The 144,179-nt window shown below is 46.9% G+C and overlaps 3 protein-coding genes across 3 annotated transcripts; 1 reads left to right on the forward strand and 2 right to left on the reverse strand.

Moving 5' to 3' along the window:
• Nucleotides 1–987: 987 nt before the first annotated feature.
• LOC115332050 (arylsulfatase B) lies at nt 988–84,234 on the reverse strand. Its single transcript, XM_042292853.1, is given in 10 exon segments — nt 988–2,777; nt 13,680–14,122; nt 16,582–16,878; nt 30,609–30,641; nt 30,644–30,731; nt 38,630–38,755; nt 41,390–41,506; nt 41,562–41,674; nt 63,067–63,226; nt 84,157–84,234. Coding segments are annotated over 10 exon segments (1,599 nt in total). The 3' UTR covers nt 988–2,633.
• Nucleotides 84,235–101,104: 16,870 nt separating this feature from the next.
• LOC115325061 lies at nt 101,105–102,795 on the forward strand. The gene is made up of 2 exons (XM_040217182.3): nt 101,105–102,328; nt 102,645–102,795. Exons 1-2 carry the CDS (start codon nt 101,105–101,107, stop codon nt 102,675–102,677), a joined length of 1,257 nt encoding a protein of 418 aa, XP_040073116.1. The 3' UTR covers nt 102,678–102,795.
• Nucleotides 102,796–112,863: 10,068 nt separating this feature from the next.
• LOC120845340 lies at nt 112,864–114,750 on the reverse strand. Its single transcript, XM_040217179.2, has 2 exons — nt 113,776–114,750; nt 112,864–113,712 (listed from the first exon to the last, which is right to left on the reverse strand). The coding sequence occupies exons 1-2, from the start codon at nt 114,237–114,239 to the stop codon at nt 113,145–113,147; spliced, it is 1,032 nt and encodes a 343-aa protein (XP_040073113.1). The 5' UTR covers nt 114,240–114,750; the 3' UTR covers nt 112,864–113,144.
• Between the last annotated feature and the right edge of the window lie 29,429 nt (nt 114,751–144,179).

Below are 144,179 nucleotides of genomic sequence, written 5' to 3' on the forward strand. Positions count from 1 at the left end.
TGATTCGCTGACGCATCTGCATATGCCGTCGTGGAAGAGGCTCGGCATCTTCCCATTTATTCGGCCTTCTCGGACGGAAAAAAATTTTTCTGAAATATCTAAAAAAAAAGAAAAAGGAGTCGCGATGTTTTGGTGGCGTTTTTAACCAAGCAAACCTGTACGCAGTATGCCTTTCATCGGATGATAATATTTTTGCACCACCAAGGAGAGCCCCATCATTTCTAAGAGCACTGATTTATTACGCAGAAAACCTCAAAAGACTGGGAGACTTTGTGAAGGTATTAAATCTGACAAATGCTACCGCGGAGCTGCTGCAAGAAACTGTAAGAAGAAACCCTCTTGCGAGCGAGCTGTACTGTATTGAGAATTACAGACTTATTCCGAAGGGGGCTGCAAGGCTGGAAGCAGCGAAGCTTGACTTAGAAGCGTAGTTTGAAATTTTGGATTCTGTGCCACAGGAGTTGGACGGTCCTGCGAACGGCAAACTTCATAATTTATTTAAAAAAAAAATTGGACATAAAGTGGCTATTTTTACTAAGAACTTCAAGTTGCGCGTATGACTTCGGTGCAAAACAAGCGCTCGAGTGGTCGCTTATCGTCTCCGTCGATGTGAAGCGATTGATCTCCGATTGGAAAACTCTCTTTGCTAAGAAAAGGCACAGCCTAGAAATAAAACTCCTGGTATGTTCCTTACCATTTCCAGCATTCATGAGAATTGAACGTGTATCTCCGTGAAGAGAAAAAAAATATTTAATGTTTATAGAGACGCTTGTAACATATTCACGTTCCGGTATAACGTATTTACGTTCACGAAAAGTGTACTGATTTTGTCCCGGTCTCAGTAATATTTCTCTTCCTGCATTTCTAACTCTAGTAATCACGTAAGTTAGTTCATCCCCGTGCGCCTTCAATAATTTCAGAAGGGCCTCATGTGATTTGTTTAACCGAGGTTTCACTCGTGTTTGCCTTCAATACACACGACGAATGAAAAGACACGTATGTTTTTTTTTCTTTTATTTCTCTGACAAGCTAAAAAATTAAGTACGCTATATTTTCGTTTAATGATCTAACCGTCCTACGCAGGTGTGTAACATGTTCCAAGAGTCGCAAAGTCGTTTTTTATTCTTCTTGCTACAGCATAGAAAATGCACATATGCGGAGGCACATGCCAGGAAAGGCGCTCTAGATGTATTACATTTATAAATACTTTATGACGTAACGGTGTCACGTGACGTTACGTCATGTGACCACGTCACACAATGATATCGGAGTGTCATGGGGCGTCACGTGACAATGTAACGTGGCGTCAAGTCACGTGATGCCAGTTTCACGTGACTCACAGGGTTGCGGGATGTCACGTCACCATGTCACATGACACTGTGGCATCTCGGGAACCGAGCTGATGATGTCTCTCGACGTCATTATGTTCACGTGATGATGTCATGGTAAAGTCTTCATATCAAAAGTCAAACTTGGGGGTTTTACGTGCCAAACCAACGACAGACATCTGGGGTGCCCCGGCGGAGGTCTGGTGATCTTCTGTTGGCGAATTTTGTGTCGCGAAACTATAGGTTTCGGGAAACAGGTTCCCCGTCTGAACGCGACCGAAGAAGTGGCGCGCCTCCGATAAAAGTGGCGCGTGTTCGTCGCTTCTGGGGCAATTTATTTTTTTGAAACCTCACCGAGGCCTGTCAATCATCCGAAGGAGAAACGCAGACGCTGCCAATGACCGTTTGACTTGGCTGTAACGTCTGACCTTCGAGGCGGAGCGAGCTTTTGGAGGAGTCTGATTTTTGGCCGATTCCGTATCCGAGCCAAAGCCGAAAAAAGACAAGCAAACATGGAGGTGAGCGATAAGCGGAGAATCGGTGCGTGCGGGTCCTACTTGGTTGCAAGTGTGTGAACGGCGTTTAGCAGTACGGGTTGGTGGGGCGGTGCAGATTCATCAACAGTCGCGACGAGTGCAAGCACCGGATATACAATATAATGGCTGGGGATAACTTTCTTTACGACCGGTGCAAAAATGTCCGAAATGCTGCGACATCATACGCTTTTTCTTTGACGTTCGCGGTCTTTCCCGGGTTTGGCAGGACTAGTAAACCCAGTGAGCCAAATCTGACGAAGTTCGTTGAGTGGTATTAAGAAAACAAACTGTCTCTTCGCACCTTGCATACTTCATATCATTTTGCTGCGAATCGCTTGATATTCCCGGTGTAGATGACAAGGTTTGGAAAAATTCTCGTGAGTCAATACGTCACAGGTTTCGCGCGTCAAACTCCACGTGTAAACAGGCCGATTTCGCGAAATCTCGGTTTTGCTAAACTGTGGCGTGTTCAAAAGATGCATCGTGTGAATAAGCCTTTACATGGCGCCTTCTCCGCAATAAGCATGCGTCATATTGCGGGCACCTCGGCCGGGATTTGAACCCGACACCTGGGAATCCGTAGGCCGGCGCTTTACCTCGGAGCCATCGAGGCGAATGGTAAACCCTTCAAACCTCCGATGACGTCGCGTGAACACCATGACGTCGTCCGCGAGGCTACACGCCACGTAGACAAAATCGCTAAAAGCTAGCTGGCCCTATAAATGTCACGGATTTGCTGAAAACTGGGACCTTCTCCCGTAAGCGCTTTCTATAGCTGCGGATAGACGTCACCCCACGAAACCCACGCGCCGTTGTGCAGCGCCGGGTGTGCTCGTGGATCTTCAGGTACGTTGCCAGGGGACCAAGAAGTGGCCTTGTACACTGCAAGTTTTTTTAGGAGCCTCCGCACTACCTGCAAATAAAAATGGATTTTTTTTTATTCTTACTCATGATCACAGACAGCTTAAGAAGCTCAGGCCGTGGAGAGTCTCGAGCATTTTTAATCGGTTCGCTGCCAACGGGATTGTGCATTAAGGCTGCGGTCCCACGTTTGCAACAATAATGCCAGAGCTGGCTGTACTCCGGCTAATTTTAGCGGAAAAAATGTCACGTCTGTGCCGGAGTAACGCACTTCATTCTAACTGAAAATGAATGGCCCATTCATACTAAATACCTTAGGACAAGATGTGACACCTATCTCCGCAAACATTTGGTAGACAAAAAGCGTCTGTTTAGATATTTTTGGAGACGCGCCTCTCTGAGTCCTATGTTTATAAATTTCTAATGCGAACAAGTTGCGTTCTGATTTTATTAATAGATAGATGAAGGACGCATGATCGAAGTCTCCTATTTACGTCTTTCTTCGAATTTGTGCGCACACTTTTGTTTTTTTAAAGTGCATTTTCTATACAAGTTGAAAGTGTCGTAACTTGGTGTAGCCTCGTAACTTAGCAGCGAACATTCACGGCTTATTTTTGATGAACATAGGAAATCAGCATAAAAAAATAACAAAAGCACCACTCTCGCCGTTTAGTCGTAAACTTTGCCTTAAAAGGATTAAATTTCGAAATTTCATCCTAAGAGTTCCAAGTTTTTTTCGGAAGGTATTTTAGTAGCTGGTCTGACATTTTTCGTGTTCTAGCGGAGCTGAATTGGTCCTGTTTAAGACTATTTTTTTTTTCATTTTGTATTCAAAGTTGTTTAAAATAATTTCACAATGAAGCAATATTTTAAAGCTTGACTACGCACGCGAAGAACGCAATTGAGAGAAAACGTTATTTTGAAAGGAAATTTGTTAATAAAATATTTCTCACGATTATAATCTTTCCACGATTAAAATTTTCAAAAGCTAGCTAATCGTTCTAAGTATAGAATAGTATTTCAGCTGTAGCAGACGACACACACTTGCGCTATTTCCTGCTTGTAAAAATAAACAGTCCTAAGTGACTTTCCGGAAGACGATACGGATGGCGCCACTAATGTCGTTACAATGTTGCCAACTTTGGGCGCTTCAATACCGATGTGTTGCTGCGTTGTCGTTAGAGCCGACTAACGCGATCTTCTTTGGCTGCGGGTATCACTCAAAACAACTTTCTTTCCACACATTTTTTTTTTTTCAGAGTAACTACAAGTAATTTTCAGTTTTGTTCCAAATAAGCTAGAGGAGTATTCGTACCATGCGTGTTTCTGAAAAAGGCGACCTCTTCCTTTATAAAAAGAAGGAGAAGGTATTAGAAAAAAAATGCAGAGTATTGTTTGTTGCAGGGACTCAAGCCGTAACTGTAACCGTAATCGAAAACTGTTTAGGAGCGAAATGTTCTTAATATACGTAACCGTAACGAAATCCTTATTCGAAATTTGTGAAAACCATAACCGTAACCAGAACTGTACATTATTTCCCGTTAAGCAATATTAACCAATGTGAACGGATATAAACGGAAAAATAAAAATATTAGTTCTTCTTAAGAATGACCTCGAGGAGAGATCTTTTAAATATCGTGGCCATTTGACAGAGTTGCCATCAGCGAGTGTTACCTCTCTTAATACGTCTTCGGTCAATCTAACTTTAAGGTTAAGAATACCTGATTGGAATTAGTGGTCGAGCTTGTAATGAAAAGTCTATTTTAAAAGCTGCCACACTCCTACAATTGCTACATGTATTCAGCACGTGTCATCTTCAGGGTATTACTTATAAGATAGAAATCTGAGATGTCCATCGCACTCGGTTCGTTCAAAACCACCGATGTTCCTGACCTGCAATAGCCAGTATGAAGAGAGGAGGCAAACTGACCATCATGCAGAGCTGGCGGAAAACTAAACCTGGTATTCATTTCGTCTGAAACGTGTCGCGAGTGACGTTCTTGGAACAACACAGAAAGACAAAAAGAAGTTTCTAGAGTAATTAGACCCATAGGGTCATGTGGCCGCCAGCCTGCAGGGACTTATATGGAACGCCTTTTCTCTTCGTCTCCTCAAGAAACGAGTTTGTATAGACACGCATTTAATTATCATTAGTCAAAACTTATTTCACTAGGCTCACTGAGATTATTTCAAATAAGTAGAATGACACACATTTTCAGTCACAGTGGTCGGGGAACAATTAATCAGGATGGTTCAGGCGGTGTTGGGCAAGGGGGTGTGGCCGTACCGCTACCCTAGAGTGAAAGCCGCAAGAAAAGCCGCTCTCTACTCCGGCAATAGAGAACATTTCGGGGCAGCACTGAGAATTTAACTGGATTTTATTTCAAAACACTGAATGCAGGCACTGGCAAGACCGAAAGAGAAGCGCGAGGAAACTTCACGAGTTCTGACCCTGGGCTATGCCCTGGGCCGGCTTGTTAGAACAGCGTCACATCTGAGACTGCAAAGGCTGGGGCTCGCGAGCATCTTGAGACGTGGCTTGAGTCCCGCTCAACTCGCGCGCTGGCTTTCGATGGGTTTGACAGTGCCTACTTTCCTCCAGTTTCAGCTGAGATAATGTTTCTAGCATGACCAACCCTATAGACGCTTTACGCACGCGCCAAATTACAGCCGCCATTGCTGACCTTCACTTGTCTTTCCCAGATGCCGAGCCACTAAAGCGGGCGTTGACAAGCCTCCAGAAAGGCCAATGCTGTGGAGAAGGACACTGTAGAAACTGAAATGGCAATAACCTGCCCCTCTATGGTAACGATGAAGTAAAGTAAATGTAATAAGAGGAAACAAGAACTGAAGGTCGGTTATGGCGGCGCTCATCCACAGCTGCTGCAAAGCGTCTATACTTACGACCACTCCATCTGGAAACACTCCAGCACGCACCTTTCGGAGGGCCGAGTTTCAGCGGCGCCTCGTGGCAAGGCCTTGAACTCTGTATATTTTTTCGTATTTTCCCCGCTGCACCAGGTTGTTTTGGCCTTTATGATGTTGGCGGCGCGCGGTCACAGCCAGTACCATCTGGTGTTGACTTCGCAAACTAAAAAAACAAAAAGCGAGCTAATTAACGACGAACGCGCTTGAAACCGGAAAGCGCGATCAGCAGGCACGCACCCACGGATAACAGAAGAACCTGAGGAGGTAAGAGCATAGAGATCATATGGTAGGAGGACCGAGTTTCTGTGCCGCCTAGTGAGAACGCCTCTCACTAGGCGGCGCTAAAACTCGGCCCTTTTCTTTTATTTCCTTTTTTTGTTTTTTAACTTTTTTGGCGTGTCCAACTTCGACCCTCGTTTCAAAGAGATTGCGCCGCAGAATACAATACAATACAATACAGCCGGGAGCAGGCTCTTCCATAGGGAGCGCTCAGATGGAGTGGTCGTAAGTGTAGAGTTGGTCGTGGTTTTTTGCAAGTATGCCCTGGGGCAGTTTGCTCATCTTGCGGCGGCGGCCACGGCTGCGGCCAAGAGGGATTTTTATGTCACGTGACCAGCTCCATGAGGAGAAGGAAGTACCTATAGTCGGATGCAACCTAAGAACAATCTTTTAGCTCCACCCACAAGCGCATTGCGCCCATCTGAAGTGCCTCCGCCGTCGAGAAAGTAGTTCGCTAGCAACGTTGCTTTTTCTTCCTCCAGGAAACCTGTCTTAAACTACTACAATATTTATTTAATTCATTCAGGACATTTAAATAAGTTAGAATACGTTTTTGTCAACGAAATAGCTGTTTAGTAAAGAAAGAAAGAAATTCATGTCCAATGTACCGTCTTCCCAATTCATTTTCTGTCCAAGATACTGTCTAACATACCGTCTAACATACCTCTCAGCAGTGCTAAGCCTCGCGCCCGCTTCGAAATTTTCGTTGGCGATAGCGTCGCTGGATTCTCACGTTGTCGCGCAAAAACTGCTGCAAACGCAAGCCGATACCATCAAGATTTCGTGGCGTAACCTCGGCCACGTAAAACACGGTGCAAAAAAGCAGAATAATTGTCACGAGAAACTATAGCATCGCGTTGCTAAGGCCAGCAGTCATGTTGAGCTTTTTTTTTTTTTTCCAAAAGGATCGCGATTGGTCCACAGAATCGTGACGTCATGAAAACAATTGGCTGGCGTTTCTCGGCGTAGGATTACATTTTCCTCTGAGAGGCATTTCCGGTTTTTTCTTAGCTTGCAACCGACTATAGCGTCCCTGCTTTAATGGCGGAGAAATCCGTACCGGTTCAAGCACAAAAGCCTAATGTCGCTCGCAGAAACTGACTGCAGGGACTTTCAACTGAGTCCAATTGACGGCCCCTTCATACTGTAGGAGCGGCAGGTAAAGTTACGGCCAGGAAGGGTAAATGTGAGCCAAAATAAAGAAAAAAAACCACGCGAGATAAAAGCGGTGGCAGTATATTTATATGCTTCTGTAGCCACACTCAAAGCCAGCCCTTTTCTCCGCAGCCGCGGCCGCAAGATGAGCAAACCGGCCCTGGCTGCTTATCATTAGTTGCAAAGGACGAGTGTCAGGGTGGGCGTAAAGCGCACATGAAAGCTTAAAGTCGTCGCACTATTAAAAAAAAAGAAAAAAAGAAAGCACGTGGAAGTTGATTGTTTGGTGTTATTCTTATCTGAATAAATGAAAGAAAAATTAACCTAAAAAAAGACCTAAGGAGGGATTCGCTCATGTGCAATGATTTTGGTAGAGCACTTCACGAGAAGGGGTTTATTAGAACCTTTAATGAACGTCAAATTTGAGACACGATGACTGTCTTTTGTTGTCACACCGTGATGCCTAGTCACTGCGTTTTGGACATAACACTCTCTGTGAGTTGTCAACGAGTAGGGTAAAGTTAAAAAGTGAAGCATCCAGGCATGATGACGGACGCCAATTTTCCCGCTCAATTCAGCGAAAATTTCCCTACTAAATTTAGCGGGAAAATGCCCCACTAGATTTAGCGGGTTAAGTTTCCTGCTAAGTTTAGCGGGGAAATCGACGGCATGTGACCTCAAGATTCATTTAGTTTTCCCGCTAAATTTAGCGGGGAAACTGTGACATCTCATGATGCAACGCGCGCAATTACGCCGATGGCGACGCCGCTCGCCGCAACTGGCGCCTAAGAACTGCGCCCTGAAAGAGAATGTAACGTGTTTCGTATGGTTGTAAAAAATTGTCAGTAAAAGGCTTAAAAGTCATGGTTTTTAGTCTTGGCTACTTTGGCTATATATCTAGAGCGCAGCTCTTAGGCGCCCGTTTCCGGGCTTTAGCGGTGTCGCCGCCGTCATCGGCGTTGGCGTAACCGCGCTATATTTAGAGGGAAAATTGAAGTCACGTGAACTCAACACCAATTCAATTCCCTGTTAAATTGAGCGTGGAATTGAACTGCCGATTAGGTCACGTGGCATCAATTATAGAGCGCAGCTCTCAGGCGCCCGTTACCGGATGAGCGGCGTCGGCGTCGGCGTAACTGCTCATTGTATTACGGGACTTTTCCCCACTAAAGTTAGCGGAGAAATTTTACCGCTAAATTTAGCGAGGAATTTTTTCGCTCAATTTAGCGGTTAAATGTTTCCGTAAAATTTAGCGTCGAATTTTCCCCGCTAAATTTAGCGGGGAAATGGACGTCACGTGACCCCAACACCAAATCAGTTTCTCCGCTAAATTTAGTGGGGAAAATGACACCACGACTTCGTGTCGCGTTACCCATGAACAAATTCAGTGGCAGGACGAGAGGAAAGGAAAGGAGTAGGAGGACGGAAGGAGGAGGACGAGGACGAGGGGAGGATTAGGGGGAAGATGAGGGGGAGGGGAGGAGCAGGGAAGGAGGAGGGGAGAAGAGGGTACAAAGGAGGAGGAGGGGCATACTTCCCCCTCCTCCTCCTCAAGTGCTGCGCTCTAGTTTCGCATTACGGATTCGTAAATATCTGTTTCTTTTTTCCGCTACATTTAGCGGGGAAACTGTGGGAGGAGGGGAGGGTTCTGACGAGGAGAATGGGAGCGTACGCATGAGGAGGGGGAGGGTACGCAGGAGGAGGAGAGGAGTGTACAGAGAAGGAGGAGGGAAGGTAAGAAGGAGGAAAGGAGGAAGAAGAAAGGCATACCCTCCCCTCCTCCTCAAGAGCTGCGTTCTAATTTCTGGTTACAGAGATTTGTAAACGTCTTTCATTCTTTTACGGTTCTGGCTATATTTGGATCATACCTTCAAGCCGTTTCGTGGTCTTTTGGTGGGACCATCTGGCAACAGTGTTAAGGAGTATTCACTGGAAGTCGTAGCCGTGTGCTTTACGGTCAAGCGTGTGCTCAGAGCAAGCTTTCGCCCGATTTATTCCGCACCGTCAAAGATTATCTTCATGGCAAACCATAAGTTGCTTTACCCATTTTTCGTGGTGACGTCCGCACATGAATACATCATATTGTCACGAATGACAATTGATGAGGTGATGATAACTAAAGAAACTAAACGTTTAATGGGGCGAACTTGTGCCCAAAACAAAAAGGGAACACAAGAAAACAGCAGAACGTCGCGGGCGTCGATGTCGGCGAAACCGCAAGATCGAGCGCTGGGGCGAGACTGACTTTGGCTAGCCACGTGAAGCCCCTTATGTACACGCGTGGGCTTCTGGAATAATCGGAGTAGAAGGTTCGACGCGTAGAACATTCGGACCTAGAATAAACATCAATGTTCTCGAACTCACCAGAAGATTAGACTGAAAGAATAAATAAAAGACCAGTAACTCCCTGGAATCGAACCCTGGCTCTTCGCGTGGAAGGCAACACGATAACCGTTAGTCTATGGCCGCGCTGCCTACATAGCCAACTGCGCGCGCGGCATTACTACCCCCATTCAGAAGTGCATCACCCCGATGCAACACAATACAAAACAAAGCAAATAAAAATAACGGCAAACTAAAGAGTCATTTGAAACACATAATGTCCACACTCCTATCGAGCGTAGTACGGCTTCAGGCGCACGACGTGGACGACTTCAGGTCGTGGTGCGCACCGTGATGATGTCCTTGTTCCGTCGAAGATCTCCAAGTCGACGAAGCACTTTGTAAGGTACGAAATAGCGCTTCAGGAGTTTCTCGCTTAGACCGCGTCGTCGTATCGGGGTCTAAACCGACACACGGTTTCCGGGCTTGAAGCGAACGTTGATCCGGCGAAGGTTGTACCGGGTGGCGTCGATACGTTGTGGATCTTGAATCCGGAGTCTGGCTAGCTACAGACTTCTTCTGCCCGTTGGGTAACCACCTGGGCGTCGTCGCTTCCGTTGACAGCCGGTTCCTGGGGTAACATCGCGTCCAGCATTGTCGTTACTTTGCGACCATGAACCAGTTGAAAGGGTGTAACCCTGGTGGTCTGTTGTACGGCCGTGTTGTAGGCAAATGTGACGTACGGTAACACCTCGTCCTATGTCTTGTGCTCCACGTCGACGTACATAGAGATCATGTCAACGATGGTCCTGTTTAGGCGTTCCGTCAGCCCATTAGTCTGAGGATGGTACGCTGTGGTTCGCCGGTGGTTGGTGTGGCTGAGACGGAGGATCTCCTGCATCAGCTGGGCCATGAACGATGATCCACGGTCTGTAATGAGGACTTCGGAGGCGCCGTGACGGAGGACAATGGACTCGAAAAAAAACTTGGCGATTTCAACAGCCGTACCTGATGGAAGCGCTTTAGTCTCGGCGTACCGTAGGAGATAATTGGTTGCGACGATTATCCATCGGTTTCCTTGCACCGATGGTGGGAATGGTCCAAGTAAATTCATTACGATCTGCTGGAATGGGGCAGATGGCGGCGCATTAGGCTGAAGAAGTCCTGCCGGTCTCGTCGGTGGTTTCTTCCGTCGTTGACACACGTGGCCAGATCGGGTGCAGTGGAGGACTGTTTTCGCAAGCTTGGGCCAGTAGTACTTTTCGCGTATCCTGGCAAGAGTCCTGCTGTGGCCAAGGTGTCCCGCCGTCGGGTCATCGTGGCAAGCTTGAAATATTTCCTCTCGAAGACTGAAAGCGATCACCAACAGCCACGCCGTGTTGTTGTCAGTGACGTTATCTTTGTAGAGCACACCCTGTCGGACGGAGAAGGTTGGCAGTGTTTGTACGAAAACGCGGGGGACGGCGCTTCCTTGTCCCTCTAAATGCTCGACGAGTGATTGCAGCTCGCAACAAATCGTCTGTAGTAGGCACAGAGTCCGAGAAATCTTCTCACGGCCTTCTTGTCAGACGGCGGCGTAAGTGCAACTACTGCGCAGGTCTTCTCGGGGTCAGAGAGAACGCTTTTGTTGTTCACGACGTGGCCAAGGAACTTAAGTTCACCATAGGCGAATCGACACTTTGTCGGCTTGAGTAAAAGGCCCGCGGTCTTAATGGTTTGAAGCACGGCTCGAGGTCGTCTCAGGTGTTCGTCAAATTCTCGTGAGAATACCACGACATCGTCCAGGCAGACGAGGCAGCTCTGCCATTTCAGACCTGCCAGCACAGTGTCCATGACACGCTGGAAGGTGGCTGGTGCTGTACAAGGTCCGAATGGCATCACTTTAATTTCGTACAGTCCGTCGGGAGTGACGAAGGCAGTTTTCTCGCAGTCGCGTTCGTCGACTTCGATCTGCCAGTAGCGACTCAAGTCAATCGACGAAAAATATCGGGGTGGCGCAGTCGGTCTAGCGTATCGTCGATGCGGGGAAGCGGATACACGTCCTTCTTAATCACAGCGTTCAGTCGACGATAGTCTACACAGAACCTCAGGGTTCCGTCCTTCTTCTTTACAAGGACGACTGAGGACGCCCATGAACTTCTTGGGGGTTAAATGATGTCGTCGTCGAGCATTTCCTGAACTTTGACTTGAGTCACCTTCCTTTACTTTAAGGAGACTCTGTACGGCGACTGGTGGACAGGGAGCGCGTCGTCGTCGGTAACAATGCGATGTTTCGCCATTGGTGTTTGGCGAACTTTCGAAGACGTGGCAAAACAGTCACTGTATTCGGTGAGGAGGTAAACCAGTTGCCGGCGCTTAGGAGCCGGGAGCTCGGGGTCGATGTCGAGCTGCGGCGGCGACGTGCTCTTCTGCTAAGACGACGAGGTTTCCTCAGGGATTACAGTGACCACGGCTGGCGCCTGAAGCTCCTCGACATGGCCCACGGTGGTACCTTTTCGTTAGGTGCTGCGGCTCCTCTCGAAAGTTTGTCACGAGGACAGTTGTACGCGGTCGTCGGGCCATGGCGGCGTAGCTCATCGTCGGTTGTACGGGTGGTGCCAGGTCGACGGGAGACTCCGGCTGGAAGGCTCGCTGCAAGTCCTGTCGCACTACTTCGGTCATGGAGAGCGAGGCAGGGCGATCGGCACTGGACAGCACCTTTCTGATCTCCTCCCGAACGACGTCGCGGATTATCTGACGGAGATCCGGGTTGTTGCAGCTGAGGGGCGAGAGGGCAGCGACGCCGGGGTGTCGCTGATAGTGGGAAGCGCGCATTTGAAGGGCGCGCTTGATGTTGGTTGCCTCCGGGACGAAGCCTTCGACGGTGGTCGACGGGTTGCGGACGAGGGAGGCCTCCTAAGATGTCATCCCTAACTCCTCGCATCAGGATCTGTAGCTTCTTTTCGTCGGTGGCTTGGAGGTCGGCGCGAGCGACCGGGTGCAGGACATCCTCGACGAAACTGATGGTTGTCTCGTTTGCGCCCTGAGTCCGAATTCGAAGAAGGTCTTCGGCTTTCTCCCGTCGATACTGGTTGGTGAACGTTTCTCTCAGCGCATCCTTGCAGGCAGTCCATGAGGTCAACGAAGTCTCGCGATTCTCAAACCAGTGCCTGGCCGTTCCTTCGAGCGCGAGGTACAGACTCTAAAGAGGCTGTTCGTACGCCCATCCATCGTGCAGGGCCACTCGCTCGTATTGCTGTAGCCAGTCTTCGACGTCTTTGTAAGGCTCACCATGGAAGGACGTGGGCGTACGGGCAGCGACTCGTAGAACGACGACGGGAGGAGTGGTCATTGTCGGTATTTTCTTCCTCCGGTTTTCGGGCAAGAGACCCAATTCTGGAGACTGACATCTGATACGACGGCTTCTTCGAGCTTCGCTGTCTTTGGCGAAGGGTAGCCTTGCGGGGCTGAGCACGTCGCTTGGCCGGGATGTCTTCGGAGGTGTACGCTCAACGGGCATAGAATGCAATACCCCGCACCTCCAATAAAATGTCACGATTGACAATTGGTGAGGCGATGATAACTGAAGAGACTAAACGTTTAATGGGGCGAACCTGTGCCCAAAACAAAAAGGGAACAGAAGAAAACAGCAGCGCGTCGCGGGTGTCGATGCCGGCGAAACTGCAGGATCGAGCGCTGGGGCGAGACTGACTGGCTCGCCACGCGAAGCCCTTTATGTACACGCGTAGGCTTCTGGAATAATCGGCGTAGAAGGTTCGAAGCGTAGAACACTCGGACCTAAAATAAACAACAATGTTCTCGAATTCACCAGAACATTAGACTGAAAGAATACATAAAAGACGAGTAACTCCCTGGAATCATACCCTGGCTCTTCGCGTGGGAGGCAAGCACGATAACCGTTAGTCTATGGCCGGGCTGCCTACATGGAGAGCTGCGCGCGCGGCAAAATAGTCATGATATAATGAGAACGGCAAGGCGTCATTTTGACTGTCAGACCGCCGAAATACGCTCGTGGTTTACTGACATGCTTTCGCTGCATGTGAAGGCCCGAATCAAAAGCCGATGTGTTTTTAGAGGTTGGAAAATGGGACTACCGTAAGATCTCCCTTTCGTTCTCAGCCTTTCGGTGTGTAGGTTACATTTTGCCAGCGGCTCATTTTTTTTCTGCGTAATACTCACGGTATTTTTTAAATTTTCTCTCATATTTATTTGTTTTGCTACTTAAAAAAAAAACACCTAACAATAGCACAATGTTTGCTTTAAAACGTACCTCGCTGTGTTGTTCCACAACGTTGTTGTACTCGCAGGGGTCCTCGGATAAGTCGAATAGACAAGGTGCCAGGGTTGGCGTGCACGGTTTGCTCGTGTCTCTCCGACCGCACTTGACCGGAATCGCGTAGGACCCCTGGCCCGAGCCGCAGGTGACGTCGTGACCGGAGTTCCTCAGCACTTGGGCAGCGACGGACGTCTCGCACTCGTGGCGAGTTCTGTCGGTGTCCCACGCTACGTTTCCAGGAATCTGGAACCAGTCGTCCAATGCGCCTCCCTTCACGGTCCCGCTGACGAGCTTGAAGTGGCCCTCTATGATGGCGGTGACGTTGTCGATGGGATCGATGTTGATGAGGACTTCCTTTCTCGGCGCCTCCGTCCCGTGTCTAAGGGCCTCCAACTGACTGATGCCGTCAATGTCGCCAAGGTCCGACGGGTCACCGCCTGCGAGACTAGCGTCCATTCAACACGAGCCAAAGAATCACTCATTTAACAAAGCAATGAGCTAGAAAAAAGCAACTTGTATTTAACAATTTTTTAAACCGCCTGATACTGGGTGGACAACGAGAAACCAAATTGTGGCCTTTTTTTTTTCTTATTATTATTTTTTTTTTTTTGAATAACGAAAAGAAAAACAAAGATGTTAGCCCTGAAACTTCTGGGGCTGGCTACTTTGCTTTGAAAGAGGGGAATGGGAAGAAAAGGGGAGAGAGTGTGTTAATTCTGGAGGGAGCACTCAATGAAGCACGACTCTGGATGAAGATTTTGATGGCCCACAGCACTGGAGAGTTATTCACTCAGCACACTTGAGTTTAGTGTAATACAGTCATCGCAGTCTACGTTCAATCACTTGTCGCGTATCGATAGTTATGAACACGAGAGTCTGTATTTACAATAGAAATAGTATTATAGACGATCAATAAGCCCTGTATTTTGAAGACATTTCATTTCATTTCATTTCATTTATTTACTCTCAAGGCCGAAGCATATTTCCAATGCAGCTATAGCTTTTTGTTGAAGACTCTAAGGGTCTTGCGAACGCAAGAATCTCTCTAAGCTAAAGGGCTTGCTGTCTAATTCTGGAATATTATTTATAAATATCTGCCTGTCTTCGTCAAAAAGATCACATTCATAAAATATATAACAGTTTTCCTCAGGCACGTCGCGATGCTGACAGTTAGGGCTGTTGACGAGACCGAATTTATGCCTTTGAATGTTTCTGTATGTGGCATTCAGGCGCAGGCGATGTAGAATAGTTTCAAAGTTTCTTGGCAAATTACGTGGAAGTGCATTGTGGAGGAAAGGATCAACCGCATATAGCGGTTTGTAATGATATGCCGGTAATTGCCATAATTGTTGGAATACCTGCTTTCCAAGTTGTCGAATAAGGGCTCCAGTGTCGCTTTTGGTAAAAGGGACTACATCTGCTACTCCACGTACCGCGATCAAAACAACCCTGAGCTTCAAGAGCCGCTGAAAAGACTACTTCCATAAATCCGTCACCGTGCGTGTTGCATTCTGGGAACCTGTGCGCCAAAAGTGGAGCGCGTATGGATTTTGCTCACCAGGGATTCCCACAGTGTATAACATGGCACTAGGCCGCTATGAGGCGCTTCGAGTTTTGGAATAAGTCTTTTCCAAAAAAAAAATCGACTTAAAAGTACTTTAGTGCTTTAGCGAGCTAGAGAAATGTTCTACGGATTGCGAAACCACGGCTGGATTGAAGCGAAACACGTTATCACTTAGAACGTTTATAATGTTCTAAAGACACGTTACGGAGGTACAGGGCTCTACTGTGGAGCACAGTAAAAGCTCCAGATGCAATTATTAGTTCGGATGCTCCTCTACCTCGTTACACGCGAATGATGCCATGCCAGATACTGAATCTCTAGTCCTTAGCTCTCAGTTCACTTTGCCGGCACCGGTGGCGGATGAGAGATTCCTATGGAGACCGTACAAAAGTGTGAAACGCTTCATCTGCGGTCTCTGTCAAATCCTTGAGATTAAACTTTCGTGCATCAATGGATACCCGGGACACACTCTAGTAGTCCTCAGTGACGCAGTTCGTACCTAACCAAGTTTCTTTAACAGACATTGACTTCAGTACAATATTTCTTAACAGATGGGTTTTTAGAGTTAATTGTATTGGTTAATATACAAAAACAAAACTACACATGGTTGCCCTACACGTTGTCGCACAATGTCGGTGGACATTCCTTCTTGTTCTTGCCGAGGAAAAGCAATTTGGTTGTGAAGATGTAGGCTGCAAAAGATAATGTCCAACGGCATGAAAGACCAAATCGGCGAGGCGGTTCTAGGATACTGCGCTGGATTTCTTTTGGCCAAACCGACATCAATTGGGGTGTTGAAATAAATCCTTCATTATGTTTCCTTTCTAAGGTGTGCTTAGCTCCTCATCATAAATTGCCTCGGCGAATAGGTCTTTCTTATTGTTGGAGACTGTACCTACACAGCAACAAGACCACCTCTATTGCAGCTGATGGGACGTCAGTGTAAGGCACGTATACTCTGATACTTTTCTGTGGCATATCAAAAGTGAAGGCTGCACGTACATAGTTTTGATCGGTGCTCAAGACTCGCGAATGCTACATGGCCTTAGAATGTTGTCTACGAGTATGCATAGCTTTCATGTGACGTCATCACAGCATGCTAGTGCTCTTTCCTGCTTATTTTTGCCGGGAAAATCAAACTCGATGATTGCAAACGCGTGCTCTAAAATACGTATACGCACTTGACCATCAGGGCTACCACTATGGGCGTCAATGCAAGCCATTTATAGTTTACCGCTTCCAGTCTGCAAGTGAAACTTTCTTTCATGGTTCGTTTTATTTTCGTCTCCACATTATTTGCCTATGAATGACTGCTCCGAATGTACCACTCACCAGCAAGCTGGTACAAGGTGGGCAGCCAGTCGGAAATGTGAAAAATGTTGCTGTAGTCTCTCCCCTGCGTGCCGCTTAACGACGGGCTCCAGATGATAGCGGGGGCGCGGACACCTCCTTCCCAGGGCGTGATCTTCTGTCCCTTGAAGGGCCACGCGGAGGCGTAATTGGGATTCTCGCCTCTGGAATTGGCGCCGTTGTCCGAAGAGAAAACCAGAACAGTGTCGGCCAACATGCCTCGCCTGCCGAGGGCTTCAACAACCGCGCCTACCGATTCGTCGAGGGCGGATACCATGCCTGCACAACAGAGAATAGAGACAAAGAAAGAACGACGGAAATGTAACGTAAATATTTTAATCTGGGAGACGTAATCTGGGAAGTTCGCACCAACGATAGTCTCCTCTGTACTCACAAAGCCTGGCAGTTCGACGACGGAGCCATAAAGTGCCCGGTTACAGATTTGGAGCGCGAGGATCTGGTAGCACAGAGCATCAAAGAGCCATTTCTCGGGGAACCTGGACATCAGCGCACAGCTTCTGCACCGGCAAGAACCCGAGATACACTTGTTCGCTAGGGAGAAGTGTGTTTCGGAGTCCCGCCGCAGCGGGGCGCCAGTCGCGCGGTTCCCCTCTCATTCGTTGTCTGCCGTTTCACCTTTTCCATTTCGGCGGCCGTTTCTCGTGGCGATCTGCCAGGCTTTGTCAGTATATAGGGGGCCATGCCCCAACATAATAAAGCTGTAGTGCTGAGTTTTCGGCGTCAGCTAAAAAAGAGCAACGCTAGATATGAACTGGGCACGAGTGCTGCGACATCCAGGGATTCGTCTCAAATGCGCGAAAACACACGTTTCAGCCAAACGCTGACGCGACACTCGTTTCCAATTGGTGTCTGGCATTGGCCTATTTTAGGTGACGTAAGAAATACATCACTAGGGCTTTGTTTTTGAGGAGGGGTTGGTTCGTTTCGGTTGGCCACTCTGTAAAGGTGGTGGCAAGAGGAAAAATTATTGCCATAAAAGCATTGCCAAGTATGATATGCAGGGTTATATATATATATATATATATATATATATATATATATATATATATATATATATATATATATATATATATATATATATATATATAGGGTGTTCCAAGAAAAAGAGCACTGTGCTTTTCGGCCCTGGTAAATAAAATATATGCAGCGCAGAAAGCTCGAACTCAGTCAAAATGTGACGCTAGCGGTTGGGATAGAAAGCGAAAGCTTAAGAGCATAACGTTACTTGAATTACAAGATAACTGAATTAAAAAAGGGAATTTTTTTATTAGCTCATGTTCACCTAAACCAATATTGTAAAAAAAATAAAGAAAAACAGTTGACACTGTGGGCACCTGTATTATTTATTTCAGTGAATATAACCTCTCAGCAAAAAGAAAAACAATACCCGCTTTAAACTTGAGGAAGAAAACGAGAAGAGACTTCTCGTTTCCTTCCTCATGTTTAATTATTCCTACGAACCCGCTCGTTCTGTCCAATACCCGCTTTCTAGCAAATAAGTGTTTTTTCACTAAAATGAATCCCACAAGCGTCCACAATGTCAGTTCTAGCTTTGACAATATTAGGCTCAGGTGGACTTCGGTTCATAAATAAATTCAGTTATTCTGACTGATGTTTTGATTCTGGTAACGTCACGTTCTCAAATTTTCACGTCGAGTCCTAACCGCAAGCGTCACATCCTCACAGATGTAAAGCTTCTTTGCAACGTAGCGTTTATTTACCCAAGCGGAAATACACGGTCCTCTTTTCTCGGGAACTCTTTGTATATATTTTTTACTGTTATTGAGTAATCACCTACTACATTGGGCTTTTCGGTCACTGTCAGCTTCAGTAATGCAGGGCGGGGCTTATTTTCTTGGCGACACTTTTGTTCGTGATTCCTTCTTTGACAGTTATCCGCAATTTTCGTTCTATTTTTTTTTTTCGTGCACCAATTTTTTTTATTGACAAATGACAAGTACGAACATGCTACCACCTCTTGCTGCGGTGCAAGTGCTACACTCCGCGACAACTTTTCTTGGCAATGCAGTGGAAGGTACAGGCCCGCGTCCCCTCTCCCATTTTGAGTGTGCGCGGGCTCTCCTCCTCTCCCAGGAAATGGGGGAGGAGGAGAGCCTGCGTACACTCAAAATGGGAGAGGGGACGCAGGCCTGTACCTTCCACTGCATTGCCAAGAAAAGTTGTCGCGGAGTATAGCTACCCATTTTATATGCTCATACCATGGGGACTTGTCCGAAATTATTAATGCGGTTAAAATGAATCGAAAAATGTGAACCATTTCGCTCATTGCGGAAACAATCGTCGTAAGTAAAATACGTATGACGGTCAAGAGGTTTGTGCCACTGCGTCACCTGGTGGGTGAACTATTTGCCACGCGGAAACATGACGTGACGTCGGGTGACATCAATTTACGCCCCGCGAAATTAGATGTTGTCGTTACACTTCAGAGGGGAGGTGGGCGCCCCAAAAAGGTGTCTTACGTTCAAAAAGCATACAAGGGCTATAGTTCGGTACTCTTTACTATGGACCGCAGAAGAGGAGGCTTCGAGCCATCAGAGCCAATCCAGTCCTGCGAGACTGTCACATGACCTTGGGGAATGAGCGCTTACGTGGCACTTCTATCGCGCTAGCTTCGCTGGAATGGCTTGCAGCGTCCTCATCATCATCATTTATTTTTCTCGAAGACCCAAAAGTATGATGGCTATAAGGGGAGGTGTGCCGAGCAAAAAATCGAATGCATGCCACTTGTTCATGACATCGATGCCACCGGTACTCCGCGCGTGGTACAATCGCGCAACGCACAATGGAACCAGGCGTAGAAGTGCGTCCTGCTTGAGCACTCGGAACACAAGACGATCTCGTGCCACGCTCGCGCACGATACTTGAGACGCTTTACGTCGCGCCCCTTCGAGCAGAATGCATTAAGCTAGAGCCACTAAATGAGCTGCGCTTAGAGTATCGGCAGTCTGTTACCCGACACCCCGACACTGTTGTGAGCGCCGCCAGTTTGGGGCTTCTGCGGAGCACACGCAACTGCCGATCGCCATGATTCAAAAGTGTGACTTCCTCAGCATTAGATTCGGTGCTCGGAAGATGATGTAATATTGCTTTGCTCTGTCGCGAACTGTTTAAACATTTGTGGAGGGCGGAAAAGCGTTTCCTGTGATTTCAGATAAAGCTTAAGATAGCTGGCAACCATGATTTTAAGACACAATATGTCCAAGTGTCGTTACTCTGAAACGTAGCTTATTCAGTGGCCCTACACCGAGCTCCTGGCCGCAGCGCCACTTTTGTCGTCAAGAGGCGGCAGCACGTGAAACTACCCAAGAACGCATAGCGCGCTGTACACCTACCCATATAGCCACCATACCAAAAGGGTATTACATAAGGGGTGAGCATACTCATAAACCAACTCATGTTTACAAGGAAACCAGAGCGCTTCTAGCGGACGCCACTGACGCTTCGCATGCGCGATGGAGTGTGGGCAAGAAGCTCGCCGTCGCCCACAAAAAAAAAAAAAAAAAAAAAAAAAAAAACATTGGAAGCCGATGTTGTCGGCACGGGTGCTCTTTTTATGTTGATTTTATGTTATGTTGAAATTGTTGACTCTACGTCTTCCTAACAAGGTCTGACTACTTGAGCGGCTTCAGCATTTTTAACGAGGCTCGTTACACCGCAAGACTTCGCGTGAGAAATGTGACGTGCGGCGATTCATCCTGCGGCGATCCGCAGAATGGGCGCTAAAGCCTGACTCGCACGATGAGATTCTGGTCGCTATTTTCAGTCGCGACGTCACTCGGGCTGCAAAAGTGTGGACCGTAGCTGAGATGGTCGACGTCGATGCTGAAAATCGCAAGCAGAATAGGGCATTACAAATCGGTGATGGCCACTGGCACGGCCACTCGATTAGGACCGTGCCACTGGTAACAATGATCAACATCTCCACGTATCTACTGTTTACACTGAGCCTACTAACCCCAAACGAGCTTCAAACTTAAAAGACTTTTGAGGCCTGCACATACATTTTATGGCAATTACCGGGTCAGCGTTTGGTCTACGGGCCGCTGTCGCTTGAACGAGCAGATGACAGTTCGCAAGCATGGGCAATAGAGTGTGGGCAAGAAGCACCGTGTCCCACGTCAACAAACTATTCCAATGTCACGTTGTCGGCGTCTGTGTGAGTCTCCGTACTTTTTTTCGTGTTGGAATTGCCGATTCTACGTCCTCATAGCAATGTCTTACCACTTTAGTTGCCTGAGCGAAATCATTGAGGCTCGCTATACGCCACAACACTTTGCGTAAAAATTTTGACCTGTGGAGATTTATTCATGTGAACGCCACAGAATGGAGGCCAAAACCGTAATGATATTCTTCTCACTATTTTCGGTCGCGACGTCTCTCGTGCTGCAAAAGTGCAGAAGCTAGCGGTGATACGTGGATACTGAAAATCGGAAGCGGAATTAAGACCAAATGAATCAGGCGTAACAAGTGGGTGATGGCCGCTGGTACCAATGATAAACATCCTGTATCTACTGTTTACACCGAGCTTACTAAAAGTCTTTTGAGGCCTGCAATTACTTCTTATCGCAATCGCCGGGTCAACGTTTTGTCTACGGGCCGTTTTTGTTTGAACGAGCAGACGACAAAAAACAGAGAGGTTTGGAAGAGCAGATGACAGTTCGAACGATCAGGCGGCCGTTTGAGCTTGAAGACGCACTGAACCCGCGGGTGGTCCGAACTACTTGGAGGTTTTCCATCGTTTATGTTGGAACTAAACAAATGGATCTGCCAGCCACAAGTATCCGTAAATTCAACACAAAGTGTTTCAGACACAAACAATCGTAGTTCGACAGCGTCTGGTTTTTCCTTTTTACGGCAACTATCCATGTTCTCGGACGAACGGAGGAGGCAAAAAAAAAAAAAAAGAAAACACATGAAACCTGACCTTCAAACGTTTCCCGACTCTTTTGGTACATCCCCTGTTGCGGCATTTTGAGGAGAAGGCAGGTTTTCGTCTTGTTTCTCCCAAAAGAACACATAAATGGATGTCGCGCACGGTGATTTCCGCCCACCACCCCAGACCGGAAGTGCGCCCGACGCGCCACCACCACGGCGTGACGTAACAGAGTTGAGTTCGCGTGTATAGAAAATAGGGAGTTTTAGAATAACGTACGCAATTTTAGCGCACGCTAGCGCTAAATTTAGCGCTTGCATTAGCGCACGCGACGCAAGAGAGTTTTAGAATAGCGTTTCTCCGCCGCGACGCAAAAGCCCAAGCATCTCGCGCTTGCGACGTCACCAAGATACAGTAAAAATTTTTATTTCACACACGAAATGCTGTAACTTTAGAAAAAAAACGAGTTTTTTGGTCCAGAGTAGCATTTTAATCTGTTTAAACATGAGAACGCGACGTGAGCGGTTGAGCTGTCGTGTCCGCTTGCGTCGCCTCGGCAAGAGAGGTCTCGTGTACTGACCTTCGCACATCATACCTTCGCCGTGAAATGTTCGCGCGTCGCAAGCATCAAGTTGTCGGTAATCGCTGCCAAACCGAGTACAATGTCGTCCCGTATTGAAAATTGCAGTCGCGAGGATACCGCCGACGTCGCACTCACGACGCCGCCAAAGCAGCCGCCGACATAATCCTGGAAGCCGCCATGTTTTTTTAACTGTGCTCGTCTTGGATTTAGCCAACTTCTCATCACGAATCCTCCTAGGAGAAGCGCAAAGACTCTTTGCGTACGCACGCTATTTCCGAGAAATAGCGCACGCTAAAATTGAGCACGCAAAGCGCAAAACCTGGCTTGCGTTCGGAGCATGCGCAGTGGCGACGACGCTATTCTTTGCGTACGCAAAGCTTTAGCGTGCGCTATTCTAAAACTCCCTAATAAAAATCAACGCTACTTGAACAAACGCAAAACGCTCAAATCTGCGTACGAGGTTAGAGAAGAGTAGCAGCTGCAAATATGTTTGTGTTATTTATAGAAACAATCTGGTCACGTAGTGCGTTCCCGTTTTTTGTGACCAATGGTTATTAGAAATTTGACGATAGACTGTGGACGTGGAACTTTCACGTAAGTTGCAAGAATAGACGAGGGAAAATCCGGTGAGCAGGTGAAAGCAAAGATTTTTTGAGATGCTTGTTGGAGAAAAACGACGACGACGACTGGAATAGCCAGCATCATTTTCCGCCGCTCTTCCTGTAAGCTTGAAATGTTATGCCTTTCTGCTCAATTTGGCCATCTTAACATTTGTTTTAGTGACTGGTCCCTACGGGGCTATTACCGGGCACAACCCTGCCGCCTAAGAAGCGACCACTTGCGACAGAGGTGCCCCGCTTCAATGTCCCGATCCACCAGACCTTGACCTCGGACGCTCAAATGGATACCGTCGCGACTACGAGCCACATTTCTGCAGCGGAAACACGTCAATTATTACAAGAACCTCAACTGACGGCTAAGGACATTAATGACGACGTTCCATCGAAGAAACAGTGCGTGAATCTTCCCTCGGAACAAATGGACGAGGAGAGGACATCCAACTACTCGTTTCATGACGGCACTCCTGGAGACGAAGACGACTTCATTCAAGTCACAGTGCGGAAAAATCGCCCCGCCGGAATCCCGCTGATTATCAAGCCAAAAGAACAGGGAAACTCGTTCTGGAGGATCAACCCCAACAGAATAGCCAAAGAAAATGTGACAGTATCACAAGAGAAATTACTAGCACCACGCATAAGGAAAGATGGTGGATTTCATCAACGAAGAGGCTTCTTATGATGAAGTCTCTTGTCGGAATCGACGTGACAGTGACCGTGTCCGAGTCATACACACGCAATGTTGGCAAGGTCAACAACATTCCTGTTAAATACTCAGACTACGAACTGCTAGACTACCTGAAGGACGCTGGTGTCATCGCAGTCCAACGACAAATTGCATATTCAAGAAAAGAAGACGGCAGCATGGAGCAACAACCAACAGAAAGTGTCCTGCTTCACTTTCCACAGAATCACCCGATGCGTGCACGGGTCCTGTTGGGCTTCACCAGTCATCCTGTGATGGAGTACTTTGGAACCCCAGTACAGTGCTTTCAATGCCAAAGACATGGGCACCTCGCAAGACATTGTCGCGGCCAACAGAGATGCAAGGTGTGCGCTGGATCACACAGCTACAAGGACTGCAAGGACAAAACCGATCCAAAGTGTGCAAATTGTGGAGGCAATCACCGTGCTTCGTCCTCAGGCTGTCCTCATTAAAAGGCAGCAGCTGCAGCCAGAAAACATGAAATCCTAAATGGACCAATACTAAATAACCGTCATCCTTCCCCGAATCTTGAGGTCACGCGCGCCCCGTTGCCTCATCTACCACCTTCTCGCCCACCACCACTTCCCCCTCGTCCCTCTACATCATCCGAGCAGACACAAGTATCTCAACCAACTCAAAGGTCGCAGTATTCTGACGTGTTAAAACGCCAACAAAACGCCCAAATCAACTTCAAGACTCCATCTCACCTAAACTCGACGTTACCTGGTCAAACGCCTCCAGGAAACCGAACATCAACCCCCCCCCCCCCCCTGTACCAGCACCCCGCACACAGAAGCGTGATATGCGCAGACGCGATCATTGGGAGGATCACTTTGAGACACGGCAATCGAGCGACGTCTCGCATTTGCTGGTACCCATGTTTTTTACGGCTCTAAGGGCCATACTCAGCGCGGTGCCCGCAGCTAACAATCTTCCTGAGGTAACAGCACTATTCGCTATGGAAAGACTACTTAAGTCTTCACGAACATTGATGAATGAAGAGTATCCCAATGTCTGATTTGTACAGCCATATAGGAATATTTCAGTGGAATGCCAATGGGTTACGGCAGAAGTCTGGTGATTTTCGTCAATTTCTTAAAAAGAACACTATACCAATACTTGCATTAACCGAAGCTCGCGTGGACGACGACTTTCGCCTCTCAAACTATGTGCAGTACAAATCATCTCGTCAAAATGGTCAAAGTCGAGCGATGCTAGCTGCACAGAAAGATCTGGTATCTGTGCACCTATTCTCTTCGACAAAAGATATCCCAGAATTCGTCGCCTGCAAGGTGCGGTGTGGTAAGTCTTAGTTACAGTTGTGAGCGTGTACATCGAACCTCAAACTCCAATAACTTCAATTGGGTTTTCTGAAATATTTCGTCACGTATCTGCTCCTTTTATTATATGTGGAGACATCAATCGACACCACACAATGTGGGGGAGTGACCATTGCGATAGACGTGGAAATGTCATTGCCGAGTATGTGGACAAGTACAAAATATGCGTCCTCAACGACGGGTCCCCGACCTTTGTTCGTGGCCCTACCTACTGCAGCTGTTTAGACCTGACTCTATGCTCTCCAGACATCTCGCCTCAAATGACATGGATGACAGACAGGGATACCCGAGGTAGCGACCACTTTCCCATTCTCGTACAACACCCTCTTCTTAATATTCGTGGGCAGCAACAGAGAGCACGGATAACAAACTGGCAGATGTTCAGACATTTAAATACTTTAAGACATACCGATTTGAAAGAGCCATGACTTTGCAAACTCGATTTTCCTTAGTTACGAACGAGCAACGCGTCTTGTACCTATACCTAACGGACACGTTGGTGTTAATGGTGAATACGAAAAGCTACGCGCAGAAAGACGAAGAGCAGAACGACGCTATAGAAGATCAGGAAAGGTGGAGACTATAACCAGGCCCAACATATTCACAAGCTTATGCGTCGAGAGTTGCAAATTCTTTCAGTCCGTCGATGGAGGAAGTTCAACGGTAATCTGACCCCCTTCGTTCCGATTCCAATAGTATGGAAAATACTTCGTTCTCTTCGCACGCCGGTTATGCAAAAACAACCTTTCCGCGCGCTAGCTCTTCTGAGGGGCGTATCGGAAGTGACAGTCGCGGATGAATTTTGCGCTCTGTTAGCACAACAAAGCAATGTGGTAACAACTTCCCAATACAAATCTTCCAAGACACAGGCTACTCGTACCTTCGAGAACGAGAGGCATCTAGTGCATGCAGAGCTAGAGCATGAAATCAACATACGTGAAATTTTGTGCGCGCTTCACAACACCCGCAAGTCTACAGCTCGTGGTCTTGATAATATCACTTACGAAGCGCTAGCAAATCTCGGCCCCGATGCCACCAGCACTCTTCTCGAAATATTCAATGAAGTTTGGAGAACAGAGACAATACCGGAATCGTGGAAGTTTGCTAAAATAGTTCCGCTCTTAAAACATGGAAAATCACCACTGAGCCTGGATTCCTTCCGCCCTGTAAGTTTAACCAGTTGCGTCGGAAAGCTACTTGAGAAGATCTTACATAACCGCTTACAGTGGTGGCTGGAAACTAGTAAAGCGTTTCCCGAAGAAATTACAGGATTTCGTCCACGTAGATGCACAATGGATGGCATCTTAGACCTCACCACCTGTGTAGAGTACGAACGAGATAACGGAAACATTACGGTGGCAGTGTTCCTAGATATTCGCCGAGCATTCGATACGGTTAGTCACGCTCATGTTCTTGAAGGACGTGTGCTTCTTGGTGTGCATGGACGCATGCTTCGCTGGATACAAGAGTTTCTTCAATGCAGGAACATCGTAGTGTGTACAAATGATGGAGACAGCAAGCATCATGAACTGCACCATGGAGTGCCCCAAGGTAGCGTGTTGAGCCCTACTCTTTTCAATGTCGTAATGGCCCAGTTACCGCAGAAACTCCAGCCACCTTTACGAATATCTATATATGCTGACGATATTTGTATCTGAATCTCTGGCTCATCCCCAGATATTAAAAAGAAATCAGTTACAGATAGCCTTAGACACGACAAACAAGTTTTTAGAAGAACGAGGAATGGAGCTATCTGCCACGAAATTGGCATTTATACCATTTACCAGAAAAAAGCTTCCTGGTTTTGAACTTAATGTAAATGGAGACTCAATTCAGCGAGTTCAATCATACAAATTTCTTGGTGTCCTACTGGATCAATCCCTGACTTGGTCCAAACATATAGATATGCTGGAAGGGTGAATTAATAGTGTAATTAATGTTTTTCGATGCATCGCGGGTGCGAAATGGGGAGCCTCAATAGATTCAATGCTTTCATTCGACTCGGCGCTAGTGCGACAAGCGATTGCCTACTCTATACCTGTGTTACAGGGGCTCTCCAACACATCCGAAGCTCGCCTTACTTATATACTTGCAAGAAGTCTAAGAGTATGCTTAGGTCTTCCGCGAGCAACATCCAGTGCGCTTGTACTCGCTGCAGCCAAAGAACCACCAGTAACTATCCTAAGAATCCAGGAAGTATGTCGGAATATTTTTAGACTTTCTGCGCGGCCCCTTTTTAATGAAATTCTTTCTCGCAAAGGAAGGAAGGAAGGAAGGAAACTTTCTTCGAACATTAAATTCCGTGCCAGTGATAATCCCTGAACAAACACACTGGGTTCAGGACATTCATAAGCCACCATGGACGCTACCATTACTGGACATCAATATGAACATTCCAGGCATGGAAACAAAAGCATCGATCAATACACACGTTGCTAGGACACGGACTCTTGCACATCTACTGCAAAAATACGACGATAACATCCACGTGTATACCGACGGATCAACCAAGGATGAAGGATCAACATCAGCATTTGCGGTACCCCATTTCAACCATTGGTCATCCTTTCGGTTGTCACATCATACTTCTTCAACTACCGCAGAATTGCATGCTTTACTCGCGGCTGCAATGTACATCAAAAATAGCTTGACAGCGAATTCCTGGGTTATATGTACCGACTCCAAGCCAGCACTGTAATCCATTAAGACCCTGAATACTCGCAACGAAAATATGTCTCTTGTGTACCGAATCTTTGAAGAACTTGGGGAAGCTATAAGATTTGGGCATACGATACACCTTCAATGGGTTCCTGGACATAGCGGTGTTTCAGGAAACACCCAAGCTGACCAACTGGCCACGGATGCATATACAAGCAACAACGTCCAGCTCACACCTTTTACAAAAAAAGCGATGCCGAGCGGTACATTTGTGTCTGAGAAACAGAATGCCCCCTGACACGTGGCTCAAGAGCATCTCGGAACAGAGCCTACTCCTTTTAATTGACCGAGACCTTCGATGTCCAGTTCATAATTACTTGAGCAGACCTATTGAGACATTAATTCATCGGCTACGACTAAATGTCGCGTACACCCGCAGATTTCTTTGCCGAATTCAACTGGTGGAAACACCGAGCTGCACGTGTGGCCATTCCGTGGAAGACGTCGAGCACATAATAATGGACTGTCCAAGATACGACCAGTGGCGAACTCGATTACGAGTGGGACTAAGCATACTCAACAGTCCATCTTTTTCTCTGGCCGAAGTTTTAGGTCCTTGGCCAGACTTAAAAAAGCCAGAAGAGGGCATCAACTTTACTACGTGATTTTTTTACTGGCACAAAGATAGTTGACAGATATTAGGTATTATTTGAAGGTCAAAATACGCACGACGCCCCTTAAAGGATAACTGCGTTTTTATTGTAATTTTATTACTACGTTACAGTAATCTATTGTACATATGTACATATGTATTTCTTGCGTAATCGCTTCTCTTATCGTGTAATTTTGTTTTGTGCGTGTTCGGTAACTGAGAGTATTATTCATGGTGCTCGGATTTTATAATTGGATGTTAAACATCATTCACTCTGTACATTACTTGATTTGAAGTAGCCGGTCCCAGGATATGGGACCAAACTCTTCAACTCATCAAATAAACATTGAATTGAATTGAGATGCTTGTTGTGATTTATTTATTTATTTATTTATGTTCAGTGCCTACAAATGGCCAAAAGCCTAGGACGGTAGAGCACCAAGTCACATTACGGAGGTTAAGGCGACAAAACAAATAAATCCAGAAAATGACCCGACGACAACGCACTATATCATATTGTCAATGCTTCTCTTGAATGATGTGATGTCATCATTCAAAAAGTTAAGGCACCTATCAAGATGATTAAAATAGTTTTGTATGCGAACTACAGGAGAGAAACAATGCATGGGATTAACGGCGAACGTGCGGTTGTTGCGAAAATGTCTAACAAGCACATTTAGATTGATGCAAGACACAATAAAAGAACAGTCATAAGAACAAAAATATGAGATCACATCTGCCGCGTCTTGTTTTTAACTCCACCAATTCTACGCGATTGAGCACGTTTTGCTCAATTGCTTAGGATGGATTCGACGAAAAAGAGAAAGGCGGGACACACTCCGGCTCTAGGGAAGTGTGCCCAGGTTAGCTGACCGGCGTACTTCTGATATGCTAGAGTATAAGGAGTAGTTAGAATAAATTAAACGAAGTGATCTATTTCCAGCGGCTTCTAGGGTGTTACTTTAGTATGATTGCAATGTAGCCCATATTGGGGAAGCGTATATTTTATACTCCGTTTAAGCTGACACTGGATCCAACGGCACAAGCATGATGGCTCGATGTCGCCGCTTTGATGAGTTCTTCCTCAGAACGAGCACTCGCGCTAGAAATGCATATCTTCTAAGCCAGGAGCGCGGACTATAGTTTGGATCATACCAACGTAGCGTAGGCTAGTTACTTTACTGAGGGTGTCGCTAGCCTGAGGTTATTGAGTAAAAATCCAAGAGTACGGTTAGCATTAGCAATTACATAGGTTATGTAAGTAGTTCAGGATAGATCCGACGTAAGATCGATTTCTAAGTATTTGTATAATGAACAGTCCTTCGCTGGGGTGTTAGCAAGGCGATGCAAAAGAATGCAACAAACGAATGCCATGAAAATGAGAGCGATTTACATTTAGTAATATTTAAACTTATTTGCAATTTTTCGGCACGACTTAGATATTAAAGTTATAACGTTCTGTAAAGTTAGTTGAATATTATGTGAATAAATAGTTTTGTAAATTATACAGTCATCGTGGAATAAGCGCACTGATGAGGATATGTTATTACGCGGGTCATTAATGTAGATTGGAAATAAAAAAAAAGTCAAGTATCGTTCCCTGAGGGCCGGCAGACGTTACTTTACTGGTCGGTGATTTCACATTCTTAATAGAGGAGAAGTATTGGGAGCGATTAATGAAACATTAGGAGATCCAGGTGACATCAGAGAGGTGTATATTAAGAGTTCTAAGTTTCAGAGAAAGACATTGATGAGGAATTGTGTCAAATGCCTTAGAAAAGTAAATAAGAAAGCGTTAGTTTGACAGTTCGAATCGAAGACTGTGTAAATGTTGGTAGGAATGCTGTTTATTGGCGTTTGCACGAGTCTTACTTACAAAATTCATGCTGATGTTCAAAAAGGAGGTCGTGTAAGCTCAGATTGTTTATTATATTTGAGTGAAATATATGCTCCAAAAGTTTAGACGGGACACTAGGAATATGAATGGGGCGGTAATTACTGATTAGCTTGCGGCCACTCGTCTTATGAACGGAGATTACATTAGCAATTTTCCAATCATATGGGAATTTAGGAACCATGAGTGACTGCGAAAATATGTCGTAGAAAAAAATGGAGGACATGCTTTTATTTTTTATAAATACTTTCGAGATAATTTGGCGACTTCCAAAATTAGAGGACACCTTCGCTTGGACAATTAGGATAAGATTGATATGAGGGTGAGATAACTTCCATGAGTCAGAAATGTTAGACAGGTCTTCATTACTAAAACCAAAATCCGAAACTGTTAAGACTGAGAATGCTTTGCTCTTATTTAAGGGGGCGGTTGCCATCGTGTAATAATTGCGATGGGGATGGGTGGGCTGTGTTGATTGTTTTCCAAAACGTTTTTTGTTAATTTGTTGGAATGTTGGGGAGGTGAAGTAAGTAATTTTTTTTTCATAAATAATAACACATTTATAAGACCTAACGTAGTCGTAACACGTGTGTGATTCATTGTAAGTTCAACCCAAGTATAGCGCGACTTATCCAAAAACGTACCGGCGTATATAGTTCTATTCCGTGAGCCTATTGATACATGTCGCTGAATTTCTTCGGAACCTGCAGAGGATCACGTAGGTTCCCACTGTGCGGCGCCAGGTGGGACAGGTACAGGAACAGTGGCTGCGGTGGAAAATAAAGTTATTAGGAGTAACAAGATACGAGTAGAGATCACACTAGTTCAGTATGTCTAGAGTCTAAAATTGGTCTAGTGATGATGGAGGACGTTTTAATGCGAAAGCATTGACTGTCCCGTTGAGCGAAGCCGGCGGCGTCTGTACCCGCGTAAAACGGCAACTAAAAAGCCGTAACCGCGATAAACGGCACCTAAATTGACTGCAAAGCGTCGTATCATATGCTTTGTCACGGAAGGTGGCGCGGCCGCTCAAGGACAAAACAGACGAAAGCCGGCGGCTGCGCTCAAGGTCAAAGCGGACGCGCTTCAGAAATAAAACAAAGAAAAGCACAACGACGCCATGCTTTGTCGCGGACTGAGCCGTCGTGAAGCTGGCAAGGTTCGCCGTGCCTGCTCATTGGGGGAGCGTGATGTCACCGCCGTAGCGCCGTGCGCCATAGGAAGATGTGGCGCACTGCTTGTAGGAATACGCTGCGTGTAGGAATGCTTTCGCATTCTTACACGTAAGCAGTCTTAAGTGCCTCTGTCGAATTTTTAATTAACAATCAAAAGGTTGGATTAAACACTGGAGCTATTGTTTTCTGGAACATGTTATTTCATTAAACGCAGAAGGTCGGATGTTTGGTCGATATCAAACCCGCTTTCTGTAGCAGAGGGACGAAGATTACTTGGCTGGTCAGATGTTGACTACTTTTTTACTAAATGATTGCATTGGCTTAGAGTGCCACAGCCAGTGATATGTAGGTTCGGCTTTACATACTCGTCGTCACCTATAGCCATGTGTCAATCTTCTTGTGCTCGTACATGAAGGGCTAACGCTTTCATATTGTAATGATGGCGTGCTTGCTACCGCCCCTTTACGTGTGCAAGAACTACGGTACGCACGCGAGTGCAATCTCGCAGGCTTGTGACTGCGTATGCTTGCGTACACGAGTAGAGACACGGCGAGCGGCGCCTTTGCATTTGAGTATAAAACAAATAAACGGTTAGGACATGATTGGCATAGGAAGCCCGTCGACCACGCCACTAGAAGAACTGATCGCATCGTTTGGCGTAGTTATATTCGTGACTGGATGATTCTCTGTTTTGTACGAGGGTTTACCAAAAAGTGACCAGAGTTTCTTTTTTTTTTTTTTTCGGGAGAGCGGGTTTTTTGTACTAAACATTTTCTTCGCTAGGTGCCTATTGTAGGAACCCATCTGCATGAGCGTACCAGTAACTGTTCCTGTGAGACGATGCGTTCGGCTTCAGTGGATTATTTTGGAGACTTAACGCTTTTGCTTATCTCGGGATGGCTGATGTGTCTGAACAACGTGAGGCAGCTAAATTTTATTTTCTGTTGAAAGAAAATGGCGACGGTAGCGATTGCTATGCAACAGACGGCTTAAAAGAAAGACGCTCTGTATAAAAAGCAAGTTTACAATTGTTTTACAGTTTCGAACGAAACGAAATGTCGATGTATGATCAACCTTGTTCCGGGCGTCTTCGACAAGCCGAACTAAGGAGACGGTGGCGAGAATTCGTCAAGCCATCTTCGATAACTGCTGTTGGACGTTTGATGAACTTCTGGACTTCACTGGAGTGTTGTGTCGATCTTGTCAGCAAATTGTATCAGATAACTTGCACATAAAACGAGTTGCAGCCAAATCAGTGCCTCGCTGGTTCACACCTTAGCGAAAACGCAATCGCTTGGCTACGTGTCGTTCTTCAAAGGATGACGCTGATATTTTCCCAAGTCATTACCGGAGATGAATCCTGGTACTACGGCTAAAATCCCGAAACTAAATTGCAATCCAGCCAATATAAAACTGCGTTTTTTCCACGACCCAAGGAATCGCGGCAAGGGAAGGTTAAAATGAAAGCAATGATCGTCTGTTTCTTTCACGTGAGAGGCACTATACCCTCAAAGTTTTTTTTTTTTTTGAGTCAAATAGGTAACCAAAGATTTTATCTGAAAGTTTGTAGAAGTTTGCGTCATGATTTCCGGAAGAAAAGTCCCGAGTTGTGGCAATGGGAACGCCTACACCACGCGCTGTGACCCCCTACTCTACCTTCCCTACTCGCCACTCCAACGTCCTATAGGTGGCGGGGCGGCAGTCGCAAGATGGCGGAAAAGACGGAGATAAATTCTCCAGGATTTCCCGTGCGCCTGTCCGCTTACGCTGGTCACTGGGCTAAAATTAATTAATTTGGCAACAAATACCAAGCGGTGAGAGTAGGAGCATATTACAGAAGAAAATGAACATGTTCATTCTTAAAAATGGCGGAGCCATGCGGTAACAGCAGCATCCTCCTCCCTGTTATTCCGACGCGGCCCTAAGAAACTGATCATTGAAGGTTAAAACACAATTTTATAAAATTGTTTCGGCGTACTTTTGTCGGTTCTTATTGGTTTAAACCGAAAAGGTTGAACATAAAAACTGACCTTTTTCGGTTAAAACCGAATTTTCGAAACTGTATTCAGCGTACTTTTATCGGTTTTTATCGGTTTAAATAAAAGAACTCCGAACCCTAGTCATAAGGTAAACCTGAGTATCCCCCCCCCCCCTCACAAAAAAAAGTAAAAAAAGAAAAAAATCTTTTTTTAGTTTATGTTTTACGGGAAGAAGACACTACGCTTCTCCGAACACTGATTCTCCGCCCAAATGTAGCGCTGTTATGGTCTGAACCAGATGCCAAAGTTTCAGAACTAACCCTTACCTCGATCAAGAAACTTATAGGTGATTTTGTGGAAATTTCTGTAGGAAATGGAGCCCGTTTTCACCCGTTTTCGGTAAAAGGCGCCATTCGGCCGAATGTATAATAAGAGGTCCATAGACCACAATTTTCCCATTCAAAATTTCAGAAAATCGGTTGTAACTTTTGAATAAGATAACGGTTAGTTCAGAAACTTTGGCACCTGGTTCGGACCACGAAGACTACATTTGGGCGAAGAATGAAAGTTCGGTGACGCGTAATTTATTAGGGCTGTAAAAACAACAACAACAAAAAAACACGTATTTTTGTTTGTTTCTTGGGGGACATCTCGTGTATCTGACTATACACGTTTGCAAGTCCGGTCTCAGGGCGCCGCCATCTTCCTCAGTGGGGTGCGCTCTCGGGAGCGGCCATAATCCGATTACGACGCCTTAGCAAGGCTTCGTAATCGGATTATGACCGGTCCAAGCGCACCCCAGACAGGCAAGATGGCAGCGCCCTGAAGCCGGACTTGCAAACGTGTATACCAAGAGGCTAACAAGTTATATTTTTTTGTCACTAAACAATACTTGTCTAAAAAACAAAAGTCAAACATAAAAAAAAATCGACGGATTCAGTATGTATTGGTATGTTTCGCTGTGGCAAAAATTACAAATGCCATTAAAAAAACGAAGCAAAAAAAAAAAAAAAAAAACTGGGCGAAGCGACGGGGACCGCGACACTGGGTTGCCCATCGCTCGGACGCCGATCGTCTGAAGCTCTGAACGCAGAATAAGAAACATACGTTTTTTTGTGTTTTTTTTTTTTAATTGCTACATTAAGCCGTTTGTTTTCTTTTTTTTCATTTCATCGTCTTTTTACTCTTTTTTGCCGAGTTGCTCGTCTTCAACTTTGTCATTTAAGGTGGCTAGTTTGCAAGTACGGTGCGTGCTATACCCAAACCCCTTCAAGCTGAGGCTATACTTCGTTTTAGCTTCGGTCCGAGCGCGGCCGATGTTATGAGCCGAGGGGCCAATCAAACACCGCGAAAAGCGAAGCGTCATGGCGTGCTCTCCGCGCTTGATAAGGCTAGCTGGCAGAGGAGCACGCCCAGAGAGGTGGCGAATATCGGCTGGTCCTATCAACTGCAGAGGACAAGCCATGATGTTGTGCCTCTTTCGCTGTTTGAATGGCCCTTCGGTTCATAACATCGGCCGCGCTCGGACCGAAGCTGAAACGAAGTATAGGAGCTCCTCCTTCCGCGTGAGCTCGCAGGCTTCAACAGTGGTTCGGTCGCGCGTGCCTGAGCGTTCACACGAGTTAGCAAAGGCAGAAAGCTCGCGCTGAACGCGTAGCTTCTAGTATCAGCTTAAGGGTGAACAGAGTATAGTGTGGAGATAGGTGGCCGAGTGGGCTAGCGCACACCTGGCGCACACCAGCTCGGAGCACATGGAGCGAAAGCTCGCGCTGCAGAACCCAGGGGTCCTGGGTTCAATCCAGGGCTGGTCAGTATAGCGATACAAATGTATCGGGATAGTATCTTAGAGATACTTTCGAGTATCTGCATCTATATATCGAGATATATTTGAAAAATCGTTTTGTATCTCAGTAGTGAAATACATTTACAGTGTATCGCTCGTATTGCGATACTCTGCCAGACTTAGGTATCTCGTTACATTTGTTACCTTTTCTTCAAATAAATGTAAAGAATTAAAACGTCTGTTTAGTGCAAGTTGCTACGAAATTTAAAATATGAGCCCGTCCTACAACATGATCCATCTCAGTCACCAACAATACAAAAACTGTGGTTTGAAAAAGGTAACTTGCAGGAACAACAAAATCAGCTCCTCTCACAAAGTCCTCCGCTCTTTCAAATTTAGCAGAGCGAACGCTCTAAAGGAGTTGAGTGGAGAAAAAGTACGGCCCTGTTGTCTAATCTCCCCAAGCTATGGGTGACTCAGAAGCATATGAGGCGACAGTTTGGGATGCGCCCTCACGGTAAAACAGGGTTCGTTTCGGGCAGGCGCCTTTTGTCAAGCATGGTACGCAGGCTTTACCGTTCTGCAACTATGTGGTTCAACGGAGGTGACATGTTTTTTAGCGGCATTAATGATAAATAAAGAGTTCTGGGTAAGGGGTAGTGCATAAAATGGCACAAAAAAAGGAGCACATGTATGAATTACCATTCGCATTCACCGCGCGATACACCCTTCCCACGTAGCACCATTCGGGAACAAATACGTTTGTATAAGTATCTGTATTTGTACTCCGGAATACTCTTTCGCCGTTTTTGAAAAAAGTATCTCAAGGATATCCCGTTGCATGAAAAACAAATATATCTAAGTATCTGTATTTCGGGCTTTAAAACGCACGTACCTTAGTATTTGTATTCCCGAATACTTCTTTGGAGTATGTCTGCCCAGCCTTGGATCAATCCTCACCCCTCCCGTCTCGATCTGAATAAGCATCGTACCGGCGTGCCGTCGCGCATCACTATTGCGTGGTGCACCTTAAACACCCCAGGCAGTAGTACTGAACTGTCGGTAACAATGTCGCCATGCTCTGGCAGACTAAACTTCTGCTGTATAAACAATTATCTAATCGTTTGTTTTATTTTGCGTGCTATTGTCCCGGTTTAATTGTGGGTGCTGACTGATTTGCTTCACATGCGAGTGCTCTACTTTGATACTGCTTCCGAGTGCTTTTATGACCATGTAATCCACATTCAGCGGTGCTTAATTACGATTAAAAGCGAAAATAAAAAAAACAAACAGACCCCTTCACAAATGAAGTGCCATCTATTGGCTCAAGTATCAGTCTAAACCCGGTCGAAATCTGGCCCATCGTCAACCGTAGACGTACCAAAGTTATCGTGTTCTTTCCTGTCCAGATTTCCTACTCATTTCAATTTCCGACGGTGCCGAAAAACTACTACTCTGTTCAGGGCGCTTCATTACTTGAGTAAAACTCTCGATGAAGTTCACCAGATGTTAGTGTCCTGATCTATCTAGGGTGTGCAAGATCCGAGCATCCCAAGGATTTACATGAAACCATCGAAGGCGTAGTGGATACAAGCTTCTTAGTCTCATCACGGTGACATTGAAGAACAATTATAGCGAACTAACGTCCAGAATGTTCACATTCTGCGTCGGTGCTTGTCTTCAAATTCTTACTTCACCGGATATCGAAATTCCGCCGCTATTAGCATGTACGAATGATGTACACTTAGGTGATGATAGCTATCGATGTAGGCAGACTAGATTTCGGAAAGGGTCTATGCAGCATTTTTTTTTTTTGTTCTCGTTTTTTTGGCACTGTTTTTGTTAGCCAGTTTGTCGTAGTATTTTGAATGCAAATGACGTGCAGTCGAACGCACTTTTATATTATTAAAGTCTGGCAGTTGTGAACCTTTCTCTTTGTCTAGCGAAAAAAAAAAATGCACTGGCGGCCGCGTTCTAAGGTAGGGGAACCGGTTTGAACCGGTTCGCGCTTGTCGAGGCTGGTAACCGAACCGATATTTTGAATTCATCACTGAACCGGAGCCAAACAGGCATAAATTGCAAAGTTTGTGAGCCCGAACCCGAACCGAAGCGAAAGAATTACCGGTTCGACATCCTTGTTTAAAGGATCTCTTGAGCATTGGAAGAAACGGCTTGACAAGTGTATTACATCAGACGGAGAGCACCGCGAAGGTGACTGATATTTAACTGCGTAAAAGTAAATCCACAAGTTTGCAAATATAAAATTCGGTTTCTTTCACATGCTGCAATCTACCAAATGATGATATGCCTTTTTTCTTTCAGAAAACTCGCAGGGCTAATCACTGCAATTTCTGAATGAAGTTCATCGTTGAAATAAGGTCGAAAAGACGTTTTGGCACACACTTGAAATATTTTACGTGAGCATCTGTATCTTCGCGTTCATTGCAGATTTTATATCCTTCATTACAACGCTTTTGTTTTCGTGACATTTACTGAACTTCCGCCACGTGCCGTTATAATTACCTTTCGGAGCGCGCTGTGTAAACGTAGCTTTATGGGCAGGTTACGAACTACAAGGGAAAACCTCTGCGCACTGAACAGCTCCGTGCCACTGCTGCACCAAGGTGGTCGCCTGTAGGAGCGTTCGGGAATTGAAGATCGTGTCATATTTATGACCTCCGCCCTTTCTCTGGCAAAAACTAATTAACTAAAAATTAACTAATTTTATACTTTCAATGCACAATACATCAAAAATTTAACTAATACCAGTGTACGATATTCGACGGCCGAAACGTAAAGTACCCATAATACGAACAAATTACGGACGACAAATTTAGCCTTCCAGATTTCTGCAATTTTGAATCGTGACGTACTCGAATTAAACTATGATGTATCAATATCCCAATTTAAAAGAGATTGTAAGACAAATTTACTGTGCAATGTTCTCACATTTTGTTAGATACTGCTCGTCTTTCTTAAAACTGCAATCATATTTTGTTTTCTTACCTTTCTCGTTACATTGACTTTTGATAGGTCTGTTCAGTCTATACAAAGTTATTGTATAAAAATGTAATTTGTATTTTGAAATTCTTTCTTTTGTAGCTTCATGTTTTTCGACATAATTTTGTCAAATTATATCTCGTATCAACTTTATAAAACTGTTGCGATCTAGACTTTTGGTTTATACCGCGTCTATGTATCTAATACCTATCTGTTTTGTATGTCTAAGCTAAACAAACTGCATATTTGACAGTATTAAAATTTGGCTATTGAACTTATATGAATTTAATGTATATGTACTTAATATGTATAATGTATTATATGTGTATGATGTATTATACGTATGTGATGTATTGTATATGTATGTTGATGCTCGCTGCATACCAAGAGGGGGTTAAGGCCTTGTCAGGCACTCGTGCCTTTACCCTTAAACCCCCTCTGCAGAACATGTATCCGGAAACACAAATAAAGAAGAAAAAAAAAGCATATTTTAGCATGCCCCTATGATTTTGTTATCCTTGTAATAAAGTTCCAGTAATTAGGTTCTTCCGGTGTGCTGCGTGAGTCGACCCAGTTCGGCAACGATATACTATTAATAAACTAAAATTATAATTCGACCATTCGTATATTCGTATAGTATTGACCTTTCACCCAAACGTCGTATACCGCAAGTTTGTATTGTGTAGGTTGATACGTTTAAACAAAGAGGCAGAAATCCATTGAGACACCTTTTCCAGGGGGTGGGTTTCGATGATCCTGATAGCTTCTTCTGTCATGAGCTCAGTGTAGTATCGACCATCAAACTCCCGGCCCCCTAAAAGTCCCCGTCGAAAATCAAATCCTCCTAAGGCAACCTGCAAGGAGAAAAGCTGTTTCAATCACGACTATTATAAGTAAACATTTTGGTCCATGATATGACACTTTTAAGAAAAAAATAATCCGTATAATTAGCTTGTAAGTTATTATTGGGCTCGAGACTGCGCAAATAAGGAACGGCATACACAAAACGCAACTCCTTGTGAAGCAGTGTTTGTTTGTTTATTTGTCTCAATGCATCCGCATGTAGCTCATTGACACTCGAATTTTAGGTCCCTACCAGCTTGGCTTAGTTTTCATAATACAGTCAGCATCCTAGCTAGATCATTTATTTTCCAGAGCCTTTTTCCATCTGGTGCTGCCTTTAATGCGCAATTAAAGCAGTGACGCCTCTAAAGCCACTCTTGCCAAAGTAACAGAAAAACGCGAAAAATGAATTAGTTTGTCAGCCGTAGGTCTGCCCTAGCTGCTGCTTGTTATTGCTCGTGCTGGGGCCTGCCCGGTAGGTGGGGGATAGATGGCCGAGGCATTCCACTTTCGGCTGTCGAGCAAATCGAACGAGGGGCTCGTCAGGGGCGTTGATAACGCCTGACGCCGGCCGTGGTAACTCGGGTTTTTCTTGCCCCATGTACTAGCGTGTTACCTTGCGTCCCGTACCAAGAGGTGATGCCATACAGCGATCAGTTCTACCGCATAGCGACACCGCATCAAGGGCTTTCGAACGTCGTTTGAAGAAGCAGGGGTCCTCAGGACAATGATCGGAATAGTGGAGTTTCAGATGTCCCATGTCTGCTTGCTCAAGCACCCAAGTTAGTCAAGGCAGGGAGGTTTTACACCGTGGGACGCGCAGGCCTCGTCGTGGATCCTCCCAGGCAGCAGCTGGGTGACGTTCAAGGCGTCAAACGACACTATATTTAGGGCCTTCGCGGCCTACGGCAAGGTAGAAGATGCGACTACACTACCCGTAGAAAGTCCCCCGTTTAACGGATCATGTTGAAGATTGCCCGAGACTGGTCAAATATTGAAAACTTTAAACAAATGGCAGGAGAAAAACCTATCAACCTTTTTTAGACGTTATTTTCCCCTGTGTCATTTTTCATCTACTAAGCTTCCAATCTCTTACCACAGTTTCGGTCAATTTTCAACATGATCAACGTCCACCAGCTTGCCTGCACACTTAATGTATTTTGGTTTCACAGAGCCGCGTCAAACGCCCGAACTGTATCGTATGGTGCTTCAGGAGGACGTCGCCCTTGTCAGCCTACCGGACCAGTTACGCTTCGGCAGTGGCTTGGCCGTCGTGGAAGTGCCGGAGAAGGCCTCTACCTTCCTTCGCTACCACAGGACGGGGCACACCTGCTGTGTCGTGCTCCCAGATTCACCGAGTGTCGCGCGTGTGTGCATGAGTGGGCAAACTGTGTTTCCTTCTACGCATTGAGCACAAGGTTGAAGTGGTCATGGATGAAGAAGAGGCGGAAAGTGAGGCAGCGCTAGCGATAAGAGGCTGAGAACTACAACACGGTTGAAAGGATGACAAGCATATGGCACCGCCCGCCTGAAAGTTATCCTTAGTCATTCCATCCTAAGTTCAACAAGGCCATCAGTCGGCGTACACAACCTTTCGTGACCCCATTATCAAGGACGCCTGTTTGTACTTTCTCAAGCTTCATTGAGTTTCTTCTGTACATATTACACGCCTCTAGCGAGTAACGGTCTTGCTGGAGCATCGACGTAATGAATGAGAACCGAGGCGTTAACCTTCTTCGGGTAGGGCACCCAAAGACTTCTGCTACGTCAAAATAACTTGATAAATTAATGTGCCAATTAAGTGGTGAAGTATCTATACTACTTATCTACATTATCTGTTGTATTGAACAAAGCTTAATCAGTTTTGTGGTTTTCTTAGCTCATCAAAAGTTGAAAAAAAAAAACTTGATACATAGCTTTAGACACTAAAACATTTTACGAATGTGAATTAATCCGTTCCAAGGCGAAAACACTATTGGTGTTACTCAAACCTAAGGTTGCTGGTGAGCGCCCAATAATAGGATGCTTGTGATCCTAGCAGCACCTTAGAGATTGTTTTTACGAGCAGCAGTAATCAATAAGCACCACATACAGTCCTCATATAGACAGAAGAAGAAAAAGAAGAAACTACAAATGTAATGAATCACGCACGTGAGAGGAACCATAACCCTGGTGACTGCTCCCCCGGCTTATATTTATGACAATTCAAAGCACTCATTAACAGGTGCAGCACCTCAGCAATTACGAAGATTACACGAATGTTGTTCTGTTCTTGTGTCTAACTCGCGTATCGCATAAAATATCAAAGTTCAAGGAGTGTATCTCTATGCAAAAAGCTTTGGTAGAGGCAATAATTGTTCGGGATTGTTTTCTAAAGCAACCTGGCTCAAGCGGATGTTAGTGAGGCCAACACCCTTCAATGAGGCTGTTCGTCTTACTTTGGCCTTCTCCCCACCCTTTTTAGACCTTTTAGAAATGAAGTATGTTCAATGCAACACCCCATTTTACTACTGAGAATGGTGTATTAGGAAGAAAAAAAATGTGCCTAACAGATTTAGTGATGGGTGCAAGTGTCGAAAATATTGTTCTTACGCCGTGAAGGCTGTAAAATGTTTTAGTGTGTAACCTTCGTATAGCGTTCTCACCTTAGGATGACCTCTTTGGTGAGAATAGTAGTCTTGAAAGCCGCCCCAGGAGCCGATGTGCGTCTGGAAACCTCTCATTGTCGGAGTGTATTCTCTTCTATAGAAGCCCAGATGCCACTGCAAAATATTTGTCCCCATGGCCCGGTGTGGAGAAGAACTTAATTTAGGTTACCTTTCCGAGCATTTGACGGACGTATCCCAGATCGCCGAGCCATTCAGGAAGAAGCTTGAAATTCAAGGGAAGCCCGCGAGGTTCCATCTCCATGAGGACGAAGTGTTGCATACCTGTATATTGCAAAGCAAGACCACTATAAAGGAGTTCTTAAATTTATAGCCTGATAAAGCATTAGCACTTCCCACAATTTGCTGTCAGCATAGGCTGAGGATAATGAAGACAAATTCGTCGACCAAAAGAAAAGCATACCAAGAATAACAAGTCCGGTATGCTGGTTCCTAAAGTAATTTTATATACCCTTGTAATTTGAATCATAGTTTCTTATCCTGGCAGTATTGGGAAAAAATAACCCCGGGGATAAAATTTCAGAGATCATCATACTTCGATCAACATTGTTCACGACACTGTGCACAGGGTCTCAAACACGAAAAATTACCCTGCGTCTACATTCCCACAAAATACTCTGAGGGCTAATCATTGTGATCTGAGGAAGGAACTCGGCGAGTCAAGATGCCAGAAATAATTTTTGGACCTCGAAATCAAGTCTTTGATGCCTCATTGAGCATCATGTCACAAACAAAAAGACCTTCAGGAAACAATCGAAGATATATTTTCTAAATGTTGTGTAACGATTTTAATGGGGTTTATTCTTTAATGAACCGTATTTCAAAGTTTTTTGTTGCGTTGTATGTTTTTACATACTAATTTATTCGTAATTTTTAGGTTATGTTTTTTTGCTCTGTTATAGCTTTGCTTCTGTTGCAAATGTAGTCTGGTGCTAGGGGCCCACTTTTTGCCTCAGCTCCAAGGTAATTCTGTATTCTAAAAATTTAAAATTATCTCGAAACCTGAAAACTCAAACTTGAAACAAACTCAGTGCCACACCACACAAACAGTTTTTAGGTTTGAACATATTTTGGCAAGTTATTCAACGAGCTAGCTCACTCCATATATCGAAGTGATATTCTCTTCTAGTGCTCGGTGGGTAAGCAGGAGTACGGGCATTATTTTCTAAAGTGATGCGCCTAAAGTTTCGGCGTAACAAACTGTTCATTAACAAAAAGACACAAAGACACCTAAGTACTTCTTATGAGTTGTGAATGCGAAAGCATCCCAGGCTCCGTGACTGCTGCGTCGCTGGGTGACGGAGCGGTGGGAGCGCGGAGCTCGGCGCGGAGCGTGCTGAGATCCCCTGCTCCCTCATCATCATCATCGCCTTAGCTGCGGGTACCGGTTGACAACGTAAAGCAAGGGACTAGTGTCACTTAATAAGCTACGCTTCAGAGATAACGACACTTGGTCGCATTGTTTCTTAAAATAATGGTGGCCAGTTATCTCGACCTTCATCTGAAATCGCAGGAAACGCTTTTTCGCCCTTCACAAATGTTTAAACAGTTCGCGACAGAGCAAATCAATATTATATGACCTTCCTAACACCGAATCTCTTGCTGAGGAAGTCGCACTTTTGAATCACGACGATCGGCAGTTGCGTCTTATCTGCATACGAGCCAAAATGGCGGCGCGCACAACAATGCCGGGGAACGGAGTGCCGATGCTCTAAGCGTAGCTGATTTAGTGGTTCTACAAGAGACCTATGAGCGATGAAAAGCTAGCGGTTGTACTACACTGACTAAATTTCTCATCTACAGCTGGCAGACTCGTCGCCCGTGGAGGCAGGCCAAGTTCTAGAATGTATAAACATTAGGGGAGTGCGAATAAAGATTTCTGAAACCGAATCGAACACCAATCGAAGAATTCTGGCGCCGAATCGAATACGAATACGAATCGAATATTTTTTTTAATCGTTTTTCGAATAGTAAGTAGACTGCTACCAAAGATTGGTACAGATTTTAAAATTAGTTTGTTGTTCCAAAATGTTTCTTTATATCATCGTAACAACGCGACTAGACAATAATGACGTTCAAGGTTCACGCGTATGCTGAACATAAAATCACAGTTCGCGCGGAACTAAAAAAAAAAATCTTACACCTGATCACTTTTCTTTTCACTAGCCATTTGTGAGCGAGGTGAGACTGTACACTGACTGTATCTTATTTTTGCAGATCAGAAAATGAGAAGGCTTGTTACATCAGCTGAAGATACTTATAGTTCCTATGCAAGTAACAAAGCAAAAACACACACACAAGCATCTCCATGTGTCCTGCAGCAAGAGAGTCTCCTCGGCTTGTCACAGTGTTCGAGCACGTTAAAATTGTCTCTCGCTTGCCACCTTAGTTCCGGGAATTGCCAGGTATTGTCGCGCCGCACAGGGTCTTAAACTTTTCTTTACCTATAGTTTCCCACCTGTGGAATGGGGTGTCGGTGCAGGGCAAAACTGGAGAGTGGAGGTAGTCGTAGACCTCCTGCATTAGACAACTTGGTGCATCATTCTTCTTCGGAAATAGCAAGCTGTTCAATATCTTCCACACTGAAGGCTGCTCACTGGTTTGAGATTGCTGTTTGGCACAACTTTCTTCAGACGTGAGCTGTGTTGAGTCTGGTACATTCTGAAGCATTGTACTTACTAGGAACTCTATAGTATTTATTTCCTTGTTGTGGCAAACGTCTTTAAATCGAGGATCAAGGATGGTGGTAAGGGCATGAGGTGCCTGTGTGCTTACATCCTTGTTTTCACTGATCCTTGTTTTCACTGATCCGAGAAGATTCTGAGAAAACTCCTTGTCTTGGGTTCCACTAGCTTGCGCCCTCAGAAAGCAACATCCTCCCACAGTGAACAAGCGGAACAACCATGGAAGGCGTTGGAAAAGACTCGGCACAAGCAGCTGTCGTGGCTTCTTTCATTGGTTGCAATGATGACACCAAGGCCGTTATAAGACGCCATTCGTCCGTGGGCAAGTTCTCAACGGTATCGGTTTCTGCCAGGCCTAACGCAACAGCCGCCTTGAGCTTTAGCAGGCGGGCCAGCATGGCGTACTCACTATTCCATCTTGTGGGTACATCTTGTACCAGCTCAAGATGAACTTATATTCCCATCCTCTTTTGTATATCTTGTAGTCTTGCCCTTGCCCCGCTGCTTCGCTTGTTGTGTCCCACTATGGGTCGCGTTTTTGTGCACACATTTGCGAACCCCTTGGTTTCTTTCTTGGGTTATTGAACGCAAAGCTGCAAGCTATGCGCAAAGCATGCAATGTTCACCCACGGCGGTTTGGCAATTGCAGAAACGAAGTTCTGAATGTTATCAGTGATCACAAAGCAAGAAAGCGTCAGATGCATGCCCCACTCCCCAAAGACTTCCTCAATCAGAGAACGCAGATTCTCCGCAGTGTGGCGTTCACCTGTGCAGCGGCACGCAAGCACAAAACTGTTAGGCACGAAGTCCTCATCGAGCACATGGCACATCACTAACAACTGCCACCCGCTCGTGACGTCCAGCCGTCAGAGGTGATGGCGATCCACCCCACGTCCTTCCTTAGGACGCTGTGCGGCAAAGCGTGAAGAACATACCTAGCGGCATCGTAGATTTCCGGTACGACAGTCCTCAAGAACATCGTTCGAGGATCAGCGCTGTACTCAGACACTGCACATTTCACCAGCTCCAGAAAATCTGGTTCCTCTACGACTGTGTAGCTGTGCAAGCCAGTTGCGATGAAGCAGCCAATTTGCTTTGTTAGAGCTCTGGCGCGAACGCTCTGACTACTCAGTCGGGGCTTGAAGCCGGCATCATACTTGCGTCCATGTACTTTGGAGCATTACGTTGCTCCGCCGCAGCAGCTGCGCTTTCATAGTCCTTGTGGGCCCCTGTATGACGCTTCAGGTGATTCAACAAAGGCGTCATCGTGTTTGTTGGCATTTTCAGGAGGGTGTCACGCACAAGGCACTTCGACGAAACAGCGCAGGAGCGATCGAAGTACTTCCACACTCAGCTGCGCTTTCTCTTCGAAGAACTTCCCGCTTTAACCACTTCTACTTCGCTCATACTGAGCGGCGGCACAGTTGCAACCATTTCTGGAACGTTTCCACGACACGCTTTCCGAAAGCGTGCAAGATTAAAGTAATTGTGTACGGAGCCTTGCGGAGCAGAATACCGCAATGGTGCTTCCAAGTTCCAGGGCGGCCATGTTGGATCCAAGGCCGCACTGCGGGAAGCGGACGTCGCTTCTGCAAAATCCCCGGATGCTCGAGCTACGCGATCATCCTCCGTGTCGTCTTCTTCCCAGGATTTGAAACATGTTTTAAACAACGCTCGCGTTATAAAACAACGCGATTATACTGTATCCAGTGGCTACACATAATGTTGACGGATCAAGGAGCATTTCAGTTCGTTTTATTTTAGTGTAGGATGTATATTTCGGAAACGCAAAGCGAGACACCTGATGCCCGAAACTCGGCACCTGCAAGGTCGCTTTCCCGCACGAAGGTTGGATCCAGCTCGGTACACGTGTTCACTTCTCCGCCAATACGGAGTTGGTGACGAAAGGAAAAAGAACGCGATACTCTGGCTCTGCAAGCAGAGCCTATAAAGTCACTCTACGCACGATCAGCCTCGTGCGAAAGCTGAAGCAAAATAATAATAATAATAATAATAATAATAATAATATTTTATTTCCATCACACTCGATGGTGGCGACCAAGGGAAAAAGCTGCATACACAGCTTGACGAGCCCTTGACCGCCTACAGTGCACGGCGACGGAACACAACAGGAAAAAAAAAAAAAAAAAAAAAAACATACATACACACAGAGGTTGCAACACGCAAAAATTCACCATGGCAGATAAAGCAATATAATCAAATACGAGAACAGTGTTTTAACTAGGTATCATGACCACCCATAATATATAATGAACGGATTTCCCCTATTGACATTTTATTCCAGTCCAAGTTTTTCGATTCGTAAAGATTTAATAAATTAGGAATATTGTGCCTCAGCATTTGAGTGCCATAATTTGTTCTTGGCGTGACCACCCCCCAACATTCAGCGCCACGAGTAGGATAAGTAATAATATTTTTTGAGAGGCGGCCAAGGGTTACTAGAAAGTTTGTGTTCCTAATTAGTTCTATCTTAAGGCTTGTACTGAGCCTGTAAGCATACAAAGTGTGTACATTGATAATGCGGAACTTTTTGAATAGGTCGGATGTATGCGATTGAAATGGGACATCGGCTATGGCTCTTATTGCTTTTTTTTGTAACAAATGTATCCTTTCAAGATTCGTTGAAATGGTGGTACCCCAAACTAAATTACAATAATTTAAGTGCGAGTAGAACAAGGAATTATAAACTAGTAACTTGACGTGTATCGGTAAGGTATAACGATGGCGGTTTAACATGCCGACAGTTCTAGACAGTTTTGTAATAAGGTAGTTAACATGTTCATCCCACGACATATTATCCGAAAAAATTACGCCTAGAATTTTGAAGGAATTTACAATCTCAATCTTGGTTGAGTCTAAACTAAGATCTCTCGTAGTGTTGATTATTTTATTTTTAGGGCGAAAAAGCACTGCTTTTGATTTTTCTGTGTTTATTTGAAGTGAATTATATGTTCTCCACAAATTCAACCCGGAGAGCATTCGGTTCGCCTTATCAAATAATAAGTCGGTATTTTCTGCAGAGAAAAATATACTTGTGTCGTCAGCATAATTTACAAATTTCGCTTCTGAATCTATATTTATTATGTCATTTATGTATATATTAAAGAGAAAGGGACCCAATATACTACCTTGTGGTACACCAGAGTGAATAGGCTTGGTAACAGAGGAGATTCCATTGATAGAGACGTATTGCGATCGATGCTCCAGATATGACTTTATTAGCTGCAAGGCATGCCCTCGGAAACCGTAAGTGTCTAATTTTGCTAGAAGTATTTTATGATTAAGGCAGTCAAACGCCTTTGAGAAGTCGACAAACACACCGAGAACCAGTCTTCTTTCTTCGAAGTTTTGGAGAATAAATTCTTTTATAGATAATAAGGCAGCCTCGGTAGACCTATTTTTCATAAATCCAAACTGTGAGGTATTTATTAAGTTATGTTTGTTTGAAAACGCCATTATTCGAGTATAAATGATTTTTTCGAGAGCTTTAGAGAAAACTGGGAGTATAGAAACAGGCCGATAATTCCCCATTTCGTTTACGCTTCCTTTTTTATGCAATACTAACACCTTAGCTATCTGCATTTTCTTCGGAAATACGCTCGTGGATAAAGAGAGGTTAAAAACATGAGATAACGCCGGCGCTATCAAGTGAACAACGTACTTGACGGGTCTTATCTGAATGCCATCCACGTCACAGCTTCCACTATTGTTTAGTTGTAAAATTATGGAAATTACTTCTGGTTCGACCACCGGCTCTAAAAATATGGAGTCATTGTTTCTTTTGTCGCTAAAAGCAGAAGAATATAGAGTGTCATCATTACTTGCAATATTGATAAAATGCTCGTTAAAGGCATTTGCTAAAGAACATCCGGTAAGTTCAGTACCGTTGAAAAAGATGTTGTCGATAGAGTTTGAGGGTCGTTTACGATTGAGAAGGGAATTTAACTCTTTCCACATGGCGTCCGTACGTCCTTGTGCTGCTTTAAACACATCAAAATAATAGCTCTCTCTGGCGCGCCTTAATTCCTTGGTTAAATCATTGCGGTACTTCTTAAATTGCTTCAGATCATTCTGGTCTCTAGATTTGGCGAACCGACCATACAGAACATTTTTTGTACGAATCTTACCTAGCAAGTCTCGTGTTATCCAAGGCTTCCTTATCTGTTTTGATATTCTAATGGACTTAAAAGGAAAATACGCGTTATACAGTTCATGAAATAACTCCATAAATACATTGTAAGCCCCGTCGGCAGTATTTTCTTGTAATACCCTATCCCAGTTTGCGTTTGAAATGGCGACTCGAAAACGGTCAAGTTCATCGGGAGTTATTTTTTGAATCATTGTTCGTTGCGATTTACTGGCTTTTCTCGGAACACTTTTTAGAGCGATAAATACTGGGAGGTGGTCACTCAAGGCACATCCAATGACACCAGCTTTTATACAGTCGGTAGAGTAATTCGAAATAAACAAATCTATGAGTGTCTGAGATCGGCATGTAACACGTGTAGGTCTAGTGATAGCGTTTGTACAACCATTTGTGTTGATTAACAAGTCTAGCGTTCTTTTCGTATTTGTATCTATTGACATATCAATGTTAAAATCTCCGCCGCAAACAACTGTGCACTTTTCCTTATTAACAAACGACAAAAATAATTCAAAAAACTTAAAAAACACTTCGAGGTCACCCTTAGGTGGTCGGTACATGACAGCATAAATATTTTGATTGCTACGTAGACATAGCGCTTCGTAATCAGGAGTGATACAGCTAAAATCGCTAACAAGTTCACACGCAGGGTCTTTTGTTAGGATAGACAAACCACCACCACGTTTAGTTGTACGATTAATGTAAAAGGATCGATACAAAGGCAATCTTAAGACATCCTCTTCATCCGTATACCAAGTCTCAGATAGCATTATAACCTCGAATAAAAAATCAAATTGACTAAAAAGTAACTCAAGGTCGACAGCTTTATTTTTAGCCGACTGTACATTTAGGTGAAAGCATGTCATACTTGAGATATATTCTTTACCAAGGTGGCCTTTCAGGTTTTGCGGGAGTACAAAAGCGTCATTAGCCATTGCAAAAAAAAACAACAAAAAAAACAACGAACAGCCACAGAAGATCTAATCTTATTCGATTTTGACAAGGTCATCGTCATGCTCGATTCGGATACTTGGGTCGCCTTCTTTCTTTCTTACGTATGATAATCCCTCCTTGTGCCAAGCGAACTTGTAACCAAGATTTTTGGCCTTCGTCCTGGCATCATAGAACAACTTCCTGTTTGATGCGGTCATGTTCTCTTGTAAGTAAACGTTTTCTGCTCCTGCACCAGTTCTCAGCTTCTGCTTGTTTTCAAGCCACACGTTACGTTCGTTTCGGTTGATAAAGCGGACGATTACCACGGGCGTCTTGTTTGATTTGGCAGGAAGACGGTGGACCGCCTCTACACTATCTCTAGTCAGTTTTGGCACTTCTATTCGATCAGCGATTTCATTGAGCTTGTCCAGCAGGTTTTCATTCAAGGTTTTAACGAGTCCGTGCACCTCAAGATTATTTGCTCGCCCGTATTGCTCCAGCTTATTAAGCTCTCTCTTAAGTTGGGCAGTTTCGTCATTTTTTTGCTCGTTTTTCAGTTCATTTACCCTCTTCTTTAGAATCTTGATTTCACTGTCGTGTTCCTTCATTTTTTTTAACACTTCGTCGTATTGGTCAGACATGTTTTGAACTGACTTTTCAATCTGCATCACCGTGTCTTTCATGGTTACCAGCTCATCAACCTGGACTTTCAGTGGTGCAAGCACCGTCAACATGCTCATTATATGAGCCAGTTGGCTTTGCACGTCCTGCGATTCTTTACCCTGCTTATCTTCTTTAGACAGTTTATCGCCCGCGTTGCTCCGAATTTTCGGCTTTGCCCCCCGACATGTTTGGTACTTCCATGTTTCTACAAAACCTGGCTTTTTCCCCCGAAGAGCGGTCTCAGTCACACCGGCACAGGGTCCGAGGTGGTAACTAAGATGGCATTCATTACATTTCAGAGTATCGTCCTCGCCGATAGTTGTTTTGCAGTGAAAGCACAGATCGCCGTCATTTATCGCTTTGGTCATCTCAATAAACGCTAGGCAGCAGTCGGCGACAGGGACTCCGGTCTTCAAAGAAGGTTATGGTATTTTCCTACCTGCAAAGTGATGTGGTAAGCGTCCGACCTGCAGATAGCCCCGTCGCCGACTGCGCCTGTCGATGCCGCGCCTGGTTCTTTTGTAGCGTGTAGCGTGCTGGTGGCGTCTCAGTCGCTGCCGAGGCCGATACTGCTGACACTTGCTGATCGTGTTCTTGGCTTGCCCTTGATTGGTCGCCCAAGTTCAGCGCTGCCGGCCTTGATTACGCAGCTTCCGATGATGGGTGTCAGAATCTGCAAAGTGATGTGGTAAGCGTCCGACCTGCAGATAGCCCCGTCGCCGACTGCGCCTGTCGATGCCGCGCCTGGTTCTTTTGTAGCGTGTAGCGTGCTGGTGGCGTCTCAGTCGCTGCCGAGGCCGATACTGCTGACACTTGCTGATCGTGTTCTTGGCTTGCCCTTGATTGGTCGCCCAAGTTCAGCGCTGCCGGCCTTGATTACGCAGCTTCCGATGATGGGTGTCAGAATCTGCAAAGTGATGTGGTAAGCGTCCGACCTGCAGATAGCCCCGTCGCCGACTGCGCCTGTCGATGCCGCGCCTGGTTCTTTTGTAGCGTGTAGCGTGCTGGTGGCGTCTCAGTCGCTGCCGAGGCCGATACTGCTGACACTTGCTGATCGTGTTCTTGGCTTGCCCTTGATTGGTCGCCCAAGTTCAGCGCTGCCGGCCTTGATTACGCAGCTTCCGATGATGGGTGTCAGAATCTGCAAAGTGATGTGGTAAGCGTCCGACCTGCAGATAGCCCCGTCGCCGACTGCGCCTGTCGATGCCGCGCCTGGTTCTTTTGTAGCGTGTAGCGTGCTGGTGGCGTCTCAGTCGCTGCCGAGGCCGATACTGCTGACACTTGCTGATCGTGTTCTTGGCTTGCCCTTGATTGGTCGCCCAAGTTCAGCGCTGCCGGCCTTGATTACGCAGCTTCCGATGATGGGTGTCAGAATCTGCAAAGTGATGTGGTAAGCGTCCGACCTGCAGATAGCCCCGTCGCCGACTGCAGATAGCCCCGTCGCAACGTACGAATAGAGAGAAACTGCTGGTGCCGATGAGGATGATCATTGCCTAGGAGAAGAGGTTACGTATTGCCATCTTGCGGCACGTATGGCAGGCGCGCCGGCGCGTTGTGGGACGCTTGTAATAGAATCTTGCTGCGCGACGCCGTAACGACTACTCGAAAATTATTCTAAAAGTATTCGAAACTTTTGAAAATTATGATTTAATTCAATTAACAAATTGAGTATGGTAATATTCGATTCGCTATTTGAAAATTGCGAATATTCGCCACACCACTAATAAACATACAGACAACTAAATTTTTTTTTTCAAACAATATTTGCTATATTACGTCTTTCACACTCAAAGATCTGACGTTTTCGTCAAAATATAATGTACAATGAGACGAAAAATATCAATAATAGTAACTCTATTTTTTCACACTATGAACTATTTTTTTTTGTCAGATTTTACGGAGGGGGTGGGGATTCTAAAATCCCCCCTCCCCCTCAAAAGAAAATAGTGCCCGTGTATTTCGAGTGCAGTAAGTTTGACATTTAGAACATCAAGTACCAAAAACAAGCTTCTATATGAAGCCCTCGAGTACCCCGTTAAAATAATATTTTCAGTAAGGTTAAAGCGCAAATATTAAGGCATTTATTGAGATTTTTAGTTTTTGAGGTTACTTTTTTAAAGCTTTAGAATTAGTGATGTTGTAAATGGAATTAAAAAAAAAAGTAATACGCTACGCCATGTCTCGCTTCGAACACTCTTAGAGTGCAACATGCCGACATGAGAAAGCCTCGTTATGACGGGTCGGTATAATGTTCATGATGTCACGTTTTTTCCCCCAGACATGACACATATTCACATAAGGGGTATTCACACGAGGGAGAAATCCCGGGAATTTCTTCCTCGTGTGAATACCCCTTGAGCCCCCCCTGGGCGACAGTGACAGGCTAGAAGTTGAGCGCGCGATACGCCTCCATGTCGAGTTTCTGCCTTTGGTAACACTTGGTGACACGCGCAGCCGAAGCCCGCGGTGAAGGACACACGTGCGGGAGGCGGAGCTTCCATTCAATTCTTAGCCTGCAAGCTGTCTGTGTCACCCACAAGCAGCCAACGCCGGTCAAAGAGTGAGCACAACTATTGCGTCAGAGTTCGGTTGGGACTGCACTCATTCCCAGTGTGTGCCCGGCCGTGCTGTACTTCGGCAAGGGGCGTGAAAAATGCCAGCACTGGTTATTGTCTGAGAGCCGTTACACTATAGCCTAGAGACACATGTTGCCACAAGAGGAAAGCGTTTCTTAGCCCCCTGCGGAAATAAATAGCCGCTTACGGCCACACAATTTAGGCAACCGAGATGACGCCGTAGAATAAATATAGCATAGAGCACGAGCTCTTCACCGAGTGCTTGCTTCGGTAATTCATTTTGCTGTGTACGTCATATACATTAGCTTTTGCAGATAGGTTTAGATCGTTCAGTGAGCTCCCCTTCATACTCTTGTGGGCGTACGTCTAGCATTTGGTGCTGAATGTTGGGAGATGGCTACATTAAGAACAAACTTTGGCAAACAAATGCCCCCTTAAATACAGTCTCCCCAATCTACTCAATTCGTATAAGACTAAAAGTATAGATTGGGATAAGTTATCCCTAAGAGAAGTAAAATCATCCTTTTTCTCTAGCAGCTGAAGGTAGTTGCCTTTCTTTCTTTGTAATCTTTGCATAATCTTATCTCTGCTGTCTGACCTGCCTCAATGTAAAAAAAGGGGAAAAAATCTAAAATTTGTTTTAAAATGTGTGATAGCCACAATCAGTGTACATTTTTTTTTCCTCTTGAATATCCTTTTTTCCGGCTCTGTTGCTGCTTTCTCTAGGCGGTCAGGGACCCGTCAAGCTGTACCTGACTTTTTTCCCTTATCGCCACCATCTTATGGTGAAAAATAAACATTATTATTATTATTATTATTATTTCCTTAACTAGCAGGTCTGCCGGTATAGATCATTCGTCAAATATCCCAAGCGCCCCTGCCCCGCACTCGAAGGATCATGGGAAAGGTGTTCCTTCAGTTCCCTAGCAATCGGTAACTTCGACTTTAGAGAGAAATCCGGAATCCTGAATAAGCGTCGTGTAAATTGCCGAGACCCGTCATCTCACTTTTAAACATTCTCTTCAATGTCAGCGTTTTTCACGCCGTGCATGCAATCCACCATTCTACCAGGTTGAGTTGCGGAAGTCTCTTACACTATTATCATTCTCATGATTGATGTTTTAGCAAAAATTGCATAAAAAAGCCGATAGTTTACAACATCCAAAACCAGGATTTAGCTCGAATTCAGTGGGGCTGCTTATGGCATTCTTAGCGTTTCTATGTCAATGTCAGCGTCCTTGAATCTGTACGAGAATGATATTATTGTAAGAGATTTTCGCAGCTCAGTCAACTTGAAGAGCGCATTACATGCACAGTATCAAATCGCTGAGATTGACGATAAAATTTTAAAAGTGAAATGACACGTCTCTGCATTATACACGACTCTTATTCAGGATGACTCCAGATTACAGCCGAAAGTGTGTAAGCATGGAGTTGGTCGAAATCACAGATCATTAGGGAACTGAATGAACGCCGTTCCCCGTGATTCCTCGAGCGCGCCCAAAGCTTGGGGGAATTATCAAGTGGTCAACCGGGGAGGAGATCCAACCGCGGCGTCCTTGGCGGCTAGCTTTAGAACCACACTTCTTGGGACAACAACGACGCAGCGCTCGGTTGCCGTAGCCGCGAACACTGCGTCAGAGTTGGGGTGGGCTGTCGTTGTCCCGTCGGCCGAGAAGGGGCTCTTTTGTAGCCACTCCAGCCTGTGTGAACAGTGCGGCATGCACCGTGCATGTGACCAGTAGCTGCTCAGCACCAGGGCCGAAGTGAGTTAAGCACGTATCCTCTGCGCCTGCTTTCACGAAGAAATTCGCCTTGCCGCGTCCCGCCAAAATTACTCCTCTATTTGTCAACACTTTTTACATTACCTAAAGAATCAAGTCCACGAATATTGCGTTTGGTAAATACCGAGATTTGGTGAAAACAAATTTGAAAGAACGCCTCCTGTAGTTCGATTTCCTCGCAAATTCTTTTTCGCGGTCCTAAAACACTAATAAAATGATTCACACTTTTCCTCATAGAAAAAAAAAGGCCTATGTTGCCTTTCTGACTACTTCCATGGAGACGGTATAAACGGCGGTCGCGTGGTCACAAAATGGAGGCCATGTGACATCCTGACATGTGACTCAGTGTTGCAAGACGTCATGTCATGTGACGCTGTATCACATGCCATATAAGTGTCGCGCAACATCGTGACTTTATTGTGTCATGTAGCGTCACGTGACGACACCACAACGTGACGTCACGTAATCTAATACCACGTGATGTAACTTTGTTATGTCTTGTGATGTACGTCTGTGGTGTTAGGTGACACTGCATCACGACATGCGACGTCACAGATCACGCGACGTCACGTCATGTGACGTCACATGTATGACGTCACATGGCGTGACTCTCTAACTCAAAAGTGTTGTGAGTGCGCCCTTATGACGTCGTATACGTCACGCCACAAAGTCACATGGGTTAGCATTTAAAACGTACAGCGAAACAGACGGGACGGAAGAAAGGAGACAAAGAGTCGCTGAACTTACAACTATAGTTTTAATCGTCAAGGCGCAGCCTATAGGGAATATTCACTGGCGGCCATAGCTGTGTGAGCGACTGCTGAGCGCGTGCTGACGGCGAGCCTCAACAGTTCTTTTTCAGCGTGCATTTAATCATCAAGATTGCCGGTCTTAGCAGCCTATTAATATGACCTCGCTCTGAGCTTGTACCTTAAAGAGCACCCACAAATATGGCGTCCAGTGAATACTCCCTATATACACGACCAAACAAAAGGAATCACACTCAGCCTATAGAGTGTATTCATATGACGTCAGACTGTCTTTTAATGTCCAGTCACTACACACAAGCATGGCCGCCGAAGGCAAAAGCGGTTACCCGATTGGCGGGTTTGCTTTGCCTTTTTTATTTTTCTCAAAGCTCACTGCTAGCTTTATCGTTTGGTGGCCATGTTTGTGGGCGATGACTCAGCACGTGAATAGACCCTATAACTCCGTGCTGAAAACCCGCACTATCATCGCGCATCCTGTCGTCGTGAAAAGAAATATAATTCTTTAGCCGACAAATAAAACGACGGTGCGCTATACTTCGTTTCAGCTTCGGTCCGAGCGCGGTCGATGTTATGAGCCGAAGGGCTATAATCAAACAGCGCAAAACACGCAACGTCACGGCGTGCTCTCTGCGCTTGATAGGACTACCCGGCGGAGCAGCGCGCACAGACAAACGGTGAATACCGGCTGGTCCTATGAACGACAGAGAGCACGTCTTGACGTTTCGCTTTTTCCGATGTTTGATTGGCCCTTCTGCTCATAACATCGGCCGCGCTCGGACCGAAGCTGAAACGAAGTATAACACACTCTTACCCCAAGCGCGCTATCGTATCTGCCTCCATAATCTCTCTGGTCAGGGCACTGGCTATTTTTCCAATGACAGAGCTTTTTTTAAATTCCGCATCACACCCACAGTTACAAGAATGAATGCCCAAGTGTCTTGATACTACCCTGCTTACATTGTAACAATGTTCTCTTAACCTATCATTCAGGCCTCTACCCGTCTTGCCTACGTATTGTTTACCACAGGATAGCGGAAAGGCGTAAACAACGTTTTCAATACAATCAACAAACCGATTTTGATGCTTCTTTGTTCACTCCAGAGGCCTCCCGACAGACTGATTGACAGTTTTGCGAAGCTTAGACAACTTATTCGGAGCAGAGAAGACCTCAATGACGTCTACGCGCTTTCCTATTTTCTTTAAGCCATGGGAAACTATGTAAATACAGGACAACAACAACCTCTTGTGTTCTTTTTTTTTTTTTTTTTGGGGGGGGGGGGGGAGGGGGGGAGCATTTTGTTACGTTTGCTTTTTAATTTCATCTTTTGCAACAAAGCGCCTGCAACCGACGCCAATAGGTGTTATGGATAATCCGTTAACCGCAGGTGGTAAACTTGAGCATCAAAGCCAACCTATGCTTGATGAAAGCAGGATTTCTTCAGGACGTCCGTAAGTTGGATATGCTTCTTTGTTTATCTTGGCTTGCGATGATCAATCAGAATCATCCAATTGGATTAAAAATCGTTCATTTATATAACTTTGGTTTAGAGCGCAGCTCTTAGGCGCCCGTTTTTGGGTTGGGTGGCGTCGGCGTTGGCGTAACCACTCGTTGCATTATGGGACGTTTTCCACAATGACGTCAAACGTGACTTTACGTGTGACGTCGTGACAACGTCTTCACGTGTTAGCTCTATGCGGCACTCACCGAATACTTTGTGCAAGACAAAGAAGAATTTTAAACCAGTCATACAGGAAAACATCCCTTTGGCCCCTAGGGAATGCACTCGTGGCTCTGCTGTGCCATCCCAAGGAGCACGTTCAACACTGATTCTGAGGAAGTGAAAAACACCGAGCAGTCTTCGACAGAGCCGACAGCAAGTAGGATGAAATCGAGAGTATCACGTGCTTCGTTGAAGTGTTGACTGTAACGCTGGCTTGTTCTCCCGCCTTGCTTCTGCCTGTCCGGTTTCCTCGCACCAGCTGAACTTAGACAGAGTGGAGCTTCCAGATGTGAGGACTATATTTACCTTCCCTGGACAAGCGGTGAGCGAGAATGCCCCAACAGATATATATATATATATATATGCTGTAAACGGGGACTTCATTTTTGCGATGTCCTAACTTTCGCCAATTTCGCGAATTGCCTACAATTCGCAAAAAGAGGTCCCGCGTACAATTCCGGTAAAATGTAAACACATTGAAATATATATTGAGATCCCACCGCGTTGCGAAATTTAGAGCCCGCGAAAAATACATCGTTTACAGTCTCTCTCTCTCTCTCTCTCTCTCTCTATATATATATATATCTATATATATATATATATATATATATATATATATATAACGGGCATGGTGGCGGGAGGCCGAAGGCGTGGGTATAAAACTGAGGAGAAAAAAACCCTTAGTGAAAAACAGCAACAACGGACGATTTAATCTTCGACGTTTCGGCCGGAGTCCGGCCTTCGTCAGGAAGATTCCTGACGAAGGCCGGACTCCGGCCGAAACGTCGAAGATTAAATCGTCCGTTGTTGCTGTTTTTCACTAAGGGTTTTTTCTTCTCAGTTTTATATATATATATATATATATATATATATATATATATAGACAGACAATAAACGAAGTATTTTCGCGGGCAGAGTATATATATATATATATATATATATATTCAGACTGTACACGATGTATTTTTTGCGGGCTCTAAATTTCGCGACGCGGTGGGATCTCAATACATATTTCAATGTGTTTACATTTTACCGGAATTGTACGCTAGACCTATTCTTTGTGAATTGTAGGCGATTCGCGCAATTGGCGAAAATAAGGACATCGCGAAAATTAAGTCGTTTACAGTATATATATATATATCTTTCTCAGATTGTTGAGCACGGAGGAGGAGAGAAGGAGGAAAGAACAAGGAGCAGAGTACGAAGGGGGGAGGGGACACGGGAGGAGGAGAGGGTACGAATGAGGAGGAGGAACATACCTTCCCCCCAGTACCCTTCCCTCCTCCTCCTCAAGAGCTGCCCTCTGATTCGGCAATACAGGGAGTTGTAAACGTCTTTCATTTTTATAATGGGGACCTTCTGCTTGATGAACTTGTCTGCAAGATCTATTTACCCCAAGGCTGTCGTGGGATATGATATTTTAGAGCGCAGCTCTTAGGCGCCCGTTTCCGGTTTGAGGGGCGTCGCCGTCGGCGTAACCGCGCGGTGCATTAGGGGACGTTTCCCATGATGACGTCACACGTGACGTCACGTGTGACGTCACGAGGGTCACCAGTGACGAGATGACGTCCCACGTAACGTTACGTGTGACGTCACGAGGGTCACCGGTGACGTCACTGATGACGTCACCGCGCGTTGCATTAAGAGTAAATTTCCCCACTAAACTTAGCAGAAAATTTTCCCCGCTAAATTCCCCCATAAATTTAGTGACAAATTTCCCCGCTAAATTTAGAGAAAAAAGTCCCGCTAAAGTTGCTGGGAATTTTCCCCCAAGATGGAAGGCGAGCAGGAGAGGAGCAGAGGAGGATACGGATGAGGAGGAGGGGCATACCCTTTTCTCCATACCTTCCCCTCCTCCTCCTCAAGTGCTGCGCTCTAATTTGGCGTGAAGGGGATTGTGAACGTCTTTAATTTTTTGCACAAAATACTTCACAGCAACAAACAATAATATCTTTATTCAACCCTGGAAGGTTGCGGCACCGCAGAAAGGCCATTGGCCGACACCTCAGGCCTGTGGTGCCGCACTACTACAGCTTTTATGTACTGCGATTTAGATGTACCTGCTCGTAATAACAAGAATGCAGGGATGCATGCAAAAATTTAGTCATCGAAATCTCGATGTTCTTTAGAACTTTATGCTAATTTAAAATGCAAACTGCTCGAGATGATTTACCATTTTTAGTTGTGCATTTTTTCTTTTCGTCTGATTGCATATTGATTGAGCATGTTTTACGCCTGTATTGCTATGTTTACGTGTGCCACATTATAGGTTGCTTATGGGTACAGAAATAAAGTCATAATGATTAATTACTGTTTACTTTGCTCATAGGCTTCTTAGCCGAAAAGGACAACGGGTGCAGGTGGGATAACGTGGAGATTCTACGGGGACGTGCACCGTTTCCTGGGCTCCTTGCCCGCAAACGATGCTAGCATCATGGAGGAGTGCGTATGCGACGGAGGTGACTCCGTTGAGCATGTGAGTACACTCCTGGAGAAACCACTTTTCTAGCAGCACACAGACCTACAGAAATATCAACTTATTTTGGATATACGGGTGGATTGCTGGAACGGGCGAAATGATTAAAAACAGCTCAGCAGGGGCAGGACAAAAGCAGGAGCACTCAGGACGGACTCTGACTGAGAACTAAAAGTTGCACGCAGGCAGATGGCTCCAAAACCATTGGGCTAGTGGGGCCGCTCTGTGCTGTACTTCCTGGACGAGTTTTTCCAGTGGGGAGTGGCATCATGTAAATCTCGCACTGCGCCGCATGTAGCATAACGTTCACCTGTACTTCTCAAAAATGAAGAACAGGTTCCTGTTAAGCGTTAATGTTGATGGACATATTTTCTCTGCTCTGATGCACATATGCATTCTTTTAAATTTTAAATGAAATGGTCAGCGGGAACGCGGGCGAGGACGGAAAGCGGTCCTCTTATAAGATGGCCTCATCAGTAAGCCTGCATCATCTGGATCGCAAGCCTCAGCTGAGGAGTTACCAAACTCATCACCCTCTACATCCAGGCCATGGCAATAAGCAGCGGAGAGGCCAGCAAAGCCGAGGAAGCGTCAGGCTTCGCACGCAACCTTCTTGGTGTAGCCGCTCGAAGGACAGCGGCAGCTGCGTTTTCGCAAAAAAACATCTCGCAAAAAACATCTCGCAAAAAAAAAAAAAAAAAAAAAACTGGTTATACACGGACGGCAGTTAATGCTGCAAGAGCGTGCAGCAGAGAGGAAAGATCGTTTCATCGGCTTCCTTACTTAACTTCTAACAAAATAAAGCAAACGCATCACAGCTTCACACCATTTTGGTATGCATTTGTTTTATTGCACATATGTCGATGGTCTGTGTTGTCAATTGGCCTCTCTACCTGTGCCTAGTGTACGGTGAGTCACTTCCAGATGCGTTGTTAACTGGCTGCTGTAGCTGTTCCTGGTGCACGCTGATCCCGCTTTCAGAAATAGTCTTCCAGTGCGTCTCTGACTTCTTCGGCTCTCCCATCACGCACATCAGTGTTGCGAGCAGGCTGTGCATAGAAAGAGTCAAGCTCACGTGCTTCGTGCTCCCACTGCTGTTCAACTTTGTCCTTGAATTCCTCGCAGATGTTATGAAGTATGCATGCGGCCCTGATTGCTCGCTTTGCGTTTTGCAGGCGGCATTCTATTCTCTTCATAATAAATCAGAAGCGAGCTTTCAGTCTGGAAAAGGCATTTTCTAGTATTGCTCTCGTTTTTGAGAGGTTGTAGTTGAAGACAGTTTCTCGTGTCTCACTTGAGGAATTTGCGTACGGCTTTAGCAGGTGTGTTGTGAAAGAGAATGCCTGGTCGCACAAAATGACGGGTTCTACAACACTACCTTCAATGACTAGCACAGGAGACCGGAAGTGGTCAGCGTCAACAAGTGTGGACAGTATTGAACGTCCGGACACGTTCGCGTCATGGCACCTGCCGGGGCTTCCCAAGTTTATGTACCGGAAACGGTACTGGTGGTCCGCCAACCCCAAAAGGATTATACTATACCTGTTTTGAGAAAAAGAAAGGAAAACAGGCCAATAAGCATAAAAAGAGCATATTTCAGAAGTAATGAATAATGTTTAAAATTATTCATTGCAGTAAGAGAAAACAAAGTACAGTTTAATATTTTTTATATTAACTTCAAAATCATTACTATGGCTCAGAAGCTGTATACCTATACTTATTTTTTTAAATTCATGAATGATGTCATTAAGCGCTATATAGTGAGGGCCACTCATTTCTCTCCCAAAATTTGTAAATATATCGCATATTGCAGTCTGTAGACCAATATTTATCCTAGCAAACAAGTAATGTGGGAAAAGCATTAAGAGACACCTACCACTCCTTCAAGCTGTTGTAGTCAGATTTTCCCCTTGAAGCTGTGGTAGTCAGCTCTTGCTCTTTGGGTGGCGACACTGGAAAGTGGCAGCCGCCCGGGGCGCCGACAGAGTGCGGGAATCCAAAAACAGCGAAGAGCTCGCCCATGCGTGCCGTCATCTCGTCCGAGCGCGCCATCCGGAGCCAGTCGTCTTCCAGCTTTTGAATCACGGTATCGCAGAAGTCCTTGTACAGCATGTTTACGCTTGACCGACCGATTCCGAACAGGTGTGCGATTCTCCTGTCTTCAGCGCGCGAGCACAAACGGTACAAGCCCACTGCAACTCTCTCCTCAAGGAAGATTGGCTCCCTCATACCTGTTCTCTCCCGCTCCAGGAGGCACCTGCATGACTACACCAGAAATCTGAGCATGGCAGGAAAGCGCGAAAGGCTTGCTTGAAATGGAACTCACCCAAAAGTGCAAGGCGTATTCGAACCACCGTTCGTTCTTCAGGAACATCGCGGATATCGCCCTCCAGTTTGTCTTCCACACACTCCATGAGGTTTCGTTGTGGCGAGTGGCGAGTGGCCGAGTGGGCTCGCGCACATCAGCTCGTAGCACGTGGAGCGAAAGCTCGCGCTGCAGAACCCAGGGATCCTGGGCTCGAGCCCCACCCCCGTCCGTTTCGATCTGGATGAGCATCGTATCGGCGTGCGGTGGTGTATCACTACTGCATGGTGCACGTTAAAAACCCCAACCTACCGGTTGTACTGCATTGGCTAAATTTCACATCCACAGCTTGGAGACAAATCGCCTGTTGAGGCACACACCCGAATTTATTTTTCGTTGTGGCGAATGAAAGTGATATCTAGATTTTGGATTTGGCTGGATTGTAAAAGGCTCATCATAGTCCTCAAATTGGATTTAAATTTGGATTTAACCTCGTGACTTAGCGCAACAATGTGTGGTAACGTGTTTTTAATAAGACGACGAAGTTATTTATGAAAATATGCGTATGCGCTTATATATTTTGCGTGACTATTGCTTTACCTATCGTCATTGCCATCATTTTGGAGTGACACAGTGGTTACCGTGTTGCACCAACCCTCTTGGAGTGGGTTTCGGCGGGTTGAAGCGCACTCGCTTGAAGAGCACTAAACTATCCCGTCCGACAGGGGTACAAGTTCTCTCAGCTTTGCAGAACTGTCAATCAGTCTGTCGGGAGGCCTCCGGAGTGTACGAAAAAGCACCGAAATTGGTTTTTGATTGTACAGAAAAAGTTGTTTACGCCTTTCCGCTATCCTGTGGTAAACAATACGTAGGTAAGACGGGCAGATGCCTGAATGATAGGTTAAGAGGACATTGTTACAATGTAAGCAGGGTAGTATCAAGACACTTGGGCATTCATTCTCGTAACTGTGGGTGTAATTCGGGATTTAAAAAAACAAAACAAAAAAAAAAAAACGCCGTTATTGGAAGAAGTGTCAGTGCCCTGACCAGAGAGATTATGGAGGCAGAGATGATACCGCGCTTGGTGTAAGAGTGTGTTAACGCCCCGTCGTTTCCTTTGTCGGCTAAAGAATTATATTTCCTTTCACGACGACAGCAAGCGCGATGATAGTGCGGGTTTTCAGAGCGGAGTTATAGGCTGTGTGTACTCCCTTTTGTTTGTTGGTCGTGTATATAGGCTGCGCCTTTACGATTAAAACTTCAGTTGTAAGTTCAGCGACTGTTTGTCTCCTTTCTTCCGCCCCGTCTGTTTCGCTGTACGTTTTAAATAATAATTTCTTACCAACCCGCCCAAGTTTCCATTCCGAACGCGGCGTGACTCTGCGCCAATTATGCATAATTTCAGGCTTTCCGCTTGAATTCAGTGGGAAAACGATTACCACGAAATTTGCTCTCTTGGTGCTTACTAACGAACGCATACAACCTAATGGTTGAGTCGCTCTGGAAATCTTGTCCGATTTAAAAATATTGAGCGACTCTCATGTTTTTGCGGTGCTTGCGGCAAAGCTAAGAAACCGACCTGTGTGAATTGGATACCGTCCGGTCATCAGTGCCGCCCGCGACGGGGTGCACATGGACTGCGTGTAATAGCGCCGCAGCCGTATGCCGCTCCAGGCCAACGCGTCGATGTTGGCCGTTCTGATCTGGGGACATCCGTTGTAGCTCACGTCGTTCCAGCCCTAGAGGAATAAAGCAGAAATATAAAGCGGTGCACATATGCCATCCTGACGCACGTGAAGCGCGGGAAATCGCACTTACATATAAAAGTAGAAATAATCCGGGACAGGAAGCACCCAAAGTACGACACATGTGTCACCGCCGCGGTATCACCGAGGCAAAGCGACGGCCTTCGGATTCGCGATTTTAAACCTCTTCCAAAGTTGTCCACAATTTGACGGTGGCTGATGAGGAAATTGAGACTTCGGTTTGATGCCAAAGGATCGCCAGGTGAATGAAATCATTCCTGAATTCTCCGCTGGAACGTGCCAGATGTTCTGTGTACATTTGCCACGTAAAACCGCCAAATGTGGCATAAAGTTCATCTTGACTTGCTGATGCCATAAGACTGTCCCCTCTATATTCGTGGTCACCACCATCGCTGCATAAATAGGGACCATGAAATGATTTATTCAACAGTTTCCTTCTTAGCTTTAATCCTCGACTGAAAAAAGAACTGAGAAATCGCATGGTTGTGATGTTCTTTCTAGCACACCATGGAACGTGTCGTTCGCAAGTGATGGTAAGTGCCATTACGCCACTTGTAGCGACCACTTAAGAAAAGAAAGGAGAATGTTCCTCGGGACAGCAGAGCATCCAGTGGGGTTGCGCGGAATTGGCTTCAGGGTTAGCCTCTGTCACCACCATGCAACAGTGTCTGACATGAAGGTTTCATAACATTTTAAGTTGTTAAAAAGCACATCAAGAGTATATAGAGGCCTTCTATGCTAATGCAGCCTTTACATAAAGCTAGTAGCACGTATGTTTTTATAACGTCCCAAAAAGCCTGCATAATAATAATAATATTAATAATAATAATATTGGAAAAAGAATGCGGAGATATTTTACTTCGCTTGCGCTGTACCAAAAATCATGACTTGCAAAGCAAAGGGGTGTAGCGCAAATATCAGCCAATCAAAATTATGCATCATGATCTGTCCATACAAAGAGAGTTTGGCAAGTGTGAAGTGAAAACGTAAACAGCGTGCTGCAGCTGAAAAATTTCCCGATGTTGTGGCCCTAGACCTGTGGGTAAATGACACACATGCAATCACGAGAGTAAGCTTGAATGCGATCCCGCACAACACTTATCGCATTGAATGAGGTGCCCGTTTTCTATGGAGAGCTCTCTTGCAAGCTCATTGAAGAAATGTTCGATTCAGACTGTATTATAACCCAGCGTAATGGTACGCAAGAGTATTTACCGAACCAACCGCTGAATTCGCATCGCTGAGCTTCTTGGTTGTCGGCTTTTTGTTTTCTCATCGCGCGAAGCCCACCCATCTTAAGCCTCGGGTGATCGATTATCGCCTTTGTAACGTCCAACAGAATGCGACTCACAGCGCAGAGATGCACGGCGATGTCTTCCTCACTGCAAAATATCCCTCCAACAACGCAGAGGCTGAAAGCACTTGCGGCTCGGCTGCAAGAACACGACGCCCCTCACGCCGCCGCCACAGCTTCCATGGCGACTTTCAGAGCCAACGAGCGTAGGGCTCTCTGATTACGTCCCTGGAAAACCTCGACCCAAACTTGTACAAAACGCAGCGATGGTCCCTGAAAGCCTGCTTTGCCTTGCCCCGTCCTCGAACGTCAACGTCGCCATCTTCACTAACGTTAGCAACTCCGGCTGCCTGACGACTACGAAGTTATCTCCAACGCCAAACTGAATCGTGACGAGATTTTTACGTCACCGCAAACTTTAATATTTTACCAGCATGCCTCGAACTCCATGGAACACCATAGGTAAAACTCAATCACAATGTCATATCACGTGCCCAAGAGGGCAGCCAATTGGTAACCGACTGAGTTAACTTCATCGTTGAGGTTGCAATCTATAGCATAGAAAAACTGGTAATTTTAATTGAGAGCACAGGAATTCCTTTTCTCTCCTCTTCCTCCGTGCACACTCATTAATTATGCTCTCTCGTACTCGCGCGTTGATAGCAGCGCCGCCTGGATTGCTCTAAGATACCAGGCAGCAATGACCCGATAAGTGATGACGTCACAACGTGCCGCTCCGCTCCAAAGGAACCGTTGCTAGGGCCTCGAGGTGAGGCTATAAATTGTCTGATAAGAAGGTAAATAACTTTTTGTAAGCACTGTGTATTCTCGATATCTAATCACGAATACGTTCTCTATCTTCTCAGTACCATAAAGCGATGACAAAACCCCGTAATAAAGTTTCACAGTCGGATTTTTTCTTGCTAGCAGACGACAGAATGGATTTGCGGGCTAAGCGGCTCTTTCTGAGGAAGTACGCGACCGCGTTGAGTGAAGTTGGTGAAGACCGACTAAACTTCTATTCTTGGGGTCAACTTTCTGCAGGATTTTAGAAGCGCAGAAAGCCCGTGCACAGCTGTGATCGACGCTCGAGGTGAGCGAGCACGCAAACGCCTTCCTGTGGAGCTTGTTTTCGCAATATTTGAAAAGGTGAAAACAATGTGAAGCCGAATCACGTACGACGACGACGTGAGGTGTATATAGGTCGAAGTGCAGGCCAGCACACGTTTCAAGGATTTCTGACACCACCTTTGCTTCAGTGCACATTTTTGTGATCAAACGAACTGTGTCGTAGCAGATATAAATTGTCGCACTTGAAAACGAATCGACAAGCGTAAAAAATAAAATAAGGTTTCAATCGGCGATGTTGTGCCTAGAAACAAAAGGAAGGATGAGCGTCAACGGCGGCAGTATCGAGTGATGATGCGTCGGCATAACAGCTGGCTGGGAGCTCGACAAAGCCGCGCTCGGCTTTTTATCTACTACACTTGGCATCTCGAACATTCGATCTAGAATGTTCGTTAGTGAGGTGAGACTGATTAGGCAAAATCATTCTCATTTTCTTATATTCTACACTCGGGGTAAGAATAAACTCGAACCTTCTAGAGGCACGGAGACGCGTTCCTTCTCAGTCATGCACGCTTGGGGTGTTATTTAAAACTCATGAATAAGTAGGATTTTTTGTCAGTATGATTATTACAAGGCAGGTACAAACACGTATCTATATTGTAAGCCCGAAAAACTAAGTTTGGGGTCTCGAACCTCTCATGTTGGGGTCAAAATAAATGCTCCTTTATTGCAACGCACGCCAACTGAAAAATCAAAAAGCGTGCCCGACGCTGCTTTGATATCATGTTCTAAGTATATGCTTTCCTCGCTGTATTTTTAGTGGTGATGTGATGAGTTTCGTCACACAGTATCCCGTATCGCACGGAAATACTATTTGGTTTGAGGGGCGAAGCTCTTTGGGGTCTAGCCTTGTCCGTCCGTCCGTCCGTCCGCCGGCGTCTGCGCTCACATAAAAAAGAAAAAAATGTTTGTGCAGTCGACAGGATTCGAGCCTGTGCGGGGAAATCCCAATGGATTTCTAGTCCATCGCCTCAACCACTTGGCCACGACTGCGGGACGAGTAGGGGGCTCTGAGATGTGGTAGGAACTCAAGAGCTGGGGTTTCTGTCATGGATCAAACGTTGCATGTAGCTGCTCAACGTCTCTACAGGAGAGGGCACTGCGGTCAAATGCGTATATAATCGCGTTAAACTTTGCATATATTGGCTCAACGTTTATAGACGAGAAGGCGCTGCGGTCAAATGCTCAAATGCGTATTTAACCACGTTCCATACCACACATTCTCTTTCTGTCAAGGACCGTTGACTTAAGCGGTGGAGATGCGTTTCCACGGCTTCTAACGGATCCAAGCGAATCCGCTAGAAGAACCACTGGCTCTGCATTTAACCGACCATAAAGCAGTAATATTGAAGTGGAAACGCAACCCGGAACTCAGCACTACCTAGGAGCAATAAAATCAGTATCATGAGCACCACGAGAGCTTCGCCCCAATCAACATTATCCACCACGTGGAGATGCGGTCATTTTTTATAAACCTTTACTAGTTTTTTTAGGCCTGCCGTGTTCCAAATAAATACAAAATCAAAATCGCATAATTGTGCAAGTGATTCAAACTGTTGCAGACGGCATACTCCAGTCATCCGGTGCGCGTTCATTATTAACTCGTCGTCCACAACAGGTGTTTCGAGCCGTCCCGAGCACTGGGTTGCTGGAGGAAATATTTCAGAAACAGCCGATGCTCGCCAAACTCCCGTCGTGCTAAACGTGAAATCTAAGCTTTTTTTTATCCATTATTTTTGGACGTTTGAATAGCACGTATAAGTTTTGACCGATTGTTCTTTCGGAGCGAAATCCAGTCCCATGTATTCATCCATAACAACGCCCCTAGCTACGGTTGGTTTGGAGCGGCGACGTCACACTTACGGGGTCAGTTCTCCAAAGAATGTCGTTACTTTTTCGTATATAGGCGCTTTAGAAAAACTGTACATTGATAACATCTACATGAAAAGTATATTTCGCTCTTTTCATTTCTTTTTTTTCCCTTTTTTCTTCTTTGTTCGCCGGTTAATCGAGTTGACATACTCGAATTGAGATGATTGCGTCGGTTTTCGCCGTAGCGCGGAGGTGATCAGTGTCCTTAATTCCATGGTCTCGTATAAAACATCTAGTTAGTGCTGAGTGTGGGCCCGAACGTTATGAATATAGAGCTGTGCTCCGGTAAGGAATGTCTGTGCCAATCCGGCCGTGTTATGTGCGAAATACTTCCGCTATGAGCCAAAGCGTGGCGCCACCGTCTTGTCGCACTGTCTTGACGCAGGTTCTATCGGCTCATGCTGCAATCAGCTGGCTGCAAAGCGATGATCACACGCTCAGGACCGCCCTGCATCGTTTCATTTGTCACTAGCTATAGTCGCCGAGAGATTAAATAGAGTATATTCACGTTTTAGCGTCGTCCCTACGAAGTCCAAACATTAGGGGGGGGGGGGGGGGGGGTATAAATGATATTGTGTCTTGCGTAGATAAGTGTGAGCTATTACTTTTCGCAGATAACATTAAGTCGTTCAAAAGCATTCGTACCCTTCAAGATTACGATATCTTACAAAATGACGTGTAAAACATTCTTCAATGATGTAAAAACAAATTGTTGATGAACCCCGCAAAAACAAAAGTGCTTTCCTTGTGCCGACGGCATGCTGTTGTTGACTTTACTTATTCCCTTAAGGGATCGCCAATAGAACGTGCACCTCTCGTAAAGGATCTTAGCGTGTGTGTTGACTGTGCTTTAATTTTTAAAAATCATATGTCTTTACTCGTCGAAAATGCCTATAAAATACTAGGAACAATTTCCCCCTAGACGCGTATTTTAAACAAACCCTTTCATTGATCTACCTTTTTAATTCCCCAGTGACGTCGCGACTCTAGTTTGCTTCTGTCTTACGGAACTCGATGTCTAAGACACGGGTTTTAACAATCGAAATAGTCCAAAAAAAGGTTATCTGAATTGTTTATGATGGACACTTTGAGAGGCGCTTTTCTTATAATTACGAACATATACTGCAACTGTTTTCACTTGCACTTCTGTCTACCAGGAGAATTGTTCGAGACTTCGTTGTACTGCACAAGATTGCTAATGGTGCATTTGATTTCCCGCAACTCATTGAAAGGGTAAAGTTTCATGTTCCTTCGCGTCTAACCAGACATTTTGTATGAGGCATACAAAATGTCTGGTTAGACGCGAAGGAACACGAAACTTTACCCTTTCAATGAGTTGCGGGAAATCAAATGCACCATTAGCAATCTTGTGCAGTACAACGAAGTCTCGAACAATTCTCCTGGTAGACAGAAGTGCAAGTGAAAACAGTTGCAGTATATGTTCGTAATTTCAGTCACTGCGCAAGATACCTCACATCTTTCTCGGATTCAGTCATTATATAACGCCACCGCTCCACTCACCAGATCATCGGCCAGTATGAAGACGATGTGGGGCCGTCGAAGGCCCGCACGCCTGGAGAGCGCAAGTATACCAGCCGCGGCAATAAGGACCAAGATAACCACCCCGACCGCCACGACGGCAAGGCAGCTGGAGAGCCCTTTCGCCTCGTCGTTCGGCTTGTCGGTCGTCGATGCAGGAACCGGCGGTTCGGGGAAGGTCCGACGTCTGAACATGGCTTGCGAAGTCGGTGGCCCAGGTTTGTTGTCTGTTGAAGCTTCAACCTTACAACGTGCGCGCGTACTGCCGGAAACTCTCCCGAGCCTCGTAACATTTGCTCCTATCTCTTTTTTTTTTTCTTTTTGACGACACTGTTTAGGTACACGTACACCAACCAGGCTTTAGGAAGAGACTCGGAGAGTAAAACGGAGCGATAATAAAACGTGAAAAAAAATTAATTGTTTTGCACATGTGGCAGAAGGTATCCCGTTGGCATTGATGACCGGATTAATCGAACGCGTGTGAACTGTTCTGAACCGTGTTGTATGTATAACATACGGGATATCATTTAGTCTAATTTAAGGCTAGTTCACACATTAGAAACGGTTGCCTTCGCATGCACCCGAAACGACCGTAACGACCAAAACACCGCAAGCACCTAGACTCGTTGATTGCTTGGCGAAGCTAGCATTTGCATCACTTGCCAAGTTGTATACGGCGAACACTCGTCCAGTTGACTCTGTCGTTACGGTCGTTTCGGTTGCATGCGAACGCAACCGACGCATATGTGTAAATCAACTTTACTCTCAAAAGGTGTTAAAAAGAAAAAAAAAAACTCTTTTATGTATTTATACGAAGCAGAAAAAAAGGGCTTATTAGGGCTTTCTTAAAGAGACACTGAAGTAAAAACAAAACATTTTGAAGTGACTAAGTGGGAAAGGCCCGTCATTACAGCATTCCGTCCCCTCCCCACACAAAAAGAAAAAAAAAAAGCGCTGTGACCTCCACCCAGATTGCGCCAAGCGCAGTATCATTGTGTGGTGCTTGTAGTGTAAGGACCTCTTGAGCTCTTAGTAAAATTGTTGCTGTGTGTGATAATATTTTGTTCGAGTTAACTTTATGCCTAAAAATAAATGATCGAAACTGAGTCATCGCTTTGATGTCAAACAATAACAACTATGGCTGTCGGCGTTCGAGGCAAACAGTCTTACGCTCCACGTAGCTTGTCGAGCACGTCTGTTTTCATTAGTTCGAGTAGTTTGGCGGAAACCGCAATGTTCATAGGAAGACCTCCTCAACCGAGGTAGTTTGCAGTAGACAACTGCCGTAAGTACGCTTCTTAGGCATCATCCAAACAAGACGCGGCATATGTTACCGACACAGCATTGACAGATGATGCTAAAGTTGTTATCCAGGCGTCCTTTTTCAATTTGGACATGAATCAAGCGAACAGCACGATTCCCCTTCTGGCGCCTCCTCAGCTTTGTGATGACGGTGCTTGGCCAAATTGACATCACGCGCGACCTGCCATTGGTGTGCTTATGCATATGTTCTGCCGCAGCCCGCGGCCGCCTTCGCCACGGGAGGAAGGCCGAAGAGGTTTGGCCTCTTCACCCTCTCCTTGGTAAAAGGCAACACATTAAAAATATACTTAGCGTACTGAAAGTGTACCTTTTGCACGGCAGCCTGCTGAAAGCATACCCTAAGTGTACAAACAGTGTACTTTTAGACAGTACGGAAAGTGCTCTTGGAAATTCAAAACTATTACGCGTACTATGACATACTTGAATATTATTGAATATTACGCGTACTTTGGCATACTTCAATTTTTATCAATGCACTGAAATTAAGTATCAAAGAATATTTATAGTGTAATTTCATAAGCATACTTTAAGTGGAGTGTACGGAATATGTATTCTAACGAACTACAGTAATTTACTTGAAAATTATTGACGGCACATATTTCCCGTCGAGAAACTGTGAATCCCGTGTTTTTGTTTTTTTGTTGCTAAGTGGATAGCGGGGAAAAAATATACCTGACAGAGGTGTCGTACTGCACTAAACATATCGAAGTTAGCTAAATACTTAAATGATTTTAACGCCTCTTCAAAATTACAGCCACTAAATGTGACTTATTTGCTATACACCATTTTTTCCCTCAAAATGCATTTACAAAAGAAATTTAATATGTATTTTAGGCGTTTCTTAACACGGATGAAGTACAATTGCATTTGTATCTTGTTTATGTTTTAGTCCTTTAGTTCGTTCACGGCTTGAATTTGCCTGTGTTGTTTTGAATTCTCTAGCAAGTACACAGTCTTTAAGTATTGAGTCAGTGCAAAAAAAGAATGATACGCACTTTATATAATAGAAACTTTCAGCGTCGCTTTTATTATGATTATGAATTTCTTTTTAAGACCGTTTTACTTAAGTCTTTGTCAAATAGAAGATTCGAGCGTGATCTGTTTTTTTTTTACACAGGGTGGTAAATGGTTGGACCGATGCTAATCAACTTTTGCATTCTGTCGATTTTCATGTTCCTTGTCGCGTTACCAGAAATTTACTTTCTTTCATACTCCATTCATGTCTAAACTCTCACCGCTGTCCCGAATGCAAATTTCAGTTAATACAATCGCATCGTCTCGCTTGGACATTTTCACAGATCTCCTAGTTTTTTGCCGGAACTTCGCAACTCTAGTTGAAAGTTGAAACTCTATTACATTTTGTGTGAAGTGTGCGACCTATTTGTAGTCATGCTAATCTGTACATTTTAAGCTGTGCGTGTGCTGTGTTTCTTCTTTTTGTCTTGTGTGCGCCATTGTGAAGACCCGGGTGGTTGTTTTTGGGCACATTAAATAAAGAAATTATTATTATTATCAGGAGGCGGTGCCTACGAATATTTATTTGTAAACGCCTGTTTTTCGTACTGTGTTCTTTCGAAAAACACGCACTAAAATAAATCTGACAAACAAATTTACAAAACAGATGTATCGTTAGTTCCGACTTCTTTTTTCATTTTGTTCTGTAGGCTGCCAACCTTGTGACATAAGTGGCGCTAGTGCTCCTGCATTTATGATTGCATTGTCATGCTCATAAAATGAGTAGACGTTCAAGTCATGGCTCGGTGACTTCCTTCTACTCCCGCCTTCGGCCACGACACTACAATAACTTAAATTCGCCCTCATCTTATAGCAACTGGACGTAACCTTTAAAGGGGCCCTGCAATCATTTTTAAGCGTCTACCTTTTGTGGTTTCCACGCCTCTTGGGGTTCGGGCAAGCCAGCGGGCAGGGAGAGAGTAATTAAATATCAGAGCGCCATATTTTAACCGGACGACGCGGAAACCTCCTCCACCTACGGGGGCGACCCCCGGCGCCGGAAGCGCGCGAATTGTGACGTCATTGGTCCTCGGCTTACTACTGGTCAGAGCCGCTAAAAGCTTTTTCTTTTTTTTAATCGAAATCCAAAATATAAGTGGCGCGAACCGTTTCAATTATTGATAAAAGTAGTTTTTGTTCACTATTTTAGATCGGAAAAGAAACAAATGCAGTTTAGAAAGTACGGAAACAAGAAATGACCCGTCGACATACCCGCCACCAAGCGGTGCAAAAGGCGGCACATACCAGAAAGGTGTAGTGGGATCAGGCACCAACAGGCAGCGAGCGTAGAAACGTCCCGCACGTATGCGGCGGCGCTGCGTTCGTATGTATTGGAGGATCCGATCGGGGGTTCGAGTGTTCCCAAGGCTTTCGGCGAGCAGCTTTGGCTTGCGTTTTGTCCTTATGGCGGTATGGCAGCGCGAAGTGGCTCCCGTTCTGAACTGATCTTTACCCCGTGTTTGCCGTCGTTTGTGGTCAATGAAGTGCCATGCCGATTTAGTGTTTAATTGCGCGGCGATTAAAGCATTGGCGCCTTGATATTAAGTATAAACGGCATGCAAGCAATTCGGCGAGCAACGAGACACGCGACGGTGACCCGCTTCGCTGTCGCTCGGGCAGTTGCGCGACGAGGCACACCGCATGGAAGCGACGGGAGCAAGCGACCAAGACGGTGAGCGACGTTTTCTAGAAACCCAAAAAACCGAGCGATGCAACAGGCGACAGTGAGAAATCTTCGTCGCTGACTCTCGTCGTTGTCGCCGTCGCTCGTCTCGTCGCACGCTAAATCGCTTACATGCGGGTCGGCTTTACAGAAACGAGCGCACACATGCAGCGAGAAGCACGACTGCGATAGCCTCACTGCGTCAGTTGAAATTTGCATATGTCGCAATGGTGTTGACTGCCCTTTATAAGCGAAAAAAACGTTAGAATGGCATGAACTTACATCGTCTCTCAAGCCATAATCTCGTATCGTCGATTCATTCGCTCTCCGATTCCATTTCATAAATAAGAAAATATAAGAGCGATGTTGAAATATAGATATCGAATGATTAAATGAAAGCCCGAAATATCGAAAAGACCTAAAGAAAAGACACGATTTCAACGCCGGGCGTAAAAGAGCGCGAAAACAAAACTCCGGTAGTGGCCGGTGCAGCACACAACGCGGAGGAACGGCGAGAAACTGAAGGACGGCTATGGCGGCAGGGTCACGTGCACCAAGATGGCGGCGCCCATGAAATGTTGCCTGAAAGGGTCTATAGCGCGAAGGGCTGGGCGTGCTGTATGTGCCTTACAAGCTGTGTATTGCACAAAAAGATATATGACCCTGGTCTGGCAACATGAAGAGCTCGGTCCTTTTTCTCCGCCCTTTGTGCCCTGGCTTCGCGCATTGGATAATGGAACATCTGCTGCACCGCTAACGATCGGACTAAGGAATGTTAGTTCCCATCATTGCAAAATTAAGAAAATACAATATGTAACCAAGCACGAGTGTTCTCGGTCGAAATTAATTTACCCGCTGCATTTGGACACAAAAATAAGCAGTATAGTCTTTTCAGTGAAGCCGACCTGCGGAAATTGCGTTTGGTGGTTCTGAGACTGTGGGAGCGATTTCGATCACTTCTAAAAAAGATACAGCAAAAAAAAAAAAAAAAAAGCGGGGGGGGGGGGGGGATCATATCGAGCCATTTGAAAGTTCATAAGACCAGCAGCAATAATAAAAAAATTGAACGAAATAAAAAATGTCCTTTTTCGATTAAGTGGGTTCAAAATATCGGTTAATCTCATCTCCGACGATATTTAAAATTGTATATAAAAAATTCCCTGAAAACAAAATAAACTAAACTTATGCCCGTCAATAGCCCATGTATAGGACTTCACCCGCATAGTATTTGGTAAGCGACAAATATTATAACTCATGAGTTACAAGGCTCTGAAGATGTCGCCGGATTGTCAAAGAGGCGATGTTTGGCATTTTTTAACTGAATAAACATAAACACAAAAGTATTTTTTTTTAAACTAAAAAAACAGTTGAAACAACATACAAGAGCATAAACAATTACAGCGGCTTTTGTATGCTTTCCGTATTCATACCAGCGTACAGAACTGCGTAGGAAAATCACGGAGTAAAAAACAGATTTTCACCCTGCTCCACTCAATATTTTATTGTGAAACGAAATATCTTTTTAAACAATTTTGAAAAGCGGTTTTGCTCTTACCAGAAATGGGGCAATTATATATACTTTTTAAACAAAAATCGAAAAACCCACTTTGACAAGCGTGTTCGATTTCAAATGAAACCACCCGGCTGTATTGTAGTTTATAACGTCAATTGAAAATACCCTGAAATAAAGAATCGTACGCGTCCGTATTCTCATGTTTTCGTGTAATATATTTATGATGGGATTAGTAGTAGGTTGCCGAAAACAAAATTTTTGGGAACATTTTTTTAAATATGGAAGATACTTAAAACTATTTGGTAGTATGCAAATAAAATCACTCCGTAAGAAAAAAAAAACACGAATGTTAAAATACGACAGGTGCAAACATTTCAATCGTTAGCTTTGCACTGCAAAAAGTTTACATTTATGTCTAAGAAAAAATACGGATAAGTGGCACTGATTTCTTCCAAAGCCGTTGCTAACCACTGAAACTAAAAAAAAAAAAAAAAAAAAAAGCTTAATGCGTAAACGCTAAAATTAAACGAACAAAAAGTTCCGTTTTGCGGACGTAGTGCTACCCCTTGAACTCCCCTCTTGTTATTTTTTTTTAGATCTACGCGGTATATAAAATGCACTGACATCCATTTAAAGTAACCAAAATATTTTAATTGTTTCCCAAGGTTGCAATTTTATTGAGGTTTAATCACAACTCATTAAAGTTAAAATATTTTTGGGTCTGTTAAAAACATAAATGAATGAGAAATTTTGCTCACAAAGAAAACATCCGTAGGAAATATATCATGTCCTATAATGTTCGGTTTCTCCATCAAATATAATGCCGACCCTTACGATCATTATATAAACATGGTGAAATAATATAAATGAAATCTTAACCCAAGGACGATATTACCAAACGTAGAAGATAGGTCTACGAAGCCGAGCAGTGAAACTGTGGAAAAATGATAAATATCGTATTAGACACCATCAGCAGAAACGCTACATTTACGGAACTAAGGAGCATGTCTACAATCGCAAAAAACCGGGAACGGGTTTCGTCCTGACCTCGTGGCAACCTTAGGGCCACCATCGTTAAAATTCGCAAATTGTGCAAATACTTCATTATTGACGTACCTGAGAAAGCACCGGTCCAGGCAGAAAAGGCCCCGAGGTTGTCGAAGGGAAAAGCTGAAAAGCTTGTCAACTCCTGTCGACGGAACCAATAATAGAGATCAATATTGAACCTCTTCCAGTACGAACGACGCCTAAAAGTACGAATCTGGAAGACAACCGACGCGGGGCATCTCGAGGCTTGTGACTTTTTTTGTTGTTGCGGTTGTTGTTCGTTTCTGAGCGCGCAGCTGCCTCAAGGTTAGCAAAAAGCTTTATCTCCTTTTACGAGGTGTTGCGTAAAGAACGAGCGAAAGAAGTGTACCAAGACGCTAAACGCTGAAGTAGAAGGAAGAATCCACTGTTGGACTCGACAAAGGTATTTAAGGTACATTACAAACTACCCACTTCATAAACAATTGAAGCTACTACTAAAGTTATTTCCCAGCAAAACATCTTGAGTAAATAAAGTATGCATTTTTAGAAAAACTTTGAAATTATTTTCAAAACTGCTTCCGGATTGCGTAATCGGTATCTACCATAGAGGCACCAGACTTTTTTTTTTTTTTTTCTGCAAGCAACGGAAGCAAGCAAAACGAACTCATAGCAATATTCTATGGAGTCTCAGTTGAAGAACTAGCGTCACTCGTGAATGTTGCTTGATGTCGCAATGTTATTTTTAAGAGAAATGAGCAAAAAAAAAAGTTGCCTTATACCTATACAGTTGCATTCGTAAAAATCAGATATGTTTGTGGTTTTAAACGTACTTTGGGCGAATCGTTTAACTAAGCGCCATAGTCATTATATTCGGAGCTCAAATGAAAGAAATTTAGGGTACTAAAAAGATTGAGGTAATAAATAACACAAGTGCGCGAGGGGCTACGGAGGAGAGTAGTGTTGTATGATACACGATGGAACCAGAAGTAAACAAATTCTTGTCACGTACAGAGAGGTAAACAAATTCAGCGCACGTACTCGGCACGTGCCTTGGTTCCATCCTGTATCATCCTCCCGCGTGACCATGACGTCACGTTCCCACGCCCATTGCCCCGCCCATGGTCCTCGGACCCCAAATTTCGGGACCTGTCAGTCATTCGGTAGAGTGACATGATGATGACGTCAGAGAACGGGTGGCCCCTTCCACCGGCCCGTCCTCGGACGCGAAATTTCGGGACCCGTCAATCATTTGGGAGAGGGTGGATCACATGATGATGACGTCAGAGGTCGGGACGACACTCGGCACTTGGCTCCATCCCGTATCATCTTCCCACATGACCGTGACGTAACATTTCCCATAGCCCCCCCCCATGGCCCATTACCTCGGCCTCGAATTTCGGGACCTGCCATTCTCATAAGTGTTCCTAGAGTATAGAGGTTTTTTGCGCGACACAAGGGACAATTACAAGCGAGTAGACACGGACAAGCGCAAACTTTCAACTACTTTATTCGTGCGCAATCGACCACGAACATCCAGAAAGAGCATGCGCAGCACGCTACACAGACGAAAAAAAAAAAAAAACCCTCTATACTGCATCATGAACCAACTAGGCCAACAACAAGTTTTAATTGTTCCTAGAGGGCGCGAATTCAGTTGAGTTATTCGCCAGAGGGTGACGTCACATGATGATGACATCATATCGCGGGTCGGTCACATGACGACGAAGGACATGTGATATTTGAATCGCTGCGCGGTAAAAGCATTTTATTCGCTAAAAAAGGTTCTGCGGCGCTGGGAATCGACCTCAGCACCTTGTGCATGGGAGTCCGACACCCTACCGCCTGAGGTACAAGCACATTTTTTTTTTATTGCCGGTTTGGACATGTACAATACAAAAGGATCACACTGTTAAATTCACTTCAGGAAGATCACTTATGCGCGGTTGTAAAATTTAAAATTCTTTCAAGGTCTCAAGTACGTCTAGAATTGACACCCAATCAGGCGCACAAACCAAGGTGCCATATACAGATTTTAGTCTGCAGACAGATTCTATGAAATACATCCGTACGGGTCGGGCATGAACGTCGGCATGCCTCACTGCCGTTCTACTTCTCCATATGGCATGCATGCCCAGGAGCATGACTAGATCGACAGGGATTTCAACTTGTTTCTCCACAGGAAGAAACTTAATGCCGTATGGGGTTAAAGGCAAGTCTTTCTTAATAGTTCGCTGGAGGACGTCCCAAAAAAGGGAAGCGTCCCAGCAGTCGAGAAAAACATGTTCGATAGTTTCAGGTTTTTTGCGCAAGAAACAATCAACGCCCCACGGTACGTAAATTTTTTTTCCTCAAGCCAAGTTTTGACAGGGAGTGTATTGGAGTGTAACTGGAAAAAAAATGTCTTAATAGAAGGCTCAATGGTCATCTTTTTAACTCTAGATAACACATTACGCTCTGGGCCTGCATGAAACATGGAGCGATACATCGGTTCAGGAAAACCACTTTCAATAAGGTCACAAGTTAAGCGCTTGCGTGTCACCGTCGACAAGTATTGAAGAAAAAAAAACGCACAGACAAAAAACGACACGCTTCGACCATTTCTCGAAGAAAACTGCTGAGTTTCCTCTGCTCGGGTCTACATGAAGAAACAACAAAGAAAGGGATTTCATCTGCAAGTGTCATTTAAATTCCTGTCCGAAGAAAAGGGTTGCTTTGTTCTCTAAGAAACAGAAAACGGGATACAGTCTGCCTAACGAACACGTGAGAGATAACGATAGTCCTCCCACGCGACGAAACAAATTGTTCGCGACGCATTCTCTCCCATCCCGATCTCCAAATGAAAACGGCAAAAACACGATGTAATTTCTGAATATTCACTCTAGCACACGCCAGCACTTGAAGCACATACCAAAATTTAGCGATTAGAAAAATATTACAAACGGTAGCTCGCGTAAAAATGGACATATCCCATCCTCTCCATTTGCCAACTTCCTCGCGCGTTTTCTGCACTACTGATGACCAGTATATGTTCGATCTCTTATAATGTTGTAGAGGAACGCCTCAGTACTTTGGAGGTGTCGACGTGAAATTTATGTTTTCAAAAACGTCGGGTTTGGTGGCCCATGTTCCATGCCATAAGCCGCTGCACGTTTGCCAATTGACAGCTGAACCCGTAAGCTCGCAGCAGGCCTTCACCTCACATACTGCTGCTGTGATGCTATCCTTATCTTTACAAAAAAAATAGCGACATCATCGGCATAGGACTGGAGTTTGACCTCTATATTTTGTAACGAAAACCCATTAATATTCGTATTATTTATTATAGTTCGACAAAAGGGCTCTAAATAAATACTGAACAACAAAGGCGATAGCGGGCAACCCTGTTTAACTGATGAATCCACTGAAATTCTCGGTGTTGCTTTCCCGTTAATTATAATCTGTGTGGTACATCCCGTATATGCCATTTGTACAAATTTTCTTATGACTTTTCCCACTCGTACATGATCTAAAACCTTATATAGGACGGTACGTTGCACTCGGTCAGACGCTTTCTCAAGATCAACCTGGAGGATGGCAACCTGATCCAAGTTGAGCATCGCACAACTCTAATACACTTCTCGCAATGTGCACGTTCGTTAAAATAGATCTACCTCGGATACTGCAGGTCTGGAGATCCCCTACTATGTCGCAAAAAACATTCTGTAGTCGTCGGGTGAGAACTTTCATTAATATTTTATAGTCGACGTTGCCTAAAGCAATGGGTCTTTAGTTCTTAACATTTCTTAATTGGTCTGCATCATCTACTTTAGGAATAAGGACAGTATGGGTATTTAGAAAGGAAGGCGGTAACTTTTCTGCCTCATTCGACTCGGTTATTACGTCGTGCAGACGCGCAGCAATATCGTGTTTAAATTTTTTGTAAAATGCCGCAGTTAATCCGTCAGGACCCGGAGCTTTTTTTGTTGCCAGTTCTTCAATAGCCTTCTCAATCTCTGCGACGCTGATCGGTTCTTCTAATTTTTCTGTTATCTCTTCTTCGAGACGGGGCTTTACTACTAGGTATTTCTCAAATTGCGCATCGCTGCCGTGCTCCTGTCGCTGGAAGAGATTACTATAGTATTCAATAAATGCTTTTTCTATATTCTCCGGTTGACCACTTGGTAAGCCTTCGTATTCTATTTGGGCTACGTTTTTTTTTCCCTTTACATGCTTAGCTTGGGCATTTAATGCCCGTTTGGTGGGCTGCTCCCCTAGAATGTATTTAGCGGCTCGGGCCCGCACGATGGCTCGTTTATACTTTTCCACCTCTAAGTCCGCAATTTTGCTTTTTACTGTCTTAATCTCTTCTGAAAGCATGCCTGGGTTTTCATTTTCGAGTCTGCATAGCCGGTGAAGGTCATCAAGGAGCAACTTTTCTTCGGTCTTTTTCCAGTAAGCAAGCGTGCTAGACCGTTCTATTGCACTAAATATAACTTCGCGATTAAACCATTCCCACTTTTCACAGGCGCTCGCCCCCCCCCCTACATGGTGCATTTTACTTAATAATTTATCTACTGTCTCAGTAAAAACTTCATCCTTAAGAAGGTTATTATTCATTTTCCACTGGTCCCAACGAAACTGGGTTTTTTCTTTGAAACTACCAACAATAAATGAAACGAGTGCATGATCAGAGAAAAAAACCGGCAGTACATTATAGTCTTCGTATCTGGTTAAAAGTTCAATTGACACGTAAGCTCTATCAAGACGGGCATGACTCGAGGACTGATAATGTGTGTACCATAAACAATCGTTGGTTCTTTGGTACAGAGCGCGACACTGTTAGCGCGAACAAGCGATCTTCGGTTTTTCCAATTTTTCTTTTTGAAACCTAGGGATGTCATCCAAGTTAATATTGCTACGGGAAGAGCTCATTTAGTTTTATAATGTAAGTGAGAACATTTTGTGCTCACTAATACTATTTTGAAGTAAAATACGAAAAGGCGTCAATGTCGTGTTCGCGCTAACAGTGTCGCGATGTGTACGTCGCGACATCCTCCAAACTGTATTCCGTAATCATCTCGTTTAAAATAATTGCACTACTGTCGCTTTGTCGTGTAACTTTGGATCCGTCCCGTGTGCCACAAACGCAGTTAAAATCACGTAACAAGACAACTTTACGTTGAGAATCTAAATATTGGTCAGTGCTCTGAAAAAACACTTTCCTTTCGTTAATGTCGTTTGGGGCGTATACATTTATGATACTATATTCAACATTAGAAATACTACAGTCGCAAATGACGAGTCGACAAACATTGTCGACTATTACTGACTGGGCTTGTGCGTTCAAAGATTTTCGTAAAAACAGCACACAACCCCCGGACATACCATTTGCCCGCGGCACACACACTTCGAAAGAGTGCAAGAAAGAAGCCAGTAAGCATGCGGTCTCTTCGTCACTTCCAACTTTGGTCTCCTGAATTGCGAGGACATTTATACCTTTGTCGATTAGGAGCCTCTTTACCTGATATTGCTTGCGACGCGAAGCAAAGCCTCGAACGTTAAGTGTCGACAATTTCAGGTTTCCGACATAAATAGACGCCCTCGCATGTCTGGGGCTCACCTTGTCTAGAGAACCGCACCAAGTACCGGCTCATAACCGCATCAGCCGGTCGGCTTGTCCGGTTTTCTGGGTTCGGAAACACAAATTGGTGCGGGCGAGGCTTTCTCCGCCTCGTGGTCACCGTCTTCACAGGCAGCTCCTCCGGGTTCGAGTCATAGCCAACCTTAACAGCGTCCGAGTCTGAATCAGAATCGAGTTCGCGTGGTCGTTTCGTGGCCAAGGCCCCAGTGTCAGCCATATCCACGTCGACGCTTAGCTGCGCCTCAGAAGACACCGTTGGCTCGACGGTTCTCATCCTCTTCCTCCTCCTTCCCCGGCGCAGCGTTGCATGGTGTTTGGTCGAGGCTCGTCTCGGCCACGGCAACTGGCGTGACTTCCGTCATCTTCGGCAACTCTGCAGGCGCTAGTCGGTCGATGTCATGCTTAGCTGTCTCCTCATTGTCTTTGGCAGCGCTGGTGGCACTCGGGGCGACTTCCTCCGCATCTGTCTCGTCCATGACGTGCTCGGCGTTTGTCTCGCCGTTTCGGGCAGCTGCTGCCGCTGCATAAGTCCTCACACATTGGTCAGCGTCATGGCCGAAACGGTGGCACGACTCACACTTGGGCACGCGGCAGTCACGGCGGATGTGGCCGGTCCGCTGGCAGCGCAGGCAGAGCGGCGCCCTGCCCGGCGCTACGGCGAGCGCCAGCCCTCCGGCGATGCGCAATTGATGCGGCAGGTCGTCCAGTGTAAGTCCAGGCTTGAGCCGAATGACAGCCGTTCGCGTCATCGACGCGCAGTTCGCAATGCCTTGCACTCGCCACCTCTCGGTGCCCACCTCGATTACAGTGCCGTACAATGCCAACGCCGCCTTCACCTCGTCATCAGGAACAAGGTACAGCATCAAGTGAAGCTTGAGGCGGATGTCTCGGTTTCTCGGGTCGATGACGAGGCATCGCCGCCCCTTGACGACGAGGTAGCCGGCGGCAAGGGCCTTCCGCTTTCCCTCGGGTGACTTGAAAGTCACAGCCTAGACGTGATTCATCTGGTATGCTCCCAAAGCGGTGACTTCGGGGAGAATTTCCAGACGCTGCAGGGTGTCCCGGAAGTCCTCGGCCTGGGTACGTGCGGCCACGAACGTCAGCATGCAAAAATACGGTGTTTAACACCGCAGAGCCAGTCGGCAGGGGTGGCAGAATAGTCGGGTAGTCGGTAGACGCTGCGTCTTCCCTGGCACCGCGGCCCGGCCAGGCCGCAAAAACCGCTCCGCTGGAGCTCATGATTCCACGTTTGCACGCGCTGGTGTTCGAAATTGGAATGAGCTACGAGCACATTGCTTCTTCGACGTCTCAACTCGTCCTAGTATTTCGTACGTCGAGCGCACAATTCAGATCTCGTGTTAGAGATGTCGCGACGCTTGGATTTTGTAATGGGATTGGCGAGTCATTCCCCGGAGGGCGTTACGGGGGAAATGTGATGACCGAAGAGTCCAGGATTGTTGAGTCATCTGCCAGGGAAAAATGCACTGTCACGATGACGCCACAGATATGGGATCCGGACATTTCGGTGCAGAACGTTTCGGTGTAGGACTTTTCGGTGCGGACTTTTCGGTGCACGGACGTTTCGGTGCACAGACTTTTCGGTGCACGGACTTTTCGGTGCACGGACGTTTCGGTGCACAGACTTTTCGGTGCACGGTCTTTTCGGTACACTGACCTTTCGGTGTAGGAAGCAAGCATAACATCAGGCCACACCCAAGATTTTAACTTGAAACATCGTTGATTCACAAAACACGTGCAATCAAAAATTTAGACGGATACGTTAGGAGCAACGCCTTTCAGAAATCGAAGAGCACGGTTGCGGTCCTACTCTCTAGCGAGTGTCTGCAGGCGCTGGGAAACCTTCACATATTTTGTTGCCGGCTTAAATCGCTGACCCATCTCAAGTTGCGTGAGCCGGTGAAGCTGCTTGCAGTCCTCTTTTTGTAGAGCTTCCAGGAACCTCCAAAGGGACGGGTGAGAGCACTGCACATGAGCCTGGAAGCCCCTGTGCCATGCTTCCACCGAGTTGATGGTCTTGGAGTCGCACTGGAGCACGGTGTCATGGTGATTCCAGAGTTCCACAGGAAACCGTGCGACACGCCTTCCCCCCGCCGTTGGCCGTCCTATGAAGGTATCTGTAAAGTAATCCATCACTGGTTGCAGATCTGAGTGTACGCTGGACGCCAGTTCGGTAAAGATATCCTCCACATCACTCCGGGGTACCATGGAAAGAGCAGGTATTATGCGTGCCTCCAAGTTGATTTGAGGATCACAGGCATATAGTTCTTGATGTCCTTCAGATTGAACCTTGCGATAAACGCGCTACGATAGATGAAAGAAGCACCCACGCACGCACGCACGTCGGATGTTGGCAAGATCGTCTTGAAAGCGTTAATGGCTACAAGTTCCTGGTCCACTATTATGGTGCTTGGCTCGCAGACCCGTCCACACTCGCCAATAAGGGCGCTCAGAGCTCGCGTGTACGTAGGACAGTTTTTACGGGTTAGCAGCATATAAGCCGCGGGCAGAACAGATCCGCTAACCTCACAATGTAGGCTGTAGACTTGAAAAAAAACAGTTCTGGTGCAACCTTGAACAAAGACGGCTCGAGATTTCTTGTATTCGACTCCGGTGTGCAAGATCAGGACCGCTTTCTTATTTTCTGCAGTCCGCAGATGATTGAAGTTCTTCAAACATCCAAGAAATGGTTTGCCAACGTAACATCCAAGAAATGGTTTGCCGACCTACCGTCGGCAAACCATTTCTTGGATGTTTGAAGAACTTCAATCATCTGCTGACTGCAGTAAATAAGAAAGCGGTCCTGATTTGCACACCGGAGTCGAATAAAAGAAACCTCGAGCCGTCTTTCTTCGACGCGTAGTTAGCTGGAATGGCAACCTCTTCTAACCTCAAGGGTAGGGGCATGGGTCTTTGCTCCTTTGCACGAACTCTCCTGCACGTAAAAAAGTTGGGATATCGTTGGCATCACGGTTCAAAACAGTGACACATGTGAATAAGAAATGCGCGCAATGTACGATTTTAAACACTACGACGGGCTACGCCCTAAACACCTCTAGACTGTGAAATAAAAATAGCAAACGACTAGGAAAGTAAGAGGGGAATAGACTGCTCATATTCGTGAACTGTAGCGCGCGCATTGTTACTTATTCTATTTTTATACGAAGCGCCATGCACTTAAGCGCCCTTTCCTGTTCCCCTCTTATTTTCCTAGTCGTTTGCACTCTTTTTTATTTGACAGTCTAGATGTTTAACCGACTAGCCCGTCAGAGGTACGCGTTTAAACACCGTTTTTAACTGAAAAAATAACGAAAGTATGGTAAGTATTTTCCCACTGCCATTTGCTATACCTCTTCTAAACTTTCTCCTCCCAAAATATAATATTAAGGTCTATATTTGCAAACTGGGTAGCAATTATAGTAGCCTAAATGCTTACCTCAATGTTCTCTTGATGGTATCTTGAGGTGGCAGGTAGCTACACGCTTCCGGCGCCATCTCGGTGATGAAGCGCCCGACAATGGCTTGGTTGCATTCTTCCGTTGTTTTGGCTCTCTCCTTCATCGAGGAGTAAGCCAACTTGGCTTCTTGTTCCATTTGGCAGGTGGCATGAGTATGTTCGTTGATGATTTGCACGACTTCCCCATCAATGGTATGTGCTCTTGCCTTGCATTCGAGCTTCCTGCTGCATTTCCAATATGTCTGCGAGGAATAAAAGGTGAATTAAATCGAAGTCGTTTAGAGCGTGACCCTTAAGGACCGTCCACACTGCCCCATTTTCTTACGTTAAGTTACGTTACGAAATATTACGTTGAAGTCACCGGGGCTTCTGTGCTTCATATTAAGTGAGGCTACTAGTTCAAGCAGAAAGCATGACACGCGACATTTGAGGCAGGAATGTTTCGGTCGTAACGTAACTTAACGTAAAAAAATGGGCAGTGTGAATCAGCCTTTAGTTTGGTATTAAAGGGAAGCTGAAACACTTCCTAAGAGAAAAAAAAAAAAAGGAGTCAGATGTGAAGTTTGTCGTATTTTTATCCCTTGAATCTAAATATCAGGTTCGTTTGTTTCCGAAGATGTAACTCAACGCGAGAAAACACGAAAAACCGCCGACCAGTCGCGACGTCATACTAGGATCTTTTGGCAGCCAAGCGCGTGTCGCTCGTGTGGGCAGCGTGTGCAATTGCAAGCTTACCAGGTACATTCCCCCGTACTGACACCAGTCGTGACGTCTCTTTCTGACTTAAAAAAAAAATAGCAAGAGTGCACGTGCATAACTTTGACAGGCGCTGTACATACGTGAGAGCGGAGGTTCCGAAAACTCCTAATATGACGAACCGCCCCGGGAAGGGGGGCTTCAGTCGAACCACATTGAAAAGTAATCTCGATATTTGTGATCCTGGAGGCGCAATGAAGACGATTTAGGTGTTTTCCCTCAAATACAAAACCGCTTCAGTTTTCTTCATGAACAATTAACTAAGACTCATATTCCATCATAGTGATATTATTCTATTCCATGTAAGATTGGGCCACAAAATACGCTAAAACAAGCTCAACAAATTGATTGACTTCGCAGTCTTTCTTACACATTTGAAAACATATCGATATTTAATGCTTTAGGCAAACAGCACTCACCTTCTCTTTGAAGCAGCGCTCCTTGTCGCATTCAAACCCTTCGTGAGGAAGTTTGGACCCTCCACGTTTACTTCGCAAGTAGACCGCCATCCTAAAGCTTGTGGGCAACCTGGCGATTCCAAGCGGTTGGCCCAGGCTGCCCCTCCGACAATCATAAGTGGTCATCTTGGCCACGAGGGGGCCAAGGGCAACTGGCCACGCGAGCGGCGCTCCGCCGCTGATAAAGGGCCGTCGCAGCGGATGCGCGGGGGCTGTTGGGATCGCGGCGCAGGCGATAGCGGTCATTAAATGTTTACGTGTTGTTGAACCGGTGTGCTGTGTCATTCTCCGAGACGGGTAGCAGCAAGGGAAATCCCACAAGCTACCACCTCGACTCAACCAACATCAAATGAAATAGAACGATGACATGCAGATGCCGCACTCTTATCTTCGTTTTTGGACAGTAGTTAGCGCTGTACCAACGTTCCTGGGGCACCAGTAGGTTTTGTTTCTAAGCGGACGTTGTAGATAACAAAGTGTGTAGTTTGGGGTTGGTATGAGGTACTTGGAAAGGAACAAAAGATTCGGGTTTATAACACTGTTTCTGTAACTGCATAATGTTCAGAAAAACAAGCGAGGTAGCCGTGTTCGACACGCCACTGTTTTACTGTTTTCGTACTCTATCTTCTCGGTTTTAATTTCAACCCACTCTATTTCACACTGGTCTCGGGTAGTTTAGAAACATGATCCTCATTGTCCTTTGTGTGTCCCCGTTGCCCTTCTTTTTTGTTTCCTAGTTTAATTCTTAGAGATTTCCAGTGACTTGAAAGGGTTTTGCCCTTCTGTGTTCCCTAGTGTAAGGGTGCAAAGTTGCTAATGGGCTTGAAAGGATTTTGACCAATTCACTTTTGGTGCCTTCCAAAAAAGTGCGCACGCTTTGTTTAGGTGTTATAAAATATATGTTTCAGAAAAGACCGTGCACCGAAAAGTCCGCGCACCGAAACGTCCATACACCGAAAAGTCCGTACACCGAAAAGTCGGTACACCGAAAAGTCCGTGCACCGAAAACTCCGTGCACCGAAATGTCCGTGCACCGAAAAGTCCGCACCGAAAAGTCCGACACCGAAACGTCCTACACCGAAATGTCTTAGACCCCACAGATATGTCGTCCGTAGCCGTGGGATTAGTGACGAGAAATGCATTGTAGCGTTTTCTCCCTGTGGGTCATGTGACCAGCGTCACGTGATATTTGAATCGCTGCGCAGTTGACACCTCGGTTCATAGATGCCGCGTGTCTTTTGTTCCTAAGCGTCTTTTTTGTTAGGGCATGAGCGACATCTTGCGGCGTGGGTCTGACCTTGCGCCATCTGTTGCTGAAAAGTTAGATTGCGCGTCTTCCTAAGGTGTGCGCATCCGTATTTTCGCGCGCGCGCAATGCGTGTGAGTTGCCGAATCTGTTTGTTGATGGCGCGCACCTGAATCCCTCAGCTAGCGTGAACTTTCTCCATTATCACGCGACATTTCTCGATAATGTTAGCGGCAGCTTGGTAGATGTCGACAACTCTCGCGCTCACGGCATCTCTCGCTAACTTTAGCCGTCTGCTGAACGGAGCCTGTGTGGGAGATGGATCGGAGCGTGATCGCATCCATACGCGCTGAAAACGAGACAGATATGATGTTTAATTTTTTTATTATTATTATTCGCTCTAAAAACACGCATACTTATAAATACAAAGACGGTGTTGAAATTCACTCTACGCGACAAGGAAAGCATTGGAAACACTTTACACAAAAATGTAAAGCACAAGCAGTATCAAAACACATCCGAGGCAAAAAAAAAAAAAAAAAATTGTGGAATAACAGAGCAATCCGCGCGTTACAATCCAAAAAAAAAATATTTGAAGTGTCAGGGCGTGGGATGGGAGCAGAGAGATAGGATCCGGCTTCCGTACACTAGCGGAATATACAAAAAATGGACACAAGAAGTTTCAAGACATACCGGTGGGAAATGCGAGCAATTGCGCTACAGTCCAAAATATTTACAAGACGTGTCATGAGGAGGCAGATCGCTCGCTTCCGAAAATGCTCTTGTGACCAAAAGGGAACGTCGTAATCCCGTCGCTGCAAATGTATCGCTTGTTGTCGAACGGATTCAGAGCAATCTTTTCGACCGAGATGCTTTCGTTCTCGTTACGTTTTCGAGCAATCAAGTGCTGCGTCACTCTGTGCAAAGTTTTCGTCTCTAGAGCGTGCCTGTACAGCTCGTAGGTGAACTTGCGAGACTCAGATTTCTTTACTCCCTTGGCTCTTACGCGACACGTGTTGCTGCTTGTTTTGAAGCTGTATAGCTTTGGTTTTAAGCAACAAAAAGCCACTAAGTGAGTAGTCCGATATTCATTTTTTAACACACCGAGCCTCGTTTTGTTTTGGGTTGAAAAGAGCTTGTGACTCTCTGGATGTACAGATGTATCCAAGCATGCGTCTCGGAGTTGAAGCAGTTTGTCGTCTACGTCTGATCCCTGAAGGTGTAGGAAGAAGGAATCCGTGTCGCAGTAAAGAGCCCTCGCTGAGGGGATAGCACGACGAAGCTGATTATGAAAGAAGTCGTACATTACTATTTTTGACATCTTAAGAATTGAAAACCCCACGTAGAGTGGTTGCTTGAGTTTGATCACTTTCGGAGCAAACTGGAAAATTACGACCTGCGAGCTAAGTGCTCGAAACTGCGTCAGGTTCGGCTTCTAGAAAAAGTTTCTGTGTTTCGTCCCTTTAACGCAGAGTTTAATGTGTCCATGTTTACGTGCATTCTCGATCGTTTTGCCATATATGCTGTTCATGAACAGTTTGGAAAGATTCTTCTGGAAGGAGTTGGTTGCTTGCTGTCTCAGCTGGTGGTTAAAATGAATAAACTCCTTCAAGAACGCTCGCTGCGAGAATTTTAGAACTCGGTAAATTTTGGTGACCTCTAGTCCTAACCGGGTCTACAGTTTCAAAATCCGGTAGTGCAAAACGTATTTCGTTTTGTCGTGAAGTGTGAGCAACAGCTTCGTAGTAGATTCCTCTTTGGGCATTTCAAACTTGTCAATCAGATTTTTTTGATAGTCGGATAACCACCCGTAGGGAACGCTTTGCTTCACCGGGGCCAAGGTAAAGTCAGAATGAGTCTCGTGCAAGTGATGAGGATATCTGAGGTCTACCTCCAGAATGTAGCCCGTCGGAGCGTCATCTGGAACGTCACTGTAGTGGACTATTTCACTCTCGCAGGTATGCGACGCGAAGAGAAAGGATATCCAGACCAGTTTGATAGATATAAAGAAAAATAAACTTTAGATTTCAACAGGTAATACAATGATTAAAGCAAAAAGCACAAGATATAAGCGCGAATGACATAAGTACAAAAAGAAAATGGGAAAAGAAAAAGAAACGATAGACTAATGGAAGTCTTACAGTTCACAGATGCGGCGAGCTTCATCAGAGTTCATTTCTTCGTTGGTGGTGCAGCGGCGGAGTCCGGGTTTGGTAGTACCGTCTTGGCGGAAGGAGGTCTTGCGTAAAGCTGCAAGACTTCGACGTAGGGTGAAGACCTTGCGTATAGCTGCAAGCGTTAGCCCCCGTGAGCTTGATGATTCCCCTGTCCGTCCCGAGAACGTTTTGTACTTCCCCTTCGTCTCTCGTCTCAGTCTTTTTTCTCGTGCCAACTGCTTGCTCTTGTCTCTTTCTCTTCTTCATTTTCTTGCTCCCACCTTGTTGACCCCGAAATCACCACAATCAACCCCCACTTGAGAATGTTGTTCAGCTGAAACAACTTCTAGCACGTTGAAGTCATATTGTTCGCAGCCCATCACAACACAATGCACATTGAAAAACACATCACTTTTGACAGACACAAAAGTACATACATTTACAAAAGTCACTTAATAAGCAACGCCGGGCACACATACAATTCCAAAAATTCAGTAAATTCGTGATATTGTTCCTTTACACAAAAAAAAAATCTCATTCAGCAACAGACATGCGGCTCATGTAATCAGCGCCCACGTTGTTACTACCCTTAATGTACTCAACAGTAAAGTCATATTCCATCAGCATTAGGCTCCAACGTAATACGCGACTGTTTACATGCTTTGCGGAATTGACGTAAACGAGTGGCTGATGATCACTTTGCAGAATGAATGGTCTTCCAAATAAGAACACATGAAACTTCTTAACCGCCCAAGTAATGGCTAGTCCTTCTCGTTCCACTGTCGAGTAGGCAGCTTCACGTGGCAACAGTCGACGACTTGCGTACGATACGGGGTGGAGAACATCATTATGGCGCTGCATGAGTACGGCTCCTATGCTTCTCGACGAAGCGTCGGTACGCAACACGAAAGGTTCTGATAATTCTTGGGCTTTTAAGATGGGCTGGCTGGACAGTAGTTATTTTAGTCTGTCAAAAGACGCCTGTTCGCTCTTCCCCCAATGCACCTTGTTTGGTGTTCTTTTACGTGTCAACTCCGTAAGTGGGTGAGAGATTTCAGAGTACTGGGGTACGAAATCCCTATAGTAGCCCGTAAGGCCAAGGAAAGATCGCACTTCCTTTTTTGTTTCGGGTCGATTGGTAGCTTGAACTTTCTCCAGGGTCTCGGCTTGAGGGCGCAGGAGACCATGCCCAACGATGTGGCCAAGAAATTTGACAGATGCGAAACCAATTTCGCTCTTTGTGGGACGGATCGTTAAACCCGCCTGCTTCACGCGCTGGAAGAACAACTCCAGAGTCGATAAATGCTCCTCCCAGCACTCCGTGGCGATGAGGACATCATCAAAGTAGTGGTAGATGTTCGAGACCCCCTCGACCACTTTTCTCATAAGCCGGATGAATACAGCTGGTGCTGTTTTGATGCCAAATGGAATAAATCGAAACTGATAAAATCCAGACGTGGAAGAAAAAGCTGTCATGTGCTTTGAATCTTCGTGCATCGAAACCTGCCAGTATCCTTTAGAGAAGTCAAACTTCGAGAAGTACCGGCTTTTTCCCAACTTTGCAAACATCATGTCCACTCTTGGGATAGGTTCACTGTCGGGAATCAGGACCTTGTTAAGTTGTCTGAAGTCAATGCAGAGTCGCATTGTCCCGTCTTTTTTCTTCACCATCACGATGGGTGCTTGATAGGGGGACTCGGAGGGCTCAATGATGCCCCGTTGTAGCATTTCTTTTACTTCCTCCTGACATGAAATGACAAATTGCAACATCAAAATAAATTACAAATAAAACATCTGAAATCAGCACATACGAAACGGGATACATCGTAGTGTAAGGCTCAGGGATTTCTACCAGGAATGGTTTCTTTATGTGCACTCAAAGGTTACCTCACCGACTTTTACGCATTCGGACTTCATCTAATTGGGTCCGACGCAGTAGCTGTAAAATCCGCGACCTCCTTACAAACTCACTTACAAGAAGAACTCGCTAACTATCCCGCCACCTCGGCGTGTAAGCAATTGAAGGAACAGTGTGGAGAAAATACAGCTTTCTTTATTTGAACTAGCTTTCGGTAACTCAAATTAGACCCGTAAAGGAGTTTTCATTAAACAAGATACGGAATATGAAAAACAGTTCACCGAACGCAACGCCAGAAGGACGTAATAGGATAAATATTAAAATAGAAGAGTTCGCTGTCTCACAAATATGTTAGCTTCTAAGTGCCTATACGAAACCGGATGCATTATTATCAAACTCCACAGCCTTTTCTTTTATCATTCCGATGGAAGCAAGCTTCAAGAACTCGCGCGTTCTAGAAACGTGTTATGAAATGAGCACACAGCAGCATTTAGGATTTACGAGATTGTATGAAAATGAAATCCCGTGACGCGATTTTTTTTTTTGCACAGCTTTCCAATTTTTTTCTTCCGTGCAAGCCGCGACTAGCGCAGTACTGGTTCCTATGTCAAGATTCATGGATGCAGCGTTTGTCAAAATTCATGGATGCAGCGTTTATATCCCTAAGACTGAGTGGAGAAGAAACATATGTAAGTGAGGTGTGTGTCAGTTGACGGCACTTAAAGAACAAATGGCATTGATAGCACATTCATTGTCAACAGCGCGTGGCCGAACCGTTTTGACATGAGCCGGTAACCGTTATTTTTTTTTTCGGTTCAGTTCCGGTTCGGGTTCATCGCGATAACAATATAACGGTTCGGGTTCGGGTTCAGTTCCGGAAAAAATACCGGTTCGGTTCCGGTTTTCGGTTCGGTTCGGTTCGGTTCCGGTTCGACACCCTGATTTATATATATATATATATATATATATATTTTTTTTGTGGTTGGGGGTGGGGAAGGGGGTATTTTAACGTGGCGTTTTAGGTCCTGGTTTCATTATTGTTTTCTTTTCGATCGTTTCCTCCCGGAGGAACGCCTCCAGGCGTAAAAGATCGAAAACAGAAGATCCCTGCTGAAAGACGCCGAGCCGCCCTGCTCGAAGTTCTAGTTGCGCGACCCTCACACCCCAAGCTACACAAAGCAAAAAATTAAAACTCGAATATATAGAGTTTGGCCACCAGTGTCTTCTACGCTGTAAAAGAAGCAGCCAAAATCGGCGCATGTACATAGAAATCTCATCGAATGCGCACCTTCTTAGTGGATTTTACGTTGTAAAACTTAAGGAATCGTTTTTTTTTTTTTTTTAAATAAGTTTAAGAAAATTGTTGAAGTGAACAGCGGACATGTTCGTAGACGACAGAGTTATCGATGACTGCACCTTACGGCTCCATCTCCCGAGAGACGAAGCTAGCAGACAACAAAGTGCGTCGGTCGAACTAAAGTAAAACGAAGTATATAAGTTATAACCGTCAAATCACGCGTAAGGACGCCCACCCAAAATGAAGGGATACATTTGGAAACACATGGGGTGGGCTACCTTTAAGGATGCGACAGCAAATATTTATAAAAAAAAAAAGACGATAAGACACTGTGCTATCTGCTACAAACCACATAAAACTGGAACTGATACCACGCACTGCGGACACGGCCAGCTTGAGTTTTATGATGCGATAAACACGGGGTAATTTGTTACGACACCCTGTAAAAGCGGTTGCGGACGCAGAAGTTCGCTTTACAGCGCTTGGACACTTCTAACGGGCCCCCAAATCAAACGCGCAGGCACATTTAGCTTTGAGATGTTCAGAAAGTAACTAGTGGCCGATTCTACCGCAAAGGTTAAATAATGAAGATTTAACACATATCTCGTAGAATGAATGTTATGAAACGAACGCCAACACCAAAATAAATGACATGCACTACTCGTCGTTGTCGGAGTCCGACGATGGTTCTTCGCTGCCCACAGAGGTGATCCCGCATTCACATGCACTCTTGCCGACCGACTTCGACCGAGAGAGACCAGACCGGTTTTTAAGCCTTTTGCGACTTCTTAGGACCGGATGCGATGCATGGGAGCTGGTCCGAAGAAGTCGCAAGAGGCTTAAAAAGCGGTCTGGTCTCTCTCGGTCTTACTCGGTCGCAAGAGTGTGAACGGACCTTTAAGCGTTTCAAGTACCGCGCTTCTTGCCCATGTACAAGTGAGCGACCGTCACTTTGGGAGGGACGTCTTCTAAATAACACTTTGCAAGCTCGTCGGGTCGCAGGGACTGCGAGGCCACGCGGTGCTGCTCCTCTGTTATCTTCAGCGGCAGCGTGACGGCCTTTCATTTAATTAAAGCCTCCCAGTGGATTTTGTTGTTTATCTTAAAACGGCGGACACGAGTCCGTAGAGGCGAGAGAATGCGCGCGATGCGAATACCAAAATGGCGAATGCAAACAAACTGTTACGATGGCGATGGTGCTAGCCGCCTTATACCGAGTATTGCGTTTCTCTCGAGTTTCGCTTTTAGAGCGCAGCTCTTAGGCGCCCGTTTCCGGCTTGAGCGGCGTCGGCGTCGCCGTCGGCGTAACCGCGCGGTGCATTATGGAAGGCGTGACGTCACTGATGACGTCATCAGTGGCGTCACTGATGACGTCATCGGCATCGGTATCGTCACTGATGACGTCATCGGCATCATCATTGTTCCTGATGACGTCATCAGTGACGTCACTAATAACGTCATCGTCATCGTCACGTGACCTCATAGGAGTCACGTGACCCCCGTGGGGTCACGTAACCCTCGTGAGACGACGGCGACGCCGCTCGGAGGGAGGAGTAGCAGACAGAATGAGGAGGAAGGATATATTTCCCCTGAGTACCCTTCCCCTCCTCCTCCTCCTCTAGAGCTGCGCTCTAATCCGGCGTTACAGGGAGTTGTAAATGGATTTCATTTTTGTTTTCGATTGTAACGCGCATGTAGTTTTGGGCACCGATTTTGACGAAGAAAAGTGCAGTTTAGAATCGTGCAAACACAGCACATGTGCGAAGGTCACTCGAGAACCTGCCGCGAACTCGTATGTTGCGGGAACCGAATGCAGCAGAATTGCATTTCACGGTGCAACAAACATTCGGGACAACTCCTATGTCACGGGAACCGATATCGCGTGCGCCGATCGCGGACTGAAAAAAAAATGAAAGCCGTTTACAAATCCCTGTAACGCCGAATTGGAGCGCAGCTCTTGAGGAGGAGTAGGGAAGGGTACTGGGGGGGTCACGTCACCTGCGGGTAGTCACGTGACCTCGGGGGGGGGGGGGGTCACGTGATCTCGGGGGGGGGGGGAGTCATACCTGACCTCGGGGGGGGGGGGGGTGTCACGTGACCTTGGAGGGTCACGTGACCTTGGGGGGTCACGTGACCTTGGGGGGTCACGTGACCTTGGGGGGTCACGTGACCTTGGGGGGGTCACGTGATATGGGGGAGGGGGTACGTGACCTGGGGGTCACGTGACCTTGGGGGGTCACGTGACCTCGGGGGGTCACGTGACCACCCCCGGTTACGCCGACGCCGACGCCGCTAAGGCTGGAAACGGGCCCCTAAGAGCTGCGCTCTAAAACGAGAGAACCCATTATGAACGCGCATGCCACAGGAAAAACAAATTGGGTTGTATGTATGTTTATACAGCCTAGAACTTGGTGTGCTTCAACGGGCGACGAGTCTCCCAGCTGTAGATGACAAATTTAGCCAGTGCAGTGCAACCGCTAGCCTGATGTCTTTAACGTGCACCACGCAGTAGTGATACACAACCGCACGCCGGTACGATTCTCATCCAGATCGAAACGGGCAGGGGTGGAAATTGAAACCAGGATCCTGGGTTCTGCAGATCGAGCTTTCGCTCCACGTGTGCTAGCCAACGAGGCAGAGGGGCTTAAGCCTGGTTCAGACACTTGTGTTTGTCTGCGTTTGACTGCATTGCAGCTGCGAGAAACCAGGACATCTCTGCTGCTTATATCGCGTGCCAAAATGATTCCTTGAATTGGATTCCATAATTCATACGAAGCACAGATGTGCCGGTGACTGGCTTTCGGTTCTCGACGCAACGCAGTCAAATGCAATCAAATCCAAGTGCCTGAACCGGCCTTTAGAGCGATAAACCGGGGTTCCGGTCTGCACTCGAAAGTGACCCCCATAAGGCCGCTGCAATTGTACGCAAGTTTTACCACTCGTCACGTGACCAAACCAAATACGTGACGTCACAGGAAAGGTGGCAGCGCCTAGAGCCACTCTATATGGCAGCGTAGCTGCCAGAGTAGCGACACGACGCAAAATTATCTAGATGCACGACGCCAGAAGCGCTGATAGTGATCTCCATTTTGGGCCTGGGAGGTTGCCATGGTAACCGTGCTTCTAGCGACGCCGGGCGGCAACGTACCTTTGTAGTCTAGTTGATATCTCCATTCGTTCATGGAAAAGTGGTATAAGACGCTTGGCATCGCGGTACGGCAAGAACCTCTGGAGGAACGGTGCCTGTTTTTTCTGAAAAGTGAGACGATTTGCACCCAGGGACTGTCGGGCGTCGAGAGCTGCTATGGTATCGTGCGTGCACGGACAAGGCTAGTGGTTTTCGGCGCCGCCGGGATGGCAGCCGCTTCGTGGGACGAACGTACCGTATAGTATTTTCGGACTTCGCTCCGATAGAACAAAATCCGATTACGCCGGCCGCGACAGGACGATTGGCTCGGAACATGACTGCTGCTCGACTGCCCTATAGTGAGCGAGTATATTTGTTTATCATCATACTTCTTCAAGACCCGATCATCCCTTCAAGATGAGATTTTCTCACCGACGGGTGAGGAACGACGTCGACGGGGTTCAACCGTTCAACCAAGAAGGACGGCATGGTGGTCTCTAGGGAATTGTTGACGCCATCAAAAGAGACGGACGCCGGATATGAGGTGTTCTTGCCGACAGGCCAAACGGTCGTTCAGACGTTTACCGGCATTCAAAAAGTCAATATTTTTATCTGGTTTTGCACACATATCCGTGTTAAAGGGGCCACAAATTTATTTTTAAACTTCTTCTTCCTTACTTGTAATCCTCAACTCAGAAGAGAACTGTGAAATCACGCAGTGGCACCGGTGCTATGACCCCAAGCTTTCACCGTGCTTTTTAAGCACACCGTAGAACTTGGCATTCGCAAGTAATGATAAGTTCCGTCAGGGCACTCATTCGTCAGAAACGCGAATTCAAATATCCATGGACGAATTGATTGCTGACGAGCGCATACATCCGAGCGACGCAGTTTTCGTGTCCAATGCGTGAGTTGGGGTCGGCTGACGTCATTTTGGCCTTTGTAGTTATTGTAAAGAGGATATTTAGAACCATACACACATGATGATAACGTCATAGCACACTGACATTAAGGAGCACAAAACGGGCCCAGCTACAGAAAATAAATATTACACTCGTAAAAAATAAATACGTCTGTAACTTGTTAATTACAAAGACGAACACACCTCTGAACATCTAAGTTTAATAGTATGTGTTGATGCATTGTCATATAGCAGGACATTTCCTATACGTCACTTGAGCAAACGCCAGCTTTTCACTTGAGAAACAAACCAAAAAACACTGCGATCAAATGCAAGCTATTGCAACGAAAGCAAGTTATATCGAAATATTCAGAACTGCCAATTTGTAGAATTGGCGATTAGTAAAAAAGGTTAAAGATCGCAGGAGCTTCCTCGCTAAAAAAGGCTGTGATTATTCGGTGACCCAGGGCTGAAACAATTTCCCCTAGGCCCTAACGCGCCTTATACCTTTCGTTATGATTCTCAGAAATTCAGACTTTCAAAGGAAGCTAGAAAAATGCAAAAATTTTATCCCCAAAACTATGTAGAGCGCAAATTCGTCTGCTTCTTTTTGCAGGGCTTGTGGTGACGTCAGTACGCCGAGATCTAAGTGGCTCCGATTGAAAGAGAGTGGGTAGACCTAAAAGCAAGCTGCCCTGACGTCTACCCACTGTTCTTTATTCAGAACCAATCAGAGCTCGGCATTCTGACGTCACCACAACCCCTACTAAAAGAAGCAGACGAACTTGCGTTGCGCATATCGTAAAATCGTTGATTAGTATACTTGGGAGTTGTGTGAATATTTATACAGCGTGTACTTGGTCAGTTATTTCAAAGTTTTGACGAGTCACTCGCTGTAGATGAGCAATTTAGCCAATGCAGTATAACCGCTAGCTCTATAGGTCTTTAACGTGCATCACGCAGTAGTGATACACAACCGCAGGCCGGTACGATGCTCATCCACATCGAAACGGGCAGGGATGGGAATTGAACCCAGGTTCCCTGGGTGATTAGTACAAAACGTAAACATTGCAAAAGCTTCCTCGCTAAAAGTTTGTAATCATGCGGTTACATGGGGCAAAAACAAATTCCCCAAGGCCCAGCATGCGACGCATAGATTTCGCATCGATTCTCAGACACTCGAACGTTCAAATAAAGCTAAGAGAATTCGAAAATTGCATGCTAAATATCTTATCGATCCTCAAACACATCCGGAAACCCGAGCACCGCTAAGGCGATAATAATGATGTTGTCGCACGGGTGCTAATATCCAGAGCGATCTTGCACAGAAAACGTATGAAGTATCATTCTTTCAGATCTTCACGTTATACCTACGTCAGAAAGCACGAAGAGGCCCTAAATCGTCGGCAAGCTGCGGCACATCACGACTCCGCGCACCGAACAAACTCGCATCCACCAGCTCTGGGCGCTGCCATCTTACCGATGACATCACGGCTCTTGAGAGACCACGAGACGAGTCGTCACTCGGTTGCTACGAAAACCGAGCCAGCTCAGCTTGTTGCTATGGTACCGCGTGTGACCAATCGCGGTGAGAGGCGGCACAGGGAAAAGCGTGGCGCTACTCTGGCAGCTACGCTGCCATATCGAGTGGCTCTAGCAGCGCCCAGGCCGCGGCTGGCCCCAGCTGGGTCGGAGCATTGGCCAGAGCAGGAGGCTATGCCAGAGCTTGTCGGATGCTTTGTTCGTTGTCGTTCGTCTCGGCAAATTGATTTCAGACGCGGAAGCCGTCATACGAAGCCGGTTGAAAGCGACTTTAGAGATCAGCGAGGTGTCTGACGTAGGTATAACGTGAAAATACGGAGGAACGGTGTGCATTTCGGTGGTGACCGAAGGGGATATTGCCATGAAAGAAACAATCGGCCCTACGTTGCTCGGACTTCGGATTGATTCGCATACCGCTAGGATAAATTTTAAGGCGACGTTTCTGTGCTCTGGTTGACCATCGGAATCTTCGAGGTCTGCAGTGAAGCGTGTGTAATATATTTGGATACACAGTTCAGCGACGGAAATTGCGTGAGTCGTGCTTGGCAATGTGCAATCGTGGTGCCGCTTCATTCAAATGACCGAACGCTCACTTTGGTTGTGCGGTGCACCGGAGAGCTGCCTTGAAGCTTGTAGTTCCCGAGCCGTGCTAAATGATGCTGTGCTGCTTACTAAATTGTTCTGGCGCAGACGTGCACTTTCACGGAGCACAGGTGTGCGGCACACCGAAGAGCTGCCTTCGTTCCTGTGCCGTCCTATAGGTGATGCTGTGCTGCTTCCTAAATTGTTCTGGCGTAGACGTGCACGTTCACTGAGCACAGGTGTTGCAGTTGGCATTGATTCCGCTGGTCTGTCGCACCTTTCGTCGACAAAAAAGTTTCATCAACGCTCGTTACGCGAATCGCGAGCTGTATGGATATTTCATCGCGCGTGTCACTTACCCAGTCCACCCGTTCATGCCGCTTTGCGACTACAGTCTGCAGCGGCTTATTACCAGAAAAGTGGTCCCACATTTATTTCGGTTCAGCTGGTCCACGGCAGTTGCCGAGCCCCGAAGGAGAGGATTTATTAGGACAGAATGCTACTAAAGCAATGCAGGTTCTTTAGTTGTCAGGATAGACTCTCTTCTGTCTGTTTTGTTATATTGTCACGAATGCTTGCTCCAGTCCTATTTTCAATCGATATTTACTATTCTGGAAAGTTCCAGGCCATTCTCAGCTGTCATCGTATGTTCTAATAGAGGTGCTGCGCACTTTACTCATAGCCCTTTACTCTGATGTGGGCCCTGGCGGCTCCTCAGCCGAGTTGCCCGACAACAAGACACGGGTGGCGGATTACCCCGCGTCTTAAACCGCCGGCGAGCCGTGAACCAAGTACTATCCCGAGCCCGGCAGAAAAACCGCAAGACGAGCGAGTACCAAAAGGACGAACCTCGAAAATACACCACGAAGAGCCTGAAATCCGAGCGAGTTACTGCTACCAGCAACAAACGCCGGAATTCCGTCTTTTGCCAGAAAACCCGAAGCTGACAAAGCCAACAATGAGAACCCTGTAGCAGCAAACCGCGTCCGCTCCCACCATCGTTTTTTTGGCCGTCGCAATATGACCATGTCGCCCGCCACAGCGGGTGGGAGGAACTGCCAGGCACTAGTTTGAGTTGTTGATCTTAAATCTGATGGCGACTTCCACTGGTCGTTTTGGAGCGCGCCGAGATCGACTTTTCTGGAGCGAGCCTATTTCACTTGGCAATCGGTATAGAGACCGACTTGTTTCACTGGTCGTTTTGGATTAGCTCCCGTTTGACCTCTGTTGCGGTTCGGGAGGGTGACGGCCTCAGGTGCGGAACCACGATTCGGGGCTGTGGCTCGCTGCTAGCATGGCCCCGAGGAAACAGGCCTGGAGTGGCAGTACTGAAGGAGAACTTTTATATACAGTGAATATACAAGTAGCATGGTCGACTGGTTAATCGGCAATCGGCGATTTCGGGCTCCCCAATCTCAAGTTATATAGCCCTCCGAAGGCGAGAAGGCCCTCTTGTAGTGTGCCATCAACTAGCTAGATGGCGCAAGAAGTCATGGTTTGTGTCGTTACTACGAGATGGTGCACGTGCTTGACAGCGGCGCGCGCTGTCTCGAGATTGATGTGTACATATTGAAAATAGAACAGTCTTCACAGAAACTCCGAGCTGGTGTGACGTCTCTTCCTTTCGTCGGGGTTCCCGCCTTGGGCCCCGCACCTCGGCACCCCGCTGCCCACGCGCCGGCAATGTAAGCCTTTCCAGCATCTCTACAGGCCTTTCGGGGCGCTGTCTTTATCTGAGCTTTCCCTGTCTCTTTCCACCCTTTCGTAATGGCCCCAAGCGACCACAACATCTTAGCGACGAGCTATAACCACTACATTTTGGCGACGAGGTATTTTCTTGCATTTTTTCCATTTTCGCCCTCGTGAGTTTTTTTTATGTGAGACTCCGTGCCGGAGATGAGTGGTGGCAGCACCGGCACGTATAGTTTTCTTTTGTGTGTTAGGAAATATTTGAACGTTCGAAATGTAAGGAGGTCCTTTTGAATATTCCCATCCACCACATCTTTTGCATATGTAGTACATGAAAATACTGTCGATGCATAGCGACATTTAACGTTCCGTTTCGAGCGGCAATGGTCCATTCCGAACGCCAGTAGGGTTAGGCGTAACGCCATCCTTTGTTCTTTTTTTTCGAACGCCGTAACGGCCGTTCGGATGGTTCTTTTTCTTTCATGCAAGTAGTGCGCACCGCACGGAAGCGTCGTTCTTAATTTTCTGAGACTCGGAGAAACTGTCTCGTTTCCATTTCGGTGGAATTTTTTTTTTCGGATTTTCACCTTCGTTTTCAACTTTTGTCTCCCAACCATAGCCATAGTAGACGATAGCGTCGCTATGTTTCATGTCCATGTAGTACATCCCAATTTACTTTAATAGGCGAAGTGAATAGATATAATAGATATTTTGTCCATCAAATATGCGTATGTAGCCATTGGCTTCACTCATTCATAAGTTCCAAAAAATGGCAACAGCTTCTTTCCCGACACCTCCACCATTTCTTCCCACGCCAGGTGCCCCTGTGCAGCCTTGGTTAAATTGGAAAGCGTCGTTTTTAAATTATCTTGTAGTCCTAGAGGCTGATGAAAGCTCGCCGAAGCGTAAGCGCGCGTTGTTGTGGTCCTTGCTTGGTCTCGAAGGCCAAAGAATAGTTTCAACGTTTCCATCCACGGCCCTCGCACATAGCGAGACCGTTTCCGAATTTGACGTTCTTATGACGTCGCTTGATCAGCACTTCGCTGCCAAAAAGAATGTTGTTGTCGAACGGAGGTTATTCCTCACCCGCGTCCAGTCGCAGGGAGAAAGTGTCCTTGAGTACCTTGGTGCCCTACGGCACCTCGGCTCTTTTTGTGATTTTGGAGAGTCTCTTGAAACCCGCATCGCGGAAGTTTTTTTGGCTGGATTATTATCATCGGAGGTACAAGATCGGGTAATCCGAGAGTCTGCGGAAGCTGGACTACCCAGCCTCGAACGTATCGTGCTTCTGGCACAACAGTTCGAACGGGCTGCTCGAGATTGCGATCGTTACCGCCAAATTTCGTCATGTCTTCCGCGTTCTGAGTCGGCACAGGCCGTTGAGGCAGTACAAAGGGTTCCCGTTCGACGTGGACAAGATGGCCGCCAGTTGAGGTCAAATTCGAACATGCAACGTCAAAATGGAGGGCGGCCTCCTGCCGTTTCCTGCTCCCCCGCAAATGTTTCCTCCTCACCTTCCAAGGTTTCCTTCTCGCCGCGCCACCAGTCGCGTGGACTCACCCGTGTTTTTACAAGCCGAGTGCCTCGGGATGCTTCTCCGGGCGCGCGCGCTCTTGGGCGCGGGGCGGAATCGTGCCACTTTTGCGGTCGCCGACCCCATCCGCGTGAGGAGTGTCCAGCGTCCGGAATGACTTGTTTTTCTTGTGGCAAGATAGGCCACTTTTCAAATGTTTGCCGAAGTTCGTCTTCGTCGTCTGAAGTCATCGACCCCCGTCGCCTGGCGTTTCCGCCGGGACGAGGCCGCGCCGCCGGTCGCCGGTACGAGAGGCTTGGACCTGGCCGTAACCAGACGCCGATCCATGGAGTCGTGACGTTTCCTGACGACGACGAGGGGGAACAACATCCAAACAACGTCTTCACCGTCGGATCCCCGGAGGTCCTCCCTGAAGGACATGCGGACCGTCGCCCACGGAATTTCACCGCTGATGTTCAGGTGAATGGATTTACATTACCCTTACTCATTGATACTGGCTCCGAAGTGTCAATACTTTCCGAGAGCATGTTTAACAAGATCAACTTCAAGCAGCAAATCCGGCTAAGGAAACCGCCGCGCACTCTTGTGCACTACCTCCGTGGGTCGATTCCAGTCATGGGATGTTTCCAGACCAAAGTCAGCTTCAAAGAACGCTCCGCCGACATTCTTTTTTACATCGTTCGCAATGGCCGATCCCTGCTTGGGACAGATGCCGTGCATGGACTGCGTCTAATTTTATCGGGCGCGCCACTCAAGTGCTTCCATGTCAATGCAGCTGATCCTCGCTCGGCCATCCCGGGACATGTAAAGTCGGCTGGAGTCCCGCAGCCCCCATGTACGGTGGAGCCCAGTCCTCCACCGCGTCCTTCAAGTGCTCCCTGCAAGCACCCTTCATCATTGTCCTCTGTTCACAGCACTCAGCCATCCACATCGTCTGAATACTACTCCAGTAGAGGCGTCTTCGGAGACCAGCCTTCAAGGGATCCGTCGACGTCGGGACCATCTTTGCAACCTTCATCGGTGAGCGATGCATCTAAGTTACCTTCTGGTTTTGAAGAATTTGAGGATCTCTTTTCTCCTGAGTTAGGGTTAGTTAAAAACCAAACTCACACAATCACTGTCCGGCACCATGTCCCGCCGGTACAGGCTAAACTTCGCCGCTTACCCATCACGTTGCGTGATGCCGTCAGTGCGGAAATTCAGAAGCTCGAGCGCCAAGGCGTTATCGAGCGCGTAAACGCGTCGGAATGGGTGTCCCCCATTGTAGTAGTTAAGAAGAAAGACGGTGGAATTCGTATGTGTGTCGATCTGCGGGCGCCAAATCAGGCAGTCGTCATTGATTCTTTTCCGCTTCCGCACATCGAGGAGCTTCTGAACTCCCTCAGTGGAGCTTCCCATTTTTCTAAGTTAGACCTTGCGTCTGCTTATCGTCAGGTCCGTCTCGACCCCAAGAGTCGCGACTTAACAGCATTCATTACCCATGAAGGGCTTTTTCGTTTCAAACGAGTTTGTTTCGGGCTGGCGTCTGCACCAGCGGCCTTCCAACAGGTCATGTCCAAGATATTAAAACATTGTCCAGGAGTCCAGTTTTATCTGGACGACATCATTGTCTATGGCTCCTCCCAGAAGGAACACGATAATAATCTCAGACAAGTCCTCAAATGTATTAGAGAGGCCGGCATGAAACTAAATAGAAAAGCCGTTTTCAATGTTTCTGAACTGTCATTCCTTGGTCATCGTCTGTCTGCGGAGGGTCTAGCACCCCTTCCGTCGAAGATAGACGCGGTCCTAAATTTTCCAGTTCCATCGGAACCTTCGCAGTTGAAGGCCTTCCTAGGTCTAGTAGAATACTACAGTAAGTTTGTCCCCCATTGTGCTACTCTGGTAGAACCCCTCCGAAGGCTTCTGCGTAAGGGCGCATCTTTTGTCTGGTCGACCGACGTAGTGGCCAGTTTTCAAAGTGTCAAGTCCTGCCTTCAGCAGGCTCCCATTCTTGCAATGTTCAATCCAAATCTTCCAGTTGTCGTCTCCACAGACGCGTCCAATTACGGACTAGGTGCTGTTCTCCAGCAGCAGCATGGGAAGCAACTAAAGACTGTTGCTTTCGCTTCCCGCTCTCTCTCTGAAGCAGAGCGGAAGTACTCAGCAGGAGAGAAAGAAGCTCTCGCAATCCTTTGGGCTTGCGAGAGATGGCACGTTTATCTTTGGGGTCGACATTTCGAAATTCAGACAGATCATCAAGCCCTTGTCACACTAATGTCCACTCAAGGGACAGGTGTTCGTCCACGACGCATCAGTCGTTGGACTGCTAGACTTTTCAACTATAATTTCACAATGAAGTATCGTAAAGGCAGCGACAACGTAGTTGCCGACGCTCTGTCTCGCCTTCCGGTCGCAGATACCGAAGAAGGTACGTCTTTTGAAGAAGAGGTTGTTTCAATTGTCTGTGCATGTCTCACACAGAAGGAGTTCAAGGAAGAAACTCTAAAAGATCCTGTATTACCAGTTATTATGACATACCTTTCAAACACATGGCCCTCAGAGGAAAAGTTGCCTCCAGAATTCAAGCCGTATTTCGTCGTAAGAGACCAGCTCTCAGTCACCGATGCCTTGTTGTTCCAAGGAGAGAAAATAGTGGTTCCGTCCACTCTCCGCGATCAAGTGATTGATGTAGCTCACGAAACCCATCAAGGTATCTCGCGCACCACCAGTATCATCAAGGAGCTTTACTGGTGGCCGCATTTAAGTCAACATGTCAGGACGAAAGTGCAGAACTGTTCGGTATGTCAGTCGACAGATAAGCCTGCAAAGGCATCTCCAGCACCTCTTCAACCAGTTGAATTCCCCAACCGTCCATGGGTAAAACTGGGCATGGATATAGTAGGTCCCTTTGAACGAGCCCCAGCTCAAGGGAGGTTTTTCATTACACTTGTAGATTACCACAGTAAGTGGCCTGAAGTGGCACCAGCCCACAACGTCACGACTGCTACAGTCATTAAGTTTTTGAAGTCTGTCTTTGCCCGCGAGGGTTTGCCGCAAGAGATCACGACAGACAATGGTCCTCAATTCATTTCGAAGGAATTCAGCGATTTCTTGAAGACGCATGGTATCAAACATGTGAAGTCGTCCCTTTACCATCCCCAAGCTAATGGACAGGTAGAGAGATTCCATAGAGTCCTTAAGTCTGTTATTCAGTTGGCTCTCGTCCAACATCGTCCGCTTTCCGAAGCCATTACAGAATATCTCGGGGTATACCGGAGTACGCGCCATGCCGCGACTGGAGAAACGCCAGCTTTTCTTTTACACGGTCGCACCCACCGGACGCGACTGCATCTTCAAGGGCGAGGGACCCCAGAGTCCGCCGTCCCTCCGCAGGTCGTTCAGGAAGAGCTTCCTGATAGAGTCAAGGCATATCAAATGAAGATGAAACAGTATTCAGATGCCCGGCGAGCAGTCAAGCACCCTGTTTTTGCTCCTGGGCAAGCAGTAAAGGTTTTCAAGCCTAACATTAGAGGGAAAATGCGCAACAAATATGCCCCACCGCAACATATACATGAACAAGTTGGGCCAGCCACATATAGATTAGATGATGGAACCATATGGAATGCAGACAAAATGACACATACAACATTGAAACCACCCCAACGTCAGCCGTGGTGGCTTATGGATGATGACATATTACCTACTTCAACTAATGCGGCTCCAGCTATAAGCCTGGGCCATGTGCCACCTGAGGGTCCGGCACCTGCAACTTTGCGTGCTGCGGCCCCCAGCGTCACTCCTGTCCGGGCGGCCCCTGTTGCCGTTCCTGCTTTTTCGGCCCCTGTTGCCGTTCCTGTTTTTGCGGCCCCTGCTGCCGTTCCTGCTTTTGCGGCCCCTGCTGCCGTTCCTGTCCATGCGGCCCCTGCGGCCGTTCCTGCCCCTGCGGCCGGTCCTGTTTTTGCGGCCCCTGATGCCGGTCCTGTTCCGACGGCCCAAGAGGTCGTCCAAGCCACTGCGGCCCCTGTGGCCGCCCATGCTACTGCGGCACCCGGCCATGGCCATATTGCTGTGGTGCCTGGTGCCTGTAGTCAAGCGACCCCTGGCGCTGCCCATGATCCTGCTGTGCCAGGCGTCGTTCCTCATCATACGGCTCCTGCAGCCCATGTAGCTGTGGTCCCTGGTACTGCCCATGTACCGGTAGTACCCGGTGCCCTTCCTGTCCCTGGTGTACCCGGCACCAGTTCCGTGGTACCCTGTACCGTGCAAGATGCGGTGGTTTTCGGTGGCCTTCCCGCCACCGCAGTCCCCGGTGCCGTTCCTGATTCCGGTCTCCAAGCGGCCTTCCGCGCTGCTGTACCAGTCCAAGCCAGCAGCCAGCCACCAGTCCCGCCGGCTGCCCCGGCTGCAGTCTTCCAAGAGGCCTCCAGGCTCGCTTTCCAAGAGGGTCCTGAACCTTCCGTTCCTACAAGCGGTGCAATATTGAGCACCGCATCAAGTTCATCTCAACTGGGACTAGGGTATTGGAGCGAGCTGCCGTCATCAAGCTCCGCAACGGTCTCAGCGGAGTCCCTGCACTCCGTTGGGCCAAAGACCTCCATGCTTTCCGAGCCTTCAGTGGCTCCTGGTTTAGCAGAAGACCTGGATTCAAGTCCTGAGGCAACCCAAGAATCGACTTCTACATCAGGTGACGGTGGTGCAGTCACACTACCAAGGACATATCGTACTCCACCACAATCCCCATCGGACACTCCACCACAACGCCCCACGCGGCGTAGACGACTTCCCGCAAAATTTCGTGACTTTCAAGTGGATATGTACTCCAAAGACGCTCCTTAAAAACTCTGGAACTTAAGTCATAGTGGTTTGCAATTTCATAGTGTGCACTGTATTTTTATGGGATAGATGTGAACAGATCGTTATTTTTGCATTTTTCATATGTCTTCAAATGTCAAATTTCCATGTTATGGACATGGAAGTTTGGACGAACTGCCTTATGTATATTTTTTTTCATACGTTGTGTAGTTACCATCGAGTACAAAGGTAAAATGCTAATTCTTGTCATGCATATGTAAATGGAGTTTTCAAGTTTGACAGTGCAATTTTTGTTTTCTGATGTTGAATTTTATTAGAGCACTGCTGTCGAGCAGAGGAGGTTACTGCCAATCCAGGGTTCAGCGCTGTGTGAATGTCTAAATAATTCCTGAACTTCACCACCACAGGACATACACGGTGTAGTTTTTTTTTGTGTGATGTATGAGTTGCCATAAGAGCACTCGTAAAAGGAACATCTTATTTCTTGTGTTTAGCAGGACTTGCTTCACTGAATTCTTCCAAGGAAGAAAAGACGTTATTTCTCAATTTTTCAGGAATTGTCCAGCTGAATTCACTTGTGAAAGTGAGTGTATTTTCATGTTTCTAAAGGACTAGTCATTCATTTCACTTGCTGAGGTGAAAGTGTTATTCGTGTTTCGAAGGACTCGTCTTATAGCGAGATTACTTGAGTGTTCTTTGTTTCAAAAGGTTTCTAGTGACATTTTCACTTCCAGTGGAGATCTAGCATTCATGATCGTATCTTTGAAAATGTATTTCTTTACCCTTATTTTCCCCCGACCACTTCACAATTATTTTCCTTGTAGTGATTGGTCGGTAGGGCTTCGTGTGCGTGTGATTTTCCATATCGTAAAGAGTAAGCTGTTCTTTTCGGTCTAGTACCAATTTATCCAACAGTCATTTTGTCTAAGGGGGGAAAAGATGTAGTGTGCCATCAACTAGCTAGATGGCGCAAGAAGTCATGGTTTGTGTCGTTACTACGAGATGGTGCACGTGCTTGACAGCGGCGCGCGCTGTCTCGAGATTGATGTGTACATATTGAAAATAGAACAGTCTTCACAGAAACTCCGAGCTGGTGTGACGTCTCTTCCTTTCGTCGGGGTTCCCGCCTTGGGCCCCGCACCTCGGCACCCCGCTGCCCACGCGCCGGCAATGTAAGCCTTTCCAGCATCTCTACAGGCCTTTCGGGGCGCTGTCTTTATCTGAGCTTTCCCTGTCTCTTTCCACCCTTTCGTAATGGCCCCAAGCGACCACAACATCTTAGCGACGAGCTATAACCACTACACCTCTGAGAGAGAGGAGGCTTCCCCGGTGTTCGAGTGTTCACGGGGTGTCCGAAGTGCGGGGGCGGCTGATGCAATTTTTGGGTTTCTTTCAGCGAGGGGCAGATGATGTAATCTCTCGATGTTCTTGCCGCGCTCCAGTGGCTGATGTAAGGAGTCGACGTTCTTGCTGAAACCCAACACCGACAGACCCACGCACACACAGGCACGCACAGGTACGCCGGTGTTTCTCCTTGCGAGAGCCCGCGATTCCAGATGGTCTCGCGGCTTCAGGAAGACGTTCTTTTTGAGTTTAAAGCCCCCAGCGAAGGCCGTCGCAACAGTCCCTCCGCCACCCGGAAGTCGGTCCCGAAGAGAAGAGGTCAGCAGCCACTCCTTTGAGGGACCGCAGAAGTGCCGACGCGGAGGTGGATCACCGTCTCCTGCTTTTCTTGAGTGCCGCGCCTTCTCTCTGCTCATCTCCAAGCGCTTGGGGCAGCTTGCGAAAAATCTTGAGAGGATGAGAAAATTGAACCAAGACCGCACTGCAAATGCGCATCTAGCAAACCCCTTCTAACACACACCAGGCACTAAAAGGTATGAAAATCGCTCTTAGCAAGATCACGAATAAAACGAAACCCCTACCAGGGCTTGGCACCCGCAAGAAAGCAACAAAAGGCACGAAACCAAGATCAATAGTATCCCAGCTTGGGTACATTTGTTTAGCAAAATAAAGTAAAATTTTGGTATCCATGAGCTCGCTCAGTGAAGACTTTTCTCTACTCACTCTTGAGCGTCTGCTCAAGCCATCCGCGTTGGTGTGCAGTTTACCCTTTTTTTACCTGACCTCAAAAGAAAACTGCTGCAAAGCTAGGCTCCAGCGAAGGAGTCGGCCATTTTTGGGTGACATATTCTACAACCATTGGAGGAGACAATGGTCCGTCTCGATGATAAACCTCGAGCCTGCCACATAGCACACAAGCTTTTGCACGGCCCACACCAAGCAAGCGCACTTTTTTTTCCGAAGCGCAGTAGGCTTCTTCGCGAGCTGTCAGCTTTCGACTGACGTACAAGATGGGATGCTCCTCGCCTAAGTCGTCCCTCTGGCTTAGCACGATTCCAAGACCGCGGTTGCTGGCGTCTCACTGAATGATAAACGTGCGCTCATAATCTGGCGCCCTTAGGACTGGTTTGCTCATCAGAGACTTCTGCAAAGCGCGAAAAGCCTGCTCTTTTCGATCATTCCAACGAACTTCTTGAGGCTTTGTCTTTCGGAGGGCGTCAGTGAGTGGGCTAGCAACATCCGAATATTTTGGGATGTAGTGTTGGTAGTATCCTGCAATGCCTAGGAAAGACCTAATGTCGGTTCTTGTGAGTGGTCGAGGAAACTCCTTGATGGCTGCAAGCTTTACCTCGGATGGTCCGCGGCAACCGCGACCCACCACGTGTCCCAAATACGTTACTTGTCCCCTTCCCCATTGACACTTTTCCGCCTTTAGGGTGAAGCCTGCATCGCGGAGTCGTTCGAAGACAACACGAAAATGTGCAAGATGTTCGTCCCAGGACTCGGAAAACACGGCGATGTCGTCTAAGTACGGAAGGGCAAACTCCTCTAGACCTCGGAGCACCCGATTTATTAAGCTTAAAAACAAAACGGTGCATTTTTGAGGCCGAAACTGAGAACACGAGGCCGGAACGTTCCAAAGGGGGATATAAAAGCGGCATACCGGCTCGCTCTCTCCGAAAGGGGGACCCGCCAGTAGCCTCGAACAATGTCCAACGTGAAGATGTACTTGGCAGCGCTCACCATCTCCACCTGTTCTTCAATATTGGGGATGGGATACGTCTGATCTTTGGTGATAAGGTTGAGGCGCCGGTAGTCAACGCACGGGCGAGGTTCTTTTCCCGGTACCTTCATAATTATCAAAGAAAAAGTGTAGTCGCTCTCTCCTGCTTCAATCACCCCCAGATCAAGCATGCGCTTCACCTGCCACTCCATGATTTCCCTCTGTCTAGGCGAGACTCGGTAGGGCTTTGACCGCACGGGCTGGTCGGTGGTAAGCTCGATGTCGTGAACTACAAGATCGGTTATTCCTGGCTTACTGTGGAACTGATCTATAAACTCTCCAAGGAGTGCCTTCAGATCACCTAGTTGCCTTGGGTCCAAATCAGCCGATACAACAGCCTTCTCGAGTATCTGTCCGACCGAGCATGCGATCGGGGTTTCACTAATCTCGGGAAACTCAAGACTGACCTCATCGGGGTGGTTTACCGTCAAACTCATCACAGTCTCACGTTGCTGGTACGGCTTCATTAGATTGCTGTGATACACCCTCTGGATTTTACGTTTCCGGGGCGTGCTCACGACGTAGTTCATGTCCGAAAGTTTCTGCAACACTTCCACGGGTCCCTGCCATTGCACCTCGAGCTTATTATTTGTCGATGGCCTCAAGAGCATCACCTTGTCACCGATGGAAAAGGTTCGCGGCTTAGCGGTTTCGTCGTAATACCGCTTTGCCGTCACCTGAGCTTCCTTCATATAACTTTCGGGAATACTTCGCTCTTCGACTGCGGTTCAGGCGATCAAGATGCTCGAGCACGTACTCCACTACAGTGGGGCCTTCCCCGTAACCCTCCCATGACTGTCTTAGCATTTGGAGCGGAGATCTCAAAGATCGGCCGTATACAAGCTCGGCGGGGCTAAAACCAGTTGCCTCGTGTGGCACTGATCTCAAAGCAAACATCGTGGCTGGGAGGCATGCCTCCCAGTCAGTCTTGTGCTCATAACACAATGCTCGCAGCACCCGTTTCATCACCGAATGCCATTTTTCTACGCTGTTGGATTGCGGGTGGTAGACGGAGCTACGAATCAGCTTAATACCACATCTCTTCAAAAACGTAGTGGTCAGAGCACTGGTGAACACACTCCCCTGGTCGCTTTAGATTTCGGCGGGAAATCCAACGCGTGCGAACACCGAAAACAACGCGTTCACCACTTCCACAGAGCTGAGCTCTTTTAGCGGGATCGCTTCGGGAAACTTGATGGAATCGTCAGGATGTGGCGGTATCCCGTCTGTGTAACGGGGAAGGGCCCAACCGTGTCGATCACCAAACGGCGAAAGGGTTTTGTGATTATTGGCACGAGCTTTAGCGGTGCCTTGGTCTTGTCATGTGGTTTTCCGATTCGTTGACACGTGTCGCAGGACAGGACGACCTCCTCAACCTCCATGATGCACCCAGGCCAGTAAAACTCCTGGAGGAGGCGATCTTTCGTTTTTCTCTCTCCTAAGTGTCCTGACCATGAGTTGCCATGCGCTAGGTGGATGAGATCGCGCCGGTACTTTGCAGGCACCACAAGCTGATCAAATTCAATACCCTTTCGGTCTTTATACCTCCGATACCACACCCCTTTCCTTTTTGGGAAAGCTACATTCCGTCGGGAGACTCCTTCTTCCGTTCTCGAGCTCAGATCCTTAATAGTGGGGTCTGCTTCCTGTTGTGCGATCAGAGAATCGCGATCGACTCCCAGCAGTTTCTGCAATTCACCTGACTCGGGGGTAGCACAGATGCCTTCGGAACCCTCCATGTCGAGATATTCTTGAGCCTTCCCTTCTGACGTTTTCTCTACCGGTGTTTCTAGTTCTTTTCGCCTCTCTGGATCGGTAGCGCCAACGTCACCCTTGACAGCCGAACGCGAGGCGTTCGAAAGCGGGGTTCTCCCGGTGGGAACGTCTGCTTCATTTCGCCTGTCCTGTTTACTTCTTGTCCTTGTTTCTGTTGCGCTATTTTATATGTTTTACTAAGATGAACCAACTAGCCCAACAACGTACCTTGCTTCATTTCCGTACTCTAGTTTTGCTGCCAAGTCTCGGGCTTTAGCCCTAGTTAAGGCCAGGATGGTGCCCTCACAAAACGTTTTGCCTCTCTCCCGCAGCAGCTCTTCCGACCTGTTGGAAAACAGGTACGGATACCCCAACGGGAGATTGGCCGGCACGGCCGCCTCCGTCTGAAGGGCGCGGAAAGGACCCTCGATGCGCACCCTGGCGACCGGCAGGCACACGCTATGCTCTTCGACCACCTGTTTAATCTACGCGCACTCTCCCGTGTACTTCGTAGAGTCCCCGTAAGAGGGGTGAATCACATCCATAGTGGCGGCCGAATCGCGAAGCACTCGGCACTGCCTGCCGTTCACCGTTAGGCCGCGCAAATATGGCTCTAGTAACCGGAGGTTCTCTTCGCCATCATTTCCATAGGCGAAGACCACCTTGGGCTCTCTGCATCCGGCCGCAACTTGACCGGGCTTTTGGCAGTTATAGACCTTTTCTTTAACGGCGCCGCCATCTTGAGAATTGCGGCGCCGACGACGCCGTCTAGCGGCTTAGAAAAAGAAATACCGGCTAGTTATGGCAGCACAGCTATCTGGGTAGGCAACGGTGTGGGTATGGGCGGAACTTGGCTAGACTTGGCTATGGTGGGCTGCAATAACTTGGAGCTTGTCCGGTTGAATCGAGCTGGCTAATCCCAGGCCATCACCTTGCCTCCTCGAGAGAATGAGGACGAAGACGGTGGGGTGTTTTGATTGAGTTTCCACAGCGAAGTATATATGAGCAGTTTAATGTAGTCTATGCAGGTAAGCTCTCGACATTCGATAGCTCCATCTTGAGTGGCGACATGTAAACTTTTTCATACCTTTCACATACTATGGGGCTTGCAGTGATAACCTAATTGGACCACCTGCACCGGGAATTAAAATTGGTCCTCTTGTCGTAGACGAAGTGGTCGTGAGCTTAAACGTGACGTTGATTCTGATACGAATCTCTCGCAATTCAAGCTCGCAATCGACTGACTTCATAAATAAGATTCTTGGGGAAAATGCGAAGTACGATAACATTGCAGCCACACTCGCGCTGCAGCTTCTTGTGCTCATGGCACACTTGCTGCTACTGTTCTTATGCTTTTTAAAATTATTTATCCATCGACCACGCAGTGGTAGCCAGACAACGGTAGGTTTTCGGAAATTACAGTACGGTAAAAAGGAGCACTCGGAATTAACTCATGCACGACGTCCGTTTTTAAGCATTTTCGCCCATACCCTTGGCGGTTGCATACCCTGTGTCAGCGGGCAATCCAAAAATGCACCAGGTCGAGGGTACGTCAGTTACTGGCTGGTTTGAGGTTATGCGAAAAAGGTCTATAGCATGTTAGGGGCCGGCGAGCCTCAAACGACTTTTTTTTTTCTCGTGATCCACCGTGCCATCGGCACCGTCGCCGGCCTCTCCTTTCGTTTGCGCTGGTTCCTTCCGGTTTTCGCCCTCGACCCTCTTTGGCCGCCCGTCTCTCGAAAATCGACCCCCTGGCCACCTCCCGTCATCTCTTTTGCCAGGCGGGAACGCTTTCTCTTTACGCGGGTGACCTTTCTCGTCTAAGGCCCGGCGAGTCGCAAACTCTTCCGCCAGCTCCGCGGCCCTCTGAACAGCCTTAGCGTCCGGCTTATCTTGAACCCAAAAGCGGGTCTCCTCAGAGATGCGACACAAAAACTGCTCTAAGAAAATGCACTCCACTGCTTTATCGTGGTCCCCGTGCGCGTCTACGCCTTTGAGCCATTCCGCTAGATTTGCTCTCAAATTGTAAGCAAACTCCGGAAATGACTCTTTCGGCTTCTTCTCGGCGCTACGAAAACGCTGCCGAAAGGCCTCAGCGGAAAGACGATACTTTCTAAGGAGGCTTGTTTTGACCTTTTCATAGTCCTCCGCTTCGTCTTTCGTGAGCCTTGCGACCACGTCTGCAGTCGGGCAAGGAAAAAGCGTTAAGAGGCGCTGCGGCCAGGTTTGCCTAGCGAACCCGACCTTTTCGCAAGTGCGCTCGAAGTTCACCAGGAACAAACCAACGTCCTCTCCGATTTTAAAAGGCTGCATTAAGTTCTTCATCTTAAATGATTTGCCTTCTTCTGTGCTCGATGCCGGGCTGCCTTCCCGATCACCCCTTGACTTTACTAGCTCGAGTTCAAGTCTCTTCATCTCGAGCTCCTGCTCTTGGCATTGTAATTCCGCCTCTTGGAGCTTCAATTCCGCCTCTTGCGACTTGAGTCTGTCGCTCCGCTCCTGTTCGTCTAGCTCCCTTTTCTCTTTGTCTATTCTCTGCACTTCCTCCCAACACTCCGATAACTCGGCCTCATCTGTACCAAAGTCGAGAAGTGCCTTGATAATGAGCGGCTTTCTTTTTAGTCCCCTGATATCCACACCTAACTCCTCGCAGATACGTATCAATTCTGGCTTACGCAGCGAATGGAGGTCCATGATCGTTCCGAGCACTGGCCAAATCCCAAAACTACTATTATGGCGTGCAACAAATGCTGCGTCACAGACAGTCACAAAACAAAACACCCGCTTTACACTATTTAACCCAGAAGGTAAAGCCTGGTGAGTACTCAAAGGGAAAAGCCAGACACTCACCCACACGTGCGATCAATGGTCTGCGTGGAGTCTATCCCTCCGCTGCCACCAGTTGTTGCGGTTCGGGAGGGTGACGGCCTCAGGTACAGAACCAAGAGTCGGGGCTGTGGCTCGCTGCTAGCATGGCCCCGAGGAAACAGGCCTGGAGTGGGAGTACTGAAGGAGAACTTTTATATACAGTGAATATACAAGTAGCATTGTCGACTGGTTAATCGGCAATCGGCGATTTCGGGCTCCCCAATCTCAAGTTATATAGCCCTCCGAGGGCGAGAAGGCCCTCTGAGAGAGAGGAGCCTTCCCCGGTGTTCGAGTGTTCACGAGGTGTCCGAAGTGCGGGGGCGGCTGATGCAATTTCCGGGTTTCTTTTAGCGAGGGGCAGATGATGTAATCCCTCGACGTTCTTGCCGCGCTCCAGTGCCAGATGTAAGGAGTCGACGTTCTTGCTGAAACCCAACACCGACAGACCCGCACACACACAGGCACGCACACGCACGCCGATGTTTCTCCTTGCGAGGGCCCCCGATTCCAGATGGTCTCGTGGCTTCAGGAAGACGTTCTTTTTGAGTTTAAAGCCCCCAGCGAAGGCCGTCGCAACACCTCTCGCTATTTTGTAAATTTTGTAAACACACCAGAGATTTTCTAGAGCTCTCTGTTTTATATAAGGTCAGCAAGGCATGTAGTTGGGCTAGTTAGTGGTATATACTGTTTGAAGGGAACAGCGCAAAAAGGACGTAGGACGAGGTCGAAGAAACACAGACAGGGCGCTGACTTACAACTGAAAGTTTATTGCTCTGAAGAAAGGGAAATAAACACAGAAAGGAGGAAGGGGAGAGAACAAACAAATCAAACCAATAACATGCGGCATCACCCACGTCCACGCTCCGTCACACCCGAACCTGCCACACTTTCTTACAAAATCCACCTCGTCATTTGCAAGGGCAACCGAAGGAGCGCTCACACACGTGTCAGCTCCGATAGACGCGATAAAAAACGCTTCGTCTATCTCCCTCGCAGTTTTGTTTTTGTGACGAGACAAAATCTTTATGTCACGAAATGACGGCGTGCAGCCACACCTGTCACAATGAACCGCTAGGTTTCCTGAGGGCGAGGAACGCAAAGAAAGGGAATGTTCCCTTGCCCTTACGTTTACACAACGCCCGGTTTGACCAATATACACCCTGCCGCAGGGCAGGGGGATCTGGTACACGACCCCGCTTACACAGGCGACGTACGGGGTGCGATGTTTGACGTCGCACACAACGGAAGGGCGTCCCTCTCTACTAACAGCAGCACAAAGGTGTGAAAGCTTAGATGGCGCCGAGAAGACGACAGGCACCTCAAACCTACCGGCAACACGCTTAATTCGGTGAGACAAGGCATGGGTATACGGAAGTACGACAGGTCTAGTGGATGGCCTTTGTTTTTTCCCAGGACTAGCGTGCCCTTTAAACATCCGAACAAGGGCACCCCGTACGTCGTCTGTGTAAGCGGGGTCGTGTACCAGATCCCCCTGTCCTGCGGCAGGGTGTATATTGGTCAAACCGGGCGTTGTGTAAACGTAAGGGCAAGGGAACATTCCCTTTCTTTGCGTTCCTCGCCCTCAGGAAACCTAGCGGATCATTGTGACAGGTGTGGCTGCACGCCGTCATTTCGTGACATAAAGATTTTGTCCCGTCACAAAAACAAAACTGCGAGGGAGACAGACGAAGCGTTTTTTTATCGCGTCTATCGGAGCTGACACGTGTGTGAGCGCTCCTTCGGTTGCCCTTGCAAATGACGAGGTGGATTTTGTAAGAAAGTGTGGCAGGTTCGGGGTGTGACGGAGCGTGGGCGTGGGTGATGCCGCATGTTATTGGCTTGATTTGTTTGTTCTCTCCCCTTCCTCCTTTCTGTGTTTGTTTATCTTTCTTCAGAGCAATAAACTTTCAGTTGTAAGTCAGCGCCCTGTCTGTGTGTTTCTTCGACCTCGTCCTACGTCCTTTTTGCGCTGTTCCCTCCAAACGTTATGTAAGGTCGCCGTGTATCCAGTGACATCTTTAGCCTCGATTTGCATATATGTCTACTTTGGGTCTGCACCTGATATGATAATAAGATTTAAAACGCCAACGCGCTGGCAGTTTTCAACATAAGAAGTGCAATCGCACAATCGTTGACCTATAGCACTATTCAGAAGGGCCACCCTGCAGTCACTAAACAAATATGATATCTGGCTATTTTTATTCATGCATCTCGTGTAGATGCTTTTACAGCCCTGCGACTAATTTGCCAAGTTTTATTTCTTTCAGAAATAAATAGAACGCTGGATAGTAAAATAATTTAATTTCGAAAGGCACTTTTAAAATCTCGAAAGATTTACGCATAGAAGGGCAGAATGCAGACAGCAGAGCTGGATCGCAAGACGTGCTATCCATCATTCTATATGTAATTCTTTCACAACTTTTACACCTACCCGCGCGCTCCCCTCAAAACAATTAAAACTCACGTTAGGCATTTTTTTTGTCGTTTGTTGCACATGAAATCGCAACATTTGCATTATGTGTTGTTTTTTGTGTATCCATGCAGATGCTCAAGGCATGAAAATCACCCCAACAAGCCTCAGGTACAGGGAACTCTAATAAACAAAAGGTAGTGTCCGTGCACTTTTTTGTGAAGTGCATTTGATTGCTGGCCACCTATCAAGCTGAATATGTAGCCATCAGCATGCTAGGTTCCACCATAGTGATCTATGTAATCTAATCTACGGCCAACTGCTCTGTAAAACGAGAATGGCTGGGGCAAAGAGGATGATAACAAAGACGAAAGGATAGTAGGAGCAGCCCTATGGGATGTTTCGTAGCTCTGTTTCTCTTCTGCAAATGTATGTGTTGCGACAAGAAAAATTAATGTGTTCCTACATTACCCTGTGAAGATTCTGAGAAGATAGAGAACACGCATGCAGCAAGAATGAGAAAGAACAATGAAGTGGCTGGTTCATCCGTGGGCATCACAGGATCTCGGCGGACACACCAAGGAAACCTGGTTCAGCTCATGGTTCAACTTGACGGCGCAAGCGACAGGGATCGGAAGCTCATCAAGAGGCCAAGAGAAATGAGAAATACAGATGTGGTCTACAGACAGAAAATGCCTACACAGTATTAAGGAATATGTCTCTAAAGATTTTGGTTCAGGTTTGTAAGTAAGCAACAAATATGGTTGCCCGAATAACAATGCATTGTGTTAGCTTTATATTTGTATAGACTAGTCAGAATGACACGAAATTTCAGCTGGTCATGAACTCTTTCGGCTATGCTTATCGAGACCTTTGAGGGACAATGTTGTTCACTGCGTCAGCAGGTTGCTCCGTACATGATTTTTAAGAAGCAAGATGATAGACTATCCGAAGCCTCTGAGCATCCACTTTGTTCAGACAAGCTGTTTGCCTGCTGGTAACCTACAACATTTAAGCAGTTTTTTTGTTTTTTTTAAGAGGGAAGGGGAGGGTAAGATCTGTTGCTTCGAACCAGTTATACCAGGACCTTCCGCAGCTAGAATTCAAACTACTTCTTGGAGAGCTTCACTTATTGAGATCTGAAGTTTTGCTGGATAATATCTGACCCACTAAAATTTGCGTTACTGTCTTATTACACGGGTTGAAAAATTGATATTTTATCATAATATACGTTCAGGTTGGTATTTGCGATTCCACAAGAAATAAACATTTAAATACTATTTTAGACATACCTCATCGATAGGGCTGTTTGCATAAAATTCTCAGGCAGGGCTGCATATCTATGTCACGCTGGGTTTGTTTCTATGTAACACATCGGAGATTCTAATTATTTTGTTTTCATGCCACGGAAACAAACATGTCTGATTGCTATTACAGTATTTTCTCTTTAATACGCACATCTCCAGTTTCCAAAACAATGCTCCATAATGTTATTCCTCCATAATCATGATTCAACGCCATGATCACAAATAATTAACAATGAAGTTTGTATTTTTGTCATCTGCAACTGGGAAAGGGAAAGAGCTACAAGTGATTCAGGCAAGGAACCCCTGAAAAGTTTAACTATTGTCATTCACCATTGAGTTGTCTGACAATGGAGACGCTCTGAGTAAATTCTGTAACCGATGTGCTTTGCTAATCTTTATTGTCGTAATATATTTTTTTTTATTTTTTACGTTTGCTTTTACAGACACCACAATAAAAAGATAAAAACATGAATTTACCCATTTCGATCCCAAGCTAGCTGTCCATAGTACCTACTCTGGGTTTCTTTAATTAACGTGACGAGTTTGAATTGTATAGGGACACATATCAGTTCCCAAAAATATGACCTATACAGCGGCGTGACCGAAACGATCGACCATGTTAGTGAGGCATGACTGTATTGTGTTTTTCAATCGCGAAGACAGATATTCTCGCGCCATAGTTGCAGCTGAGTTTACGAAACTTTAAACATTCACTTGGCGAACTATAGCAGTATTATTTGGTGCCCGCCGAAAGCCTTTAAAGGGCAACTCCGCTCAATTCCGAACAATTTAGGCTTCCATGTGATTCACATTCACAAAGCACTACTAAACAACTCTACGTCTTCGGATTCGCGAAATGTGGAATATTATTTGTGTAATCCTAATTTAAACATCAGCAGATACCGAAACCGAAACTTCGGCTGCGTCAGGCAACATTGGTCTCGGGTGGTCAGAGTCATGGCACGTCACGTCGAACCACGTGGTCTTGTGACTTTCGGGAGGGAGCGAGAAACAGGACACGCGACGCGGGCAGGTCTTTTTTTTTATTATTGGACGCAGGCAGGTCGCTTCGCATGGCGTGGACGGTGATGGCCCGGGGGAGAGAAGGAAAGGGAGAAGACGAAAGAGTCGAAAGGGAGCGGAGAAACCGACCGATAAGCGCGCAGGGCAGCGCAAACTAGCGCATCCGTGTTACGGTGGTCACGTGAAAGCCCGGTCAGCCAACACCGGGAGGAGAGGCTCATGACGTCATCGTTCAATTTCGCTCTGAGAAGTAAAAACAAGCAAAACGCGAGAATGATGTAGTCATGGCTCTGACGTAGTGGTTCAACGTTGGCCGCTCCAACTCCGTGGCATTGACTGCGCTGATGATTGCGCCTCGCGCCGCACGCTAGAGTTGGCAGATTTCGGCGACTTGGTTCGCTTGAAGGTTTGCTGGCCAGTTTATTAAATATATAAACGGAATTAGATCGTAATATTTGACATGAGGTCTTCCTATATAATACTGAAGAGGGCTACATAGTTTTCTAGATATCAAAAATGAAGCGGAGTTGCCCTTTAAATGTGAAAAAAGCACTATGTCGTATTTGCGCTAACAATGTCGCATATTGTATCTTCCCTGTGGCACCTCTTGCTAACGTAAATACTGCGCGCATTATGATTTTTTTTTCCGGATATCAACGCTTGCTTAAAGTGACAGCGAAAATTGTTTTTCTTTGTTATGCAAATGATTGAATAAATGCGTCCACGAGTGCGAAAAATGCTTCATCTGTTTCGATTCTCTGGAAGACGCCGACGACAAGTAACGGACTGTCAACCGTTGGACAGAAGGTAGGCAAGCATAACTTACAATTCTTTGTCATAACAAGTGGCATGGCACGCGCGAACCGTGAATTTCCAAACAAAACGTACCGCGGTAGCGGTAGTACCGCGGTAGGGAGCAGCGGCAGGGTACGGCGAAGGGCCTGCGCCATGTTGGATTTTGAGCGGCTTCGTCTTCGCAAACGGCTAGGAAGCCGCTGAAGCTAGCTTGACGGCGTCAAAAGTCATAATTAAAACGTTAACGCTCTTTTTTATGAGCAGTGATCCTTGTTTCTTATTTTAGTTTCGCAATGTATCCACAGAGCAATGAGTCTCCGATTCGTCGCAGTAATGAGCGCCCAGTTTACCCAGAAATCGACTCCATTGGGTCTATGGCAGTAACCGGGCACTGACTATGCCACCTTTATTATAATAAGTGTTTGGACAAGTTACAGTCATGTCAAAGTACCTGTGTGCCGAAAATCAGCACCTCGCACAATCAAGTCACTACACAACAGCTGACCGCAAAAGCCTTTCACGGCCAAACTATCTGTTGTCCGACAACTTTGTTTTCTCGGCTTTGCAACCGCCTTGCGTATAGTTTTCAGTTGGAAGTACAGTCCACTATAGTAAGTTACACGTCAAGAAGGTAGCGGCAAATGCCCCTTAAAGGGAATCATATATTGTCCCGAATGACGATTGATGAGGCGATAATATCTGAAGAAACTAAACGTTTATTGGGGCTAAAATGTGCCCGAAAATAAATAGGGAACTGAAGAAACCAGAGCATCGCGGCGTCGAAGTCGGCGTGACAGCAGAGTCGAACGCTGGGGCGAAAACTGACTCCGGCTTGCCACGCGGAGCCGCCTTTGTGCACGCGTGGGCTTCTGCACTCTTAGGAAAAAGGGTCAGTATAGTCCTCCCTAAAGGGAGGAACGCTCTTGATACATATGTTCGTTCAGAAAGGGAGAAACTTTCGTCCCTTAAGCAGGGGAGCAAAAGTTCCTCCGTCGACTGCATCTCATTATGGCGGCCACGAATCGAGCAAATCGAGCTCGATAAGGCTTAACGAGAACACTAAGTCTACTGTACGGAGCGAGAGGAGCAGCAAATAAATACGTAACACGAGCTTTCCGCGAACTGTATTTATTTCCAAAGCCGGCTTCCCTCTGCAGGTAAAAAAACTTGCGTTTCTGAAGCATGCAGTCACTCATTCTTCTCATCGTCAGCACTGCGATGTTCAACGGAGACAACCAGCACCCAGTTCGCGCACTTTATGTCTTACCTTCGCTATTCCTCGAGCCACAATTCCTTCGTCAGCCGTTGCGTCAACCGCACATCACGGAGGAGTGAAAACCATTTGCCCGCAAAACCAAAAGTCGCTCTAAAAAAAAGTGAAAGCCGTTTACAACTTCCTGTAACGCCGAATTGGAGCGCAGCTCTTGAGGAAGAGGAGTGGAGGGTATATTCCTCCTCTTCCCTCGTGATCATGCCTGCTAGTCCTCCTCCCCTCCTGCTCCCCCTCCCTCTCCTTTACCACCTCCTCGTCCTTCAAGCTCCTCCCCTCCCCTCGCCTCCGCCTCCTCGTCTCTCCTCCCCCCCTCCTCCATCTTCGTACTGCTTTCCTCCTTGCCGCTCAAGCCGGAAAGGGTCGCGTAAGAGCTGTGCTCTTACTCGACCCTTTCCCCCCCCGAACCATACTAGACAATGAGGGGAGGAGGAGGAGGGGGAGGAGGAGGAGGGCAGAGGTCCGGGGGGTCACGTGACTTCGAGGGGACGGGATCACATGACCTTGGGTGGGCCGTCACGTGACCGGCGGGGGGAGGGGAGTCACCCCCCGGGGTCACGTGACCTTGGTGGGGGAGGAGGGGGGAGGAGAAGGAGGAGGAGGGGGAGGGGCGACGCCGACGCCGCACAGGCTGGAAACGGGTCATGTGACCCCCTCCCCCCGAGGTCACGTGACCCGCCCGGACCATACTACACAATGAGGGGAGGAGGAGAAGGAGGGGGAGGAAGAGGAGGAGGAGGGGGAGGAGGAGGAGAGGGAGGGGCGCGGTTACGCCGACGCCGACGCGGACGCCGACGCCGACAGCGACGGCGACGCCGACGCCGCTCAGGCTGGAAACGGGCCCCTAAGAGCTGCGCTCTAAAAAAAGCAAATCCGAAGCAACCACTTGGCTTACCTCAGCACGGTAACACGAAATTATGGCGGTGGGTAGTAAGTAAACGTTTATTGGAAGAAACATTCGAACGGTCGCCCTAGGCGTGGTTCGAGGAGGGAACAGGTTCTGAGGAAGTCTTTGACGTGAAGGAACGGCCGTGCTCAGAACGTCGATTCCAGGCCCGTGTTCTCCAAGTACAGGAGCAATGAGTCCAGGATCAGTGCGATTCTGGCCGAGTCTCCCTCAGGTCGGGCCCAGTTTTCCAGGTTGGACGGCCTCGATGCGGGTGGTAGAAGACTAAGCGCCTTCTTTCTTTCGTCGGTGAAGTAACCGCACTCCCACACGATGTGGTGCAGGTTTGCACTTAAGGGTTTCTTTGCAGTAGGGACATATCTCAGGCTGTTCCAGTGAATGTTGGCGTTGCATCTGCTGCGGCTGTGGCGGAAGGCCGGCGGACTGGCTGTCGGCCAGTGTTGCGGAGTTGCCACTCCGGAGTTGGAATGATTCCGGAATTATTCCGCATTTTCACGACCCCGGAATGGAATGGGAATGGAATGGCGGCAACGTTGAAGGGAATGGAATGGGAATGGAATTAGGTGCCTTTTGCCCGGAATGCAATGGGAATGAAATAAACACAGTTCTTCTTTTTTTTTTTTTTTTTTTTTTAGTATTAACGGTCAGCTAAGTTGAGCCAGTCAGTGAGTCAGTTGCTCAGAAATAAAATGAGCGGGAAACTGCTTGGTGTGACCGAGCTGACTAGACCTGCAGAAAGACCGACCCGCGCCAGACGAGGTGCGACCGTTGCTGTGAGGGCAACTGAGAAGGAGAGCTGGGTGCTAGCTGCCACTGAGGTTTTGGCTTCCGCGCGTCTCGGCTGTCCGGTCCGCATTCGTGCTCCTTGTCCTGGACCCTATTTGTAGCGGTGAGAAGTCAGTTGGACGGTGTTAATGAGGAAACACGGGGAATGTCGATTCGAACGGTGCGGTCTTACCCCGTTAATTGTATCTTGATGTGAAGAGCTTTGCCAACGGTGACTTCCCGACCCGTCGCCACAACGCGAACAACCGACACCGAGGTAGAAGAATGAATCGGTTGGTACCGTCTGCTGCCTGAACCCGACACTCGATCAGTGCGAAGAGGAACATCACAATTCGGACGAGAAGACAAGATAAATACAGATTGAGTCATGACATCGTAGAAGACATTTTTCTATATTAGTCGCGAAGAAAATAAACAAGCTGCACGCTGAAAGTTGTGCAACGAAACTACACACGGTGCAGTCGGCGTATATCATCAAACTTTATTCGCCGTCTGAAGAGGAAACACGAGAATGAGTATGCGGAGGGTGGAAAAAGGGCCCGCCACCAGCCAAAAATTGAATTGAATATGATAAGAAATATCGAGATTCGTAAAGCAAGCGTGAACTTATGCGTTTTAAAACAGGTTTTGTGACATGGTCTATACGGTCTCTCGTGCTGCGCCGCAGAGGTTGCATTTTGTCAGAGGATGTGTTCTGCCGCTGTGCATGGAGTCGTTTCCAGCAGTGTACTAGCCGTGTTGCTGTATTTGAAGAATACAGTAATATGGCTTATTCCTGCGCCACGCACGAACTGGATATTTTTATGGTCTTATTAAACAAACACGCTGGCCGCGTATGTCTTAAAAGTCAAATGCAAAAAAAAAAGTTAAAAAAAGAAAAGAAAATGAGTGGATTTAAGTTTTGCTGTTTGTTGCGAGCGACGTGGTCGCGAGACCGATGTCTTAAACAAGCATTGACATATCAAGGGGCTTTCTCGATGTTTGCAGTACGTTGTAAATAAACACTTTGTGCCACCAGCGGTCCGCTTAGTAAAAATCAGTGCTTTTTTGAGGAATTTAGTTTTGTTTTCTTTTTTTTGCAATTGTCTCTGCATTTGATAATGTCAGTTTTATGCTGCTTATGCCGGCAACAAAATGTAGCTGTCAAGTGCCAATTTGTACGTTTAGGAATTAAAGGAATGGAATGGAACGATTTAGCCATTCCAGGAGTGGGAATGGGCTCAGCGTCTCCATTCCTAGGAATTGAAAGGAATTGAATAATCGAAAACTCTAATGCCCCGGAATGGAATCGGAATGGAATGGGGGTGCCCATTCCGCAACACTGCTGTCGACACTGACGGTCTGTTTCTGCCGATCTTGCCAGCACTCAGTTCCCACTTGCGTCGGTCGTGGGGGGTCACGGCACTGCCGGTCCTGATCCTGCACAGAAGGACCATTTTCTCTCTGGAGTAGCGGCCGAGCGGGATGGGGTCGGGTTCGCGCGGGAGGGAGGCCAGGAACCTCTTCTTTAAGTCTTGTCTGACCTTCCTCATTGCGTCTTTAGGGTCGTAGGGGGTCCGGTCTCTTGTCTTGTCTTGTTTCCTGGGGCCGGTCCTGCCAGAGTTGGCTGAAGTGCCAGGCAGGGAGTCCACAACTTGTGGTCGCGAAAGGAGAAACGTTGCTAGCGCTTCCGCGGACCGGTGAGCGGCATCGTTCCCCGGCACTCCGGCATGGCCGGGGACCCAGTGTACGGTGGTCTTAACGTGGTTGCTCTCGAGGCGCCTGGCGAGTGCAAGAATGCGCCGGGTGGTCGGGCTGTTGCGGTCGTGTTTTCGACACCTTCGTATGGCTTCCTGGGCGTCGGTGTAAATGTCCACCGTCTTCACTGGTGTGTTCAGGCTTTGGGTAAGGTGTTTCAGGGCGTGAAGGATCGCCTGGGCTTCGGCTTCCTCGGGCGTTCCAGCGGTCTTAGTTTCGCGGCTCCATGACTTGTTTTGGCGGAGATCGTGCCAGGCCGTGGTGGTGACTAGTTCCTTGTGGGCTGCGTCTGCGTACAGCACGATGGTGGTGGGGTCTTCCAGTTTCGACGTTACGACGGTCAGGTGCCTTTGGGCGTAGTCCCGGCGCCGTTCCGGTTGGTCCAAGCCCATATTCCGCGGTACAGGCGTGCTGGAGGCCACGTCTGCTATTTTTCAGGGGGGGGGGGGGGGGATTGGGCGGCCGAGTTTAGGAAGCGTGGACACGTCTTGTCGCAGGAGTCGTAGTATGGCCCTGCCCTTACTAGTGTGTTGCAGTGAGACGAGGTGCAGTTCGTGCTGGTCCTTGGCTACGTCCTGTAGTTTGGGGAGGGGAACGTATCTGTGCAGCTCCTCCAGTTTCGTGTGTCTCGGTAAGCCCGCAATAGTTCTTCGGGCGTCATTCTGCCATCTTTCAATTGCTCGCCAGTGACTCTTATTCAACTTGTAGCACTTTGCGCCGTAAAGTACCTTGGAAGCTAGCACGGCCCGTATCAGGGTCTTGGCCAACTCCTCGCTCGCACCACCGGTCTTTTGGGCGATGCGGCGGACCAGTGCCGTGCCCTGTTTCCAAACCTTGGCCATCCTGGTTAGCCATTCTTTGGGGGACTTTCGTTGGTTGAAGGACACTCCCAGGATCTTGTGCGTCTCTGCTTGGGCAATGGGGAGACCACCGAAGGTCAAGTCGTGAGTTGGGTTGCCTTTGCGGGCAAATATCATGTATCTGGTTTTGTCTGGTGACGGGGAGAGTCCGGTCTCTTTGAGGAATGCTTCAATGGTGTCCAGACCTTTCTGAAGGGTCTGCTCCCTCCTCGCCGGATTCCCACTTGTCCAGATGGTGATTTCGTCTGCGTATATGGTGAACTTCAAGGTGGAAATCTTGTTCAGGAGCCACGCCAGCGGGGCCATTGTCAGGTTAAACAGGATTGGGGAGATCACCGCGCCCTGGGGCACACCAATATCGTTGTTCCTTAAAGGTCCGCATATGTCGCCAGTCTTGATGGAGTACTTCCTTTGTTTTAGAAACCCCTTCACAAAGTTGTCCTGCTTGTGCGTGATGCCACCTTCTCGGAGTGCCTTTACGATCGCTTCGTGGGGTAGCAAGTCGAATCCCTTACAGACGTCGACCGCGACTAGCGAGTAGGTGCTTCCCTTGCGGTAGACGTCTGTAGACAGAAGTAGGAGGCTGTCTCTCACACCCAAATGTTGTCGGAAGCCCGTTTGTGCCGCGTGGAAGAGCTTGCGGTCCTCGGCGATCCAGGTGATGCGGGCTAGGACGATCCTCTCGAACAGCTTGCACATTACCGAGGTCAGGGATATAGGCCGGCTATTCCACGGTGTGTTCGGGGGTTAACCCGCTTTCGGGATCGGGGTGACCCACGACTCGCGCCATTCGTCCGGGAAGGTGTCGGCTTCCCACATCTGGTTGAACCAGCGAAGGACTTGCTGCTTTTCTTCTTCGTGCAGGTTCCGCAGCATGCTCGCGGTTATGCCGTCTGGGCCGGGAGCAGACTTTATTCTCCCTTGGTCAATAGCGGTCGCGAGCTCCCATCGGGTGATCGGGGTGTTCCACGGAGGGGGGTCTTTCGGTGCTGATTCTAGAGCGTAGATTGCTGCATTCGGGTGTCGTCGAGGGTTGGGGGAAGAAGGCGTTTCCCATATCTTCAAGTACGTCCTCGAGGGGCTTGTCCAGGGCTAGAGCCATGTTTTCTATCGTGTTGCCGACCTTGGTGATACCGAGCATGCCTCGGAAGGTGCGCCACAGCTTGCGTATCGACGTACGCTGGTCAAAGGAAGCGCAATGGTCAAGCCACTCGTTGAATCTGAGCTTTCGTACATATTCCTCTGCTTCGGCGGTGATTCTTTTCACTTCCTTCAGTGTGTTCCGGTCTTTGGTGTTCCTTTACTCCGCGAGTTTGCGCGTGCGGTGGTCCCACAGCGATATGAGGTGGGTGTCCGGCGTGGGGCAGTCTCAGTTCACCTCCTTCTTGGTCGAGGCTTCCTTCGTGGAGGCTACTAGCAAGGCGCAGATTGTTGTCGAAATGGCGTTTTCGTCAATATGGGCGCGTAATAGGGCTGGAAATTTGTCCCAGAGGTCTGTGACCACAGTTTTCTTGGCCTTGGCCCTGTTCTTGATATGGATCGATATTTCTATGGGGTACCCTACTGAAAAAAACCATTTGAAATTCAAACGGGTGGCAAACTGGTCGCCCGTTTGAATCAAACCTGTCGATCCGTTTGGATCAAACGTGATTATGGGATACGGGTACCCGTTTGGAAACGGTACCCGTTCGAAACGGTACCCGTTTGATACGGGTGCCCGTTTGATACGGGTGCCGTATGGTACGAGTACCCGTTCGAAATGGCACGTGACCACACGTTTGAACGTGCCCTTCGAAATGGCAAATTATGCGCTAGCCCTAAATGGGTATCGTCTGGGAGGTTGGTTATCTTAAACATATTTAAGACGTCCCGAAACTCATAAACGTATTTATAACATGGAGAAAACACGTAGAACAAATGCACTCGCGTAGGTGCTTGTAAGTGGACAGGAAAACCGACACAAAAGATTGTTTTCAATTCTCCTCGAAGTTCATTACCTCTTCTGTAGACAAGTACAAACGTGCAAGCGATCTGTGAACACTATACAGGTAGACTTTCGGGGAAATTATTCTGCTGGCTGCCGCGCGAATAGGCGCTGCATAATTCTTTAGATAATTTAGAAGAGTACGCGTAGAAGAACGGTCAATCGTTGCCAACACGAAGGTTGCAGTGCACTTACCATAACAATAACGGACTTGAAAGAGGTAATCCGTGATATTTGTCGACACGGTCAAAGCAGGACAACCACACAAACACAAACGAGAGGGAACGGCTCCTTGGAAGTTTCAACACGATGCGGCGCACAAGCTGTCATTTGCCGAACCCAACCAAACCGCGAGAATTTGCGACTTCTTTGAAGAATCGCTCGTTGCCGACATACACGTGGGTCTTTTCGAACACTGATAGCTTTGGTGCACATCCAATACGTTGTCGAGAGGCGTCCCAATAAGACCGCAGGGTTAGGCGACAGATTGAAGCAGGTAGGAGGGGCGAACTTCGAGCAGCAACTGACAACAAGCAGACAAAGAAAAAAGCGGCTGCAAGGCGCGCCCTTCCGGATCTCGATGCTTATCAGCGTGTAGCTCGCGCGCTGCTGTGGGTCACGTGACAGGGGTGACAAGAGAGGAGGGAGGGGGCGAGGTCAAGGCGCTGGGACCACCGGGACAGCCCCTCTCCCTCTCCCCAGGCATTCCAGGGAGATGCGTTTTTGTAGTCCCGAAGAACAAACGCGCGCGCGCGCGCGCGCTCGAACTTCTGGAAATGGCGGCGGGGCTGCCAGAAGCTCGGCTTGCGCCCAAGCGAAGAAAGAACTCAGCGCAAGCTCGTAGTTTGAGTGCTGCAACGGCGGGCATGCTCTCGCAATGCTCGATGTTCTTGCAGCCGCGTGTACGCGTGCTACCTTCGCTGCGTCTTGAATTAAAGTGAAACGGAGTCTAGACGTACATTCTTTCACGCGGTCGCGTCTTCTGCGAGAGAGATTCGAGCTGAATAAGTAAATTGAGGCAACAAAGATGGACAAAGTATTAAAGGTCTGTCAAAAATATCGGCTCACCAACGTCGCGCGTTTACGTAAAACAAAAAAAAAAAGGTGTTAGTTTTAGTTGCAGTATAATCGAAAATCAGCGCAATTTAAATATAAATATAATTACTTGCATTACGCGGACGATCTGAAATCGATGAACCGGCGCTCCCAGCCTTCCGGAAAACATTGGCTGCCACGGCTGAAACGCTAGGCGTGCCCACGCCGCCGATCTCTACGTTCAATATCAAACGGGCTCCGGAGAGCCGTTTGATTAAACCGGTGCAGTTTGCAACATGGTCGCCGGTTTGAGCAAACGTGCGACAACTTTGCCCAAACGAGTCGCCCATTTGCCCAGACGAGCGACCCGTTTGCCAAATAGGTGACCGTTATGGCTCATACGGGGGACCGCTTTGAGCCATACGGGCGACCCCTTTGACAAACTGGTGACCAGTATGGTTAAACGGTTACCGGTATGGACCCGTTTATTTTCATATGGGCGCCAAATGGTTTTTTTCAGTAGGGTAGTGGTCGCGGCCCCATGCGTCGGGGGACACCGACCACTCCATCCCCTCGATTCTTGAGTCCACTAAGGTTAGGTCCGGGTTGGTGTCCTGCTGGTTGGCCGAGGTGCCTACTCTCGTCTTCTCATGCATGTCGTTCGCCAGCTCGAGACCCGCCTTCTCGTAAGCTTCCAGTAATCTGGCTCCTCTCTGGTCGTCGTCGTCGTAGCCCCACTCCCGGTGGGGCGCATTAAAATCGCCGCATATGACCATCCTATCATATGGGTAGACCGTTCGTAGCTCTTCGAGCCAACTGGAGTTGGGGTCTTCGGCGGTAGGGCGGACGTACGTCGACACGAGGATGAGCTTGTCGTTGTCCATGAGTGTGCGCACCGCAGTTACTTCCTGGTCTGGTGTGCACCATTTCTGCGTATCAATTTGGGCATGTAATACGGTCCCCTTGAGGTAGACGGTGGCCAGTCCTCGAGCTTCAGGGGGGCCGGTCTTTGTATATTTCCGTTCGATCGCAGGGTTGTGGAAGTAGTTGTATACGGAGCTTCTGGGGTCTTTCACATTGGTTTCTTGCATCAAGATTGCGTCGTACGAGTGTCGGTGTTGCGCCAGTCGAAGCTGGAATTCGTTTTTGCGTTTGGTTAGGCTTCTGCAGTTCCATTGTAGGATCCGAAGTTGTGCCGGAACCAGGGGCGAGGCTAGTGACGGTATGAACTTCCCGGGGCCTTGAGCTTGCTGGTTATGAGGATTGCTGGTGTGACTGCTGCATGGATCCCCCTTGTTCCGCGGCTTATTGTCCAGGGACATTAAAGGTGAGGATGGGCTGACGTAGTTGGAACTGCGGCGGTGCCGGCGGGTGGGGGCAAGGGTTGAGTGTTGGAGCTCGGCTATGGGTTGATTGAAGTGGGCCTGGATTTGCTTCTGCATTTGCTGCTGGAGATGTGCTTGCATTTGTTGCAGCCAGACTTGCATTTCGGACTTGAGGTCATCCTGAGATGGTGGAGGCTGGGATTGCTGCTGCTGTGGTTGCTTGTTGCTCGCTGGAGGGGGTGCGGGGTGGTTTCTCCGTGATTGCTGCGCGTTTCGCAGAGGTGGTGGCGGGCTTGGGTGAGCTTGCGGCTGGCTCGACACTTGATGCTGGGGGCACGGCTGGAAATTGACTTCCAGTTCATCTATCCTTTTTTGTAGGGTAGCCATTTTTCGTCGGCGGTCAGCAGCTATGCGTGCGTGCTCTGCTTCCTCCTCCTTATACCGCTTTAAGAGGGCGAGAAGCTCGTTGCGTTGGTCCATGAGCGGCGTGGTTGATGGGGTTCTGCAGTTGCGAGGCGTGGCTTCATGTGTGTACATGTTTTGCGGTGCCGCTGGCTGGTCAGTAACGTTTACAGTCGATCGGGGCGATGGGTTTTTGGTCTGCTTGGAGGAGTGCGGGGCTCGCCCGTCTCCTACATGTGGGGTCTGGGCTTGCCTTCCCGGCTTTGGTTGCTGTGGGGGACGATCGGGAGTCTGGCCTTGGTTTCCCACTGTTGGTTGTTGGTTCAAGGCCGGGCGTGGTCGGGCACGAGCTTAGATCCTAGAGTCTACCTTTTTCCTCTCTGGACAGTCCCGGGAGGTGGCGACGTGGTCTTGGGAGCCGCAGTTGCGACACTTGACTGACTCACAGCGGTGTCCATCGGTCAGAAGACCGTCGCAGGACTGGCAGCGCTTTTCCTGCGTGCAGATGTCGGACTTGTGGCCCAGGCCGTGGCAGTTGTTGCAGACCAACGTGGAGGGGCGGTACGGCTTGACTTGTATGATCTCGCGCCAGACGCGGATGCGGCGGGGTACACCTTGGCCTTGGAAGGTCATAAGGTATGTGCCGTTGGATCCCAGCGGCCTGGCCTGAACAACCTCATGGTAGTCGGCTCGAAGCCCCTCGAGGAGCTTCGCCGGTGGAATGTCGGGTGTCAAATGAACGACCCCGCGTGGAAATTCCCTGGTGGCCGTTCGGTAGACTTGGACTTCGACTCTTCCGCTGCCTGCCTCAAGGTGCGTAAGCTGAAGTAGACTTGCTAAGTGTCGTTTGTCGTAAACAGTGACGGAAATTGTATTCGTCATTCCGTTGCGGCGGTAGGCGAGGCGATCTTCAAGAACGGTCTCGCCTATTATTCTTTGAAGTTGTTCTCCGATAAGATAGCTCGGGAGTTTTGAGACTTCGAAGCGGGCCCGTGTGCGGATGGTGCCTTGGTATTTGTCCACGTCGTGACGGGGTAGTTTGCTACCTTTGTCCGGCTTGTTGATCCTCTTCCTTCGGGATACGGTGATCCAGGGGAACTGATTGTCGGAGTCGGTGAAATCGGTGGAAGCATCTTGGTTATCCTCGAAATCCGTCGGGCTGCACTCGGAGCACTCGCTCTCGTTGCGGGCTCTCTTTGGGGGGAGTCTGTTCGTGATGGTGGTGGTGGGAGTTCCTTGCTTGGATGTTGTCAGCGTTTCGTCGGGTGGCGGAGATGCGTCGGGTGTCATTTTCGTGTCGGAGGAAGCCGGTAGTTCCGTGCTGGAGGCGGTAGCTATCGTAGCCGAAGGCAGGGCGAGCTAGGCCTAACGCTAGGCCCAGCCTTCCCACTGGCCGGGAACGGCGGCGGCGTCGATGTCGGAGGCTTCGGAAAAGATGCGGCTGTGACACTCACTTGCCTTCGGGCAGCTCTTTCCGGTGGCGAGAGAAGCTTTCCGGCGGAAAAACGAAGCTCGGGTTCGGGTTCGGGCGGGCGAGCGGCGGGCAGGGGCGATTCATGCAGCTCGGCGGGAGCGCCAAAAACACGACCTTCTCCCACGGCGGCTCAATCGCGAGTCCCGAAATTATGACGTAGCCGCGTCAGCCGAGTGCATCTGTAGCCTCCACCGTAAGGAGAAACTAGCACCACAAGGAGCAAGTGGCAGAAAGTACGGCGTGAGACTAAAAAAAGTCAACCAGTCGGTCAGTCACATGGACCAAAACTTTTTTTAAAACAGGGCGGGCGTTTGTAGAAGTGCCTCTGGTATCGTGAATAAAATAAAATAAAATAAAAGAAAAGAAAATAAAATATTGAGAGCGCGCCAGATGGCGCCACTAATGTCGTTAGCGAGCGCCCTCCGGCCCTCCTCCTCCCTCTCACGCTCCTTTTATTATTATTTCTTTTTTTTTTTTTGCGGTTTGTCTTGCTTGTTTGCTCGATCGGTGTCGCGCTGGCCGCTGCGCGCGGCCAGCGTGGCACCGGTCGAGCAGCCGAGCCGCGCGCGCTACACTTCGCAACAAATGCGCTTCGCGAGATATTTATTACCAGTCTAATAAAACAGAAACAGCCCGTTCATTGAAATGTATTTTTTATTGAACACCATCCAAACGAGTTGCTGTATTTCAAGCACGTATTTACAAACTCCGCCGGCAGTCCGCCGCCCCTTAAGCGGAACCCAGAACTGCAGTAGGCAGTAAACGCAGTAAACGTTACCAAATATGTAAAAACCAAATTAACTACTTTAATGTACAAACTAACAGAAGAGCACTTATAATCGAATTATCTCAATGGGTTTATAAACAACTCCTACACTCTAAACCCGGTAGCGGATGTATCCGCTATTTATCCACCACCTTTTTTTGCAAATTCGTGGTGGATATATTTGTGACGAATATATCTGGGTCCGCTTGAAAATGCTTTATCTGGGTCACCTTGAATAACTTTTATCTGGGTCACCTTGGAGAACCTTTATCTGGGTCACCTTGGAGAACTTTTATCTGGGTCACCTTGGCGAACTTTTATCTGGGTCACCTCAAAAATCTTTTACCTGGGTCACCTTGAAAATCTTTTATATGGGTAACCCCGGATATTTTTTTATCTGGGTCACCTCGAAAACTTTTTATTTGGGTCAAATTAGACACTTCTTTATCTGGGTTGATTAAAGAATAGTTCACCGCTACGAACCTTATTTGATACAAATTAAAGCCTTCTTTTAGGGCTGCTAACGTCATTCCCTAAGCCTTGAACACATGTTTTCATTATAGTGATGCAGTCGGCAACAATGATAGCATGCATTTAAGTGTTGAGGACGGCGCTAGTGACGCTAAAAATGAATGAAGCTGAATTATATCTACAGCTAGAACTTTTCTTGCGCCTAAGCACGGGGTTATCTAAAAGCTTCAAGAATATGTGAGAAGCAAGAAATAAATAGTACGGTTTTTCACATACGATGCTATATTTCTGCATCTAACATTATGAGAGGACATGCTTCGTTACTACATTAGGTCACTTAACCGGCGGCTGTTGGCAGTGAGCGCATCGGATCGTTTTATGTCACCTCGGACACAATATGTTGCTGTGTGTAAACTCCGGGACACTGTGAGCACGGCTACATCAACAATTCTTCGTACCAGGGCTGTATTTTTTTTTTTTACTTCCGACAAATTGTGTGGAGAAAAAAGGTGCGATAAAAAATATTAGTATATGCAGCTTGCAGATACATGCTCCAGCCACTTTACCACATAATCATGGCATAGATTTAGGCAGCCATTATGACATTGCACATCGTATGCACCCCCCTTTACCACTAAAAGGGGAGGGCCTACGAAAGGAAGCATACAAAAGCTCGTGCCACGTCATAATGACTTCTATGTGGTTATTATTTGTAAGAGTATCTGGAGTTTGTATCTAAATTCTGAGCGTAAAAAAATATTTTTAAGCACCAATGTCTTGTTTACTTAGTTCTTTGGCGGAAGCCTCCTTTGGGGAGAGCATCTAAAGGTTTGCACCACGTTATAACTGCCTTAAACATTACGGTGATTATGTAAAAAGGTAGCCAGAGTACATAGCCACTATTAGCGTATATTAGAATATTTTAATCATTATTGTATTTTTACATTTAATCGGAAGTAAAAAAAGTAATACTTTATATGGAAGTTTGCGGGTATAAAATATGAGCGCTTAGGTTAGTGCGCCCCAAAAAACATTTTCCACCAAACTACTAGTTTTGAAGACAGCCCTTAGGCTTTAAAAGGATAAAAAACAACAAAAAACATAGCAATCACGTGTTTGCGCAGTGTACTTAACCAGCTTTCTCCAGGCACTATACTAGGATGTCTACCGATATGACACTTTCAAATTTGCAACTTTTTCAGGTTTTCCCTACTCTATCGTAATTCTCTGCTTGGTTCCAAGGGGGCAGGGCGTATCTGGACACTTAAGCACGGCCCAAAGCCTTGGCCAATCACTATATCATACTACCTTGTCAGTCTATTCTTTGTTATTCTATCCTGAATAAATGTTTTAGCGCGAGCACCTCATTTTAATACGAGCACAAGGGTAGAAGCTCATCTTAGTGCGAGCGTTTCAAGAGAGTGCGATTGGAGTTCCAGAGATTTGCGTCGGCACGCCAGCTGAGTTGCATGCAATTATGCCACACCACACGCGCGTGATTTTCGGTCGCTCAGGGAAAGAAAAGCTCGATTTCCCTGACTGCGAGGTGTATATTCCCCAACTTTTCGAACTCGCCGAATTCGCTGACAATTACAGGTTTTCTGTTTGCCAGGTTGGTAGACAGCCTGCATACAAGGTAGGTCATAGGGATCTTCAGTTTTTGCGCAACTGTTGATAGCCTGTTTGCATTCAAGAGGTAGGGAAAAGTACGTTCTTTTGGCTACATCAGCCAAAAGAACGTAATAAAAAGATACGTGAGGCAAATGTTAAACAATGGGAAACATATTTATTTGATCTTAAAATATTGGCACAGTGAATCCTGGTGAGCTTCCAGAAATTTTGTATGCGTATATGGAAACGTGACTAGTTCCAAAAACTGTATAGTGACGTCTATCCAGCTTTTTTACTCTTTCAGGCGGTCAAAGATTTTAAGAGGGCCTTCAGAGGTGCCCTTCTCCAACTTTGGCGAAAGTTGGCGTCGCCCGCCACCACTATCTGGATTAATGCCAGGAGCTGAGAAAACGCCACTGGGTAGGTTATGTTTCTTACATAAAACACTCCCAGGCACAACACCAGTGCTCGCTCCATCGAGGTTGTCTTGAGGACGATCTTTTGGTCGCTTGAACACCAGATGGTTTTTCGGTCAGTGCCGAAAAATAGTTTCGGCCCAGGTTCCACGACGTTGTCCTCCGGACATTCTAGCTGCAATATAAAATGAACAAACTCACTTATACCGTGTGCAAAATGATCTTGTCAAAGATGAGTCGATTCATAATTTACAATATTTGTTAAGCTAAATAGCAAACAATGTGGTTTACCAGACTGATGAGCTCAAAACGGGTGTTCTGAGGCCTCAGATGCTTGTCGATGCTGACAAACGAGCTGGATTCATTTCCTTGGTCTCGTCGAAACACCGCGAGCAAATTCACCATTTCTCTCTCCATTTCAGCCATTTTCTTTTCGAATCGCAGTTCCAGCTCAATGGCAAGCTAGGGAAACACAAGTAGAGAAAAAGACTTCATGAAAAACCTAAAAGATGCACTATAACATCCCGTAATATTCTGAAAAGATCGTTTATCAGAGTTTAAGAGAATAAATATTTATGCCTAGAATGCCTTTATCATGTGATTTCGGCCCCTTAGTATCTCGATTCTTCGAAAAGAAAAGAGAGGAGCTTCCGATCTCTTTCGTTAACTGTTATTATCATAAATTGCTCACAACAACTTGAACATTGCAAGCGGTGCCTGGGAAGCTTCAGATGTGCAGCCGACGTTTTGTTAGGGAACTTAATGTCGAAGGTAACAATGCTGAAATTAATCCGAGACTGGGGCAGTTGGTGGTGGAAAACATTTTACAGAGGTGGGAAAAGGAACAGGGGCAGACGTGTCTAGCTCAGCTAATAGTTTCATTTAATAACGCTCCTTTTTTGGTTGTGATGTTGGTTCTGTGCGTGTTCTTGAAAACAGGGTGTTCTGCAGTTCGGTGGCGTTGTGGATATGTTTATACAGGTTTCTTATTTCAGCCTTACTGACTTGTTTAAAAGAAGGTGTGCAATTTACACTTATGCGGTTTGTGCAGGTGAGCTATACAGTCAGGGGGACATTATGTGGGTGGCTTATCTTTGCGTTAAGTCAGCTAATTAATTAAAATTCATTACTTAACTTTTAATTAATGAAAATAGACATATGGTTTCAATTAAAAACTTACTGATCGTCATCAAAAATTTTGTAATTTAACTCTTTTTAGAACGCCTTGTATCTCGTGGAAAACTCGGGGGCGCACCAAAGTTGCCACTCGCACAGCAGGCGCAAAGCTATCAGTGGCCAAACGCGGATGATTAGATTATCATTGCGTTCCGCCACTACCAGCTTTGAGCTTGCTGCACGAGTAGTAATTTTGGTGCGCCCCAGAATTTCCCACGAGCTACAAGGCGTTCTAAAAAGAGTTAAATTACAAGGTTTTTGATAACGCTCAGTAAGTTTTTAATTGAAACCATGCCTAATTTCACTAATCAAAAGTTAAGTAACGAATTTTAATTATTTAGCCGGGTTATCGCAAAGATTAGCCATCCACATAGTGTCCCCCAGGCCGTATAACTCACCTGCACAAACCGTATAAGTGTAACTTTCACGACTTTTATAAATCAAATATGTAAAACTTAAAAAAAAAAAATACCGGTAGCAAAACTTGGAGTGATTAAATAAAACCATTTGCTGAGCTAAAAACGTTGTCTATCCGTGTTTCTTTTCGCTACCACAGTAAAAATGTTTTTATGCTGCCCCAGTCTTCGGTTAACTTCATCATGGTAAACTTCCATCAGCTGGACTGTGCACCAACTCTATATTTTCTTCGAAAGCTAAGCCTCCCAGCAAAACGTCGGCTGCAATCCTGAGATTTCCAAGTGATAAGTTTTTCTGTTCTGCATCCAGATTACGTAATTTTCCGTGTTTTGCTCTGAAGTTAATATGCCACATAATTTTACTTACGACGTCTTCGTCCAGAAAATAAAGTGGAAGAGATTCAGGTGATTTCAGCTGCCTGTTCGGAAGTGTGATCTCCAAGAGCAAGGACATCCTGCTGAAGTCGTAATCAACGGTGATCCCCGTCACCTCCAGAGCCTGCATGGAAGAACACAGTATTACACCATGGGCAATTGGCTTAGCAAGCGCGAGACATACTTTCAGTTCTGCTACAGCGTCCAAGTAAGAGACGGTCTGTTTTGGAATCTGTTGCTGGCTAGTTTTTTTTGCAAGTTTCGCTACCTGCCTCAGCCTTCGCATTTTCCGTGTGTTGGCCAGTCTTGAAATAAACAGCCCCTGAAATTTAGCAGAAACCAATCAAGCAATGGCAAGGTGCACTTTCGAAGCTTGATGTCATACACAACTGTAGGTAAAGAAAAACAAGATAAAAAAGGGGACACTGTTACCACTCCGTCCGCAGCTTGCCCTAGCGGCTTTTTTCTGCTGTCTTCGAGCATCATGTCTGGGTAGGCAAATCGCAATGCCACTCCCAGAGAATGGTAACTCCATCTCCTATTCGCAGTTGTCCCTTCGGCAACTATGTTCTTCGAGCTGAAGAAGGAAGTGTTAAAATATCACTGAATGTATTAAAATAAATGCTGGTAATCTTAAATAAGGTTAAAGAACAAGAAATACATTGGCTTACTCTAAGTAACGTATCAAGTCGTCCCTCAGTATGCCAGACAGCTTTTTCTTTTTTTTCTCGTTCATTGGTTCTCCCATCAAAAGCGGGTTTAAGACAGGCGACATATTTGGTAGGCCATGTTTCCAACCACCCGCGCAGTCCTGCGGCTGGAAGGAATTAGAACAGCAAGTAAAACATTTATCTTGCAAGTATAGGTATCACATTTGGGCATCAGTTACCAGAAGCAGTGGGAGGTCAATATGCCTGCTGTGACATTACAATTCACGCTGAAAATTGAATTTTCAAATTTAATTGTTACCAGCAGGTGCTCATTTTCTCCATTCTACAGGTTCATCACTTATGGTAGAACTACTCACAGTGGAACATTTTTTTTATTGAAATCGTTGACAAATTACAGAGACCACAACAGGCAGGAGGATATTTCTTGTGAGCCATCGTGTCAGTGTTAGTGTGTACACAACGGAAACATACACTTATAATACACATCACGAAATTGTAATTAAACGAAACTAAGAGCAAATTGGAACCTTTTTTGTTTAGTTCGTAGCTCTAGCATGAAAGCATCTCGCAACACCAAAGCACTTGTCGTGGTGCTTGTAAAGATACAATGGCCAAGGGAACATGAACTGCTTTTTGTTTACAACTGCCATATGAGTAGTGTCTGTTAGTACGAAACTATTGTAGTCAATGCTAAATTCTTCTTGAAACATAAGACTGCAAACAAAAAATATTCTGCCTTCAAAATTCACAATGCTCTGAATTTTTACAAAGCTAAAATCTCCGCCTGGCGTTCCAGCAGTCATTACCGTTCCTTGTCTAAGAGTTGTGCCGTCCATTGATGCACTAGAAACACAAGCGGCGTCCTTTCCTATGTCTTCATGGGTCAAACCAGCATTGAGGAACAAATTAGTTATTTGTGTTCCAGACGCGGTTATCCCATTGCATGTGATGCTCTCCGCTGGAGTTCGAGGTTTGTTTATAGTCTCCCATAGAGCGTTCGAAGTCCGCAATTGAAAGAACTCTGCGACCGATTTAGGAATGTTTCTGAAATTAAAAAAACGCTTCGTTTTTGGCACCGCATTTTTTGCTTCAAACCGCATCGCCCAATGGTGCCTCCCGGGACCATGCTGCTTGATTTGGTTGACCAGATGAACCAACATGTGCAGCTTCGGAAAGTATGCTGATTCCCCATAGCACGAACAAAACAGTTTGTTGTGGTCAGCAATTAATTCCTCAAGCTCACAAAGAGTGTCAACTGGCAGAAAGGGAGACAAAATAATTTGAGTCAACTGCGCCAGTGATAGCAGACATCGAACGCTTGGACCGCCAGATGGTAAATAACCTTTCAGTATCAAAGGCAGATGCAGAATCAGTATCCATGCAGCGCTAGCGGACGTAACAGTCCGAAGGTTTTGTTCAAACTGCCTGGGATAATCGCTTCTGCTGATTGATTTGTCAAAGAGGAACTGAGAAATTCGTTCATTTAGTTGATTTCTGGAAAACCACTTATGCGTATGAATAGCATCTTTAAGAAACAGTGTCACTTCTTTTGGTATAATTCCTTCAAGAATTATATGCATAGGGTCAAAAAGAAGATCCGCAGTCACGGAAAAATTAAGAATATCTGTAAAAATGCATTCGCTGTTTATTCCCGTCTCCGTTGAGAGCGATGCGCGCTCTGCAGGGGTGGCGGCAGAATTCAACGAACTAACTTGGTGAGCTAGTTGAGCATCATTTCGCAAGCTGCACTGTTCATGAAAAAATATTCTTGGAAACGTTTCCGAACTTTCCAAGCACGTTCTACATGGTCTCTTGACGAGTGGACTAAATGACTCCTTGAAGCCTCCAACAGAGTGACACGCGAGAGCATCGCCTACAAATGCAACAAGGCATCCATAAAACTTTTCCGGGCCAGATACTGTGTCGAACACAATACCAGAGGTGGCTAAGGCGTTTATTGTCGAAACCGCCTCCCGTAATAACTGTCTTTTTGCTTCTGGAGTTTTAAGCGCTGAGCTGTGACCCACGGCTAAAAGAAATATTTGGTCCAATTTTGATCGTTGCTGTGGGTTGAAGTTTAAGAACGAAATATAGAACACAGTCAACTTTCCTTTCAACCACCTCTTCATTCCCATCGCATTAGTGAGTTCGATGTCGTCACAGTAGATAAGCATACGTAAAAGGTTACGGGCATGGGCCTCCTGGACAGGATGGCACTGAGCGCGAATTCCGTCTTGAAAATCGGACAAAACGCCTTCCACTGATTCTGGCAGGGAATCTCTGAAAGCAGTGTTGTAAAGTGGGTGACGCAACAAATGAGCTACCAGTGCTTTCAGGGGAATGTAGTAAGCAGTGTCCTTTTCGGATAACGATATAGAAGATGGCGGAAGAAAGATTCCGGAATCCTGGTAGTGTTTGAGCCGCAACTTGTTTGTTTTGAAATTAGCTGAGTCAATAGCAACACCTCTAGCATCAAACATAGCATCTATAGACCCCACGACAAAGTCAACAGCCTTTTTGGGAACTCTGTAGTCAGCCTCAAGGGAGCGACAAAGCTTCATCAAGCAATGGTTATCTGGTGAGTTTGGGATTAAGTTGTACGAGCTCGATACATCAGGAGAAACGGAACAAATATCACTACTCTCTGCACACATTTGCTGCTGTGAGTTCAAAGAAACCAACCCCGAAGATTGTGCTCTACAACCACTGCAGTGAACAAAGTGTTCCTTATAATGCACAAAAACTTCAAACATTGATGTGCATTTCACACACACAAATGTCTGTTGTGGGTGAAAAGTCTTCATGTGGTCGAGATACAACGTCATTCGATCCGTCGTGAAGTTGCAGGGGCTACAGCCATGAAGACCTACCGATGGGTGCGTAGGTTCCGTGTTCAGAGGCTCGATGTTCTCAGAAAACTGAGATGTAGTGGGTTCTTCACTTTCTGAAAGAATAATGACAAAAAACAAAAATGACATAATACAAGTAACAAGTACAAAACGTGTTCGAACATTTCCCAGTGATTATCTCAGTCTGCATTACTTTCGTGTCATATAAACTTGCGGAACAAGAAACAAAAAAAAATATTCGCACGAAACACGCGTGGATATCAATATTACATGCATTGTGTTCATTCTTTTTCCTGTCGTGTTGCCTTTACCTCACCTATCCATATATTTATTGATTTTTCATAGTGCAGGTTTATAGGCCTTTAGAGAGGAATATAATACAACAGAGGGTCTAGCACAATGGCGTTTTCAAATTCCCTAACTTGCCAGGTTCTATTTCATCAAAATTCCCTTACCAACCCTTACGAGCATAGCGAGTGCCTGGATTCTGAAGTCCAGTTTCTATGAGGAAAACACTGGCACACCTGACGGTCATCGAAGTGGTGTCCAAGCACTGGATCCCATTTGTTTGTCAGTCTATTTCTTGATATATTTTGTTGGGTAAATGTCCTGTTTTAAATCAACCACTGGGCAAACATATTGTCACGGGTGGTGACCAAACAAAAAACAGGAAATAAACAGAAAGAAATAAACGTTTAATGTGGCGAACTTGTGCCAAAAAAATAAAGAAGGAAACAGAAGAAAGCAGAGCGTCGCGGGCGTCGAAGTCGGCGTGTCAGCAGAATCGAGCGCTAGGGCGAGACTGACTCGACAAGGTCGCGGGCGGCCTCTTATCTAGAGTGCGCCGCTATCTCGAAGATTCGGCGAAAGCGGTTCGAGCGTCGCGTGATCGGGGCGAGAATGAACACGCACTTTCTAGAAAACAAAAGCAGGGATAAATGATAGAAGTTACGTGCGGTACATGAATAAACGGGAACTTTCTGGAGGACCGTGACCGAGCGTTGCTTTCTCAGCCTTGCGCGCGGCATTACTCCCCCCTTTAAAAGTGCATCGCCCCGATGCAGTGTAAAACAAGTCAAAATAAAAAAGAACGATAAACTAAAGAGTCTTTTGGAGCACAAAGTCCAAGGAATCTTCGCACGGCCTTCTTATCTGTCGGCGCTGGAAATTCCGCGACGGCGCGAGTCTTCTCGGGGTCTGGGCGGACGCCTTCGTTACTAACCACGTGGCCAAGGAACTTCAGTTCGTCATAGGCGAACCGGCACTTTGACGGCTTGAGTGTGAGTCCGGCGGTCTGAATGGCTTGAAGAACAGCTCGGAGTCGTCTCAAGTGCTCGTCGAAGTCAGCTGAAAATACTACGACGTCGTCAAGGTAGACGAGACAACTCTGCCACTTCAGCCCTGCCAGTACGGTGTCCATGACACGCTGGAAAGTTGCTGGCGCTGTGCATAGTCCGAAGGGCATCACCTTGAACTCGTACAGTCCATCCGGCGTGACGAAGGCTGTCTTCTCTCGGTCCCGTTCGTCGACCTCGATTTGCCAGTAGCCGCTCTTCAGGTCCATCGATGAAAAGTATCGAGAGTGGCGCAGCCGGTCTAGAGTGTCGTCGATGCGGGGGAGTGGGTAGACGTCTTTCTTCGTAACCGTGTTGAGCTGCCGGTAGTCCACGCAGAACCGAAGAGTTCCGTCCTTCTTCTTAACCAGCACGACTGGAGAGGCCCATGGACTGCTTGAAGGTTGGATTATGTCGTCATTCAGCATCTCTTGAACTTGCTGATGGATCACCTCCCTTTCCTTAGCGGAGACTCTGTACGGCGATCGATGCACAGGGCGCGCGTCGTCCTCAGTAACGATGCGGTGCTTGGCAACCGCGGTCTGGCGCACCTTCGACGACGTCGCAAAGCAGTCGCGGTATTCGGCGAGGAGGTTAACCAGCTGACGCCGTTCAGGGTCCGGAAGCTTAGGGTCAATGTCGAGCTGCGCTGGCGACGTACTGTCTTGCTGGGGCGGCGAGGATTCGTCAGTGATCGCAGTGATTTCGGCGGGGTTTCGGAGTTTCTCGACGTGGCCCACGGCTGCACCTTTCGTGAGGTGTTGCGTTTCGTTTCGGAAGTTCGTCACGAGGGCCACAGTCCGCCCATCCTGCAGTTCAGCTACTCCCCTTGCGACGCCTATGCCTCTTCCCAGGAGCAATTGGAGGCTTCCCTCGAGAAGAACTTCGCCACAGGAAGCTTCATCGATCCCGACAAGTACGAAAACACTCGACCGCGGTGGTAGGTTTACGTGGTTTGCGAGGACTCGGACCGTGGGTGACGTCGCTTCGGGTTCCTCCGCTGGTGGAGCAGGTTTTCGTAGCGTCAGCCGGTTTGTTCCGAGGTCGATGACGGCGCCATACTCGCAGAGAAAGTCCATTCCGAGGATAACGTCCCTCGAACAGTCTTGCAGAACGACGAACTTGACAGGGCACGTTTCACCGTGGATCTCGACGCGAGTAGTGCATCTCCCGACTGGTGTGATGAGATGTCCTCCGGCGGTTCGTATTTGGGGTCCTTCCCACGGCGTCATGACTTTTCGAAGGCGGCGGGAGAGCCTCCCACTCAAGACTGAGTAGTCTGCTCCGGTGTCCACGAGTGCCGATGCGTCGTGACCGTCGATGACGACGTTTAGGTTGTTGGACACCGTTGCAGGGGCGTCGTAGCGATGCGTGGTGTCGGGAGAGTGGGAGCGCTCCGGCGTTCTTGGAGGCTCTTTACATCGGTCGTCTTCGGCAACTCCACCTCCAGGGGTTGCCGCGCCTAGTTTCCCCGGCGAGGAGCGAGGGGCGACAGGCTTTCACGTCGGGGTCGGTGCATCGGCGAAGCTGGACGTCGTGGCGATGGCGATCGGAACTCTCGGCGGGACGCAGGCTCGGGGGACTGGGGTCGTCGCAGGTACTCGTCGATCTCCCGAGGGCGTTCACCACACCGGGGGGCGCGGGTCGTTTGGGTGGAATCCGCGCAGCCCGAGTCGTCGGTATGGGCATCGGCGGTACACATGGTCGGCTTCCCCGCAGTGGTAGCAGAGCGGGCGTCGGTCGGCCGTTCGCCACACGTCGGTCTTCCTCGACGAGGTTTGCTCCGGAAGAACGTCGTGGACTTGTCCTTCCTGGCGTCGAGGATACTGTGGCATCGGAGGGTCTCGTCGGGGTGGCGCCGTGGTCTGGCGGTTAGCTTGCGGCGATCTTCGGGCCATGGCGGCGTAGCTCAAAGTAGGCTCCTCTGGCGTCGTCGTTTTGATCGGAATCTCAGGTTGGAAGGCTCGGTGGACTTCCTCTCGGACGACCTCGGCGAGGGACAGGGAGGACGAGCGACCCGTAGCGGGGAGCATCTTGCGGATTTCTTCCCGGACGACTTCACGGATGATGTCACGGATGCCTGGGAGGTCGGTACCAAGGTCGTATCCGGATGTCGCCAGAGTAGTCACGCCAGGGTGCCGCTCGTAGTGTCTGGCGCGTGCTAGTAGCGCACGCTCCATATTCGTCGCCTCCGTGACGAACCCGTCAACAGTTGTCGGAGGATTGCGAATGAGACCTCCGAATATCTCGCTTTTGACACCCCTCATCAGGTGTCGCAGCTTCTTCTCCTCTGTAGCCTGAGGATCGGCGCGGGCGCTCAGGCGAAGAACATCCTCAACGAAGCTGGTGATGCTTTCATTCAGACC

This window comes from Ixodes scapularis, unplaced genomic scaffold (assembly GCF_016920785.2).
Source record: "Ixodes scapularis isolate PalLabHiFi unplaced genomic scaffold, ASM1692078v2 PGA_scaffold3__209_contigs__length_174095766, whole genome shotgun sequence".
In the NCBI taxonomy this organism is placed as follows: domain Eukaryota; kingdom Metazoa; phylum Arthropoda; class Arachnida; order Ixodida; family Ixodidae; genus Ixodes; species Ixodes scapularis.

What these genes read in the sequence shown, in the direction of transcription:
- LOC115325061 (XM_040217182.3), top strand. Translation starts at nt 101,105, where the DNA reads ATGGCAACAGCTTCTTTCCCGACACCTCCACCATTTCTTCCCACGCCA. An exon ending in ATTTCACCGCTGATGTTCAG is followed by an intron (nt 102,329 to 102,644) that starts GTGAATGGATTT and finishes ATGTCAATGCAG; the next exon opens with CTGATCCTCGCTCGGCCATC.
- LOC120845340 (XM_040217179.2), bottom strand. Translation starts at nt 114,239, where the DNA reads ATGGACCTCCATTCGCTGCGTAAGCCAGAATTGATACGTATCTGCGAG. An exon ending in GAAAAGGTCGGGTTCGCTAG is followed by an intron (nt 113,713 to 113,775) that starts GCAAACCTGGCC and finishes CGTGGTCGCAAG; the next exon opens with GCTCACGAAAGACGAAGCGG.